The following is a 142,323-nucleotide window of genomic DNA, read 5'->3' as shown; positions in this document are numbered from 1 at the left end:
CCCAAATAATATGAATTTGCCCCAATTTCAATCGATTGTAGTATGTGTGAGTTCAAATTCAATCGATTGAAATGATAATTCAATCGATTGGAACGCGATGTATTACGTCAGTCTTACATCTTCTTATTCATCTATCTCATCTTTAAAATTCTATCTTCCTTTTTTAAGGTTTTATTTTGATTTAGATACTCTAATCTTATCTTTTCCTTAATATTAATATTATAAATTAGTGAATAATCCATCACCAATTATTCAATCCCACCATTAAAATCGTGTATCATTCTCTTTATAAAAAATTTCATTGTTTTTCTTTCGAACATCCATCCATCTACTGAATATCTAATTTTTTTTTATTTTTTATCCGTCTATTTAATATCCACTTTTTGTTCATCGTTAATTCACAATCACCCGTTGCAGCAATCAGCAAAAGTCCAATCAATTTTTTTCATTGTAGTGTTCAGAAAACAATCCATCGTTTTGATTACAAAATCGAGGTAAGTGATAGAATCTCTAATTTATAGTGAATAAGTTGCAGCTTACCATTTTTTTAACAAAAAAAATTTATAGTGAATAAGTTGCAGCTTACTATTTTTTTAACAAAAAAAAATTTACAAAAAAAATTATTCACTTACCATTTTTTTGTACTAATTTATAGTGAATAAATTGCAGCTTGAGAATCACGATATTCGCATTACTCTGAAATCGGATCAACCATAAGAAGGCACAAATTATAGCGTCGGCCGATGATTTTTGGAAATTGCACACTAACCATAAGATGTAAAGATTATAGTAGTAATCTAGATAAAACTTAATACTTTGGTTATTGTCAATTTATTTGTTATGTTTGGTGGATGTACTTCTTTAGTTATTTTTCAATGACTTCTTAAATAGATATTTATCGTTTTGTGGCTTCTACAATTTTTCTCTATTTCTATGCAATTTATAGATACTTTAGTTTAAAAAACTCATATTATTTTGATGTAGTAATGTTATTTTCGTTTATTATTTCAACAACAATTGCATACAAATATTATGTCTTGTGAATTATATTTTATATTATTTAATTAATTTATAAATAAAAAAATTCCATGTCTTTTTATTTGTTTGCATTCTATTTTGGATTTTTGCATCTTATAAAATTTGACCTCTCTATTTTAATTAATTTTATATATATTGCTAATAGATAAAAAAATCTTGATAAGAGTAACCATAAGAACAATCAATCATGATTATTATATATTGCATTTGGAAAGAGAGACTTTTTTAAAACAACATAACGAAAAATCAAGAAGCAATAAATTAGAATAGCAAACCAGAAATTCAAATTACATAAAGAACAGCTTCTTCTTCTTCCCTTCCCCCTTCTTTTTCTTCCCTTCCCCTTTCAGACGAACAGAGACACTCTTTCTCTTTTTTTTTTTCATTTTATAATTTTTTATTATGGGTAATTTGATCCAAAATTTTAACATCTAAGTAAAAAAGACAATTTCGTATACAAAAAAAAGATTAGAAACGAAAAAAATTTTAGCCTATACCTTAAGAACCAAAATCGTTCTTAACCCTTCATATTTCATAGGGACTTACTAAATACCTTTTAATTTTAATACTGTATGATATGAGATATAGAAATTCTTGGTTCGGCTAGAAAAACCAAGGTGAGACCACATAATGAAAAAATTCCGAGGGGAATGAAAAATTCATTACACATATTTTAATTGTAGAGAACATGTGGTAAATTGGATTTCCATTTTAGAGTTTCTTAGGTAACATAGAAAAATCAACCGTGCATATATTCACTTAGACTACAAACTATGCAATTACATCATTAGGGACAACTGGACAAGGAGCAATCAGATTTGAAAACAAACAAAGGTATGTGTCCTTGTATGTAACACCAAAAAATGTTAAACTATCAAAAAAGCCTAAGTGAGACTCCTAACTAGATTGGTATCTCAACATATAAGATATAAATTTTCTCCACTATTTAGTTGGCCATAAGAAGTGGAGGCAAATGAAAAACACTTGAAATGAAGAATGCAAAGAATCAGTATAAAATTCTGAGACAGCTTCCATCTTCAGAGATATGGTCTCTTGCATGCATAGAACTGTTGTTAAACCACTCTAGCCGCTACCAGCCCACAAGCCAGAGCTGCTCCAAACAAAGCATGTAACCTCACACAGAAGTACTTTGCCATGAAGACATTGCTTTTGTCCTGTAAGTAAATAACATAACCAAGGCTTAATACCAAACTCCAGGAATCATAAAAGGGTAACACAAAGTCTTGGACGTGCCTTATGATTTTCTTGCACAAATCTCACTACCAAGTTTCCAATTGGTAAGGTCAAGGCACAAAGGAACTAGAACCACCATAGTCATAGCAAGAGAGAAGACAAACAAATCATAAGCTCATAATGAGATGAGAAGATATCAGAAATTAAGTGTTTAGAGTTGCATACAATACTGGCTAGGGGAAGCGCCTTGCACAGACCGAAAGCAATCAAAAGAGCATAGAGTGCCATGACTACCACTTTCACTACCTCTGCGCCTCTTGCAGTGCCTAGTCTAACCTGAAAGAGACAATGGGAAATCAAAATTATCCTAATCCGAATCCTAACCAGCAACAATACCTAACAAAATAAATCAATAACCAGCAACAATGAATCAAATTAACAATGAATTAACAAGTCAGCAAGTCAGCAATAAAGTAAACAATATCAATGAATCAACGATTTAACCAAATCACATACCTGACTCGGTGGCTCGGGCTCCATATCTGACTTGAATCGGTGACTGATGGGTGCTGTGTTGTGGGTGGCGACTGGCGAGGGTTGTGGCTCTGTTACTGCTGGGTGCGAGGATGCGAGGTTCGGGCTCTGCTACTGCTGGGTGCGAGGAAGGAGGCTCGTGCTCTGCTATTGCTGGCGCTGGGTGCGAGCCTGCGAGGGACGAGGGTCGTGCGCTGTGTGCGAGCGTCGTTCAGGCTGTGGTGCGAGTGTCGTGCGCCACTGCAGAGAGGAGAGCGCGACGGTGAGAGGAGAGTGCGACGGTGAGAGGCTGAGACTGAGAGCTTTGGATTGGGGGTGGGAGGCGTGGGGTTAGGGCTCACTTCTGCTCAGTAATCGCGCTCAAGGGAATTGGGTTTGGCCGTTTGGGGGTGGGGTGGGGGTGGGGGTGGGGGGAGTGGGTTGGTTTTTAAGGGTTTTTTTACTAAACCGGTTCGGTTTGGTTCGGTTAAGATTTTCCTGTTCAGAACCGAAAATCGAACCGAACCGCAAAAAACTGCAAAACACATTTTTTCGGTTTTTTTGTTTTCGGTTTTTGATTTTTTCATATCGGTTGGTCGGTTTAGTTCGGTCCGGATCGATTTTGAACACCCCTAGTTTTTCTGATTCTGATTCTGAATGAGGAACGAAGGGGGGAAGGTTTTAGGGGAAGGGGGGTTGACGCGTTACGCGTTTGGTGTTGTTTTTAATCAGACCGGCGTCCTATTGTTGAACCGGTCAGAGAGCACAATCCGATCAAACCGGCCGGTTCAACAATTTTCAATGGTTTTCAATCTGACGATTTTAAATACTGAACCAGACCGTTTACATTGCCGGTTTGAGCGATTTTTTTACCCTTTTTCGCAAACCGATATTCAGTTGGCAATTATTTCATCTAAAGAGCATACGCACGACTATTGTAAGAATTATATATAATTTCATTAATATAGTGCAATAAAATAAATAAACACAACTATGGAACTGATTCATTCCGCAAAAATATTAAGTATATGGAGGTGGCTAATTATCACTATCTAACTCAGCCGTCGGTACTGAATATACGTCGCCATCATCTGAACCATTAGCTTCATCTTCAATAACATTGTTGTCAATGTCCTTTTGCCAAGGACATGTTGTCTTCTTATGTCCTTCCATTTGACAAACACTACAACGTTGCCGCTTCTTCCTAGATGGTTGTCCTGAGCATACACCAATTTGATGAGCATACGGATTGCTACTTTTAGCTACACCTGAATGAGGTTGATTAGTGCCTTCGTTTGCAGCCTTGTAAGATGAGTACAATCCCATAATTAGGTCACGTGTCTCTTCATATCTCCCTGGTACTTTAGCAGCAACAGCAGCCAATTTTTTAGAAAATTCTATCAAGGCACTTTGGCGACTAATAATAACAGCATCCCTCGTGAACCCACTTGGATCAATGAGTGCTGACTTAACCTTTTTTGTCCATCTATCCAATACCAATGACCGGGGAATCTCACAAATGTCTTTGTCAACTATAACTTTCACAATATGTTCGTAGGGAATTCCAAATGACTCCATTCTTAAACAGGTACACATGAAGATCATTTCTTCTTGACGAAAATCAACAGTCCACATAAAATCGGGCCTCCCATGCTTACACATAATGTACTTTATGCAATCATCGTTATTCTCTATGTTTAGCACCCGCATTGATCCAGCTCTAGAAAAAAATGGCCGAAAGAAACGAAATATCTCATGAGTGTATAACTCAGCAGCATATCTCTCTAGCAGCTCTATACAAGTCTGCATAACGGGCACCCCACGTGTAGATTCATAATCAGCATTAAATTCTTTAAAGCGCAAGTGTGCAACACACCTTTGAAAATGCTCTACGAAACTTGTCAAATCATGCCGCGACCCCACATACCTTGCAACAACTGAGTGTAAACCTTCACATCTTGAGGTAGTTCTAAAGCCAGCAAAGAATTTTCCTCTTATATATGCAGTAGCCCACATATGCTTCTCTTCGTACATGTTGATCACCCACGGCTTATCCTCAAGGCCAAATTCTTCAATAAGCTGAACCCACTTACGCTTAAACACGGAAATCTCGTAGTCTCCCAACATAATTTTTTGGAATATAGATGTAAACGATGGACTTCCAACATTGCTAGTTGCATTTCGAATAAGGTGCCAAGCGCATAATCTATGTCTGACTTCGGGAAATACAACTCTGACTGCATTCCTAATCGCCATGGCCCTATCAGTTATTATTGAGGTCGGGGTCTTGTCCTTCATTGCAAACATGAGCTGACGCAGGAGCCAAATATATGTATCAGTAGTTTCGTCCACAACTAACGCAGCAGCAAAAATAATTGTTTGGTTGTGGTGGTTAACCCCGCTGAATATGACTAATGGACAACTATACTTGTTCTTCTTGTACGTAGCATCAAAAGCAATAACATCCCCGAAGAGTCGGTAGTCTAGTTGGCTAATCCCATCAGACCAGAACAAGTTACGTAACAAACCTCTTGAATCATGACATGCCTTGAAATATAATTGTGGATCCTTCAACCGCATAGCCTCCAACTTCTTCAACACTCGTGCTGCATCACCAGGAATTTGACGCCTTTGCTGAGCAATCTCATTGTACATATCTCTGGGACCATAGCCAACAAATTCATACCCGCCTGCTTGACTAGCTAGAAGACCAAATATCTGTGAAGTGCTAATCCCTGACTTTAGCATGTTCATCATTTGCATAATATCTGCCTCTGATATTTTTCTGTGGGCAGGCAACATAGCACTGAATTGTGTATCCAATAGATCATTGTTGTGTTTGTCAGAGAAATAAAAGATATGCCACCTTCCAGTTTCTGGTACAAATTTAACATCCATTCGGGCTTCACATCCAGTTCTTGTTTCCAATCTAGGCTCCTTCTTCCTTTTTTTCCATCGTGTAATATTTCTCCATCCTGAATCCTTGCCTATGACATACAAACTTTTGTTTGTATATCTCGCCAGTACTATTCTTGAAGGTCTTGCTCTTCCTTGCACTAAAGCTCTTCGACTTTGAGTACTTCATATAAAAATCAAATGCAAGCTGCAAAGTAGAAAAGTGGTATTTGCCAATTTTCTCCGCAAAATTCTCACTAAATTTCAAAGTTGTAATGTCTTGCACGGAGTCAACCGCATAAGCGGCTTCAAGGATATCTTCTGACATATCAGATTCAGAAAAAAACGCTCCCTCAATAAATTCATCTCTGAAATCTTGTTCGAATTCATTCTGTTCATCCATCATATATTGGTCACTTACTAGCTCTTCTTGTTGGTTAAAGTCATTGTCCTCCTGGTATTGCTCATTCATCTCAGTGTCCGTAAATATACCTGACATCTTAAAATGTCCAATGAAAAAAAAAATCAGTACACTCCATCTTATAACATTACATAAAATAGATAGATTCGTATATTGCTAGCAGGGACGGATCCAGAGATTTTAATGTTGAGGTGCCAATTTTTATATAATTTTTTTTAAACTATAAAAATAATTAACATATAGTTATTGGAGTTAGTTTTTTAATAGATTTATTAAGATACATATAATTATAATTTTTTCCAATAATTTTATTTTTAATATGATAATTACATAAATAAAATATAACTTTAACAATTGTACATTACAAATTTATAAAATACCATATAATTTATAACGGGATTTGCTAAAAATGATCCCATATCTTATTAATTAAAATTCATTCTTTCAAAAGTTTTAAAAAAATTTGAAAATAAATTATAAATTATTAATTAATTGAAAGACACGGTACCATTGTAGAATACAAGATATACGATATCTTTATAAAATTTTTCTTTTACCAATGTGAATTTAGAAGAAGAATTAATATTTTTTACAAGAAAATAATATCTACAGTATATAATGTGATTACCAAAGCATAACTACTTAAGTTATTATTAATATAAAAATATGAATGTTAAATATATTAATATAAAAAACAAATGATTTTAAAAAAATAAATATAAAAATTATTATATAAAAACTAATTTAAAAGGTACAAAGACTTGAGGGTATGATATTAAATTAGTTAGGTAAAAATATTAATGAATTAACAATTAAGACATAAATCTATTACATAGTGAAAAATAATACATATAAAACTATTAAATTACCTAATATTTGTTTTTATTTTTTAAACACAAATCGTATATATAAGTATAATTTCTTAAAATTTTGGGGGGTCCAGGCCACTACTCGCCCCCTCTAGGTCCGTCCCTGATTGCTAGCTAATTAGTAATAAAAAATAATAACATCTATTTTCTTTTTAGTAATTCTCAATGTCTTGTCAGTTAATAAAAAATAAAAAAAAAACATTTTTTCATTACACAATCAATTTTACGAATAAAATATCGAAACGAATAATTGGAAAATTAGAGATTCTATCCACTTACCTCGATTTTGTAATCAAAACGATGGATTATTTTCTGAACAATGAAAAAAATTGATTGGACCTTTACTGATTGCTGCAACGGTGATTGTCAATTAACGATGAACAAAAAGTGGATATTAAATAGACGGATAAAAAATAAAAAAAATTAGATATTCAGTAGATGGATGGATGTTCGAAAGAAAAACAATGAAATTTTTTATAAAGAGAATGATACACGATTTTAATGGTGGGATTGAATAATTGGTGATGGATTATTCACCAATTTATAATATTAATATTAAGGAAAAGATAAGATTAGAGTATCTAAATCAAAATAAAACCTTAAAAAGGAAGATAGAATTTTAAAGATGAGATAGATGAATAAGAAGATAATTTTTAAAAACGAAAACAAGACTGACGTAATACATCGTGTTCCAATGGATTGAATTATCATTTCAATCGATTGAATTTGAACTCACACACACTACAATCGATTGAAATTGGCAAATTTATATTGTTTGGGTAAATTCAATCGATTGAGTCACAAAAGCAATCGATTGAATTTGGTGAGACTCAGGTTGTTTTGAAGCATTCAATCGATTGGAAATTCTAAACAATCGATTGAATTACAAAAATCCAATTTTTATGCATCGTTCAATCGATTAGATCGTATGACCAATCGATTGAGTTATGCGAAAACCATGCTTTTGGCAATTTTCAATCGATTGTTTAGTGGTAAACTGTAATCCAATCGATTGAGATATAATTCAATCGATTGATTCATTATTCCAATCGATTGGTTTTCGCAGAAAACACAATTTTATGATTCCTCGCGAACGACACGAATCAAATTTAATATTTTAATCGATTGTAATGGCCAAAAAATTGATTTTGTATTTGATTGTTAATGAACATGATAGATTTATGATAAATTAATTATTTATAAAATAAAAAATTATTTTTATAATTATATAAAATATATGGGTCAATTTATAATTAAAATTAGTTAAAGAACTATGTAGCAGTTGTTAAAAAATCTTAATAAACATGTTTTCTACTTGGACCACTAAATGGTTCAAAGGTTCTTGGACCACCGAATCCTGAGCCATATTACTATACTATTCTAAGTTTTTAACTAACTGCCTAACTAAAGCTAGGGAGTACTAAGAGAGTACTACTTTTAACTTTCTATTGAATAATTAAAGTAAGCTACAGCAAACAGGCCAGGAAATTTTGAACTTAGAGTGTTGGCTGCATAAACTGATTTCTACCTTGATAGTTTTGAACTGAGATTCATGCCTCATTCTCTTTTCGTCTCCATGGGTAGGGTTATCAAGGCCATCACCAGACCTTCCGACCCTGAACCAAAATTTTATTGACTTAACCAATCACATGAAAGACTGCAAATCAATAATGTTAAAAATGATATTTACCTCCTTAATGAAAGATTCTCCAGCATAACAAAGAAAGTCATGTAGTTCGCTTGAAGAGGAACAAAAATAAACACGCTTTTCTCATTATCATATACGAAATTCGTCCTTTTCAGTTCATCATATACTTCATAAACTCTGTCTATGGCCTTTCGACAAATTCCGATGGCCATCCTCATAGGACATTTCAAGTTTTCAACCTAGTAAGCCAACCATATAGTTATGATTTTAAGATGTTAACTAATAAGCATGAAAGCATGCATATAAAACAAAGAAATAAAATAAAGAAGGACAAGAATTACACTATAGTGATAGAAGAAACTGTCTTTTATGCATATTTTTTATAAATTAATTATTGTTAGATAAAAATTTATTTGTAATCGTCTTATATAAAGTTAATAATTTAAAATTATTAAATAATAATTTAATTAAATATATTAAATTATTTAATAATTTTTAACTATTAATTTAAAAACAAATTATTAAAACTAAATAAACACTTTTTACATCAGTAGTACATGGAGTACGTATTTTGCTCTTCTAACCAACTTATCCGATAAAATAGATACGCTATTTATTCTGAATATAATTCATATTACTCACATTTTTACTGACTTTAAGGTTGAAGTGCCTTTGCAGGTGTTTACCGCTGCCATCCTTAAAAAAAGTCGACGCATAATTCACTTGGTCTAAGGAGAGGCCAACTTAAACTTACAACTCAAGTAGCTATACCTTGAAATCAACTATCCGCCTGTCCACACAGGAACAATATTATGTATATATTTAACCTAAATCTATGGCTAAGCACAAATTGTGTATTTAATCTCTAAATAATTTTTTAATCTATATATATCAATCATCTTTTAAGTGTTTTTTCAATAAAAAAAGGATTACGAATCATTTCCATTGACACTAAATAAAAATTAATTCAACAAAGTTAAGAAAAAAAACTACTCTAATAAAGCATAATTCATGAGCAAAATAATAACAAATAATTAAAAAAAATTAATATTAAAAATTTATTTCTTTATAAAAAATTATCACTATGAAGTTTGTCATTTATTCGAGTAAACATAATCATTTTCTTATATAACTTTTACCAATAATTTGTAATTGGTTACTTTAATTTCTCACACAAAATTTTAAACTGTTCACTTACTAATTTTTATATGATATAAATTTGTATGTTTAAATCAAGGTAAAAACTATTTTTTTTTGTGCCATCAGAATTTTTATGCACATGTCTTAATTTTATTTTCTGGTTTCATATCTTCTTTAGTGATATAATTTTCACTATCTTTTTTCTCTTACGTTTTCTTTCTTTCCTCTAAAATAATAAAATATTAAGACGTAAAAATTTAGAATAGAAAAATGCCCATGCGATGCGCGAGTTATTCTACCAAATATATAATCTTTAACTGTATACATATTCGCAAAGACACAGAATTTTAGTATTCATATTATTTTAAAAACTAATAATTAAAAAATATAATTTTAATTTTCAATTTAACAAATTGTTTTTAAAAACCCCTATGTATACATATTCCTAAGTAATATTTTACTTTGTCAATTTTAAAAAATATAAGTTGTAACAACCAATTTATATTTAAACCAACCTAATTTTACAAAAAAAAAACAATGAATAATTTTTAAATCCAAATCAAATAAATTTATTTATAAAATCACGTAAGTAATATCTTTTTTATATATATAAAAATATTAGAATTAATGTAAAAAATATAAATATATTTTTGACTTCGTGTTTTATTAGTACTTTATATATATTTATTTAGTTAAAATCTATTATTTATATAAATTTTATATTAAGTATACAAAAGTAAATACCATTTAAAAAAAATATTGAATTTATTTATACTATAATATCATTCGTGAAATATTCAAAATTTTAAAAATTAGTTTTATAGTTAAATTCAAAATATATTAAATAAAAGACAAAAAATTAAATTTGATATGTTTCACTATTTATGTCATTACGTGAAACTCTTGTTGATTTTGACATATACATATAAAGTATAAAATTAGAACATAGCAATTTTTTATTAATACATGAACAATTTTTATAAATTATATTTGTAAATAAATAATGGATTGTAGTTTTATGTATATGAATATTTGATATTAGGTAATGACAATTTTAACTTTATTCTATTCTAAATATCAAAATAAAAAATCAAACAATAAGAAATGAGTGTGTGACATAAAAAAAATTATCATATGTATAACCATTTTAAATTCTTACTGCATTTTTTTCTGAGCATTAAATTAAAAGTAGTAAATTAAATAAGTTTAGAGATAAAGATACTGTATTGATTTCATTGGTTTCAAAAGAATTCTAAAAAATATCAGCACTATTTAGAGATAAAAATATTATATTAATCTCATGAAGAATGTCCATAAGGCTTCGTTTGGTTAATGTCTATGTCCATCAGAGACATGGACACGGTGGTACGTGTATACTGTTTGTTTGTTGAGATATAAAATTTTAAAAACACGATAACACACAAATGCACATAAAAGATATGTATTTAGTGTATCTCTTTCAAGTTGTGACATTAAGACACAATCCATGAGACACAGATTTTTCTAATTCTATCCCTAATTATTCTTTAAAATTCCAATCACTGTGCTTTATCTTTAATATTTGAATTGTTTTAGTTTAGAGATAAAATAGACTTTTGAATTAAATACATGTGTCTTGTGTATTATCACCAAATATGTTATAAAATTTGTGTATCTTTATATTCATGTATATTTGTGTCTTTGTGTCTATGTCTCTATTTTTTTGAGACAACAACCAAACACTGCCTAAGAAAACTTTTCTTGGCATTCTCAAGTACATATTCTACTTTTGAAGCAATTAAATTCATACTTGAACTAACTCTTTAAATTCTCCATAAACATAGTTTTTTAAAAAAAATTGTTACAAATTGATACATTTAGAAAAAATTGCATAAGAGTAATCACTATGGTTGAGAATGCAAATTTCTTTCTCCAAATTAAAAATATATTTAGACTCTCACTTTATTTTTCCTGTAGTTGGGAAAGTAAATTTCTTTTACCAAAAAAATCATAAGAATTAAAAATTTTGCTCTTTCGATTGTTTGTAACCTCTTATTCCATCGTGTTGATTATGAAGGCTGGACACTTTACGAGTAGCTAGACATGTAACGGTTACATGTTATATATTAATAGATAAATAGATTCTAACATGAATATTATGTTATATGTATGTGATTAATGATCTTGTGGTTTACAATATCATATGATAAAATTATATCTCAAAAAATCTTAGACTCTACCAATAGTTCTTCAATGTTTTCCTATATATACAGAAAAGAAAATGAATCCTTTCGATTATAAGATATGATATTTCATCGTACATTTTTTAAATAAAATTAAGAGAACACATATGATAGTAAATATTAGGATAAAGTATTAAATTGATCATTTATGTTTGAGCATAATTTTGTTTTTGCTCCTTAAGATTTAAAGTGTCTTAAATCCAAAAAAGTTTTAGTTCCACCATGAGGTCAAATTTAAATAATTAAAACAAGATCGATAATTTGAAGAACAAGTACAAGCTCCAAAGCACAAAACCAACTGTGGATACATCAATACGTTTGTTTATCATTATTCTTAGTTCTATAGGAAATATTTCATTTAAATTGGAAGAAAAATGATAAATGAATATATTGATGCATCGACGATTGATTTTGTGCTTCTAGAGCTTGTACTTGTTCTTCATATTATCGATCTTACTCTTATACTGCTATCATGTAGGACATTCCGTTAATTATTTAATTTTGACTTTACCGTGGGATTACATTGAAGCTAAATAAAACTTTTTTGAATTCAAATAGAACACTTTAAACCTTAAGGACTAAAATAAAATTATGCCTAAACGTAAGGAATCAATTTAGTAATTTACCCTAAATAGATTACATTACAACATCAATTAAAGAAGAGTGAAACATATTTTTGTTTTCGAAATTTGCTAAAAATTTTAATAATACCTCTAAATTTTCTTTTGTTTTAATTTTGTCCCACAACTAATTTTTTAAAAATTTTAAGACCAATTTAACAACAATTTTATAAAAACAACATTCAACACAAATAAGACCACGTCATTTAAGTCATATAGCTCTAGGTATACTTTACTCATTAAAAAAATTTAAGATTTATTACATATAAAAAGCTATTGTCTTCCTTACTTAGCTAGGAGACTCATAAAATTTTCTCTTCTTTTATGGCTTGCTAGTTTTATTAACCGCGACCATGCATACTCAAATTTATAAAACTCAAAGTATTTGACAAAATAAAATATATCTTTGTTAAAATATATAAAATAAAAGTTTCTATAGAAGTTTTCGTTGTTAGCATTTAAAATAAAATATATCTTTGTTAAAATATATAAAATAAAATATATATTTGTTAAAATATATCTAGTTTGCTACTTTTGTATTCTCAACAAATAATCTAAAAAATTCCAAGATATAAACAGCACACAAAAAACACCTAAAAAATTTTAATAATTACTCGGCCAAAAAGAGTATGAAGACTTGATCTAACTTGCTGTATTTAATTAAAGTAAACTACAGCTTGTAGCTAGAATTCAAAAAAGTCAGTGGAATATATATAATGTTTTAACAGAAGAACATTGAATTGGCAACATCTTGGTGAAGAAGGGGTAACTGAGGAACATGCACTGCACCAGAAATTGTAGTTCCACCATGACTAGAAGATGTCTCAGACAGTTCATCAAACTTGATAAATTGTGCCATTTGAGCAGCTGCTAAGTGAGCATAGCAAACTGGAGCAACTGCAATAATGCATTGTGTAAAGTCTATTAAATATTAAATAATCTCAACCATATAGCTATCTAAAATTTTCACCATGATCATGTATATGAATGTGACAATATACATAATTATTACATTTTATTGAGTTTATTAAATATCATATTAGCTACCATTTTCCTTTTTTGGGGGGTATTTATAGAATATAAGTTATACCTATTGATATGGCAGTTGTGCTCCTCTGGTATCTGTTGAAAGTTCAAAAAAAGAAAATGATCCATTATTATTCATACACAGAGAATTCTTATACATGTAAGCCAAGTTAATCATACTTAGTTACTTACACATAAGAAAGAGAATGCACTATTTCTTGCAAATCATCAGCAGAGAACCCAATTTCATCATGCAAAACTTGGTAATGAGTAGGTCGAGTTGTCCCCTATACAAATAAAAAAAATATACAGAAAATATGTAACAAGAACTGTGAAAGTAAAATTCTTGCAAGAAATACTTTTAACCAGCTTCACCAACTAATGAATAAGAGTTCTTGGGTAGGGAAGCTTTTGTGTAGTATATTTATTAATAGGATTTAAAAATTGAATTACATTGAATAAACTTAATTGAAAACGACAGTTAGCATTACTTAAATATTAATGTAGTATCATGCCATGGAAAATGGTTCAATAATAAAATAAATTAGAAGCCATTTGACAATAATACTTACAATCATGCCAGCATGAGAACACATGTAAAAGTCATTGTTCTTAGGATGACAGATTTGGCTGTCAATAACAGTTCCTGCACACAAAAAATAACAACTTATTATCAATTTTCATAAGTTATTTTGCATATTCTAGTGGACATGTGACTGACCTGGTGGAACATTATCTGGAGCATTGTCCTTAAAGAACTTAGTGTGATGGTTCTTCTGAGCAACAATAAAAGTGAACTTGGGAGACCATTTCTCATCAAGAAATTTGCATGCCTGAAGAGTGAAGACTTATTCAATTTCAATGGAATTCCATCTCGTTTTAAAAAAATGATATATGCACACTAAAAATCAACTACCACGATTTGTGTGATGATAACTGAAATCTAAAAAGGCGAATCCAAATTAATACCTCTATGATTGGAACTAACTCTTCATTCAAGACCTTGATGAACTGTGATTCACTCACTCCATCCCTAAATATAGCATTTGGAAATTATAAATTTAGACCTTGTTTCTATATAGTAAAAATGTTACATGCTGAATCAAGCATAGTCATTCTAAAATTTTGTAAATCATCATTAGGACTAATACATGAATCCTCAATTAACTAATCCAATACCTGAAAATTATGATTTGTTGAGGCTTCCTTTGATTTGAAGTTTCATAGAAGTCCATAATTAGCTCCCTGAAAAGAACACAATAATAACATACATGAATGAGGACTTCAAATCTCTTCAACTGCAAACTAATGCCATTATTATCTACACTCACCTGATGATACCTTCATCTTTGGTACCATCATTGGAAGGAACAGGCTTAAATAAAGACTGAATCATCTCAACTTTTGGTGACTGAGTGCGAACTGCGGCTCTATAGCAGGATATTGAAGGCCATTTCCTTGAACTCACAACCTGAAAATGCACATTTAAACATAGTGATTTTATTCTATCAATTAAGACTGAATGTGAATTTTTGTTGTGAAAATAATATCATACCGCGGCAATAGATGGTACATCCGATCGGCCTGGTGATCCATGAGATACATCCATACCAAGAATTAAGGTAGCTTCATTATGAAGTAAAGGTATAGAAGGAGCACACTCCATTGACAGGAAGGAATTCATTCCACCAAGCTGGCATCACACAACAGCAAAATGAAGAACAGGACATGACAACTATTTCGGTTACAACTTGAAAAAAGTGAATGTAGACTAATATACCTTTGCATTGATTTTCAGGAGAACATTAGTAATATACTGATCATTAATTTTTGTTGGTGCAATACACTGTGTTGCAACTCCTTCATCAGCAAGACTTCTCCTTTTCCAAGGTCCTACACAACATTTGCATTAATTGAGGAATTGTATAGTGAGTACCAACAAAACTAAAAGACTATATATATACACACACACAAATAAGACTTCTTGATCCTACCATAAATATCAGAATTCTTTCTCTCTGGAAGAATGCACAACAGAAGTTGAGGGGGGCCAGGCAACTTGGACTTTACAAGTTGATACATCCTCTCGACCCTAAGAGGTGCTGGATCGCGCCTTGAACGACCATCCTCTTCGAATACTTGATATGGAGGGTTTATGTACTACAAAAGAAACCAAAAGTGTCAAATGAATGATGTATCACAACATCAACAAACTAAATTAGCCATAAAACTCTTACAATCCCCTTCATTTCAGCACACTTCTTGATGGTATTACACAGAAAACGTGTGTCACAGCGAGCTGAGAAGTTTACAACGGCCCAGCGCTCAAGCCTCATAGGTTTAACTAGTTTCTGAAATATGGCATTCAATGTTAGATAAACAAGTCTAACTTTTTCAACAATAAGAATAGAAAATAACAAGATAAAACAATACAAAATAAACCTTATTGTTGAAATTCCAGCGCCCACCCCTTGGAATGAAGCTCTCCTCATTTCCTACTACAAGCTGCAAATACAAGAGACACATGAGAACACCTTCAGAGGCCTTAAAATGCAAATGTGAATAAAAAAATAAACAGATTTAAGAAGCTGAGGAGATGAAAACACATACTCTTGGGGGCTGCAGAATACGACCTTCAACCCGAGTAAAATCAGATTCAATGGTAATCCCAGAAGAGCGAAGCATAGGCTCATTACCATATCTGCTGTTTCTTAAAGACTGCCAGAAAGTTAACAATCATTTAAAACTATGCACATCAAATACTTTTGTGTTGAATTGAAATTATCAGAAAAGTTCATTACATACACCAGCCAAAGCTTCTTTCCTTTCATTGGGCTTTTGCCTTGACTTCTCAACTAACTGAGCCCTTTGCAAATTTGTCAATGCCTTGGTGTACCGCTGCAATGAGATTAAGGTGCATAGCTGCAATGCAAAACAAGAACATAAGATTAGTGCTTTCCCATGCAAAAATGCTTTTAAAATCTATGGACATTATGTTTTAAGGCACCTCCACTGGAAAATAAGTTGGGCGCTTTGGCTTCCCAACATTGATGCAGGGAAAATCAGCAGAATAGGGCAATTCAATCCCCTTATGGTGTTTATAGTAATTGTAAACTGTGATTTCAGTCATCCGTGGTTCGCCATTCGAGTCCTTCCCATCTTTCATTGAAAACCTGCAAAAAACCCAAGTTCTCCTCATTGGTATGGGAAACATTCTAATGCTATAAAAATTAAAAAGGCCATGCTTATTGCATTAAGATCAACCCAATTGACATGATGAACCTTTAAAAAGTTTGAACAAAAGTTAGCAATTCTATTATAACTATCCTAACTTCTTACCTCTCCAACAAACTATACAAAGAAAACAGATTTAGCAACCATATTGTTTAAACAACTTACTTCTGAGTCCTGCAAGGATTATCACTGAGTCCACTGATTTTGTACTCAATATTATTAGCCTTGATTCTGAGGTTTTTCAGCACTCTTTTTGCCTGAAGGTAAACAAAAACAAAGCATCACATTTCAATACACACAAACATCAGAACCTTGATATAGTTAAAATAAGATAGCAATATTACTACCTTGGTCCAATCAATAAGATTTGGATGCTTCACATTCTGATTCTCACAAAGGAAGTCCAGTACAGGGCCAGGCTTTACAACCATAGTAGTTGACACATCTTTAAAAGAAGATAAGAACAAATGGTGTCAGTTCAAAAACACAAGGAAAACAGAATTTTCCATGCATGTACATTTAGAATCTTACCAATATTCAGAGATAAACCTCCTTGAGTGGGACGGAAACTTGAATGGAAACCACGGCAGCCTTGAACACCACCTCCTAGGTCAGTATAATTCCTTGGATTGTCGTGGAAGAAGGATTGGCGGACAAGGAGACAGCCCCTATAAAGGAAAGAAAAAAAAAGTAAGGATCAGGATTTCATGGAAAGGAAAACAAGTTAACAAACAGGCTTTTGTGACATACTGCTTTGCTGCATGCTGCCTCAGTATGATGTCAAGGACCCTCAATGCTTCCTGGAAGTGCTCGGAATCTTGTCCACGCAAGGCATCTGCAATTGCTTGGATTGGGATTTTGGCTGCATAACTGATCACTGCCTTGATAGTTTTGGACTGAGATTGGCGCCTCATTCTCTTTTTCTCTCCATGAGAAGGGCTATCATGGCCATCACCATGCGTTCCAACCCTAAACCACAATATTATGCACTCAAAACCAATCACAACAAAGAATGCAAACCAATGAAATTAAGATGACATTTACCTCCTTGATGAAATATCCTCCAGCACAACAGTGAATTCCATCTTTTTCTCTTTAAGAGAACCAAGAGTAAACAAGCTTTTCTCCCCATCATATGCAAAATTCTTGTTTTTCAGTTCATCATATGTTTCATAAACTTTGTCTATGACCTTTCGGCCAATTCCCTTAGCTTCAACTGGATTGCCATCCTCATAGGACATAGCAACCTAGTAAGCCAACCATAGTCATGATTTTAACATGTTAATTAATAAACATGAAAGCATGCATATAAACTAAAGAAATGAAACAAGGAAGGAAAGGAATTACACTATAATGAAAGAAGAAACTGTCCTTTATGCCCACACCGACTCCAAAATGGTTACTTAGCAGCTGTATCTTCTGTCCCTTGGTCCCAACACCTCTTCTAACCATAGGCAAGAACTTTGACTGAGATTCTTCTTTCCCTGTCTTAGGTGCTTTTCCGGATTCTGCTTTCGTAGGAACAAAATTTGCAGGAATGATTGGTGGTGGAGGTGGCAGTGCTTCTGAAGAATCCATTGATTCTTAAGTTCTGCTCAAAACTATGATAAAAAATGTAAGCATACTTGGGAAGTGCAGCAGAACAAATAATAATAACAATAATGGCTAGTCAATATCATAAATGCTTAATCAGAAACACAAAAATATATGAACATAACCATTATTAGAACTATATAGAATTTTAAAGCATTTTTGACTAAGCTACCCATGTCAAACATCAGCATAACCATTATATACATGACTTGTTAACATACAACATAAAATATATTTGGTATTAAATTTTTATATTAAGTAAAAAAGCTAAATCATTTGAAAAGTAAAGGTATCCCTTAGAAAATTACTAAATAGCATATATACTTGAGTAAAAAATAAACTAGGTATGCATTGGAAAGTGACATCCCAATATTATAGCTTGTTGTTAGTGTTAAAGATTACTATATTTCCTAATATGGTATAAAACTACAGAAGCAAGCAAATTTTGAGTAGGTTGCATCTTCATCATTTGTAAAACAAACATTAAGGATTTAAAACATTTATAATGAAAATATTGCAGGATCTTTAACTAAATGTGGTAGACAAAAATAAAATAGATGTGCCAGAAAAACCTACATTGCCACATTGGCATAAAAAAAATTTTCTTCTTTCTTTGTTTTTTGGTAGAATGACATAACTTTGGTTGAATATTGAATAAGTTTAGTAATATTTAAAAAAATACAAGAGTCTATTTTCAACTTTTCATGATGTTCTTCAAAATAAGATTTAAAAAAAATATGTAATAAGTATTGATGCTTATGCTAATACACCAAAAACCTTCAACAGAAACCTAAATAAAAATAAAGTAAAATAAAATAAAACAACAACAGCATTTAAAAAGAAAAAAAAAAAGAAAAGCAACCAGTGGTGATATATTTTAATGAAAGAAACACATATTATGAAACAGAATAGTTACTATGGAAACAGAAACTCATAACTCATATCTATATATTATAAGAAGAAGGAAGTTAAAATTTTTTCAGTCAAGTTATCCAAGAAAGAAGAAAGGCTACAACTTTAGAGAAGTTCGCAGCTGGATTCACATTCACGGAACTAACAACAAATACTTTCAAGCAATGTGAAAGAACCTAAACCACATAACAAGGATTCAAGTTTCAAAGAAATAATAAAGAACTGAAACAAACACGCACAGGTTCTTCAAAGATTTGACGTTGAATATGGATCGATCGAGTTACCTGTGAAGAGTTTGAATATAGAGGAGTGTGGTTACAGCTTGCAGAAGAAGGCAAAGAAAAGAAAGAAAGAGTGTGTGAGAAAAGTGAGACGTAGAAGACGAAGCGTTACTTAAAAAGGTTATGAAATCAGAATACAAAGATGCATCACAGCTATTGTTACTAGCTCAGTATTTATATTAGTATAAAATTAATTAATTAATTTATTTATTTATTTATTTTAAAACTCATAGCTATTATTGCCTATTATTATTGTTGCCTTTCTGATTTCTGAACTTCCCATCTTATTTGGTTTTTTAGGATTTCAAGGGATTGGATTTAAATTAAATATTCAATTTTTTTTTTGGTGACTAATTAAATATTCAACTTGATTATGGGATTTGTTACCCTGAATATTTTTTAGCACAAAGATTGGGAAATAATAAAATTCAGTTAATATTTAATTAATTTAATTTTCGGATTTTAAATTTATAATTTTAGAAGTTTTAGATATGCTGATTTTTTTTCTAACAAAACAGTTTGATGAAAATTTGTCAGAGAAAAACATTCAGCGAAAAATTACATCATTAGATTTATTGGTCTTCAAAGACTTCTAAAACTAAACACATTTTATCCTTCATTAGTTTTTATCCAAAATTCTTCATAAATTTATTTTATACTTCTTATCTTATAAAATTTATAAATCTGTCACAAAATTCTTAAATGATATATATATATACCTTATTACTTAAAAAAAATTGACAATAATAATTTATTTTGCAAGATTTAAAAAATGTTCAAAATTTATGTACAACCAAACACAAAAATAATAAATTTGATTTTTTTTTTCTGAAAATGCTATTATTTAATATTTTGTCTGATCCGTTGGGGTTTCAGTTTTGGTGTGCCTGAAACCTGCGACTTTGTGAGTGGTTCTGAAGAACACTTTCTATGCCATGACCAATTAATTCGTGCCACGTGTAAAGCCCCTACACGACTCTCTCACCTTCTCGTTTTCCCCTACACAACTAAGAAGGATGTTTGCACTACTATTTTGATAAATTTAGAAAATAAAATCCATAAAATTCATCTATTTGATTATGATTTTGAATTTTTTGATTGCATTCATTTGATTTTATTTTTCGATCTAATTTAATTGTATTCAAATGATTGCTATTTATATTGAATCAATTTGTATTTAATCTTAGATTCAAACTATTATAGTTTGGATTATATTTATTTATTCGATTTTTAAAAAATAATTTCAAATTTTTTAAATTTATAATTTGAATAAAATAAAATTTAAAATTTTTTAAATTTAAAATTTAGATAAGATATAAATAATTTAATCTAAATTACAATAGTTTGAATAACATGGTTAAAGATTTGATGATTCCAGAACGTTTAGACTATTAAATGGTCTCATAACAAAACATATTTTTTAAATTCTTTTTAATAACGGTTAAATAGTTCTTTTCTAATTTTAATTACAAATTAATTCCATATATTTTATTTAATTATAAAAATTATTTTTTATTTTATAAATTATTATTTTATCATTCATCTATTATGTTTATTAACAATCAAAATAAAAAACAATAACGAATTAGATCTTCCATTAATCGTAATAAACTTTTTGGCAATTCCAATCGATTAAAAGTTTATATTTGATTCGTGACGTTCGTCCAGGACGGCTGTGAAATCGTATTTCTTTGAAAATCAATCGATTGGATTATCAAAACAATCAATTGAATTTCAGGTTTCTCATAACTCAATCGATTGGACTACAGTTTATCACAAAACAATCGATTGAAAATTGTAAGCCAGCATGGTTTTCGCAAAAATCAATCGATTAGTCGTATTACCCAATCGATTGAACGATGACTAAAATGTGGGTTTTTTAAAATTCAATCGATTCCTTATACTACTCATTCGATTGAATTCTTCCAAACAACCTGAGGTCTCACAATTCAATCGATTGGTTGTGTTACTCAATCGATTGAAGTCATCAAAACAATATGAATTTGCCCAATTCAATCGATTGGTTATGTTACCCAATCGATTGAAAGCTTCAAAGCAATATGAATTTGCCCAATTCAATCGATTGGTGGTTGTGTTATCGGATTGAAAGCTTTTACAATTTTTCTCTATTTCTATGCACTATAGAGATATTTTAGTTTAAAAAATTCATATTTTTATGATGAAGTAATGTGATTTTCATTTATTATTTCAACAACAATGCCATACAAATTTTATGTCTTGTGAATTATATTTTATTTTATATGATTAATTTATGTAAAAAAATTTCATATCTTTTTATTTGTTTGCATTCTATTTTGTTCTTTTCATTTGTTCAAGATTTGACTCCTCTATTGAATCTTGACTAGAAAAAAAAAATACCATGCAATATATATCAAAACATTTTAATAATTTGTTCATATATTGCTAAGACATATATGAAGTATATATATTACAAATTTTTAATCAATTCTTTCTAGATTAACAATGGAAGCCCCCTTTCCAATCCTCCGTTAGAGCGATAGGACTTTTAGACTTATCATCTTCAGATTTTACAGTTTTCTCAGGAGGCACACGATCTGTTATTTCCTCATTGTAAAACTCTAATAACGTTACTTTCATGTTGTGCGAGCCTCCAATATATCGAACATCTGTTTCACAGCTCTGGAGATGACACCAGCATCACTCGGCAATTCGCCATTCTGCATGATGAATAACACAGAAGGATAATTGGATTTCAATACAAAACATTTGAGCAGACATAAAAAGTAATTAAAATAGGAGAATATTGAATATCTCCTGCACGGCTGATATCCCCTACACCACCGGTATTTCCAATTGGGGAATTTCCAATTGGGGGTGTTTAATATGAATTTCTCAAAAAAGGAGGAACATTTCAAGCAACGAATTCCCGGTAAAAAATAAGAACATTCATTACCAACCAATACATGATTTCAAAAAAGGTAAGTCAAGAGACATTATAACTACCCAGGCATCGAGTCATAAGCCTGCACCACTCTCTTATGATACATAAAGAGATTGATACACGATTCTAATGGTGGGATTGAATAATTGGTGATAGATTTATTCACCACTTTATAATGTTAATATTAAAGAAAAGATAAGATTAGAGTATCTAAATAAAAATAAAATCTTAAAAATTGAAGATAGAATTTTAAAGTTAAGATAGATGAATAATAAGATAATAATTTATAAAAACGATAAGAAAATTGAAAATAGTGTAGTACACAATTCAATCGATTGGGTAACACCACCAATCCATTGAATTGGGCAAATCCATATTGCTTTGACGACTTCAATCGATTGGGTAGGATAAGAAATCGATTGAATTTTAAAAAACCAACATTTTTGCGAAAACCATGCTGCCTTGCAATTTTCAATTGATTGTTTTGTGATAACCGGTAGTCCAATCGATTGAGTTATGGAAAACCTGAAATTCAATCAATTGTTTTGATAATCCAATCGATTGATTTTTAAATAAACACGATTTCACAGTCTTGACGAACGTCACGGATCAAATATAAACTTTTAATCGATTAGAGTAGCCAAAAAATTTATTACGATCAATAGAAGATCTAATTTGTTATTGTTTTTTATTTTTATTGTTAATAAACATAATAGATGAATGATAAAATAATAATTTATAAAATAAAAAATAGTTTTTATAATTAAATAAAATATATGGGGTTAATTTGTAATTAAAATTAGAAAAGAACTATTTATTAGTTGTTAAAAAAACTTAAAAAACATGTGTTATGAGACCATTTAATGGTCCAAACGTTCTGGGACCACCGAATCCAATGCCGAATAACATGAATTAAAAAAAAAGTATTGCTACATATCTAAGTATTTTTTCATCCAAGTTTATCCAAGTAGATCTAATACTAACAAAAACCACTCTCATTAAAAGAGCGTCGTTACATGCGCTTTTTCTTACACGTATAGTCATCTTCTTCTTTCAAATTCAAGTATACCTCCTCCTCCTCCTCCTCCTTCGCACACGCAGATTTCTCCTCCTCATTTTCTTCTCCTCTTGTTATTGTCATCACCAACATCACAAATATTTTGTTAATGGATTATTTTTTCAATCGAATTGAATGGAATGCAATTGCTAAATTAAATTGAATTGAATGGACGTAGGTGTTCTTAATTGAATTGATAATCTCTAAATTGTAGATACTGGCGTTTTGAATTTGATTTTATATAATGGATCGTTCATTTAATATTATACAATTGTTTCACCATAATGATATATTCGGTTTATTATGCAGAAAATTATTTTGAATTTGATTTTATATAATGGATAATGTTCTATTCATTTAGTACTATACAATTGAGGAAGAGAAAGAGGAGAAGAAGGGAAGAAGAAGAACCTATGTGAATTTAGAAGAAGAAGAAGAAATATGAGGAGGAAGAGAAGGAGAAAGAAACGAAAAAGGAGAAGGAAAAGAGCGCGTGATTTGAAAAGTTGTTACAACACCTTGGATAGACTTAGATAAAAATTTTGTTTGAATGTAGAATTTTTATTCATTAAAAAAATAATTAATACAATACAAATCACAATCAAGTCGAATAAAATTTGATTAGATTGAAAAATTAAAATCAATCTGAAACAAATAGTAACAAATTATATCGATTTTGTTTTTTAAATTATTTCAAACATCTCTACATTCTAATCTTATTAATTTAAAGGAGATAAATATACACATAACTATAAACGAAATCTTATATACCCAAAAGTACAGTCATCATATATTTGTAATTTTATTTTTCAACTCATTTTGAATATGTATTTTTGTATTTAAACGTGTATTATCTACCGATGTCTAATTTAGTACTTGATTTTTTGTGTACACCTAAATTGTAACATTGTTGAACTTAAATATGGGTTGTTCATTGTTTTGATTCTTTTTTCATTGATTATTTTTTCAATCACACTACATTAAAATATGAGGTATCCAACTAACTGGTGTTCAACGAAACCATTCATCTTTGGTTCTTATAATCCAGCTTATTGAGAATGCAAAGAATAGTATTGGTTTTTTTGGACATTTTCATTCAAATACCTTGTTAGGACTTCACAATCTTGTTTGCTCTAGACCACTTTTTACTCTTAACAATTTCTTCTTGTCAAAGGGTACAGTTGTGCTCCTCAAATTCAGAATCGAGGTATGCTTTCTGCTGACACCATGGTTCTAAATCTTGGATATCATCATCTGCTTCATTTTCAATTTTATGAATAAACTTTGCAGGCAGTATCAAGGTTGTTAGATGAAAACATGTCAGCATCAGGTGCACCAGAAATGAATACAGCTGCCTCATCTAGCAAATCAGAATCAGGACTTTGGAAGCTCTCAAATTCAAAGCTGAAGTCAATGCTGAAATCCAGAATTCATTCTGAAAAGAAACGAGCTCACTGATTCCACAATCAGATTATAATTTTGCGGCGGGTGAAGTACTTGGACATTAATTCCGCCACGAACGAAGCGTCCATCAATGAACTTCTCAGTGCTACTTCTTAGCAACTCTTTCATCACATTAATCTCCTCATCTTTTTAATAATATTCTCTCCACTCTTACCAATAATCTCCACAAGAACAAATTCCGTTACTGAAGTGATGAAAGCGATGGGAGTCCCTCAAGATTATCAACCTTCCAACAATCTTGGATATGTGTTTGATGGCATTATGACAGTCTTGACACACACGCAAGTTTTTCATGACACGTATTGGTCTGTCAGCAGGTATGGTCAGAATTCCAAATGCTACAGCCAATTTCTCACTGTGATACTTGAGCATGTGCTCCTTTTCTTCCTCTTCCACATCATGCAGAACCAATTTGGTTGATGAAACATACCCATCAAGCTTCATTTTCTGATCTAACTCTTCTAAGAAAGCATATATTCTGTCTCTTTCTGGGTGGACGCGGTCCCCAACTGTGAATTTATGAATTTTGTTTTGTACCTCAACCCAACTATACCCAGGTACTTTCTGCACACAGGCGTCCCTCAATTTTGATCTCATCTTACCAACATCGACCCATCTGCCTGAAGTTGCATATAGATTTGAAAGAAGGACATACATTCCTGTGTTATGAGGCTCCATCTTGAAAACCATCTCAGCAGCCTTTTCAGCCAGCTCGGTATTGCCATGAATCCGGCTAGCACCTAGTAGAGTACCCCATGCTGCAGCACTTGGTTCGAAAGGCATGCTTCTCATTAAATTTTGTGCTTCTTCCAGGCGCCCAGCTCTACCAAGAAGATCAATCATGCAAGCATAATGTCTTGGATTTGGTGTTATACCGTAAACCTCATTCATTGAATAAAAATATTCAGTTCCCTTGTCAATCAAGCCAGTATGACTACAGGCAGACAGAACACCCACCTGAACAATGGTAAAAAGAAGAATATTGCAATATTTAATTACACGAGAAAAACCTATAAGCAAAGCAACTATTAACAAAGTTGTATCTATGGAAACATGGTAAATGCATGACTCCCTTTAGAGCAGGGATTACCTATATGAAAACTCATGAGATAAATAGGTGGTTAAATAAATAATAAGAGCGATATTATCCTACGCAAATGAATTTCTTAATATTTAATAACATATAAACAGGACTATCGATCTCTTATGTACAAAGGGTGAGGTAAAAACAAAAATTGAAAGTACCATGAAAAAAATGAAGTGCCGATGACAGTGGATCATGACAGCCATGGTAGTAGAAATTCATGATAAAATTTAAATGCATACCATTGTAATTTCATCTGGTTTAACACCTGCTTTGTTCATCGACTCGAATACTGATAAGGCCTGTTTGCCAAATCCATGCCTAGCATAACCAGCTAACATTGTGTTCCAAGAGACGATGTCTTTCTCTTCTATTGCTTCAAACATATCATAAGCTTCGTCTATGCTGCCACATTTAAAATACATTGCAAGAAGTGCATTCCCAACAAAACACCCCATCTCATATCCCGTCTTCACCGCTTGCCCATGAACTTGTTTCCCTAACTCCAAAGCTGCAATATCAGCACAAGAGCTCAAAGCACAACTAAAGGTACCCCTATTTAAACTTTCTCCATCTCGTTTCATCGCAACAAACATGTTCAAAGCCTCTTCATAATGACCAGTCTGAGCATAACCAGCAATTATAGCTGCCCAAGACACAGAATCACGCTGAGGCATCTTATCAAACAAGTTCCTAGCCTGGGTTATATCACCATTCTGACAATATCCAGTAATCATGGTATTCCATGAACTAATATTCCGACAAGGCATTGCCTCAAACAAGTCCCTTGCTATGTCCATTTCCTTGCTCTGCACATATCCAGCAACCATTGCATTGTATGAGACCTCATTTTTCAAAGGCATTTCATCAAAAATCCTTCTTGCTTCATCCAACATCCCATTCTGTATATATCCCGACACCATTGCTGTCCACGAGAACACATCCTGTACTGGACACTCATTGAACAATCTCCTGGCTTCCAGCATATCTCCATCCTGGGCATAACCGGTAATCATAGTATTCCACGAAATGTTATCCCTAACAGGCATCTGGTCAAAAAGCCGCCTAGCACCACCTAACATGTTCCTCTTCAAATACCCAGCCATCAAACAGTTCCAAGAAATCAAATCCCAGTTTGACTTGGACTCAAACAAGCGACAAGCCTCCTCGAATCTTCCGTTCTGAACATAAGCTGCGAGCAGCCCATTCCACGAGATGGAATTCTTTTCAGGCATGTTCTCAAACACCTCTCTTGCATCGTCTACATAGCCATTCTGGGCATACCCAGAGAGCATGGCATTCCAGGACACAACATCCTTTTGGGGCATTCGTTCAAACAGCTTGCGGGCATCACCGAGCCTCCGATTCCTGATGTATCCAGTAAGCATGACATTCCAGGAAAACAAATCCCTTTGGGGCATTTTGTCGAACAGGTTGGTTGCAAGGTGGAAGTGGCCGTTCCTGAGGTAGCCAGAGATCATGGTGTTGTAGGAGACGGAGGTTCGATGAGGCATCGAGTCGAATAAGCGGAGAGCTGAGTCGCATTCGCCATTGCGCATGTGAGTGGAGATGGCCTTGTTCCATTTCAAAATCTCTGCGTCTGTGGAAGGAGATTGTTGCTTCTTCTTCTTTCTCAAGCTGCAACTACCTAACTGTTTTCGAACAAAGTTCCCGCGCATTATATGATTAATAATAATTTTTATTGTGACGATTTAATTCAATACTATCATCACTGCTATTCAGACAGATAACATTACTATGAAATTGGTAAGTGATGAAGAAGAATGAAAGAATAAAATAGTTGGACAGTGATAACCAATCTACAAAATAAAATATAAACATTTTGCTGATGAGTAAAGCAAGATGGCCGGGGATAAATCTTTTTCTTTCAATTAATATTGATGCTGGTTACAAAACATTTATTCTTTTAAATAATTATTTGCTTAATATTTATATAAAAATTAGTTATTTTTATCTTTAAAGTAAGGTAAATGAGGAGTTTATATGCTGACATAATCACTAGAAATTTTTAAATGGGGTAAATACCCTTTTCGGCTCCTGAACATTTTAAAGTAGGACATATCGCATCTTTATCATCCAGAAATCTCTACCCGATCCTCAACCAACGACATAAGTGAACGAATCGACCCCTGTAACCGGTTGCTAACAGGTTACCTGGTTGACGTGTCAGGTGGATGCTGAGGTGTCAACTGAATGTGCCACGTGTAAGTAAAATATGTTGCAGGGACTCAAAACCCCCTCCCTGCAACTCAAACGGCGTCGTTGTGTTGGGTTAATATTCCCCCATTCTTAAATGATTGAAAAGGTTTAGGGTTTGCATCTTCTGGCTATCTGAGAGGACCTGCAACGGTGGGCATGGCAAGTGCAAATTCTGGTGCTTCATGGAGTCGCGAGAGAAGATGCGGTGGGAGTGACGAGAGTTGGGGCAGTGGAATGAGTGCCGATGGAAGCATTTTGGAAGGAGCGTCGAGAAGGATGAAGAAGAAATTTGTTTCTCCAGTGTGCAATTGCGGATCATACGCCATTTTGTTCGAATCTGGATCTTCAAAAAATCCTAGGAGGCTTTTCTTTGGTTGTTCCTATTTGAAGGTAAATTTTTTGGAAATCATTTTTGTTTGGGTTGCTGCGTTATTTTGGTAACTTGTTGGAGCTGAACAGTATGCATGTTTGATGTAGAACAACAGAGTACATTGCAAATACTTTGCCTGGCTAGATGAGTATGTTGCCTCTTTTTGTATTGATGAGGTGGTACAAGAGGCAGTATCAAACTCAACGAAAAAGATGGAAGAAAGAATTGCAGAGATAGAGAAGAAGATGGATGAGGTCAAAAGCGATGAGATTAACAGTGGTGCTCTTAGCAGATGGAAAGTGTTTGGGTTGATCTTGTTGGGCATTGTAATAGAAAAGGGATTTAGTATAGTAACAGCTGCATAATGTTAATATGCCTTTGACATTGTAAATTTAGTGTTTTGTAATGGATTCAATGTCTGGATGTAGTGAAAGAAAAGAATGTGAAATTGTAATGAATTTTGTTTCTAGATTAATAGAGTTTAATTAGTCAGTTATGAGTATTTTCTGCATTTCATGATTTGTGTGTAATTGATTGACAGAATCATGGTAAACCAAATTGAAACCATAGTAAAAATGCAACCTTTTCACAAGGGTAAAGCATTGTCATTTCACAAATCCAAGCCATGTGAGCAAAGTTTCCATCTTGGTAACACAGAAGGTACACCAGACAAAGTTTACAAAATAAAACTCACACACTATGTGAGTCCAAGTAGTTTTCCAAAAAAAACATGTCCTTAAACATATGCAGTTTTCAGAATTCTGGTTGCCAAAAAAACATAAACAGCAAGACAAACACTTAAGTCTTATAGTCTAAAATTCCTAGTTAACTAAGTCTGCTTAGGTGGCCTGAAATTTGGGGTTGGAATGAACTTCAATAAGTCTGAAGAGGTTCCTCCACTTGATGCAGCAACTGTTTTCTTGGTGATGGCCTCAAGATTTTCTGCTGCAGATGCTGGTTGGTGGCTTGTTTGTGGAGACAGAGGACCTGGTGGCCTAAAGGTCTTTAGCTTGGACCTAAGTCTAGCACTTGGTTGGGCTGGTGGTGCAGGACTGAGCTGGGATGGTGGTGCAGGAGTGGGCTGGGCTGTTGGTGCATGCCTTGTCTGGGCTGGTGGTGCAGGACTTGGCTGGGCTGGTGGTGCAGGCCTTGTCTGGGCTGGTTCACCTTGAGATTGCTATTCAACAACATCCAAAATAATCCAGTTAGTAAGAAAAAAAAAGAGTAAACAACTTAGACTGCATAGTATACTATAACATATACCACTGGAGGGGCAGATTGAGAAATTGGCATTTCCTCTTGTGGAGCATGTGGCCTCTTGGGCATCTTTTTCTTATGCTTCTTTAGCTTAGCCTATTCGAGGAGTACAACAATAATATGGCAAACCATTCAGCAACAAACATACACAAAACCAATGAAGCCAGTAAACCTAAAGAACAAAAAGCATAGCAAAGTAAATTTCAGATATCTAACCCTAATTTCCTGTAAAGTAGGGTTCGGCCTCTGATGCATGGGTTTGTTCTGAGATTGGCCAGAAGTACCACCCTGAACAATGAGTTAAGAGTTCAATTAACTTTGGTAGTATTCCATGGCTGCAGAAAGAAAACCATATTGTGGAAAAAATTATTCCATACCTTTTAGTTCTCCTCATTGTTGGTTGCCAGTTAGGATTTTTAGGTGCTCCCTTACATGTTTTGAAGTAGTGGCCAGCCTCTCCGCATTTGCTACAGGTAACCTGGAAGGTCCTTCTAACCTTGCTGCCATTAGTTGGAGCTGGAGGGGTAGCTGATTCCTTTCTCCTCTTAACTGGTCTACCAACAGGTCTCACTATTTTTGGTGGATCTGCCTTCAGTTGGTCAGTTGGTTCCCAAAACTCCTCACTGGGTACAGGGTTGATACAGATGTCATATGTCTTCCTTATTGCCTCCATAGTGAGAAATGGAGACACGAAGTCTTCAGCTGCTTTTACCCTCACTCTGGATATGGCTGCAACAGCATGAACACAAGGTACGCCTACATTACAGAATTTAGCAATTATAACATCTGTCATATCTCAACAACATTGCCAAAAAAAATTGAAACTGATTGACATGCTTTCACCTAACCTGTGAGCTGCCATAAGTTACATGTGCATGTTTGATTTTTCAGGTTAACCCCCAGCTTGTGTGTATTCCTGGATACCTCAAACACAACCCTGTCATTGTCACCACACTATTGAGCATTCCACTTGTGACTTTCTGGCTTAATCCATTTGTCCAATTTTATTTGTTGTACTGGAGCCAGCTTTCCTTTATATGCCCGTAGGATCCTCTTGTGTCTAGCCATTTTGTTCATAATATGAACCCGTAACTCCTCACACAGTTTCAGGATTGGTTTCTCCCTAGCCTCCACAATCACTGCATTCTAAGACTCACACATATTGTTTGTCACAGCAACGTTCTTAGGATAGTGACTGAAAAAAGCCCTACACCATACCTTAGGGTCAAACTTACTCATGTACTCCCAAGCTCCATTACTCACAGTTTTCAACCTATCCATAGCAGCCTTGAACTGAACTGGAGTTGTGCTCCTAGCTGCTTCCCAAACACAACCCTTAACATGTTTGTCCCTAAACCTCTTTTCACAGTTTTTCCACATATGCAGCACACAGTTCCTATGAAATGCATTTGGCATCACCTCTTGGACTGCCCAAACAAGACCTTGCAGTATATGATATCACACATTTAATCTAACAGAAAACTCAACAATACATGATGCTAGCTAGTAATTATGAAACTTACTTTCTGTTGATCAGACATCAAATGCCATCCAAAGAGCATGCTTGACCCGAAATCTTCCTGAAGGTAGGTCAGAAACCATTTCCAATTATCAGTGTTCTCAATCCTAGTTACACCAAATGCGATCACAAATACATGATTATTTGCATCCTGGGTCACTGCAGAAAGCAATTGGCCTCCATAGTAACCCTTCAGAAAACACCCATCCAAACCGATGAGAGGCCTGCACCCATTCTTGAAGCCTTTTTTACAAGCATCAAAACTGATATACAATCTTTGAAACAAGTTTGGCCCTTGTGGCTGGGGTAAGGTGTTCATATGTGCTGTGCTCCCGAGATTGCTTTTGTGTATCTCATTCAGATAGTCCCTAAGCTTCCCAAATTGAGCCCCTTCACTGTCCAACACAGTCTCCCTAGCTTGCTTTATTGCTCGTGTAATCATCTTCCGATTCAGTTGAACATTATAGTCTTCTTTCATATGCTGCATTGCCTCCCTAGGTGTCAACTTTGGTTGCGTTTTTAGTCTCAGCCCCAATTTCTCAGCCACCCATTTTTTATCAGCAAGGTTGCTGCCATAATCCCGGCCACATGTGTGCTCATTGTGGAATGTCTTGACCTCAAAAGACTTGGTAACCAAGTTCTTCGACATAAAAATCAGCCAAGGACAATCTTCCTCAGCACAGGCTGCTCTAACTCTCCCCAGCTCATTTTTTAGGTACATGCAATCCCTTCCATCTTGTACAAAGACATCCTTAAGTGCCCTTTTAAATTGCTCCATAGTTACAAATTGCATCCCTAGTCTAAACTGCACCTCTCTAAATGTTTTGCCCTCATTAAAATCTGGCCCAGAAGGGCCCCTCTCATCATCAGATGAAACTGGAGTCACAAAACCCTCAGACTCATATTCATAAACAATATCATCACCATCAAAGAATTCCTCACCAGCCTGACTTGAAACCCCCTTTTGTCCCACATTTCCCTCACTAGCTGGACCTTCCATATTACCCAGATCCGGCCCAACACAGCCTCTACTACCTGGGCCTTGGCCCAACCATGAATCTCCACTGCTAGGCCCACTTTCCCTTTCTGTATTCAGAACATGCTTCATCCTCCTCTTACCAGTATATCTCCTGGAGGCCCTTCTCTTTGCCGTGGTGTTAGGTGAGCAAGACTTTAAATTTTTTTTCTTTTTAGTTTGTACATCAACAGCCTCCTCAGAACTGTCAGTTTCATACCCAGGAGGAGGGGGCTTGTAAGCTTCATCTTCAGCACTCTCGTATGAATCGTAGGAGAAGGAAGAAGATTTTGAAGAATGTGTCACCGCCAAGACATCCTCATCTTCAGATACCCATTCCTCCTCCACAGGCTCATCATCAGTTACATCAGGGATATCCACTCCATGCTCAAAGTAAAGGTGGAACTCCTTCAGATTATGCCTCATAGTGAAGTCGCACATATTGTTGATCTCCTTATCACCATAGAGCACATGCAGACCATCCTCAAACTCAATAACAGTTGGGTCGTGCCAGTAGATTTGTTTGTATGTCAAGTACCCCAAACCCTTGAAAAGTTCCTCCAAATCCTTCTTGTTTACGAAATCAATATCCATTGGAGGAAACTTCTCTACCTTCCCATCTAAGTAATGTAGCTTACCATTAGCTCTAACAAGCTTTTCGCCATGGTTAAACACAGGGATCACAAACACATACATCTACAACATTTAAAAATAGTTTTACCGTAATGCACAATAATGCCACCAACATTATCATCACTATAACCACTACATACAAATTTCATTACCCGGATTACTCACTACATTTATCAACCACTAACATTATCAAACCCTAACTAAAAACAGTGTTTCTTCTTAACCACTTTATCCATTAATCATACTAATCATCTCGACGGTAAAGCTCCTCACATCACACCCCGCATAGACATGCATGGAAAACAACTACATTCTTAACTAATACAATGTGAAAAATGAAAATCTGAACTAACCTTTCACTGCCGTCTCACACAGTGAACGTCTATGCCCTGCACACGTTCGTCACAGATTCGATTATCCCACACTTCCGTTCTAGCGTCGTGCAAAGGTTCTGGAGGGAAACAATAGTGGAAGATGAAATGTTAGGACTTTTTAGTGAATGAATGAAAATAAGAGGGAGATTACAGTAAATGTACTTCGAAAGTGAGAGGGAATATTAACCCAACACAACGACGCCGTTTGAGTTGCAGGGAGGGGGTTTTGAGTCCCTGAAACAAATTTTACTTACACGTGGCACATTCAGTTGACACCTCAGCATCCACCTGACACGTCAACCAGGTAACCTGTTAGCAACCGGTCACAGGGGTCGATTCGTTCACTTATGTCGTTGGTTGAGGATCGGGTAGAGATTTCTGGATGATAAAGGTGCAATATGTCCCACTTTAAAATGTTCAAGGGGCGGAAAGGGTATTTACCCTTCTTTTAAATAATTATATGCTTAATATTTATATAAAAATTAGTTATTTTTATCTTTAAAGTAAGGTAAATGAGGAGCTTATATGCTGACATGATCACTAGAAATTTTTATATTTATATTTATAAATTATAAATTATTATTTGTTTAGATTGTTATTTTTAAATTTTAAATTATTTGTTTGGATTGTTATAGTTAGGTTGTTATTTTTTAAATTTTAACACTATTTTTAAATTTTTTTTTGTTTTTTAGCACTATTTTTTAAATTTTTGTTGATTTTTTTCAAAAATTGCAGCTACACACGTAAATTTAAATATATTTACGTTAATTTTGAATTTTAAAAATTGTTAATATTTATTTACTTTATTCGCAAATTTAATTCAAATTTAAATTAAAGACAATTAAATTTAAAAAATTTTTGTTATGAGTTAACTATAAAAGTATAAGTTATGAGATATGTATAGCACCACAATTTAAAGTATATCAAACTCTTTCTTTACATACATCCAAAATCTAAAATTTCTCTACTTATTCCAATGGCTGATATTCACAAAATCGCAGAAATCAATCCTACAATCGACAATTTGTGTGTACATACACGAGTGATATGGTTATGGACACTATCAAGTTACAAAAATTCTTCATTACCATACTCAATTGAGATGGTTTGTCTCGATGAAGACGTGAGTTTTCTACTAATATTTTTTATTTTATTTTAAATTTGTTTGTTTATCCCCATCTAATTGTTCTTTGATTTTTGTTTATCAATTCTAAGGAGAAAAAATACACGCCTCGGTTAAGAGAGGGCTCGTGTCTCAATTCGTGAATTTGTTGAAGAAAGAATATCTTACCAAATAAGATATTTTGGTGTTGGACTCAATGAGGATAACTTCGAGGCTACTATGTAGTTAATTTAAACGTATCGATGTGTACAGACTTCCAGAATTATCGTATCCCACAATATGGATTTAATTTTGTGAGTTTTGACACTTTCAATGTTCCTGGATACGAATTAAACCTACTTAGTTGGTAAGTTTATTGCTTTAGAAAAAGTAAAATTTATTTATAAATTTATTTATTTTATTGATAATTTCGGCTGTATTTTTTTATAACAAATTTATTGACAATAATTTTTTTATTTTAAATTATTTCAGATGTTGTTGGATATCTTGTTAGAATTATAAGTGAGAGGACTTGAAAAGGATGACAAATCTACTAAATACACTATTATTGAATTAGAGATTGATGATGGATAATCATATATTTATTTTTATAAAGTTAAAAATTTTGATATTTTCATCTTTTTAAATTGTTATTTTAACTTGTTTTATTATGAATATTTTTATTAATATTATTAATAGATAACAAATATTCAAAGGCAACGTTTCTGATAAAAAAAGCAACAATTTTTTATTAATAGTATTTAAATTTTTTGAAAAATGAGTTCGGATTGATTTTGAAAAAAAGTGTTTAAATCTTTTTTTTAAAATAATTTTAATAGAAAACATTCTTTTCGTATAGTTAGTTTTTTATGAGTTTAAAATAATTAATAAACTAATTATTAATTTTTTTATATTGTGTTTGACGTTTTAATTTTATTGTTAATTTTTAAATTTTAAAATATAAAATATATATAATTTGATATTATTTTATTGATAGTTACTTTTTTAGTTGTAATTATTTTTGTTTATTTTATTATAAAAAATATATTTAACATCAAATATTCTATTTGACATAGAAAAATAATGGAGTGTGCATTTTTTGGCAATTATGTACATAAATTAAATACTTTTTGAGATTCAACAATAAAGATGGAGCTGTTATCGTCTTATAATTTGTTAGAGTGAAGTTATATAACGGTAATATTTATCCATAATTATGTGAATTTTTATATGTGAGCTTTTATTCATTTTGTATTAAATTAAATTTTTTAGAATAAATTGTTTTACAGAATTTCATGTATGGCACAAAGATGTTCTTCAATCTTAAAGAAGCAAATATCATCCAATTTAAAAATAGGTGAGTATATATATATATATATATATATATATATATATTTTTAATTCTTTAGTTTAATATTATGTGTGTTATCTAGCGTAGTTTTTTTTTCTTTTTTTTTTTGCTTTATTTATCTAACTTTATAAGATTTGAAAAACTTAGGGATAATATGGCGCAATTCCAAATGAGGCTACATTCTTAAAAATTTATCAAGGCAAAATTATTAAGAAGTTAAAATAATTAGATATGGTAATTTTCTTTTCTATAAAAAAGTTGAGAAAAAAATTAATTTAAATTTGTTGTACATTGATTATTTTTGTTTATTCATCTTATTTATTTAGATATATCTTTTAGATTTAAAAACTCACCAAATTCAGAAAATTTAAATTATTAAGATTTTTTTTCAAAGTGCTATTTGTATTGTCTTGGCTACTTACAACAAATTTAAATTAATTTTTTTCTCAACTTTTTTATAGAAAAAAATATCATATCTAATTATTTTAACTGCTCAATGATTTTGTCTTGATAAATTTTTAAGAATGTGGCCTCATTTGGAATTGCGCCATATTATCCCTAGGTTCTTCAAATCTCACGAAGCTAGATAAATAAAGCAAAAAAAAAAAACTACGTTAGATAACACACATAATATTAAACTAAAGAATTAAAAAAATATATATACCCACCTATTTTTAAATTGGATGACATTTATTTCTTCAAGATTGAAGAACATCTTTGTGCCATACATGAAATTTTGTAAAATAATTTTTTCTGAAAAATTTAATTTAATACAAAATTAGTAAAAACTCACATATAAAAATTTACATAATTATGGATAAATATTACCATTATATAATTTTACTCTAACAAATTGTAAGACGATAACAGCTCCATCTTTATTATCGAATCCCAAAAAAGCATTTAATTTATGTGCATAATTGCCAAAAAATGCACACTGTATTATTTTTTTATGTTAAATAGAATGTTTGATGTTAAATATATTTTTTATAATAAAATAAACAAAAATAATTACAACTAAAAAATAACTATCGATAAAATAATATCAAATTATATATATTTTATGTTTTAAAATTTAAAAATTAACAATAAAATTAAAACGTCAAACACAATTTAAAAAAATTAATAATTAGTTTGTTAATTATTTTAAACTCATAAAAACCTAACTATACGGAAAGAATGCTTTCTATTAAAATTATTTTTAAAAAAAGATTTAAACACTTTTTTTCAAAATCAATCCGAACTCATTTTTCAAAAAATTTAAATACTATTAATAAAAAAATGTTACTTTTTTTTTATCAAAAACGTTGCCTTTGAATAAAAACGTTTGTTACCTATTAATAATATTAATAAAAATATTCATAATAAAATAAGTTAAAATGACAATTTAAAAAGATGAGAATATCAAAATTTTTAGATTTATAAAAATAAATATATGGTTATCCATCATCAATCTCTAATTCAATAATAGTGTACTTGATAGATTTGTCATTTTTTTAAGTCCTCTCACTTTCAATTCCAGCAAGATATCCAACAACATCTGAAATGATTTAAAATAAAAAAAAAATTGTTGTCAATAAGTTTGTTATAAAAAAAATACAGCCAAAATTATCAATAAAATAAATAAATTTATAAATAAAATTTACTTTTTCTAAAACAATAAACTTACCGACTACTTAGTTGTAATCGTATTCAGGAACATTGAAAGTGTCAAAACTCACAATTAAATCCATATTGTGGGATACGACGATTTTGGAAGTCTGTACACATCAATACGTTAGTTTAAATTAACCACATATTCATGATGTGTAGTCTTGAAGTTACTCTCATCGAGTTCAACACCAAAATATCTTATTTGGTAAGATATTCATTCCTTTAGCAAATTCACGAATTGAGACACGAACTCTCTCTTAACCGAGGCGTGTAGATGGGGATAAACAAACAAATTTAAAATAAAATAAAAAAAATATTAGTTTTCTTTATCGAGCCAAACCATCTCAATTGAGTATGGTAATGAAGAATTTTCGTAACTTGGTAGTGTCCATAACCATATCACTCGTATACTTACACACAAATTATCGATTGTAGGATTGATTTCTGCGATTTTGTGAATATCAGCCATTGAAATAAGTAGAGAAATTTTAGATTTTGAATGTATGTAAAGAAAGAGTTTGATGTACTTTAAATTGTGGTGCTATACATAACTTATACTTTTATAGTTGACTCATAGCTAAAATTTTTTAAATTTAATTGACTTTAATTTAAATTTAAATTAAATTTACAGATAAAGTAAATAAATATATTAACAATTTTTAAAATTCTAAATTAACGTAAATATATTTAAATTTACGTATGTAGCTACAATTTTTGAAAAAAATCTAAAAAATTTAAAAAATAATGCTAAAAAAATCAACAATTTTTTAAAAAATAGTGCTAAAATTTTAAAAATAACAACTTAAATAAAATAATTTAAAATTTAAAAATAATAATTTAAATAAAATAATTTAAAATTTAAAAAATAACAACCTAACTATAACAACCCAAACAAATAATTTAAAATTTAAAAATAACAACCTAAGCAAATAATAATTTATAATTTATAAATATAAATATAAAAATTTTTAGTGATGATACCTAAGCAAATGAACTCCCAAACTCCCCATTTTTAATTACTTTAAAAATTCCATCTATTTTGATCTACAAAAAATGGTGGATACTCTAAATTTACAGTTCTGGTTGGAAAGAAACGCCTCCATCAATTATTATACTTAAGTGCTAAGCATGTGCAATGGAGCAACTTCAACATTGTACTCTACAAGTGCCAAAATCAGCACCCTTCTCTCCAAACACCCAAAGTATTCAGCGGGAAAGAGAATGCAAGAAACCATATCCAATAATCAAAAGCACATGAATGTGCATCAACAGAGAAAAGGAAGGAAATACTGGTAACTGAAACACATTTACATGGTCACTAATATGTAATAACAGTTCAGCAGCAAACAAATTTCACTTGTTGCTATGCCTTCCTTTCCTTTCTTTTCCTTTCAAGTTACACTTAGAGCTGGCAACTATCATAGTTATTCTATGGACATCAAAACTTAAAAACTGATTGATTACAACATTTTCCCAAAGAATTTTGTACAAAACAAATGGTACAACCTGGCAATGATTGCACAAGAGAATAGAGTCAGTGAGGAATCAAGCAGAAAACAAAGGAAAGGAGCAAGAGTAGTCCAGTGACAGTGTACGTTAGACGATGATCTTCAACCATTCAGTTTCTTTGATTCCAAATGGCAAAATACTCTACAACTTGCCCTCAATTTTTTACCAGCAAAGTTAAACATTCAGTTAGCTGTATAATGTTCTACTATCATGCAGGGCCTTCGGCAGCTCTGGATGACTGACCACCTGTTCTTACCACTTGAGAACCAGTAATAGGCTTTTGCAATGGCTTCAAAGCAGCCATAATTTCGGTAAACGTGGGTCTCAACTTTGGATCTCTGTAATACAAAATGCAGCATATCTGGTCATGCATAACATAAGTAAATGAAATGTACTATCACAGACATATATACGTGTATTTATACCCTTTAAACGATCAAATTCACAGTTATGCATCTATCTGTACGTAAAGATTTGAATCATAAATCCCCAACACTATTTCTCAGACGTCAGACTATGGCACAGTAACATTCTATCTGGTTCAATGAAAACAACAATAACATATCCTGGTCACTAGTGAGAATGGAGGGTCAAAATTATTGAAATGTTACACTCACGTCTGCCAGCATTGCCTGATGATATCTGCAACTGCAGGGTCCACATCATCTGGAATGTCAAGACGCCGATGTTGGAAACCAACAGCACCAACAACTTGCATTGGATTCATTCCTTCCCATGGTTGCTGCAGTGTAGAGAGCTCCCACAATATGACCCCAAAGCTATACACATCACACCTAGAAAATGCATCACAACATGTAATCATTATAAAAGCAATGATGATTTAAATTGCAAAGCCAATGAGAGGATAGATCTGAGATAAGGGAGCCAGTTCATGACGCTAACAGAAATCATCAAAGTAAACAGGCTTCACTATTTCTTTCAGTTGATAAAAGAAGGAACTTTGCGAGAGAGAAAGGGAATTACAACAATGTTTCGCCGAAAAGAAATAAGTAAACAAAGTGAGCCTGAAGAGAAGCTGTCAGATACCATATTCTAATTCCTTAAACACATTCTTCAATTTATAGTCCAGAACCCTCCATATAGCATCCCTAGTTATCTCTACACAATTCTGTAACCAAGCAGGCATGGAGAATAATAATAATAATAATACTCAACAAAGTATGAAATATATCCATTAAATTGTCTATTTATATTCAACATATGCTAATGTAAACAACATAAAACATATCATAGCAACAGCCTAAAATGTATTGGCAAGCACAAGGATTAATCTTCAAGTAAATAAAGAGAGAAAGGAACTGTATTTAGTTTTAATAACACCTTCCTCTCCCTTAGTCAAATTAACAAATACCAAGAATAATAAAGCTTACTTTTCATTGGAAAGCTCATTTCTTAAGACTTCTGGAGCCATCCACTCAGCCTGAAGCATATAATACATAATGAAGTAACCAGCATACCCAATAGCAGTCTTGAAGTTTCTTTTCATCAATGCAGACAATACAATGATAATGCAAGAAAATGAAGGCCTTAATAAGGAGCTCCAAGAAAACAGTACCTAAAGGCAACAGGCAGAAGTTCCAAAAATGGGAAGAAAACCCCCGGTCTTTTGAAAATACTGTTTAATACTTTTAATTGTTAAAAGCTATAGCAAGTGTCTGGATTAGCCAATGTTTATATTATAGTATGAAGGAACTAATCAATAAAAAAAGGGGGAATATGATAGCTGTTGGACGCAGAAAATAAAAATTATGATTGTGCTTACTGTTCCTGCAGTTGATCTGGAAGAAAGGAATGTACTATGCTTCATTCGTGATAAGCCAAAATCACAAACCTATTCAAAAAACAGAAATTATGATATACCACATCAAAAAATAGCATTCAGCATGCTTTAACATTAGCACAAGATTTGATTGCCACCTTTACAACCCAGTTTTTGTCTACAAGAAGATTAGGGGACTTCAAATCACGATGCACTATTACTGGAGAGCAGCTGTGCAAATAGTTCATTCCACGAGCCTAAATAGTCAGAAGAGACATATATATCAAGTGAGATTCAGTTGTCACTGTATTAATAATTTGCTATGACTATGGATTTTACTTAAAAAATAAAAAATTTCCCTACAGCATCTAAGGCCATCCTCAACCGCCTTCGCTCATCTAGTTGATTGTTAGGTCGGTGAATTAACCTATACAAACTCCCTCTGCAAAAGACAATCTACATCTCATTATTTGGGAAAGAAAAGGGAAAAGACGTCAACCATTCAATCAGCCTGCATAGGGTTGGATTAGGCTAACAATAAATTTAGCCCAACCTTAATATTATATCTAGAAAGCATTTTTATAGATAATATTATATTTAGAAAGCATTTTTATAGATGTAGCATTAGTCTTCTCATAGAGTAGTGGTAGAGAATATTGACATCCAAAATGTTGGAAATCTACAATCTTGGGTCCAGCTCAGAAAATAAAGAAAAGTTACCTAGGAAGAAATTCAGTAACAATAGAAAGATTTGGAGGCCGAGTTACAGCTCCCATGAAGAGAACAACATTTGGATGCCTTAGTCTCTTCATTATTTGGACCTATTGCAATTTACATTATAAATCAAATAAGAACATCAATCATCCTCCCACAGAAAGAAGTATTCAAAATTCAAAAGGGAACCATGCATGTATGTAAAATAGTATTTGTATACTAAAATCAACTACTATATATTTGTGTACAAATACATACTAGATGTATATGGTCGGAATATATATTTATATACATATTAGATGTATATTAAAATCAATGGTAAAAATACACTATTGGAATATATATTGTATACATGCTAGGTATATTTTGTAGACATAACTTATATCTGACTGATATTGATGTATATCTACTATAGTTGAAAATTAATGAGTATTTACAAAGTCGAAATATATATTTGTATATAAATACATTAAAAATCGTAGTTCACTTTGACGGGCAAATAGTATTTTTAATGCAGAAATATTTTTGGTAATTTAGTAAATAAATACTAATAATTTTTTTATATAAAAAAAAGAAGGCACAGGCAATAATTAGGAACACGTAATCTGTTCCAGTCCAGGAGCTTTTGATTGATTTCCCTATATATATTCCGACTTGTAAGAACCAATGCTAAAAAATGTTTGCAGAAGTAAAACAAAAGTACTTCTAAAAGTATTTTGAATTAGTGAATCTTGATATAAAAAAAAATTAGATAATTAATCAAGTAGTTTCTAGACATGATAAAACATGTAATTCAGCTGGTCAAAGTAGTTAAGCCTGTTAATTTTAATAACTTTCCAACTTCAATTTACCACAGAAGATAACAGAAGAAGTTTCATCAGATAAACATGATAATTGAATGAGATGATGTTGGAGAGTTCTCAAAGTTTTTATATAGTGCTTTAGTTTGACAAAAGGCCCATCAATAATAGTGAATGATACAAATATGTGGTAGAAGAATTTCGGATAGCAACCTAATGTTACTGTTGGTGGACTCAGACTTGAGAACAATTATACATCTCTAGATAATCAACTGGGAGTACAAATGAGTAGAAGTTGTCAAATAAACAGTGGGAAGTAGAGTAGCCTATACCTCACTTTTGAACTCTTCAAGTAATTCACCAGAGATAGCTTGATCTAGAAACCTCTTTACAGCAACTTCCTACAGATGAAAAGAGCAGAAACATGTTTGTATATAACTAAATATGCATAAGAAGGTCTATAATTTACAAGACAATAGGAAAACATTCACAAGATCACAGATAACAAAGAATGGGAGAAGCCAATTCAGGTAAAAGCCTAGAAGTAAAGTTGGCATTTTAAACAGACGATTACTTTGAACAGAAAGAAAAATGAATCGAAAACACTTTCAATTAATAAATTAGGTTTTTAATTTTTTTCCCTTGGACTTACAAAGCAATAGATGTAAAAAAGATGGAACACATAAGAAAGGTGAAAAATGATATAATTGAATAGGTTCATGAATATAAAGAGAGAGAGAGAGGAGACGAAGGGGGAGACTCACAGTTCCATGCCAATCACCGTGGTACACTTCCCCATATGATCCTGCCACAAAAAATATGGCACACAGTCGCAATCAAGTCTTTCAATGTAATACAAGATAAATGAAAGTGCTTGTAAGTGTATGCATAAAAGCAGCATGCAAAACAATGTGGAGAGCAATAAACAGTTAATACCAAGCCCAATACGCTCGCCCATCATGATTTCCTCCCATGGAATGTCATACTCAGCAACATCATCTAGGGCAGAATCCGATTTTGCACTATCACTTCTTGCTGATCTATCAGATATTCTCTCGCCCTCTGAGTTTGCTCCTAAAGCAACATGCTCTCCGTCACTATTACCCCTCAGATCATGACCAGAAGCCTCTGCATCTGCATCACTTCGACTACTCTGCTCATACTGTTTACTGACAGCGGCAGTGGTTGCTACTACAGCTGCAGCAGTAGCAGTGGCAGCTGCTGCTACTGGAATCTCAAGATTTGAATCAGTGCTTGACTTCGCCACAGCAACTACCATAGAAGATGCAACAACAGCAGCGGCGGCGGCAGCAGCCGCAGCAACTGGGACATTTTTCCCATATTTTACCTGAGTTGCTTCTGCCTGAGACGATATTTGCTGTCCAGTAGCCTCCCTTGTATCAAGAGGTAAGTTGACTCCCAAACCCTCTAAAGGCTTAGAATGGTCCAGCTGACTGCGAGGACTTGCTTTGGCATGTACTCTCTGAAGGGGCAAAGGAGGTAAAAACTGAGCAAGACCTTGATTATCACTAACCTTAGTATCTTGCTGTATACGTCCCTGTTTTGATTCACCTTTTTCATCAACTGGAAAATTTGCCTCAGATGGGGAACCTAGCTGCTCCTGATAAACTTCAGTAAATAGGTTTGGAGGAGCAACAACGCCACTTTCAAGTAAAACATCATGAAGCTTTTGAGCTAATTTAGGGTTCTCCTTTGCAGCGTCAATCATATATTGGGAGACATCTTTAACTTTCATTCCATGCACGGCAGGGGAACTGATCCCTTCAGTCCAAGAAGGAGATCTTCCATGCATATATGGATAATTAAGTCTGCTAGGAGATTCTCTCACTATGACCTTTTCCACATTACTAGCACCTTTGAATTTATCTATGGCATTCTTTACTTCTTCCCTGCCTGTAGTGGGACTGATTACATCAGATTCTTTCCCTGCATGGACAGAATGTTTTGATCTGTTTCCTTTATCTTGTGTCCCAAAGTCTAGAGTTCCATCAAATGAACTTCCAACCCCACTGCCAAATGATGCCATATGAGAGGAGTCAAGGTCTCTTGATGAAGGAGTAGCTACAAAAGAAGATTCATCATAGTCAATGTGTGATCCAGCTGCATCAGAAGGAATAAGTGTTCCTGGATCAGCCATCAGATCAACAATGTACTCCCTGAAATTCATATCAAACGCAACTTATAGATACATAATAACAAGGCTTTGCATCTCCCACTTTAGAAAATTACAACAACAAAAATAGAGAACTTTAAGCTACAGACAAATATAAGTGAGTAATTGAAAAAGTTAATCGAATGACACATAACGGAAGGCAAAAAAGATCAGCACATGGACTAATGACAAAATACATCTTCTATGGTATAGAACATTATACGATGGATGAAGCACTGAACATAAACTCTCATCAAACTATTGATGACGACGTAACAAGTAAAGCAATGCATGCGAGCATTAAGTTTTTTTAGTCTCCAAGACCATGAAGAGAACCACATACAAACAAAACAATTCAGCTTCCTTGTATTGCCAGAATACACATCTGATAGTTACCTCCCGTCATCAATCTTGACAAAGTTCATAGCCACATCGTCGGAACCTGTATATTGTAGTCCTTTCACCAGCTGACATGGGATGCCCACACTATCAGCTAAAACCTACACACAATATAGAGGAAACATTTTTATTAAAAATGATGATGGAATCTCATTACACATTGTGATGATGACTAATTCTGTTAATGTGATCTAAGAATTTCGTATTGGCACAAATCTCACTTATTGTAGTACCAAGCCTTATGTCAATGACGGATGGGATTATTCTTATTTGAAATGCAAATCAGTTAAGAAAATGTTGGGGCAAGTACCTTAAACAACAAGGCACGATGCCTAGCCAATCCTATGGTCAGCGAGCCCAGTGGTAACACCATACTACCAAGGGTTGCTTTTAAACTGTAACTGAGACTCCTCCAGGCTCTTGCCATGCTTTCAGGATCTTCAACTGGTCCACCCATGTAGTCAGCCACTAAGATAGCAAGCTTATGCACCAAATTACTATCTACAACTACCTCAAAATCTTTTCTTGCCTTAGCTGCCAGCTCTTGGGCCTCCTGCTCGAGTTTCAACAAACTGGAATCTGCAGCCCTATTGACCAAGATTGCTTCCCAAGTGACAGAATCTGAAGTTGATGTTCCTTGCAGATCCAAAAGGCATGGCATTCTTGCAGAGTTAGACTCAGTCACAGTCCCATACAGATCATAGAAACCATCCGAGATCTTGTCATCAAAACCAAGAGCATTGTAATTCTGTGAAGCACATAAATCTACGATATGAGATAAGTTAGAAAGGAGTTAATGTAGGACAAATTAGAGATAAAATCATGATGTGTCTATCCTAGTAAACATTGCTAAGCAGGTGTCCTCAAAGCCTACCCATTTTAAGATTATATTATCCTTTTCTTTCTTTGATCCGAGATTAACAGAGATTGGACATTCATACATCAATCATCTAGGGAGGCCGGCACCGGTTACTTAAAAGGTTTCTTAAAGGACAGGTTATCTAACAGCACCACTCAACGATCAGAATGTCTATTAATTATAACAATGCCAAAATCCTAGCAACAAGAGATCCTCTATCTTTCTCTTGATAAATTTCCTTCTGCTATACACACACACACTCTCTCTCAAACAGAAATCGAATCTTCAGATTATGTAAATGAAGTACCATCCCTGCATGAGAATCGAGATATCTTCAAAAAAATAATGTTCATCCAAATTCTTTTGTTCTTGTCCATAATTGAAACAGCAAGAATGAAAACTGAACCTAAAGTGAACGGAGTTAAAAGTGGATAGAGACGATTACCCAGTACCGATATGAAACGACTTGTGCCGGCGTGTTATGAGGATCACAGGATCCCAAACTAATCTGCTTAACAGCTTCAATCTGAACAGCCTCAGGATCCTCCTTTGCACTAAGCTCTAAAGCAAGTTGTATCTGATATTCTTCTTCTTCGTCGTCGTCGTCCACTTCAGGTTCCCTAAAAGTGCTAGACGGCGCCGAATCCAAACCGGCACCGGCAAGTGAATCAGAAGGCTCCATCTCCGTCGCCGTCGCCGTCGCCGTCGCCGTCGCCGTCGCCGGAGTCGGAATCGGAGTCTGCCTATTGGATACAGAATGCAACCAATTTGAAATCTTCTTATTGGACCTTGATGAAGCAGGAGCTTGGTCCTCTTGTGATTGGTTAGTAGTAGGCATGATATGAAGCTTCTTGAGAATGTTCTTCATATCTCGTTGAATTGAGAGAAGGCTAAAGAAGCGGAAACATGTCCCTTGTCGGAGGGCGCAAGCATGAATCTCTCACGGTTATGGAGAAAGGAAAGAGTGGAAGCAGAAGACCATCAAGATAGAAAGAGAAAGAGAAAGAGAAAGAGAGAGAGAAGGTAGGAGCAAGTGGGAGGAGAGGGTAGGGGCCACAAGGCATGACACACTACCACTGTTGTGTTGAGAGAGAGAGAGAGAGAGTTTGGAGGAGGAAGGAGAAGTTTGAAAGGGAAAAGGAAAAGGCGAAGGAAAAAGAGTGTCATCAGAACCAGTCAAGTGCGCAGAAATGGTATAAAAAAATTAACAACTTGCAATAACATACAAAATTCATTCTTTGTCTACTATATTATCATCTAACCGTTTTGTAAGAGGGATCGCTCCAATAAAAATATCTAAAACGTCTTTTTTTTATATTTTTTAATAATTATAATTTAACACATATAATCGATTAAATTATATTATTTTGATAAAATTAGACCAAATAAATTAATTTGACCGAAAAATAGTAAATCAAATTTTGAATCGATCTAAATTAATGTTATTTTTTATAAAAAAATAATTACAATACTCCTATTATAAAAAATGAATAAAATACTCTTATTATATATATTAATTTTGAGAATTTTAAATTTTAGTTTTTTTCTTCTTTGTCATCATAGAATTAGAATTTAGAGTTTTCAAAATTAATATATATATATATATATAATAAGAATATTTTAGTCATATTTTATAATACAAATATTGTAGTCATTTTTTATAAAAAATATTAATTTATACTGGTTTAAAATTTAATTTATTAATTTTTTAGCTAAACTGATTTGTCCAGTCTAATTTTAATAAAAATAACATAGTTTAATTGATTATATGCGTTAAATTTTAATTTTTATAAAATATCTTTAAAAAAAAAGACATTTTTAACATTTTTATCAAAGTGCCTCCCTTTGTAAGATTACATTTGTTTACGAAAATAAAACACTAAAATAAAGATATAGAAATACAAAATTATATTAGACAGAAAGGATATAAATAGAAATAATATATTAAGAGGCTCAAAATAGTATATTTTATATTTATCATAATAAAAATAATATAAAAATATTTAAAAAAATGTAATTTTTTTATTAATTTTATTAATTTTTTAAAATTATAACTTTTATTATTATATTTTCGTTTGAAATTTTTTAATAAAAAAATAAAAATAAATTTTTATAATTTATTTTCAGTATCTTATTTTATCCTATTTTCATAACAAAGGCAATCTAAATTTTCAATTTTCACGTTGAACAATTATGTTAATTAGATCTTTATTATTTTATAAAAATATTTTATTATATTGTTATAAATAAATTTAATTATTTATTTTTATATGTGTGGTTATTTCTGTATGTCTAATGACTTGTTATTAAGTTAGAAAAAATATATGAACTGATATGTAAAATATATAAACAAATATATAGTAATTATTTGTTACATGATTATTTTTAATATTTTAATATAATAATTATCTTCTTTACATATAGTCATATATCGTAATTGGAATTTTGATTTCTTTTAGAATTTTATTATAATTTTATACTTTACGTGTTAAATTTATTCTATTGAATTTTAGATTAAAAAACTTTTTTATTATTATATAAAATATCTTTGTGTGAATAAAAAGTAATGATTAGAAATTATAAATGTTTTTTAATATTTAAATATATAATTTTTGAAAATATCAAAAATAAAAAATTCAAATTTTTTGTATAAAAAGTAAAAAATAATGATTTTCAATTATTTTTTAAATAGAAATTCTTGTTTATACTAAAGAAAATTCCTGATTTAAGACAATTAAATAATACAAAATAACAAAAATAAATAAATAATTATAATTAAATATAAAATTAGTATTTTATACTTCTTGAAAAATGATAGAATCTTTTCTTAAAAAACATGTTTACTTTGAGTATGCTCCTTTTCCCCTTTCAAGTAATCAAATTAACATTATTTGTGTCCATTGCCATCTTCCAACTACACGACAATTTTCCTTTTATAATCCCAAGTGCCCAACCCATCTCTCCCTCTTTCTATTCACTATTCAATTCATAATCACACAAATTTTCATAATAATATTGGAGCATATACTCCAATAGTTTCTCAAAAAATTTTGCATTCCACGTTTTCGTCTCTAAAAAAATATTATTCCATTAAAGCTTTTAACTTTAAAAAAATATATATATAGGTCTTTATATTAGTCATGCTTGTTATTTTTATTTAGATAAATAAGATAAATAGATCCTAAAAAATATAACGAAAAAATTTATATTTTTTAGAGACCCAATTAAGTATATATGTTTAGCAGAGATAAAATATATTTTTTATTCTCCATATTTGTGATTTTTTTTTTAATATTGTTAATATTTTGTTGCATTTAATTTTATCGCTAACATTTTTTTATTTGTATCAAAATTACTCCCACACGTTAACTCCGTATAAAACGTTAAAGATAAAATTAAAATTTTTTAAGGATAATTTTGACACAAATAAAAAATGTTAAAAACAAAATTGAATGAATGAAAATATTGTGGAACAAAATTAAATAAAATTAAATATTAAAAATATTTTTAAAAAATATTAAACGTTAAAGATAGAAAAGATATTTACCTCTTTAGTATTTAATAATTTTCTCGATTACGTATTATTAGGGTTTGGCTAAATATTGCCTCAGTTCCTAAAGACATTCTTTAAAAAAAGTAAAAGAAAAAAAGTTTTGAATATATAAAAAAATTAATTTTTATACACGGTTAGTATAAAAAAATTTACATAGATAATCAATTATATATTATCATATTAGTAAAATTAATTAAATTTATAAATATAATTAAATAATTGTATAAAATTTTTTATATGTATGAAATTTAAACACATAAAAAAATTTAAAATTAATATATTAAGTATTTTAATTAAAAAATCAAAATTTTAATTAGTATTTTCAGAATAATTATTAATAAGATCAGTAATTATTTCATCTTTAAAGAATATATATATATATATATATATATAAAATGAGAAAGTTTACAAAATCAATTAGGATATCAATCAATTCTGCCAATTATAATATGGGTCACAATAAAAAGATTTAATAATACAAAAAAACATCTCATAAAATAAAAAAATATCTCATAATATTATCCAAATGACTAAACCAAATCCTAATTTAATTTTTTACTATTACTCGCTATAAAAAGGGAAAAAAATAGCTGTACACCCCACCTTCTCTCCCACTCTCATATTGTTCATGTTGTTGTCTTCCTCTCCCGCTCCACTCACGCCGATCCTACAAACGGTGTTGACCCCATTGCGTCTTTCGCCATAAGTGTTGTCTCCGTGAGTCCCGTCCACACTAAGTCGTTGATGTAAGTATTTTTTCGCGCCGCCATTCTCCTTGCAGACATGCATCATCATCACTACTACACGCAACGCCGTGTGCGGTGTCTTTTGTGGCGTGGTCGGATCGTCTAAAATTTTTTTTGTCATTGATTATAACTTGCAAATGAATTTTCTGAGAGAATAAACGTAGGATGTTTCTTTTGTTAAAATTCGAATATTTTTTTTATTAAACTCACTGTGAGATGTTTCTTTCTATTTAATTTGAGATGTTTTTTTTATTACACTAAGAAGGTTTCTTTTGAAAATTTTAAAATATTTTTGAAAGAGAAAATTAGTGTACTAAAATTACATATTAAAAAAATTGTTTAATGAGCTTTTAAATTAATAATTATATTACTAAATATTTGTCCTGGATTTAATTTTTGTATATTAATAGTATAATATGTAATTGTGCATTGTCATCTTATGAAAAATAATTAATTTCTAAATAAAATATCTAATTTTTAAATGTTAAACTTTAAAATTTATTTGTTTTTATATTTTTGACAGATATTTTATTATTATTTTTTATATTATTAATACATAAACAATTTTAATTCTCTTTTTATTTATTTTATTCGTTAAGAATCAATTAGAATATCAACAAATTTTGTCAATTACAACGTAGGGCACAATAAAAAGATCCAATAACACAAAAAAAAAATCTAAGAAACAAAAAAACATCTCATAACATTACCAAATGACCTAACCAATCCTAATTTGATTTCTTACGAGTATTCACTAAAACGAAAAAAATAATTACATACCTCACCTTTCCTCCCACTCTCTCGTTGTTCATGTTGCCGTCTTCTTCTCTCGCTCCACTCGCGCTGACCCCACAAACAGTGTCGACCTCGTCACGTCTTCCACTGCAAGTGTTGTCTGCGACGCTGGTGCCAGCTCAAATGAATCCTCTTCATCGCGACGCGCGCTCTCATGCAATGTTTTCTACCGCGCGATTGGATTCTCTACGTTGAGTTTCGTCCGCAAGTCTCGTCCACCCTAAGTCGTCGATGTAGGTGTTTTTTCGCGTCGCCATTTTCCTCGCATACATGCATTATTACCGCTATACACAGCGCTGTGTGCGGCGTCTTTTGTGACGCGATTGGACCCTGTAAAAAACCTTTTACCATCGATTGCAAATGGATATCTTGAGAAGGTAAATGTAGGATGTTTCTTTTGTTAAAATTCAAATATTTTTTTAATCAAATTCTCGGTGAGATATTTCTTTCTATATAATTTGAGATTTTTTTTATTACACTAAAAATGTTTCATTTATAAAATTTAAAATATTTTTGAAAGAGAAAATTAGTGTACTAAAATTACATATTAAAAAAACAGTTTAACGAGCTTTTAAATTAATCATTATATTACTAAATATTTGTCTTGGATTTAGTTTTTATATATTAATAATATAAAAAAAATTATACATAGGTAATTGTGCGTTGTCATCTTATAAAAAATAATTAACTTCTAAATGAAATATCTAATTTTTAAATGTTAAACTTTGAAACTTAGTTGTTTTTATATTTTTGACAGATATTTTATTATTATTTCTTATATTATCAATACATAAAAAAAAATTATTCTCTTTTTATTTATTTTATTCGTTAAAAGTAGTCCTTGTCATCCTACATATCTTTCTCTTTTATCTCAGGAAGCAGTGCAAAAGCAACAAGGGCAACAAATGATGATCTAAATAATTGCATACACAACAATATGGTGGAGATTTGATTAGACATATAATACTTGTGCCCCTCGTCTATTCATCTATTGATTTTTTTTATGAGTAGTGCTAGGGAGCCAATGGACTAAATATACAATGTGTATAATGGACTAAATCTTTGATCCATCTTGACCTTTCGGATCCAGAATACTAATACCATATCTGAAACCACTCATCCCAAAAACGTAACCTGACAGAACAATGTAACACTAATGGTCATATCTCTAATACTTCCTAAACCTCCATTGTACACATTGTACGCTTAGACTATTGGCTCCCTAGACTTTCTCTTTTTTTATTACACTTTATCATTAAGCTTAAAATCTAAGGATGACAATACCACCTAAATTCGCAGATATTCACTCTGTCCTTATCTATTCGGAGCAAGTAATTATCCACCTTACACCGGAACAAATTTTTAACGAAATAAATTCTTGGGAGGGACAGGATCGGATTTAGGTAATACATGTCCCTACCCGTCCGCTATATATATAATATATATAATTTTAATATATAATATGTATAATATATGTAAAATAATTAGTAAATGATTAATAATATTGTATTATATTTAAATTTTTACTTTAATTTATATTATATATGTGATGATAGTTATATAAATTTTGAAATTTAATTTTATTTATTGAATTTTAATCATTATAGGGACGGGTTAGGATTCAACGTTTTATTACCCGTAGATAAAAACGGGATGAATTCTATATAAATTGTTGCAGGACAAAACAGGATCGAATAGAGCAAAAACCCACCTTTAGCCGTCCCATTACCACTCCTATTAAAATCCGAATTCACTTCAACATTTTAATTATTATCGTATTTAAATCGTGACTAAAATTAATAAAAGGGATTGGAAACTTTGATGTTGAGAAGGATCCGGAAGATTACAATTACAACCTTGTTGATCCGCCAGAGAGGAATACGGTTGGTGTTCCCAAGGGGGGATGGGCGGCGGTTCGGTTGACGGTGGACAATCCATGAATGCGGTTTCAACGAGGGTAAAAATTAGTGCAGTTAACTTCACGTAAAATTAATAATTAAAAATTTTTAGATGATAATTTGATTAAATATATCAAACTATTTAATAATTTTTAACTATTAACTTCATATAAAATTATGAAGTTAACTGCATCTAAATTTCTACCTTTAATGAGTTTGAATATTATTTTTGATTTGCTTGTGAAAAATAGAATTGGATTTACAAGATTTATATATTTTGGTACTTCTTGAAAATAGGGATAAAAAATACTATTTAATTATTAAATTATTTATTATGTTTGATTAAATTACGTAATATATATCTTAATTTTAGTTATTATTTTCATTTGAATAACTAATTGTATAATGTTATATCACAAAAAATAACTAATTTTTAAACTACTACTTAAAAAGTTTTTAATATTTGTATAAATTTATTTACATTGTGAGTGTAATAAAACTAAATTTTTATAAAAGTATTTATTTAAAATTAAATGTTTCAATAGAATGAAATTTATAAAGAATAAAAATGTAAAATAGAAAATTTATGCATATAAAATAAAAAAGAATGAATTATAAATATTTTATGATAAAAACTCACATATAATTATTTTTATATAAAATTATTTATTAAGTATAGTTAAATAATTTGATATATTTAATTAAATTATTATCTAACAATATGTGAGTTTCTCCCATATTTTACAAATGTTTTTTTTTTTATTATTTTGTAGTTGTCTCGTATAGACATTAGACATATAGTTATCATTCCAAATTTCCAATTATTTATTTATTTATTTATTATATAGCATTATGTTTTGAAAAAGGGGAGATTGAGAGAAAACTTCTGTTAATCAAGATGCATGTCTTCTGGTGTCTCTCTAAACTTCTATTTAAATGCAATATGAAAGCAATTATACATTAATAATTAATTAATACTTATAAAAACTAACAACATTTACATTAATATGGATATCCGCTGTATCTTTTATTCACAACAACATGGACTATTCTTTTTTTTTTTCTGTTTTCCTTCATAATTTTGGAACTCTAAATAATTTTCAACCTGTTGCTGGTATGATCTACCTAAACATCAATACCAGCTTCATATGTGATGCAAAGTACATACACAAACCTTTCCTTCATCTTGAAGCATGAAGAGAAAGGCATAAACATGGATTTCTTTCTATATTTACATATACAATGATATAATGAACACTAAAATATATACATATTTATACATAGGATAAAGTATATTTTCTTTTCCTGAAATTTGTCAAAATTTTAAAAAATATCCATAAACTTTATTTTATTTTAATTTTGTCCTTAAATTTTTTTGATTTATATCAAATATATCCCTGACAACTAAATTTTCAAAAAATTTAGGACCAATCCAGCAATTAAATTTTGTTCTTATAAAATTGTTACTAAATTCATTATATTTTTTTTGGAAAATTAGTCATCAAGTATACATTTGATGCAAATTGAAAATTTTTGAGACAAAATTAAAATGAAATAAAATTTAAGAATATTTTTAAAACTTTTAACAAACTTCAAAGACAGAAAATATATTTTACCTTTATACATATTATAGACAACTTTGTAGCACAAGTGTTCCAGAGGTGGTGCCTCTAATGTTGTTGCATGATGAAGTTGCAGGTTTGTTGTTGTAAGTTAGGTTTATATCATGCAATTTGATCCCTTGACATGGATTACTTGCACTGCAATCAAATGTTACTGCCTCTGATGTTGCTGAACTTCCATGTATGTTCTTGTAAGTAACTTCACTAATTTCAATTCCTGAACTCTGTTAAATAACATAAAAGGAAATCACTTTAATTACATCATATAAAATTTCATAGAACATTTGTTTTATATATAAAACCAATTCATCAATTTTTTATATTTTTTTATTACCTGGCCAGGACAACCTTGGTTGTTGGGGCAGTAATTTTGATCAATGATGATGGGATTCTGAACGTTGAACATTGTAATGTCTTGGAACAGAATGTTCCTAACAAAGCCCTTGCTTGCTCTGGCCCATGACTTTATCCTCATTCCATTGTGAGATCCATAAAAAATGGCATTTCTTAAACTCACATTTGCAACTCCTTCTTCCTCCATTTCTTTAGCTAAACTTCCAATGCTGTCCCAACATTCAAATGATTTATTATGTGTTTCGACTTTGCATAAAATTGATTCTGGTTAGAAGTGAATTAATGTTAACGTAATTTATGTTTGACATCTTTATATCAAAATAAATAGTAATAAAGTAAATATTGTTTAAATTATATGGTTCAAAATCACTTTTAAGTGAAAATTTATTAAAAAAACATGAATTTAAATAATTATTTTATATTATTTGATGCTGTCTTTGAAGGATTATGAATGTAAAATTAAACTGTAAACTCATCACAAAAGCTTCGTACACGAATAGTTTGTGAATACCCAATTTATTTATCCATTAGTTTATTAGATTTGTTAGACATATAACTGATTAGGTTGTCTTTTTCTACCAACTTAAGCAATCAATGATTTCAAAATATGGTATCAGTCTAAAAAATCTAAAGTCTAATCCTTTGTAAACTCCAAAAAAAAAAAAGAATAAGACAAATAAAAAAAAGGCATATACAAAAAATTAAGCAAACAAAAAAACACTTATTTAAAGAAAAATATTAGAGATATAACTATTTATATTATCTTATTTTATTAGCTTAAACTTTTGAAAAGAATAATTTTACTATAAGATTTTAATTTATCTTTTTTATTTCATTTTATATTGATATTAGAACATACATAAACATAGAACATATTTTTCAAATCTTGTACTCTTAAGCCATACCTAGCTATTAAATTTATGATATTTTAAAAGATCATGAATCAACTTGTTAGATTTCACTTTTAGAGAATAAAAATTTATTTAACACAAAATTGATAGAAACCATTTTAAAATGTTTACTCATATTATATATGTAATTTAGAAAAACATGCATACATATTTATTTGTAGATCACATTTAATTATTGCACTAAAAACATTCATAATTATTTATTTTATATGTATTGTATAGAGTTTCGGATTTAAAATTCAGATTGAAAAACTAACCTTATGCCATGGCCAGGTCCACATTTGATTTGGTCCATGAAGAGATTGAAAGTGGCATCACCAATGGAAATGCAATCATCTCCAGTTTGAATGGTAGTGCCAGTAATATTAACCCATTTTGAGTGTTCAACATGAATGCCATCAGTGTTAGGACTCTGATCTGGTGCAATAATTCTCACATTTTTTACAGTGACATTGTTGCATGTGTTTATCACAATATGACTTAATTGGCTGTTGATTGATGTTATCCCACTAATCACCAGGTTATTCACCCAGTTGAATGTCATTGACTGCAATTAATTAATCATAATGTTGCATCAATAATATGGCTGCATGCATTTGGTTATGAAGACATGATATTAAAAACAAAGCACACAAAATAGAGACATAAAAATTAGTATTTTTAATTATGTTTGACGATAAATTAAGATAAAAAAATAAATTATGAAAATTTAATTTATTTTAATTTTTTTTATACAAAAAATTTAAAAAATATATACAATGATAAAAATTCTAATTATAAAAAATAAGTTGTGTTTTTGTGTTTCTCTTATTAGAAAAAAGATAAAATATACTAATTTAGTGTATTCATATCTCATCTGTCAAATATAATTTTATATTTTTATATCTCTATTTAAGTGTCTCAGTGTCTCGTATCTACAAACAAACACAGCCTATATACAGTGCTCAATTTGTATATCTTTTTATTTTTGGATACTAATTAAGAAACTTGGGGGAGGGGGAATGGATAATACAATCATGAAAAATTATCGAAGTTAGAAGAGTTTAGAAAATACAAAATTGCTCATAATTAATAAAAAATGAAGCATGAAAAAATTAATGATTGTTTTTCCCTTTTTATTTTTCATCCCAAAATGAAAAAAAAAATGAACCAAATGCACTCTAATATCACATAAGATTTCCAACAAACAATTATTTCATAACATATATAAAATTAATTTATAATATCGTTATTATGATACATAATTGACACACGTCATAAAGACTTTATTTAATCGTATATAAAAAAATAAGAGTTAATATTTAAAATCGTCCTAAAATATACATCGATCTCCATATGAGTTCTCAAAAGATAAAGTTAATCAAAATCGTCATCGAAAGATGACGAACATGATCACATTAGTCCTTTCGTCATCTCGTCCGCTGAGTTGGCTAACGGTGGATGACATGTTCCGTTAACGTGGTCATGTCCGTCATCTTTCGGGGACGATTTTGATTAACTTTATCTTTCGAGTACTCATATGGAGATCGAAATATTTTCAGGGACGATTTTGACTATTAACTTAAAAACATAAATAACATACCCTTGCTCCAACAGGACAATTCTTTCCAGATCTCCTACAATCCCAGAAAGCAGAGCCTTGAGCATCCAAATTCCCACCAATAACAATGAGATTATCAACATGGTTGAACAAAATCCAAAACCCTCCTGAATTTGCAAGCTCATTGTAATCATAAGGTGCCACAAGAGTTCCATTGATTATAAATGTGACCTTATTATTCTTACATGGACCCCGGAAATTGGTGTATTTGAGTAAGTACCTTCCTTTTGGGACATAAATAGTGGCTGGCCTTATGCTTGTGCATGCTGAATTCCATGCCATTTTGAATTGTTCAGTTGAATCTGTTTTCCCATCTGGTTTTGCACCAAATTTAATCACATTAATAATATTATTGTTTCCATATCCATATGGTGGAGCTGCTGCACCATGTGTAGTAGTAGTGCCAAGCAATAATAATGTCATCATAATAATAATAACAAAAAATGTGTATCCAATAACACTAGCCATTGTGTATAGAAAGTGGGAATTAAAAAAAATGTTTTTAAGGTATAATTGGTGTTTGGGCTTATAATTTTTTAGAGGAAAACCTTAGAAGGGCACATGTATATATACATACATATTAATTTAGGGTTTAATTTGCATTCATATAATGCTAAGTCAAAAGGTGAAATTTGAATGCTTTAATTTCACACATGTAATTGCTTTGATAAGTAGAATTAATATTATGGGTATAAATCATTTTCTTGAAATAACGATGGTGGAAGATGAACATACAAGTGACGGCTAAAGTATTTGTTTATTTTATTTATTTAAAATATTTAATTTTGATGCACAGTCTAAAATAATTTTACACGTACATTCAATTATATAAAGTCATCTAAAAAAATAGATGTAATTGCATGTGTAAAACGTTTTGTATTATCAGCACATCAAAATTAAACTCTTATTTAAAAGGCGTTGTTTGATTTTATAAAACTTCAAAAGTTCAAAACTATTGCCTCTATTTTATCTTGCATTACATGAGAGATTTTCATAGTTCTATATATATGTTAAATTAATCCTTCTAAAACATTTTTCAAAACAATTTATCAATAAGAAATTAAGAATCGCTAGCTGAAGTCACTAGGAATGGTTCAAGTTCATATAACCAAAAAAGAAAAAGAAAAAAAAAGATTATTATTGTGTGCTTATAATCTACAATTCTACATTAACTAAATTTATAAGTGATTAGTTTAGTGTTTGCTTCCATATAATGTGATTTATCTGCTCATTGCATATAGAAAACTTGGGATCCGAAGTCAAAAGATGAAATGTATTTGCATGCTTTAATTTCACACATCTAATTGCTTTGATAAGTAGAATTATGGATAATCAATCTACTTTCTTAAAACGGTAGAAGATGAACATACACGTGACGGCCCATATGTCTTAATTTATTTATTGAGGGTTTAATTTTATATATGAACTTAATATAATAATTTTCAGTTGATAATGCATTTTAAAGTTATTATTTACGAGGCAAAATGTTTTAAAAATCTTTGTTAATCCCTTAAAATGCTCTAAGGTAGCGTTTGTTTTGAGGTACTGAGACAGAGACTGAGAGACTGAGACTCAGTATTGTGTTTGTTAGTTCAGAGACTGGTACTAAAATTTCTGTCCCTGTCTCTAAAATTTCAGTATTTCAGTACCTCCAAAAAGTAGGGATACAGGGGACTGAAATTTTTAGAGATGGAGACTGAAACTTTAATAACATTTTATACCTAAAATACTTTCATTTCAATTAATTAATTCCAATTTTATCCTTTGTGCAAATTAAATTAGAGTTTCATTCTTGTTTCAATTCCTGTCTCCCATTTTACACCAAACAGAATACTGAAATTTATTTCAATCCCTGTCTCTTAGTCTCTGTCTCTCAGTCTCCATCTTTTCGTCTCTGTCTCTCCACCAAACGCTACCTAAGTGTCCTTTTTACCGTTTCTCTAAAATTATGGTGTTTTCGTTAAATTATTTTAAGACTATATATATTGGAAATTTCTTTGATGAAAAAGAAAATTGAATGATAGTGAAGATTTTCAATAAATTTATAGAGGACGTAAATTTTGTTTTTCAGAGGCCGTTTTGTTGACATTAATTTTTTTTAGATTAAAATAGTAGTTTACTCAAGAATTTTCCAAAAAGATATAGTAAGTCTTAAGTCTTTGGTTGTCTTCTTTCTTTTCCTTATGAAGAGTTGAAGTTGCTTAATATCTTATCAATGAATAATTCAATGGGTAATCTTTATTCAGCTCTAAATCAATGTAAGGATAAAAACGTTCCTAAAATATTACTTTATTTCAACTGAAACTAGATGTTACGCTAAATGTACAATGACAATGCAATTACTCCAATAGTAATATAGTATTATTATGATTACATTATTTAGTGCAATTAAAGAAATATATTTTAGGTATGAATGGAGAGTTGACTACACAAGATTGTGCTGCAGTTTTTATTAGGTAATACTCTATAGACTTATTATTGTAGATCATAGTTTTGAGAGTGATTTTCTAATTATAACTACATGATAAGTGCGGAAATCGCGGGAGGAAAATTAGTCAGAAAATTCCCTGTCTTAGCTCCAAAGCATGATCATTACATGCTTAATTGTTCTGCGTATGTGTGTTATGTAGCAAAGATAGGTTATGACTTTAGATTAAGGATATCTTAATTAAGATTGAATATTAAGGACATAAATATTTAGAAAAATAGTGGAGATTTAGTGTCAACTAATGCAAAATTGCAAGATTTACATATTTAGAAAAATGTATAAATATTAAGTACATAAAGTTTATACAACTGAACTCTGAACTTGAAAGCAATATCTTTCATAGGAATACATCTTTTGTATTCGTACTTGATGGGGGTGTTGAAAGGAAAGCCTTGAATTGCCAAGAAACTTAATTGCAATAATCGTAGGATACAAAAGCAGCCAATCCTTAAACCAACTACATTTAACTTTCTTGCTACAATCACAGCACAAGTGAAGTGCAAATTTGCAATAAATGACTACTTTAGATTCAATAGCTAAGCTTCAATCTGTGAATTATCCTTCAACTCAACTTGTCTATGGTGTTTCTGAGTCCTAGTCATGAGGTGAATGTACCTCAATCTCATACCCATTAATGGATGCTTCCTAATCAAGACATCCTTTCTATAGGCTTCCCTAAGCACAACTGTCTGAGTCCTAATCTTATTGGAAATGTAAAATATGCCAGGGTGATGAACCAAAGCCTTCTTAAATCTTGAGTCCAACCCCAAACACTCTCCATACAAAGCAAGTTCCCTCGCTCTGTCTTCTTTGACACTAGAAGACAGAGCAACTCATGCAAAATTGACACTATCCACTTCTCTGCCAGGTCACTATTTAGATCAAGATGAAATGCATCTTCGTATGGGGAAATATAAGGTAATTTTTGCCAATTCTCAACCCAAGTCTTCACTCTCTTTTCAAGATCAAAACCTTTTGGAAAAAATCACGGGAAATGAAATATCATGTCTTCTTTTGTCTCCACAATAGTCCAAGCTCATTGCCCTCTTCTCCAAGTCAGAGACAGAGAGCTCTTTTCTCCAAAAAACAAGCTCTAAGGCAAGCATTTCTTTTCCGGATAATGGATTTTCGATGCTACAAACATCAAAATAATCAGGGTAATCAGCCAAAAGAGTCTTCACATAATCATGAGGAAGACCCAGATCCCATTTTAGCTTCTCAATTACATAAAGTGGCAATTTTCCCATACCAGCAAGCATCAGAAGCCTTGCAATCCTATGAACAATGTCTACACGGTTAATGGGACAATTGTGGATATCCATTTCTTCTTTGTGTAGGCATAAATCATGAGGTGTGAGCTTAACATGTGGAGGGAAGCCACAATCTGGTTGGAATTGCACGAAAATACAATGATACTTGTTTATAATTTGGTGGTTGTCATGGAAAGGTTTGAGGGATTCTTTCAACAGAGAAGCATTGTATATATAAGGAGAAGGATTTGGAAGTAGATGAAACAATTTCATTCTTGAAGGAAACGACCTGTTTAAAATCTCTCTTTAAGGATTGCATTATCAAGAGATGAGTCCCGAACCCACTTGACCTTTGCATTCACAAAAGTCCTAACCAGGGTCCAATTCTTCAATAGACTTCAAAACTTACACAGCTAAACTTAAAAACTTTAACACAATATAATGTTGACCAAAGGACAAAAAGTCCAGCACAAACTTTTGTGCCATTCCACTATGTTCTATTTTAATAGAATGCTATAGCATTGTCTAATCCACTGGAATAAGGCTTAATTGTTTTTGTCAACTGTGTTCAATTAAACCCTAATCTACTCAATGTAAATATAACCTACAGAAGAATTCTCAAATTATAGGAAAATTGCAACAGGTGAAGGGAGTGGACCAGGTGAAGCCGTAAGGGTCATATGTGTAGTTGAAACATTTGAATCTAGGAGGGATTCTATTACAAGTAGGTTACACAATAAAACATTTAGTATCACAGTTAGCAACATCACAACATCACCTTTCCAATGCAGCAAACAGAGACGAGATATTCTCCGTATTCTGTTCACCAAAAGTACACAATGCAATAATTCCAAAGTACAGATTTCACATAGAATGCTTCCAATTATGGACTGCATTAGGCAATATCCCTGGCACAACGGCATAGGACAGCAATTGCAGTGTGAACTGAAATCACATGAACTGCCAAAATGTAACTCAAGGCCAAAGTCAATTAGTCACTTATATTTTACAAATTCGAAGTTCACACATCACAGCAAATGCAAACATTCCATATTTCTATTTTTCTAAGCTTCCTCAACAACCAAACATTGATCACCAAGCAAGAATGAAAAGTTCAAAACTAGAAAAGAGGAGATCGGTGAAGAGATCTGACGCGGCGAGAGAGAGTACAGAGGAAGCGACCGAGACGGGATGAGCAGAGAGCACAACAGCGGCGGAGAGAGGCGCATAATACCGAAGGGGAGCAGATCGGCGATGAGGTCACAGGTTGCAGCCTCGCTGGAGAGACATCACATAGCTACAGCGACGGTGGAGAGAGAAGACATAGCAGCAGATTAGGGATTTGGAGGACTGGATATATTGAAAAGAGAAGAAATAATTATTTATACTAACATGAAATTTCTGAAATCTAGCTTCTATTTCGGGGACTTCCTTCCTTTCAGAATTTGACTTGACCCGCCTCCATCACTCGTCCGCCAGCTCCGTTCCCCGGTTTCAATTTCTTTCCAAACCAAATGCACTCCCACAACACTCTTCTTCGCTCACTATCTCTCTTACTTTCCACACTCAAACAAAAACCCATTCCTACATTCTCATTCTCCCTTCTTCATCACCACCACCGGTTCTCTTCTTCCTGGCTCTCTCTTCGCGGAAACCCCCTCATTAAATGGCCAACCCTACCACTCCCTCAACCCCCTCCCAATCCCAAACCCCAATCCTCCGAACCCCAACCCCAATCGAATTTCTCGCCGCGTGATTTCTCCGCAATTGCTGATATATTCGCCGACACTTCAGTCTCTCCCGGCTCGCTTCTCCATGCAGAATTGGACTGTTCCGGGATTCAACCAGCTTCAGAGCTACTGCTCGCCGTGTTTGACCGTTTCGGTTCTTCGCCCAAGCTGCTTCACTCGTTGTTCCTGTGGGCCGAGAAGCAACCCGGGTTCAGACCTAATTCGAAGCTGTTAGACGCTGTGGTCAAAGCTCTCGCGAAGTCCAGGGAGTTTGACTCCGCTTGGACGCTGATTCTTCATCACATCGATGATGGAAACGACGAGGGAGAAGCTTTGGTTTCCGTTGCTACCTTCGCTATCATGATTCGACGCTACGCACGTGCAGGTTAAAAAACAAACCGAATATTTTCAGTTTTATGTTTTCATAAGTTTCAATCTGAGTCTATGAAAGAATGAGATAATGATGTTGATAGTTCGCGACTGAGAATTTTAACTCTTAGGAAAGTATAGAAAATGGTTTAATTTTAACCTAACAGAATGAAAACTTTCAGGTATGGTGCAACCTGCAATTCGTACATTTGAGTTTGCAAGAAAACACACTTCAATTATAGATTCTGAGTCGGAATTGAGTTTATTTGAGATATTGTTGGATTCACTTTGCAAAGAAGGGTCTGTTAGGGCAGCTTACGAGTATTTATGTTTAAGAAAGAAGATAAACGAGGGTTGGGTTCCTTCCATTCGGGCTTATAACATAGTGTTAAATGGATGGTTTCGGTCAAGGAAACTCAAACACGCTGAGAGACTTTGGGAGGAGATGAAGAAGGAGAATGTAAGACCAACTGTTGTGACATATGGTACCCTTATCGAAGGGTATTGTCGGATGCGTCGAATTGAAAGAGCGCTGGAGATGGTTGATGACATGATCAAAGAAGGAATTGCACCAAATGCAATAGTGTATAATCCGATAATTGATGCATTAGGAGAAGCTGGGAGATTTAAAGAGGCCTTGGGGATGATGGAACGATTTCATGTTTTAGAAATTGGCCCTACCGAATCGACATATAATTCTCTGGTGAAGGGGTTTTGTAAGGCAGGAGACCTTGTAGGTGCTAGTAAGATTCTTAAAATGATATTAAGTAGGGGTTTCCTTCCAAGCTCCACCACCTATAACTACTTCTTTAGATACTTCTCAAGATGCGGGAAGATTGAGGAAGGGATGAACTTGTATACCAAGATCATTCAATCCGGTTATACGCCTGATCGGCTAACATACCATCTTTTGGTGAAGATGTTATGTGAAGAGGAAAGGTTAGACTTGGCAGTTCAAGTTAGTAAGGAAATGAGACATAAAGGATTGGACATGGACTTGGCTACAAGTACCATGTTAGTTCATTTGCTATGCAAAATGCATAAGTTGGAAGAGGCTTTTGCTGAATTCGAGGACATGATGCGAAGGGGTATAGTTCCTCAGTACCTTACTTTTCAGAGACTGAATGCGGAGTTAAAGAAACGGGGTATGACTGAAGTGGCACAAAAGCTTTGCAATTTGATGTCTTCCATTCCCCATTCTACCAATTTGCCAAATACTTACAGTAAAGACAACGATGATGCGCATGCAAGAAGGAATTCTATAATTCAGAAGGCCCAAGCATTTTCTGATATGTTGAAAAATTGTAACGACCCTCGAGAACTCCAAAAGTATAAATGTTCATCTGAAAATGATGTCTCAAGTGCGAACCATTTGATAGAGGATATTGAGAGAAAGATAGGTGCCAAACGAACATCTTCTGTTATCTGACCTCGTCGTCAACCGGGAGCAAAACCAACTGACTGTGCGAATGAGAATCAGTTCGCATCTGAAGCATCTGAGCACAGAACCACAGTACATAATGAGAGACATTTCCAGAACAAAAAAGCAAAATATCTGCTCTGCATTAGTCAGCAGTAAGTGGTTAAGCAAACTGATTCAGAAATGTCTATATAATTAGGATTTGGATATTCTAATGTGACTTTGTCATCTTTGTATTTCTACCTTTCATTTGATTGCTCTAGAAAAATGAAATTAAAATGAGAAACAATCAATGGTGAAGATATTTGTCTTGTTCATTTTTAAAATGAGAGGACCCAAATTCATATAATTATGTGTAAATCCTTGGTGTTCTGATGCAGAGTGCACGGCTGCAGAATATATGGAGCAAGTGAATTGTAGGAATATCAATAAGGAAGAACAAAATGGTGATGAAAACTAGCCCCAAAGAGGATAATGTCTTCAATGATTTTGTTCTGAATGGTGGGAATGTTCTTAGGCAGGGTGCTTCGATGAAGAAAGTTGGAACATTTTGTCAATATTTTTACAACAGCTAAAGAAAGAATAGATAAAAGTACATATGAATTTTCATTCGATGGATAGATATACACTAATTTTTTAATGAGTCATTTGTACACACAGGGAGAGTTGACTACACAAGATTGTGCACTGCGTATTGCATTTTTTATTAGGTAATAGCCTATAGACTTATTATTGTAGATCATAGTTTTAAGAGTGATTTTCTAATGATAAGTACATGATAAGTACAGAAATTGCGGGAGGAAAATTAGTGAGAAAATTCCCCATGTCTTGGCTCCAAAGCATGATCATTACATGCTTAATTGTTCTGCGTAGACCATAAAATTCGAATGTTTGCGGTAGATGTGTGTTATGTAGCAAAGATAGATTATGACTTTAGACTAAGGATATCTTAATTAAGATTGAATTTGGGATGCATTCGTTTAATTACTTCAAAAATACTTTTATAATGACACTTTTTAAGAGAAAATTGAACTTATCAATGTTGGATTGCTTCAAGCAGTTTGTGTTGTGCCTTTTTTGCTGCCCTTAATCTTAAACAAATATCTATTTTTAAAATTCAAGTTGGTCAGATATTTAGTATTAATTATTTTCTTTTCACTAATAACTCTATTACATAAAGAGTAAAGAATATATATTATTACTGATAGCTTTCCTCTTTCTTAGATTAAAATATGGTTGATTTAAGCCAAACTTCAGAAATCAGAACCACATATCAGTCTCAAATAGTCATCAATTTCCACCCGCTACTTTTTGGTCAAATGAGATTTGAATCTAGAGCCTCACCACTATTCTTAACAATGGATTTTAAACTTTTCATTGGAACTTTTGAATTTTTCACCATTTTAATAGAATTTGTTGATGATTAACTGAACAAAATTCATGAACTCCACTCTAGGGAATCTATATACATCTCAATACTTGTAGCACTGTGCATCTTTACCTATCCTTTCAAAGGAAATATGTTTATGCTTTTAATGTGAATCTAAGTCAGCAAATGTATAAATAAATGAACATGCAGAGAATCAATCTGCTTCAAGGGCCTCAATTTCATATCTAACTTCTTCTAGATGTTCATTTATGGCTGTTACAGCATCTTGGACACCTTTAATAGCTTCCTTAAGAGCATTATCATACTCAGCATCCGCCTCGGCCTCCTCAGTTCCAGAAGCTTCAGTAATCTCCTGGACATGAACACACTCGTGTTCTCTAGGTTTCGTATATTTGCAATTCTCGTGGCTAACCAGTCGTTCAGAAGGGCGCCCAGCTTTTTTTAACACTTGAATGGTAGCTGTCTTTAAAAGTAAAGAACTTGTCAGCAAAGACCATAAGATTGAGCTGTTAACTGTCGTTTATATTTTAGTTGCAAGAAACAGGAAAGGGATTTGATAAAGAATAAGAAAACACTGAATGCAATTTATGGCACATGGAAATATGGAATCTAATCAATTCATCATGATACATGATCTTTTAGAAAATCTTCAAGGACAGACAACCTCATGCAAAACTGAACAAAAAAGGGGGAGCATCATCGAAAGATAGGACAAATTACATCACAGTCTTTCTCTATTCACTTAATCCCTCTATTTTTTAAGTTGACACAACTCTCCTCATTTAACATATTTTTCAAAAAACCTAATTTAACCTTCTATCACTTTTCTCCATCCTTCATCTCATCCACATGACACATCTCTCATGTAAGACAAACAACACTATATACCCCATTTGTGTTTCCCAAAAGCCAGATCCAAACCCTAAACCCTAAACCATATATCCAAGACTTTCAGCTCAACTAGTGTAAACCAGAACTTTTTCTTTCATAAAATTGGAGCCAATGAAACTTGCCATGATCAGACTCAAGATAAAAGCAACATCTATAATATAAAGGGAAACCATATTGCAAAGGAAGATAAGAGAACAAAAAAGACCACTTTTCACCAGTCATCCTCAACCCCGGCCTTGCCCAAACACCCAATTGCGCAAGGCCATCATTGACCATGGCCTCTGCCCTTCTAACCCCGCTTAGCTGCTATACAAACCACCGTGACCCACCACTGCTTCTGCACAGAAGATCAAATTTAGCAGAGGAGCAGGGCACACAAACCCTGCCAGAGGAGGCACATTGCTTTGCATCATAGAAGATTGCAAGCTTCACACTTCACAGTGCTCCTAGTTGTCAGTTCTTCTCTCTAGATAACTCTGCATGGAACTTCCATTTTATTCGAGACTTAAATGATAGAGGTGATGAATTACGACCAATGATCCAAAAACTAGGATTTGGACTCTTGACCCCTTTTTGGTGTTTTATCTTGTAAATCTTATATTCAATTCTTGACATGTTCTCCTAATCTAGAGAGATTTTCCGTGGATAAACTTATTTGGAAATCTAAAGCTCCTCCTAAGGTTTAGGCTTTTATTTGGAGTGTAGTTCTAAATCGGTTTAACACTAATGATGCGATACAAAAGAGCAGGCCACTCAGTGCTCTGTTGCCTATCATCATCATTTGCAGAATTGTGTGGGTTGGGTATTAAATCAAGGGCTCATCAATTTTGTCACTGCCCTACAACAAGATCGCTGTGGGGTAGGCTTTCTGGTATCTTCCAACAAACTTGCATCACTTTCTTCTCACTAAGTTCAGAGGATATGCCTCACGTAAAACAATAGAGGTTCTATGGCAGTCCGAAATTTTTTGGCAGTGCTCCGGACTAGTGGTGTATGTGTATATGATCGGAAAAGAATTCCAAGATTTTTAGAGGTCCCTTTTCAACTATTGGTTTCATTTGAAATAGGATTATTCTTTTGACCTCCCTTTATTGCCTAGCACATAATCTGTTTAATGGGGTTTCTTTAGCAAACATTCAAAGGGCATGTGTTGTTATGTAGCTAAGCTTTTACGCCTTAATAACTATACCTTTTGTATCTATGCAAGGATGGCTTATCCTATCTTTTGTATATTCTCTTCGAATTTAGTGGAACTTCCTTTTTTTATCAAACAATAAATAAATAAATTTCCCATGTTAATAATCAAAAGAAGTAAAACCATAAAGGTAAGTTGCACACTTCAATAGAAACTGACATTTTTTGTTTTAGCCAAAGACACATACCAGGTGCAGTTTTTGCTTTTCCTGATCTTGAACTGCTCTAAGAATTTGTGCAAGATCTAATCTCTGGTAGTCAGGGCTCTGGAATAATGACTCCATCTCAAGGACCTATGCTAAAGCAGAAAATAAAAAAGCTAAGGAAATGCAGTAAAATAAAAAAAAGGAGGTGAAAAGAAAATTGATAAGATTGGGATCACATGCATCTAACTTTTTTTGAGCAATCATTGAACTCTATTGTGATTTCACTGCAAAGCTTCTGGTAAGCCAATTCCCCTCCTGAAGCCATGTAATCAGAAAACCCCCTGTCAAGTTAAACATTTCATTAAGTATAAAATGCCAACAGTATTTGAAAATTCAAAAAATGCTAAAACCTCCAATAATATTCTCTCAATTTCTAAATAAGGGAAATATTGCATGCTTTCATGTTTACGAAATTTAAAATGATATTTGCATTTTCATTTAGTACTATCTTTATTATGTATTATGAGTTATGTTTCAGGAGTTGTTTTACACAAAATGATTGGCTAGATGAATGAAATTATGACAACAACCTTCAAAGGAATCTTGCCAAATTTGCTGAGGAACTAAGTCACTGCAAACACTATCAGCTCCACTATTCAGGCAATTAACATCAAGACAAGGATTCTATCTCTCAGTTATGGGTTCTCATTTCTCAAAGTACTCTAGTGAGAGCTTGATTGGCAATTCAATGAATAACTAACCAAAATGAGTATTGATGAAGGACAGACGATTAACAAGATGAAATGAGACTACAAAGATTGATCACAATTCACAAATGAAAGGCAGAGCAGGAAATTCATGTTATCAGCTAATTGGCAAATGTGATTACTTGATTATCAGTCAATAGCAAACTGGTTACTGAATTGAAGCATGGATCAGCCATCAGCTGTCGATTGAAATTTGAAAGCACAGTTTGGATTAAGATAATAGTCAGCCAAAAAAAAAAGTTTCAACAGATGGCTACACTGACTTAGGATCCTAATTAGAAACACGGGGCAAATCAGCCAAGGGAAAATAGAAAAATATCACAAATACTGTTCATTTTCAACCCCAAAACAACCTCAACAAGTTGCCACCAATCAATGCTCACGTCCAAAGCTTTCCGATACTCGGCATCTTAGCTGGCAACAACTTAAGTTTGGTTGAGCATTTTATTCGATTTAAGCCAAGTGTTCTACATGTTTTGTGTTAAGCAGAATTTGCCGAATGCTATCTTTCTTAGAATGAGACTTACTCAGCTATTAAGCACTCAACTAATCTTCCCCACAACTTAGGGTTTATGCCCCTTTCCGTGGATTGCTCGACCCTAAACTCAGCTCAGAAACATTCAAATCATCGTAGATTCAGAATCAAGGAAACGCACAGTAAATCGATACAATCCCAAATTAACTAAATAACATCAACGAAATTTGTGAGAATTTGATGGAGCGAGAGAATAGACTGAGGTTTTAACCTTTTGAGTTTGGAATATGCTTCGGCTCTGCGTTGCTGAATTCCGAGAAAGCCGCGAAGCAAAAGAAGAATTTTGGTTGAATTGGATGCGTTTTGTTCAGCAGCATCCATGGTATCGTTTATCGAAACCTTCTTTCCAAAATCAAAATCTTCTTCCATCGCTCTTGTTTCGCTGAGATTCTCTTCTCTTCGCTCAACTCCTTTCGCTCTCCCTACTTTTTTTTTTTGGTCGTCTTCTGTGTTTATTTTCAAGGGGTCATTTTGTATGTTACATTTGCAGTGGTATCAACCCTAATCAAAGGAAGTACTAATAATTCTTCGAGTGTAAACTCACTTCTCCACTTAAGAAAATATCAGAAATTTAAATTTTATTTTATGGATGATATTTATCAACAACAAATTCTTAAATAGAGTTTAGATTTATAATAAATTGGTTCTTGTTCTATTAAATTAAAAATGATAAGAATTATAAATTTAACATGTGAGCATCGTTTAAGTTTTTTCATGTAAGGAGTACATACTTCTTCAACTTGCTATGCTAAGATTTTTTCCAAAACAGAATTCTTGTGCTATCTAGGTCAATGTTTGATTTTGTCAATTCTTTTCTTTAATCATTTCTTTATTCCCTTCTTTATTCCTTTCCTTTAATTCGCCATGAGAGTTCTTTCATGGAATTGTCGTGGTTTGAGAAAACCTCTGACAGTTCATAATCTTAAAGGGATGTATCAATCCCACTCCCTCGACATCTTGTCATTTTACGGATTTGAGGATTGTTGGTCTGACGGGTACATCTAGTGGATTGGCTTTAGCATGGAAAGAGGGCACAACCGTTGAGATTCTTGCTAAAAAAGAGTTTTTCATAGCTTGGATGGGATTCGTTCTACCTAATATACAGAACTTTCCTCTTTTGTACAAGGTTTCTTTGGAAAAGTTTTTATTTTTTTTTCTAAACAAGAGAGCTCAACACAACACAGTGGAACAACAAGCAACCAAACTACAACCATGGTCATAAAGGAAAATAAAATAAAACAAGAAAGCATAATCTCCCTCGTGTCATCTCCGACATAGCTATCAACAACAAAAGGGATCCGAACTACTCCACTCTCTATAACTAATCAAGGATCTCTGGAACACCTCTTCTGGACCACCTTCTATGTTATTAAAAATCCGCATGTTCCTCTCTAGCCAGACATTCCAAGTAACCGCACAGAAGCATATCAACCACTTATGTCGCTCCTTCTTTCTGTTAGCAACGCCTGTCCAACTCAAAAAATGTTCTTTTATTGAGCTCGGGATAGACCACGATCTTCCGAAATCAGAGAGCCATTGACACCACACCTGCCAAGTAAACTCACAACCCAAGAACAAGTGGTGAATATGTTCCACATATCTTTTACATAATACACAAGAGTTGTCTCCATGATTAATAATCCCAAGTCTAACTAGTCTTTCTTTAGTATTTACTCTTCTTATTAAAGCAAACCAATTAAATAGCTCCACTCTTGGTGGAACCAAGCCTTTCCATATGGTTCTGGTGAAACTGTAACTGGTGATATCCTCTGGGAGAGTATCTGACTGCACCACCTGCACAAAAAAGTTAGTTGAAAAAATTCCTTCCTTGTCAAACTTCCAGGCAATTCTGTCATGCTTATCACATGCTAGTTTTACCGGCCTTAAAGACTCATGCAAAAGGTTTACTAATTCCAACTCCCATTGAAGTAAATTTCACCTCCACTGGAAGTTTCAAATCCACCCTATCCCATCCCAAAAGCCACAATCCTCTATGATAGATCCTTTCTGGTTTGAAACAGAGAAAAGTCTCGGAAATCTCATCTTTAGCGGACCACCTTGTAGCCAGACATCTTTCCAGAATCGAGTCCTTCTTCCATCACCCACCTCCATAGACAACACAGCAATCATCTTATCTCTCACATTGCCATCTTTGAGCTGCAGCTGACATATATCCCTCCATGGTCCCCCTCTAGTTGGTAGTGGCTGAGCTGACAACATCATATTGGGATCCAAGTCATAGCAAGAGCAGACAACCTTCTTCCATAAAAGACACTCCTCCTTTGAAAAGCGCCACCTCCACTTGAATAGAAGTGCAGTGTTTCTAATCATTGCATCACCTATCCCCAAGCCACCCTCCTTTTTAGGGGCTTGAACTACTTCCCACTTAACTAGAGCTATACCATTCCTATCTTCCTCCTTGCTCCATAGGAATCTTCTCTGTAACGATATCAACTTTTCTGCCACAGCCCTCGGCATCTTGTACAGGCTTAGGTAGTACACTGGCAGGCTATTCAATACAGACTTAATAAGGACTAACTTACCCGCTTTATTTAGCACCTTAGCCTTCCACAAACTGAGCTTTTCCTCAACCTTACCAATTATCGGTTTCCATGTCTTGACCAATATTGGGTTTGCTCCTAGAGGAATGCCAAGATATCTGACTGGAAGGTTTGCCTTTTTACATCCTAATAGATTGCACATGTTGTCTGTCCAAAGCTGTTCACAATTGATTGGGATTAGACTTGATTTATCGAAGTTAATCGTTAACCCCGACATTATCTCAAAACACCTTAGCAATCTGGCATAGTTCCTGATGGTCTCCTCCTCCGGTGGACAGAATAATATAGTGTCGTCTGCAAATTGGAGATGTGATAACTCTATATTTTCCTTACCAACCAGTAACGGTGAGATTCGTCGGTTCCTAACTGCCTCTCCTATCATCTTTGAAAAAGTTATAATTATGGGTAATTTTAATGATATAGTGAGCCTTGATGAGAAGGAAGGAGAGGGGTTAAAATCAGTTTCATCTATTTCTGAATTTATGAATTTTATTGATGGTGGTGGACTAAAGGACTTGGGTATGATTGGGAGAAGGTTCACCTGGACTAATAGGTGACAAGGGCAGGACCAAATTAGGGAGCGGCTTGACCGTGCACTTGCAAACGGTGAGTGGATGGATTATTTTCTATCAACCTCGCTGTCTCGACTCGCTGAAAATGGTTCAGATCATGCACCTATCCTCCTTGATACAAATCCGATCATAAAAAAATCTAATCGGAGGTTTAAGTTTCAGGAGAGATGGTGTGGTTTAAAAGAAATTCGGATAATTATCACTGAAGCTTGGAAGGAATGGGTGGATGGCTCAACAATGTTTGTTTTGGCTAAAAAATTGAAGCATTGTAGGCACCGTATTATTCAATGGCAGCAGCAGTACAAATCTAATTCGAAGAAGGGTATTGGTGAACTCACATCTTAGCTTGAAATTCTCAGAGAGGAGGGTATTACAGGGGGGAGAACAGATTGAAGCCTTGGAAAATAAACTTGAGGATGCTTACTTTATGGAGGAAAGCTATTAGATGGAGAAATCTCGTGTAAAGTGGCTAAAAGAAGGGGACAAAAATACAAGTTTCTTTCACCAATCATTCCAATCCAGAATCTGGAGAAATAAAATTTAGAAACTGGAAAAGAATGATGGTACATATGCTACCACCTGTGAGAAAATCGCACAAGTAGCTGAAACATACTTCAATGATATCTTCACAAAGATTAACCAAGCTAATCCGACACATGCATTCGAAGATTTTGAAACCAAAGTTTCAGCAACCACAAACAGAAAATTAATTAGACTGGTCAATTTTGATGAGGTAAAACGTGCGGTCTTTAGTGTTCACCCCCAGAGCCCCCCTGGTGATGATGGATTTACGGCTAAATTCTTTCAATTCTACTGGAGTTTAGTAGGGGAGGATGTTTTTAAGGCTGTCCGTAGTTTCTTTGTCAATGGTAAACTACTAAGGAGCTTTAACCATGCACAAATCTGTCTCATTCCTAAGATTTCTTATGCAAATGATATGACACAGGTTAGACCCATCAGCCTTTCCTTAGTTGTGTATAAAATTATTTCTAAAGTACTAGTTCATTGGCTATAGAAATTTATGACTTCATTGATCAGCCCTAATCAAAGTGCCTTCATTAAGGTAGATTGATTTAAGACAATGTCCTAGTCGTTCATGAATGTATGCACTATTTAAAGACAAAGAAGAGGGGCCTATTGAGTGAAATGGCTGTTAAATTGGATATGAGCAAAGCCTATAATCGTGTTGAGTGGCATTTTCTTTGGTTCATTTTGGAGAAGTTGGGATTTGAATCTAGGTAGATTGGTTGGATATAGAAGGTGGTGACTATAGTTTCTTACTCTATTGTTGTTGAAGGTCAACCTTTTGTTTTTTTTAAACCAAATAGAGGTATCCGTCAAGGAGACCCTCTATCTCCATACCTTTTTCTTTTCTGTGCAGAAGGATTGTCCTTTTTGCTAAACAAGACAAAGCCAAACGGTCTCATTGAAGGTATTCAGATCAACCGAAGATGTCCTACTGTTAATAATTTATTGTTTGCGGATGACTCAATCCTTTTTTGCAAAGCGTCAGAAAACAGTTGTGAAAATATTCTCAATCTTCTTTATTTATACAAGGGGTTCAGTGGCCAAAAAGTTAATTTGCATAAATCAGCTATATTCTTTAGTAATAATACTACTCCCGCTACTCGATTACTACTGGCTCAAAAATTAAAAATTGATATTGGTGCACAGGATAAATATTTGGGTCTTCCATCTACAATCCAAAAATAAAAAAAGGCCACCTTCAGAGAAGGGAACGGATCCTCTCCAGTGGAGGAAAAAATTGACACTGTCCCAGTGGAAGATCCCAACCTTTAATAAAATCAACGGTCCTAGTTATAACTATAATTATAATTTTATTTTATTTTTTTAGTACTCTCCCGTTCCAGCTTCTTTTATTTTTATTATCTTCCCGCGCTTCTTTTCACCATCTTCTCTGAAAAATTAAACTTTTGAACTTCTATTATATTCTTCTTTTCAAGTAGTTTATTTTTAATAATATCTTGTGATGCTAATAGAAGGCCATTACAGACTCATTTTGAGGATAACCATTCTTCTCCTTTAACATTGAGGTTTTGTGCTTTTATTCTTATTCTCATTTTCTTTTATCTAATTCTCTTACTCAAGTCTTCTTTTCCAATCATGTGATAATACGTTTAGTTTGACATTAATTTTTTTTCAAGCTATAAATTTTCTGATTGAAAATTAACAAATTGTGCTATATGAGTACTTTTGTTTTTTAATGTTCATGTTCTTGTAATTGAATCTTTAAATTAGTTTTTCTGTTAACAATTAAAAAAACGTACTTTTTAAATATTTTTTCTTTTCATTCTTGTTTTTATTTTAGGATGTGCAACGATTCTTAAATGCCCAAAATATGGATGTAGAATTTGATTGGCTACCTAAATTGGGCAAAACTTTTAACACTGTCGAAGAGGCATGGCAATTTTGGATTGATTATGGTGGGAGGATGGGATTTGGTGTCCGCAAGCAATATTCTAACAAAAATGCAGATGAAAAAATTCTAAGTCTTAGATTCGTCTGTGCCAAAGAAGGTGTTCGTAAATCAGACAAAAGAGATTCTTTGACAGTCATTCTTAGACTTGAAACAAGGACTAATTGTGGTGTAAAATTAGGAATCAGGTATATTAAAGGCATTGAAAAATATGAGATTCATGATTTTTTCAGTGAGCATAATCATCCTTTGCATCTTCCACATACAACTCACATGTTAGCATGTCAACGGAAAATATCTCAGGTTCAAGCTCAAGAAATTGAAATGGCAGATGACTCAGGAATCACACAACGGGCTTCACTTGAATTGATGAGTAGACAAGTTGGTGGAAGAGAAAATATTGGTTATACACGTTTAGACCAAAAAAATTATCTTCGTACCAAAAGAATGAAAAGCATGGCATACGGGGAGGCAGGCAGCTTGTTAGCATATTTTCAACAAGAATCTCTAGAAAATCCATCATTCAGTCATGCTATTCAATTAGATTTAGAAGAACAAATAACGAATATTTTTTGGGCTGATGCAAAATGGTCATGGATTATGAATATTTTGGTGATGTGGTTACTCTTGACACTACATATAGTACTAATAATGCTTGTAGGCCTTTGGCTGTATTTGCAGGATTTAATCACTTTAGAGGGGTAGTGATATTTGGAGCTGCACTTCTTTATGACGAGAGTTCAGATTCATTTGAATGGCTGTTTAGAGAGTTTTTGAAGACACACAAAAACAAGAAGCCTCGAACTATTTTCACAAATCAAGCTGCTGCAATGGCTAATGGTTTGGCTAAGGTAATGCCTGAAACATATCATGCTTTATGTTCTTGGCATTTGATGCAAAATGGCATAAAACATCTTGGTAATTTGATGAAGAATGGTTCTTATTTTCTGCGAGACTTTAAAGCATGTATGTATGAATATGTAGATGAAACTAATTTCAAAGAAGCATGGGATAAATTATTAGATGACTATGATCTTAAGGAAAATAAGTGGTTGATGAACTTGTATAAATTAAAGGAGAAGTGGGCAAGATGCTATATGAACAATGCATTTACTATTGGCATGCGGAGTACACAGCTTAGTGAAAGTTTGAATGCAGATCTCAAAAATTGTATGAAACCAAACCTAAACATCATTCAATTTTTCAATCACTTTGAAAGAGTTGTCAATGATAAGAGATACAATGAGCTACAAGGAGAATTTCAATCCAGACAGAAGTTACCCAGGTTGAAGATGGTAAGTTCACCACTATTGCAACAAGTTTCTGAAGTATATACCTTGCCATTGTTTGATCTTTTTCAAGAGGAGTATGACAAATATTCTGCAGCTTGCATAAGAGAAGTAAATGATAGAGGTTTTGTTTATGAATATGTGGTTGCATTGTGCAATGAGAATAAAGAGTTTAAAGTAACATTTGATCCTTTCTTGAGCTCAATTTCATGTAATTGTAGAAAGTTTGAGACTTTTGGCATTTTGTGTTGTCATGCAATCAAAGTTTTAGATGTTAAAGATATTAAATTACTGCCTGACCAGTATATTTTGAAGAGGTGGACAAGAGGAGCAATGAGGGGATTAGTAAAAGATATGCATGGAAGAATAGTTGAAGAAGATACTTGTCTTACTAGCACACAATGGTTTAAGCAAACCTGTCCTAAGTTAGTAAGAACAGTCACACAAGCCTCTGATTGTAAAGAAGCACGTGTCTTTGTGGAAAAAGCTGTGGAGGAGTTAAGTAAAAAGGTTGATGATATCTGCAAACTAAATTTGGGATTAGAAATCAACGATACTGATTCTTCCCTCCCAATTCAATGTACAAACCTTCAACCCTTAGAAGTCAGAGGTTTGAAAAGAAGAAATGGCGTGAGAAATTTTAGAAGGCGTCCAAAAAGTTGGATTGAAAAACAACCCAAAAATAAGAAGAGTCAAATTAGCAACACTTCACAACAACAAAAACAAGACAAGGTAGAATTATAAATTACGTAGTAAAATAGAGTAGGTGATATGAGTACAATGTTGAGTACTTTAAATTTCTATGTTTTTTTATAAATTGTTTTCTTTATCATGTTATACAGGTCATTAAGCATAATGGTTCAATATCTCAATTAGATGAGCATGGTTTTAATAGGCTATTAATGGTAAATTTTCTTAATTATTTGTAAAATGATATTTATATATTGTTTAACATGATAATTTTTTTTATTGGTGTTTAACATTACTATGATTATCTATAACTAATAGGAACCGTTGGATGTATTTCTTCCACCAAATACATTTGTGAACCATCAAGAAAGTTTATAAAATTTAAGGTAATTTTTAGTTATAAAATATCTCAATAAATAATTACTTAGATTATTGTAAACAAATTAGCATAGTAATACTTTATTTACTTATTTCACTTAATAACGATTTTATATTATTTTTTTTGTAGAATCTTGGATGCATACTAACAGAGCTTTTTGATGCCAAATATGCCAAATATGCTTGGATTACTATTGATTTTGGAAGATATTTGACTGAATTATTGAAATAGAGTTGTAATAGATCTCACAAAAACAGAATAGTGTAAAAGAGAAGAAGAACCTATCATTTATAATTTGTTTTTTGGGATATATTTCTTAACATTTCATATTGTAATTTTACTATTTTGATTGATTTGCCTGATTGGATTTTCGCTAATTCATTTGTTCTGGCAATAATCTACAAAATTGACAATTATATGCAGAATTTGAAAATTACAGAACTCAGATCCTGTCATACCAATTAAAAGCAGTGGATATTTTGCATAACAAAATAATATAATCAAAATTCAATCATCACCACTAAATATGATTAAGGTCTAAATAATGAAAACAGGGTACTACTTGAATGGCCAACATTACAGATAAGTAAAGTTCTCAAATTTTTTATAATTAAATTCTTAAATCATAAGATGATTGTAAGAATAATAAAATTATTTATCTTCTACAAAACTTACAACACATGTCATTCAGAACTTCATTGCTCTTTTTTACTAACTTACAACACATATCATTTAGAACTTCACTGCTCTCCTTTATTTATTTTAAAGTGACACCAAATGCCTAATTCAAAAAACAGAATATTAAAAATAATTTTGTTTGGAAAAAGAAGACAACATTTTTAGAAGCAAACACAAATAAGAAAAAAAATCAAACGAATTGAGTAAAATTGTGTAGAATAGCAAACACAAACTATTGCAATTCAAAGAAAAAGAAAAATAATTTTTTTTATTTTGTCACCCACATCGGTAATAAGACTATTTATATCTCAAATGACCAACCATATAAATTCAAACCAATTATTATCAATAAAAATTATTAATTTAGGAATTTAGTGATTGACAAAGAGAAAGAAGAACGTGAAAATGTATTCAAATCTTAAATTGTACTCGCAAAACTGTTGAAGCAGGAAAAAAGATGACGAATGAAGGTTCTCCTTCTTGTTGTGTTACTGCTGGGGAAGAGAATAGAACGAGTGGACTGTGAAAGTGAAGATAAGAAGAAGAGTTTATAAAATTTCAGAAGAGAGAGCTTTTTCTTGGTGCTATTACTGCGAGAAAAGAATAGACTCGTGAAAAGTGAAATTGAAGAGAAGAAGGGTTTGCAAAATTTGGGAAAGTAATAGTCATAATTATAGTTATAATTAGGACCGTTGATTTTATTAAAGGTTGGGATCTTCCACTGGACAGTGTCAATTTTTTTCTCCACTGGAGAGGATCCGTTCCCTTCAGAGAAATCAAGGACAAGGTGAGGAAGCGAGTTCAAGGGTGGAAAAGAAAACTTCTCTCCTCTGCAGGCAGGCATGTTCTAATCAAAGCTATTAGGGAGGCTATCCCAATTTATTCATTATCATATTTCCATCTTTCTGACACTTTAATTAGGGAGATTCACAACATACTCTCCTAGTTTTGGTGGGGTAAAAAAGGTACAGAGCGAAAAATGGCATGGGTTAGTTGGGATTCTATGACAAGACCGAAATTGAAAGGTGGACTAGGTTTTAAGGACCTAGGGGCTCAAAATTTAGCGCTATTAGCAAAATAATGTTGGAAAGTCTCAGCCACAATCACTCCTATTTAGACTCCTCAAAGGTAAATATTTTCGATACAGTTCTATAATGAATGCAGAGATCGGAACAGTACCTTCGTGGGAGTGGCATAGCATATTGGATGGGCATAAAGTTGTTGAAAAGGGGCTGGTTTGGCGAGTTGGTGATGGATCCAGTATCCGAATCTTCAGTGATCCTTAGCTTGCTCCTCCACATCCTTATGTTGTTTCTTCATCTGAAACTTCTAATCTACAAAATCAATCACTATTGATCCAGTATTTTTTCTGAGGACACTAGTTAGCGTGTGCTAGCAACAACAATTGGGAGTGGAGAAGATAAAATTTATTGGAACCTTAATAAAAGTGATTTGTATGAAGTGAGTACTGGGTACCGTGTGGCTTATGGGTTCTCGCATCCTCCCATTGAATTTTGCCCAGAGATTATGAGACAACGAAATTTGTGGCTAGAATTGCGGAAGCTGAAAATCTCAGGGAAGATTAAGATTTTTCTTTGGAGGGGCTTCCATGAAAAGCTTTCAGTGCTGCAAAAGCTTCATCATCGCATCCCATCGATTCAACCTATCTGCAGAAAATGCCTATAATTTTCAGAAACAATCAATCATTGCATGATGAGTTTGGAAAACTCCAAATTAATATTTGTGATGACTTAACATTATTAAAATTAATTAATTGCAAAAATTATTAATCTAATTTTTTCATTCAACATATATTGATTAAATGATTTTGCTGCAGGTTTATTGGGCCGAAAATTATATAACATGTTGCAAGCCCAATGGAATAATGTTATCTCAGCTTTGTTGAATATTTCCCACACTATGAGGCTGAATTATTTATCTGGGCCAGCTTTACTTATTATTGATATAAGCCCAAAGTTGTTTTATGCATGCTCCAAATCTTATCAGGAAAGCAAATGCTTTTAGTTGGGCCAAAATAAAGTTTATTGGTACCAAGCCCAATGTTGTTAAATGCTTCCATGCTTTGTCCGAATCCATGAGGCATATGAAATGCCTAATTACTTCCAACGGATTCCATTGCTTGCTAAGAATGGATTTCAAATTTAATATGCTAGCTTTGGAACTATGAGAGAGAAATTGACTTTGATTTGATGGGAATCATTATGATTAATGTTGCACGCCACCCAGGGAAGTAAAGCAAGCTATCTTCATTTAATTTTGTTTTTGAATTGCTTTTCTTCACTTTCTCTGTTCTCTCTCATCTCTTTCTTCTTCTCTCTTCGGTTAATACACAGGAAACAATGGCCTCCATGGAAGCTAATGTAAGCTACCGAAAGGAAGGAAGGACAAGCTACAAGTCCATCTCAATGATGGCAAGAAAACAAAAAGTATGTAGTGGCTGAGATAATCACCAAATATGGTTAGATTTGGTGAGTTAATCTCGGATCCTCCATACCCAAAAAGAAAGAAGAAGATTCGGCCAGCAGAAGGATCTTGGAGGCGTGACTTGTCTTCGTTCTGATCAACCACCACAGGGAGTAGCTATAGTGGCGAAGTGATGGTTGAAAGCAGAAGTTGAAGCAGATGAAGTCATCATCATCATGAAGCATCAAGGGCCAGAAATCCATCTTGGAGAGGAAGCCAAGGATGGAGCGCTCGGATTGATGAAGAGTGGTGACCAAGGAAGGACTAGAGGTATTTGCATGTTGGTTTTTGCATGAGTTACCTCTTCTCTCTGTATGGGCCAACCGGTTTTTGTTGAAGGGAAGAAACTGAGCTCGGGTTTGGGTCTCAACTATGAAGGCGTCACTTCTCTATAAAAGAGGTGAACAGTCATGGTTTGATTCAAGGAGTAAGATTTGAGAGTGCAAAGCACAGAGTTCTCAGAGCTTCCTAAGCTAGTAGTTCTCTTCTCCTTCAATGTTTTCTGTTTAGTATTTTTCTGTTTAATTTTGTCATGTCTTGAGTCTCATGGAAAAAGGCAAACAGTGAGGTTTGTAAGAAAAAGCCATAGAGCGGAAAAAGGCAGAGAGTGCAAAATTAAAAGAAAAAGCCATAGATGTCTTAGAGTTCCTTTGTACATCTGTGTTGTGTTTCATGATTCTGTGGGAATCCCCTTGTAAGTTGTTAGCACTTTACAAGTTGTTCTGGATGTTATAGTGAAATTTCATTGTTTGATGGATTGTTGTGATGCTTGCAGCTGAACAGGAAATCTGGGCAAACTGGGTTTGTAAGAAAAAGCCATAGAGCGGAAAAAGGCAGAGAGTGCAAAATTAAAAGAAAAAGCCATAGATGTCTTAGAGTTCCTTTGTACATCTGTGTTGTGTTTCATGATTCTGTGGGAATCCCCTTGTAAGTTGGGTTAGCACTTTACAAGTTGTAATCTGGATGATTATAGTGAAATTCCATCATTGTTGTGATGGAGACTGGATGTAGGCTGCACTGCACTTAATGTCTCATGTCCAAGTGACGTGACGAGACAAAATGAAAATGTCTCGTGACTAGGGACGAGATAAAACAGAAAAGTCTCATCTAAAGTCCAGCAAGAGTCAGCAAGCAAAAAGGCTAAGATTCAACCCCCCCTTCTCTTAGCCACTGAAACCATCAATTGGTATCAGAGCTTGGTCTCAAAGAGATCAAGCTTTGCAGCTTGGAGTAAAGATCCTAATGGCGGAAAGCAGTGGCACAAATGTGGTGTCTTATAATCTGACAGAAGGACAATCAAGCAACAGACCTCCTCTTTTCAATAAAAATTATACCTATTGGAAGGAAAGGATGAAGATATTTGTACAAGCTGTAGATTACAGACTTTGGAAGATCATCTTGGAGGTCCTAAATTTCCACTACCACAAATGCTCAAGGAGTAACCTCCTTAAGCCGGAAGCAAGCTGGACCGAGGAAGATAGGAAGAAGGTGGAGTTAAATGCCAAGGCAACCAATCTGCTCAATTGTGCTATCAGCTTTGAGGAGTACCGACGAGTATCACGATGCACAACGGCAAAGGAAATCTGGGACAAGTTGCAAATCACTCATGAAGGAACTCCATTGTAAAAAGACTCGGACAGACATGTTAAACAGGGAATATGAAATGTTTACAATGAAGGAAGGAGAGTCCATCGATGAACTGTTCGAACGGTTCAATGCCATCACTATTGGCTTAGATGCTCTTGGAATCACATTCAGAATCTGTGCTAGTGAGAAGAGTGTTGAGGTGTCTCACAAAAGAGTGGGAAACAAAAGCCCTAATTATTTCTGATAGTAGCAACTTAGATTCCATGACACTTGATGATTTGAGAGGAAACTTACTTGCTTTTGAAAACTCCTATTTGAAAAAAGATTCAAAAAAGAAAGGAATTGCATTTTCTTCTGTGACTAACCCTCTGGATGATGAATCCAGTGATAACTCTTCTGAAAATGAGTTTGTGTTGTTTGCAAAAAAATTCAGGAAAATGGCAAAGCTCAAAGGCAAAGGCGGCAGCTCCAGGAGGACGAAGAAAGATCTTAGCAAAGTAACCTGTTTCAACTGCAAGGAATTAGGGCACTTCAAATCTGACTGTCCCAAATTGAAGAAGGAAGAAAAGCCAAGAAAAGGAAAGAAGAAAGGACTAATGGCTTCATGGGAAGAGTTGGAAAATGACTCAGATGATGATGATGAGAAATCAGAAACCAAGTCCCAACAGTGCCTTATGGCAGATCATGTAGATCAGGTAGTCTTTCATAACCCTAACACTGAAGATCTTCATCTTATGATAGACCACCTTTCTGAAAAAATAAGATGCTTTCTGTTGGAAAATCAAGAACTTGAACAACAAGTCACCATTCTTCAAGCTGAAAACAGTTTTCTAAAAGAAAAAGTAAGAGAGGCCGAAACTGTTTGTGATCTCGTTGAAGAGAATAAGCAGTTAAGAGCCCAAATTAAAAGTTGTGAAAGTGATCATTCAGTTCTTGCATATGTGAATTGTTTTAAGCAAAATGAAGAGTTACTTAAAGAGGTTAACAGACTTAAAGAAGACTTAGCCAAGTTCACCCAAAGTTCTGAAAATTTAAATCAAATCTTGGCTAGTCAGAAACCTCTTTATGATAAAGCTGGTTTGGGTTTTTATAAATCTGAAAAATCACATTTTGAAAACATTGCTTCATCTTCAAATGATGCAAAGTATCAAGACCCAACTTGTTTTAACAAAACAGCAACTCCAAGATTTTGTAGACTATGCAATCGAAATGGACACTTTCCCATTCAATGTTTCTTTGGTGAAAGAATGATTGGTGACAAGGTTTATAAAGTTGTTTTTGATTACAATGGCTTAGGACATAGAAGATGGTTTAACGTTAAAGGATCCAAAAAGATTTGGATACCTAAGGGTTCTTAAGCATTGTTTTGCAGGTGTGCCTAGCATCCAAAAGAAAAGAGAACACATGGTACATGGATAGCGGATGCTCTAGGCATATGACCGGAAAGACAGCCTTCTTCATAAAGCTTGATGAATATGATGGAGGATTTGTCACATTCGGTGATGATGCTAAAGGAAAAATAGTTGCTGTTGGGAAAGTGGGTAAAAATCTCTCATCTTGTATAAATGATGTCCTTCTTGTACATGGATTAAAACATAACTTGCTTAGTGTTAGTCAATTGTGTGATTTGGGTTTTGAAGTTATTTTCAAGAAATTTGTTTGCTTAGTGGTTTGTGAGAAAACTGGGGATGTTCTTTTTGAAGCTAAAAGATGTAATAATGTGTATGGATTAACTCTTGAGGATTTAAAGGAACAAAATGTAACATGCTTTACCTCTCTTGAATCTGAAAAATGGCTTTGGCATAGAAAGTTGGGTCATGCTAGCATGTACCAAATTTCTAAGCTAGTTAAAAAGAATTTGGTTAGAGGAATTCCAAACATCAAGTTTGATAAGGATCTTACTTGTGATGCTTGCCAATTGGGCAAACAAGTAAAATCCTCTTTTAAATCAAAAGATGGAATATCAACCAAAAGGCCATTGGAAATGTTACATATTGATCTTTTTGGTCCTACTAGAACTCAAAGTTTAGGAGGTAAACACTATGGTCTTGTGGTGGTTGATGATTACTCTAGATTTGGTTGGGTACTCTTCCTTGCTCATAAGAATGATGCATTTTATGCCTTCTCCACCCTTTGTAAGAAAATTCAAAATGAAAAGGATTTGAAAATTGCCCATTTGAGAAGTGATCACGGAAGAGAATTTGAAAATCAAGATTTTGAAAAATTCTGTGATGACTTAGGGATTTCTCATAATTTTTCATGCCCTAGAACCCCCCAACAAAATGGGGTGGTTGAAAGAAGGAATCGAAGCCTTCAAGAAATGACTAGGGCCATGCTATGTGATAATGAAATTCCCAAATTTTTATGGGCTGAAGCTGTGAATACAGCATGTTATATTTTGAATAGAACAATCATTAGAAAAGGATTAAAGAAAACTCCTTATGAGCTATGGAAAGGAACCCCTCCAAATCTTAAGTATTTTCATGTTTTTGGATGTAAATGCTTTGTACTTAACAATAAAGAAAACCTTGGAAAATTTGATCCAAAATCATATGAAGGAATGTTTGTTGGATATTCCACCACAAGCAAGGCTTATAGAGTTTATCTCAAAGAGCATAGGACCATAGAGGAATCCATACACGTTACCTTCTGTGATTCTAACTTAATTCCCAGTATTGTAAAGGAAAATGATTCAGATTGTGAAGAGGAAGGAACAAGTAGAGGAAATTCCAAAACTATGGAAAATGAAGAATCTGTCAGCCCTGTTTTATCTCGTCAGATTGAAGGAGAAACTTCCATTTTGTCTCCTGAGCAGACACGAGAAACTGGAACAGTGAGACCATCAGAAGTACATCAAAGTTCAACACCTGTCCGAAAGCCCAGAGAATGGAAGTCCATGAGGGGCTATCCTCATGATTTCATCATTGGTGATCCCTCTCAAGGTGTAACCACAAGATCCTCCACCAAAAGGCAAACCGAATCTAGCAACTTTGCTCTCTTGTCACAATTGGAGCCCAACAATGTCAAACAAGCTCTTGAAGATCCATCATGGGTCAAGGCCATGCAAGAGGAGCTTGCTCAATTTGACAAGAATAAGGTTTGGAATTTAGTACCTCATCCGGATGGTAAGAAGGTAACGGGTACTAAGTGGGTTTTCAAAAATAAACTTGGGGAAGATGGACAAGTTGTTCGTAACAAGGCTAGATTAGTGGCCCAAGGTTACGATCAAGAAGAGGGAATAGATTTTGATGAGTCTTTTGCTCCGGTAGCTAGAATGGAAGCAATTAGGTTGCTTCTTGCCTATGCTGCCCATAAAGGTTTTAAAATGTTTCAAATGGATGTTAAATGTGCTTTCCTTAATGGCTTTATTGATAGAGAAGTGTATGTGGCTCAACCCCCGGTTTTGAACATAAAGATTTTCCTAATCATGTTTTTAAACTTTCAAAGGCTCTTTATGGCCTTAGACAAGCTCCTAGAGCTTGGTATGAAAGGCTTAGTGCCTTCTTATTAGAAAATCATTTTCAAAGGGGAACCACCGACACTACTTTGTTCATTAAAGTTTCTAATGACGACATTCTTCTTGTTCAAGTTTATGTGGATGATATTGTGTTTGGATCAGCCAATGAGACCTTGTGTGAAGAGTTTGGAAAACTCATGACTAGTGAGTTTGAAATGAGTTTAATGGGAGAGCTAACCTTCTTTCTTGGCCTCCAAATTAAACAAACTCCTAGTGGTACATTTATTCACCAAGGCAAGTATGCAAAAGAATTAATAAAGAAATTTGGTTTAGAAAATTCCAAACCAATGGGAACACCAATGCATCCTAACACTAAACTTGATAAAGATGATGATGGCCTAGATGTGGATGAGACACGGTATAGAGGAATGATCGGTTCACTAATGTATCTTACATCCTCTAGACCGGATATTGTTCAAAGTGTGGGTGTATGTTCAAGATTTCAATCTCACCCAAAAGAATCCCACTTAACGGCTGTTAAACGTATCATTAGATACATTAAGGGAACATGTGATTATGGTTTATGGTATCCAAAATCTGATGATTTTTGTGCAGTAGGGTTTTGTGATGCAGATTATGCGGGAGATCGAGTGGATAGAAGGAGTACTTCGGGCATGTGTTGCTTCCTTGGAAGCTCACTCAACATGTGGTCAAGTAAGAAACAAGCCACAGTGGCTCTATCCACGGCTGAAGCTGAATATATATCCGCATCTGCTTGTTGTTCTCAATTAATTTGGTTAAAAACTCAATTGGAAGATTACAAATTAAAGATCAATAGCATACCCTTATTTTGTGATAACATGAGTGCAATAAATATTTCAAAAAATCCTGTTTTGCACTCAAGAACAAAGCACATTGAAATTAAATATCATTTCATTAGAGAACATGTGCAAAAGGGAACTATTGATATTCAATTTGTAAAATCTGAAGACCAAATTGCTGATATTTTTACAAAACCCTTATGTGAAGACAGATTCTGCACCTTAAGAAACAGTTTGGGAATGATAGAATTAAGTTCTGTTAAAAATTTGTGAATTTTTTTATTCTGTTTGGTTTTGGCTCGCAGGAAAACAGGAGACAAATTTCAGGATGTGTTGAATGGGCCATGATTCAGGGGGAGGCTGCGCAGACTTTAATGGGCCCACATAATCAAGTTTGACCCCTCATTGAATTTTTAATGACTCCTCACTTTATGATGATCAAATCTTTTGGGTGTCATTTCAAATCTCATTGGAAGTAGTTAATGTCAAATCAAATCTTTCTCTCTCCAACTAATCCCTTGATTCAAGGAATCTTCTTTTCAAACTCTTGGGAAACCACCTTGGGTATTAACCGCACATAATGATCATTAACCACTCCCATCATGTCTCTCCAATCAACATTTAATGCACCCTTAACCTCCCTCCACTTCTCACCTTCGGCCAACCCTTCTTCTTCCACCACCATTGTCTCTCTCCATAATGAAAAAGAAAACCGCTTCAAGAAAAAGTGGAAGAATCAATCTCTCTCAAAAACCGTTCACTCCACAAACACACACTCATATTCACATTCACTCTACATCCTCTTCCTCTCCCTCTCAATCGGCCAAACCAACATCCACCATGAGAAAGAAGATTGCTCACAAGAGTTCTGGCCGTGGCAAAAATAAGGAGCCCAGTGTTGATAAAGAGTCGTCTCAGACATCACCCGTTCCATCTCCACCACCGCGATCACCCAAAAGGGCTACACCAACACCATCAAGAAAAAGCTCTCAGAAGCCCAAAGGTTTCGTGTTGCATGAAACCAGGGAACCAGCGAATCTTGAGTCACTGGAATTCAAAAATAGGTTTCACAAGCCTCATTCTCATTTTGATCCATCCAGATTCCTGACATGTGCATTTTATGAATTCCATCAAGAAATTCTGGAAAAGAGGCATATCTGTCTTTCCTACCTGGTGAACCTTGATTATCTGTCAACAAAAGGAATTATCTTGCAACCTCTGTTCGATAACCTCAAGTGGACACCTCTGTTGCACATTCACAAGATGGTATACCCAAAACTGGTTCGGCAATTTTATGCGAACCTCAGAATGATTGATGGTGCTCTCCATTCTTATGTGAAACGTGTGCACATGGTTCTGAACTCAGAAACCCTGGGTGCAGCCCTCGGGTACACAGACGAGGGACCCAAAGCATACATGAATGACAAATGGGATGATCATGTTGGGATCAGTTACAAACAGGTTCTCAGCCATATTTGTGCAAACATGTCTGGATTAGATGGCACGGTCCCTACTCATAAAGCTCTTGGACCAACAAATTCATTGCTGCATCGCATCATTACCCACATTTTAACTCCGCAGAGTGGTTCTCACAATAGGGTAACTGTATCTGATTCTTTAATCATTTTTGCCCTTGTTACTTCTACTCCTATTTCATTCGCTTATCTTATGATCAGACATATGTGGGACTGTGTAAGAAGTACCAAAAAGGCAAATTTGCCTTATGGAATGTTTCTCACGTGTGTTTTTGAGTACTATAAGGTAGATTTAACAAATGAATCTGTGGAAAACAAAACTTCCATGATCAAGGGTGGTGGTGCGGTAAAAGGGACAAAGAGCAAGAAACCGATGCCTATGGACAGTGATCTAGAAAGCCAGTTTAAATCTTCTAAGGCAACTGAGTCATCAAGGGAAATCCTCACCGAATTCTCTAACATGTCCACTCTCATGATTCAATTCCATAAAGCTGCTCGAAAGCTAGCCTATGAAAATGAACGTGCCTGGGGCAGATGCAAAGAGCGAGTGGGTATGATGCTGGAAAATCTGGAAAAGGATTTGGGTGCTGGCAGTGAAGAAGATGCTGCAGATTCTGATTACAATCTGTCTGATGATTAGTATTTATTTTATCTTACTTGATATTGGCTTAAGTAGGCTCAATCCTTTTTTTGTTTTTTTTTGTATGAGCGTAACTTCAAACTCCCTGCTCTGTGATACTGTCAAACACTCATGTTATTTTGCTGTCTTATTATGTTTATACTGTGGTATCCTTCATATTTTGTGCAGGTATTCCCCCTATGATGACAAAAGGGGGAGGAAAATAAGTTTCCAAAATTGAAAATGGAAACAAAGAAAAACAAGGGAAAAGAAGAATAGGAACAGAGATGAAATAGGAACAGAGATGAAATTTTCAAATTGATCTCTCTTGTTCAAAAGATGCATATTTGGCTTATCATGTTTTGATTTGGCATCTGGTTTACTGAATTTGGCTTATCATGTTTTGATTTGGCATCTGGTTTATAGTTATGCTTTATTTTTATGCCTGGCTGTTGATTAATTATTGATAGCCTTATTGTCTTGAAAAGGTATTTTTGGCAGTTTCTTTAAATTGTATAAAGCATCAAAAAAAAAAAAAACTGCCTTATTTTGCTTTACAAATATGTTCCTTATGTTATGTCACTCTGATATGTTGAACAGGAAATATTTTTTGGTTTGTAATTAGTTTGAGCAGAAAATCAATTATGATAACAAATAAGTTTTTGATTATCACTAAACTCTGCTCATAAATCAAGCATTCAACATTCTCAAATAAATATGTTGAATAACATTGTTATTTTGAAGCTTGATTAAATTGTTACAGGTTTATGCTTCCCTTGGTAAAAGTGGCACATATTAAGGGGGAGCCATGTAACATTTCAAAAGGGAAGAAATTCAATCCTCAAAGGGAGTACCTGTACTCTAATCTTTAATTTCTTTCCATTTCAATTTTAATAATGTTTGTCATCAAGGGGGAGATTGATGAGTTTGGAAAACTCCAAATTAATATTTGTGATGACTTAACATTATTAAAATTAATTAATTGCAAAAATTATTAATCTAATTTTTTCATTCAACATATATTGATTAAATGATTTTGCTGCAGGTTTATTGGGCCGAAAATTATATAACATGTTGCAAGCCCAATGGAATAATGTTATCTCAGCTTTGTTGAATATTTCCCACACTATGAGGCTGAATTATTTATCTGGGCCAGCTTTACTTATTATTGATATAAGCCCAAAGTTGTTTTATGCATGCTCCAAATCTTATCAGGAAAGCAAATGCTTTTAGTTGGGCCAAAATAAAGTTTATTGGTACCAAGCCCAATGTTGTTAAATGCTTCCATGCTTTGTCCGAATCCATGAGGCATATGAAATGCCTAATTACTTCCAACGGATTCCATTGCTTGCTAAGAATGGATTTCAAATTTAATATGCTAGCTTTGGAACTATGAGAGAGAAATTGACTTTGATTTGATGGGAATCATTATGATTAATGTTGCACGCCACCCAGGGAAGTAAAAGCAAGCTATCTTCATTTAATTTGTTTTTGAATTGCTTTTCTTCACTTTCTCTGTTCTCTCTCATCTCTTTCTTCTTCTCTCTTCGGTTAATACACAGGAAACAATGGCCTCCATGGAAGCTAATGTAAGCTACCGAAAGGAAGGAAGGACAAGCTACAAGTCCATCTCAATGATGGCAAGAAAACAAAAAGTATGTAGTGGCTGAGATAATCACCAAATATGGTTAGATTTGGTGAGTTAATCTCGGATCCTCCATACCCAAAAAGAAAGAAGAAGATTCGGCCAGCAGAAGGATCTTGGAGGCGTGACTTGTCTTCGTTTCTGATCAACCACCACAGGGAGTAGCTATAGTGGCGAAGTGATGGTTGAAAGCAGAAGTTGAAGCAGATGAAGTCATCATCATCATGAAGCATCAAGGGCCAGAAATCCATCTTGGAGAGGAAGCCAAGGATGGAGCGCTCGGATTGATGAAGAGTGGTGACCAAGGAAGGACTAGAGGTATTTGCATGTTGGTTTTTGCATGAGTTACCTCTTCTCTCTGTATGGGCCAACCGGTTTTTGTTGAAGGGAAGAAACTGAGCTCGGGTTTGGGTCTCAACTATGAAGGCGTCACTTCTCTATAAAAGAGGTGAACAGTCATGGTTTGATTCAAGGAGTAAGATTTGAGAGTGCAAAGCACAGAGTTCTCAGAGCTTCCTAAGCTAGTAGTTCTCTTCTCCTTCAATGTTTTCTGTTTAGTATTTTTCTGTTTAATTTTGTCATGTCTTGAGTCTCATGGAAAAAGGCAAACAGTGAGGTTTGTAAGAAAAAGCCATAGAGCGGAAAAAGGCAGAGAGTGCAAAATTAAAAGAAAAAGCCATAGATGTCTTAGAGTTCCTTTGTACATCTGTGTTGTGTTTCATGATTCTGTGGGAATCCCCTTGTAAGTTGGGTTAGCACTTTACAAGTTGTAATCTGGATGATTATAGTGAAATTCCATCATTGTTGTGATGGAGACTGGATGTAGGCTGCACTGCACTTAGCAGCTGAACCAGGATATATCTGGGCGTTATCTTCTCTCTCTCTCTCCTACCTCAATTCTGTTTTTATTGTTCAAGATGCAACATCAGAAATGTCTCATGCCAAGTGACGAGACAAAATGAAAATGTCTCGTGACTAGGGACGAGATAAAACAGAAAAGTCTCATCTAAAGTCCAGCAAGAGTCAGCAAGCAAAAAGGGGCTAAGATTCAACCCCCCCTTCTCTTAGCCACTGAAACCATCATTGCATATTTCGTTGTGTAAAATCAAAGAAAATTTGGTAAAAAAATGGGCTTACAAGCTATTAGAAGGAGCACTGAAGACTCTAATTTCTATATTAAGTGAAACTTGCATTGAGACTGGGAGCCTTGCGTACCCAACCCAATAGCTCGTCATAGAGAATGATGATGGTGATTTTGAATGGGTCCTTATGGAAGGCTAAGAATAGGTTCATCTTTGATAATGTATCAACTAGTGTGGAAGAGATAATGACGTGGCTTTAAAGCTGTAGAAAGAATTTCAACAAATTTTTACTTTCTAATCGATGAGCACTTTATTTTTTATCTCTCTTATTAGATTATTATATGATGTTACCTCTATAGTAGAGTATTGGGAGTTTCCAATTTCTTTTATTTGTCCCATATATAAACACCTATATATTTCTTTTATTTTATGAATAGAATTATCTAACTTTAAAAAAAAATAATATACTAAAGAGTCAATAACATTTAATTTTAATATATAAATAAAATTAATTTACTAACAATCACTAATATAAATTTTTTTTTATTATGGAGCTTTAAATAATAATTAATATATAAAATTTGAAATTTATTTATAAAAAGAAAATAAAAAAATAAGTGTAATAAAAAGATTTTAGTTATATTTTTTTAACATAAAAAATGAGTTAACAAATAATTTATATCACCTATTATATTAATTATTTGTGTTAAATTTAATTATAAGATAATATTAAATTTATTTAAATTTTTTTAAAATAAAAATAAAATATTTAAAACATTAAAAATCAAACTAAAATTTTTTGATCCAAACATTGGACGTTAGAATAAAACGTTATCCAAACATTAAAGATATGGTCTTCATGTGTACTTCTGTGTTGCCATATTCATGGAAAATTTGTGTTTCAATCAGCAAACTATAAACGTGTATCTCCTGCCCATATCTCCTATGACCTAGACATTAACCAAACAATCAAACATTACTCTTATTTTTAGGATTTTTTATTTACTAATTTAAATTGTCATACATAATTTTACTTTTTTAAATATTTAATTATATTTTCGTTAGTAAAAAAAAAAAACAAAAATTATAATATTTACGTTGATACTAATAATGAAAATAATACTGAATCTTTTTTGAATAAATAAATATATATTTTTTTAGGTGAACTAAATATTTTATTTTAGTTAAATAAAAAAAAGCCTATTTTCAGCGGACTTGAAACAAAAAATATAGCCAAAAAAATATTTGAGGAAATAATATATTGTCAAAAGACTTAATCGTAGTAAGAACTAATATGAAAGTTAAAAGTTAAAACACAGTGAAAACTCTTATGGTGGTTATGTTGAATATTAAATGTAAACAAGTCTTGTTCAAACTATAATAAACCTCTCGTGTGATTTTCTTATTCTTTAAATTCTGTGATTTTTATATTGTTTTAGATTTTTCTATATATCTTTAACTATATTTTATATTGAGTTTTTTATATATCTAAATTAACCTTATTATTTGAATAGTTGAGTTTTCTTAGAAAATGTGATAGATGACTATTATCTTATTTTTGTTTATATTATTTGACCATTAAGTTGCAATTTTTTCTGGATATTTAATTTACCATATGGATATGATGATGACCTCGTGTTCATTATTTGACTTTCCTCTTATGCATTAAGTTTCATTTAACTTAATTAATTCATGACTTATCAACCATCTAATCTAATAATAACTGCCGTACTTTCATATACTAGTAACATTGAAAAATACATGACTTTTTTTTTATTAATTACAAATTAAAGTCCAACCAAGTAAAATTTTTTCGTCCATCACATATGGATAAACTTCTTTAATTGAAAAAAAAATGGAATGTTTAATTTTTCTTCCTCCAAATATACAATAATTTTTCACTCTCAGTCTGCACAAAGAATTATTCATGGCTTAATTTCATGAATAAATATAATGAATAAATGAAAATAATTAAATTAAATGAAATTACTAACAACACGTGGAGGCTTCATACATTTTTATTATAACATGTATTATGTCACAAATTAATTGTGTAATACAGATTTTATAATGGGAAGAACAAAAAAACTTGTATATGTATGTCTTAGTTTAGTAAAATAATATTTAATAGTCCATTCGTTTTAGTGCATGTACAATGATTTATATGCTTTCGTAAGTGGAATCATTTACATATTCCCGTAATTCTTTATGACTAAATTTCCACCAAATTAAAATAAAATAAAAAATAAATAATTTTCTTTTCTAAATCAATGATCCAGTCAAATTCAGGCACCCCAAGAATTTGAATAATAAAACCTCCCGGCAGACCTTCTAGAACATCAAAAGGAAGATTCAATAATAATCTATTTATTGAAAGTTTAATAATGCTCTTTCCATTCTCTATCATCCTCTCCACGGAGAATTTTTCCATTTCATTTAAAATAATTATTAAAAATTTAATTTTGATTCCACAATTCACTCAATTTTTTTATGATAATTCATGATTATGTGTTACATTTTTTTATTTTTAATATTGGATTAACAATGGTATTTTTTTTAAATTGTAATCTATCGTAGTATTTTTTAAAATGTGGGATGATTTAATATATGGAGTATAAATCGGACCGTACGATTTTTAAAAAATACAGAAATCGACTATCCAATTTGTGTACTCCAAACCTTTAAAATTTTTTAAACATAAATCGAAGAGTTCTCCAATAGTTTTAAAAAACACTAAAAATTACTACGTTAAGATATAACACTTATTCTATTTTCATATCCAAATTTTTTAGTCTATGTGTTATTATGATAATTTAATTTCTTTTTATAAAATTTTAAAATATTTGAGTTGCATTATTTTTTAAAAAGAAAATACTTGTAATATTAACTATATTAACTGAAGTTTGTCCTTTTTAAGCTTAATTTTCGTATTCGTTTAGTTTTCTATTGTTATGAATTAAAAAATGTTTTTTTTCCTGTTTAAAAACCATCATTATCATAAATAAAATAAAAAATATCATTTAAAATAAAAATAATTATTTAATTATTATTAATTTTATAACTTTTATTATATATAAGTCTCACTTTTTATTTAACAGTGATTAGATTATTTTCTCATTTTATTAATTTCCGTACTTTAGAACCGTGATAATTCAAACAAATTAAATTTATTAACTAAAAGAATTATAAAATCCTCCAATCATGTCATAATATGATAAGCAGTTTTCTAGACGTGACAAGAAAGAAAAAAAAATCCAAATAAATACAATAAAGTTGTTAGTTAAATATTACTAAAGAACTGTTCACCTAAATTTTTTTCCAAAAATTCAAGAGGCAGCAGATTTTAATAATTTTGACTATTATGTAGTTAATAAAAATATTAAATTATTTTAATAAATATAAATGTAGATATAAATTATATATTTTGTGTGTTTAAATTTATGTATATATGAACAAAAATTGTTGTTATTAAATATTGATTTAAAATAATAACATTTATTGATTAAGAAGTATTGCTAATTTCCTGGATTAGAATAATAAATTAATAATAAAATCTAAAGCCACCACATTTTATTTTAATTAAGTTGTGCTTCTGGACAACACATGCTGTCGCCACCCATTACGACTTGTTCTTCAATTTCTTGCAATTTCCGTCGTAGACTAACTCCTAACCTCTCTCTACAATGCCTTTGACTTTCTGCAATTTTTCACCTCTCTCTCATCAACACGCTTCTTCCATTCCCATTCTTTCTTATACACCAAAACAATACGATCCTCATTTTTTTGTACATTATTATTTCATAACAAACCACCATCCATTTCCTCTGTCACTTGAAGCCTTAATCCATTGCTATCAGCAACTACAGCTCTAAACTTAGAAAGTTGGTTAATTAGTTAGTTAGTTTGTTAAGAATTCTGACACATGATTATTCTCTGAATAATATTTTTGTTATTATTAATTTATTACAATGGGTTCTAGGCCACTGTTGTTACCATCTCCAAGAACTCCAAATAGTATTCAAGAGCTTCCAACCATTCCAGTTTTCTCTGAACAACAAAAGTCAAAGTCAACTTCCTCTGAACAAGCAAGCAATGCTGTTATAAACAAAAGCAACTCATCGTCGATCCGCTCCGGCAGCTCCGGAAGGAGCGGCGGCGGTGGCTCCGTCAAGGAAGTGAGCTTCAGCAATTCTTCATCGAAGCCGGTTCGATACGGCTCGTCAAAACGCGGCGGTGGTGGCGAGTCGGAAGGATTCAGCATGTCGCAGAAAGAATTGAGAGACGAAGATGCAAGAATTGTTTACATAAACAACCCGGAGAAGACGAACGAGACTCTTCAGTTCGCAGGGAATTCAATCCGAACCGCGAAATATTCAGTCCTCACATTCATCCCTAGAAACCTCTTCGAACAGTTTCACAGAGTTGCGTATATTTATTTTCTCATAATCGCCATTCTCAATCAGCTTCCTCAGCTTGCAGTCTTCGGTAGAGGTGTTTCGATTCTCCCTCTGGCTTTTGTCCTGCTCGTTACCGCCGTCAAAGACGCCTTCGAGGATTGGCGGCGCCACCGCTCCGATAAAGTCGAGAACAACCGGCTAGCGTCGGTTTTGATTAACGGAAGCTTCGTGGAGAAGCCATGGAAGGACATAACCGTCGGTGAAATCGTTAAGATCGCCGCCAACGAAACGATCCCCTGCGATATTGTCCTTCTCTCCACCGCCGATCCTACCGGAGTTGCATATGTTCAGACTATAAATCTTGACGGAGAGTCAAATCTGAAAACTCGCTACGCCAAGCAAGAGACTCAATCGAAACAGAGGTTCGATTTCGGTGGAATAATCAAGTGCGAGAAACCGAATCGGAACATTTATGGATTCCAAGCTAACATGGAAGTTGATGGAAAGAAACTGTCTCTTGCATCATCGAACATTGTGCTTAGAGGATGCGAGCTTAAGAACACAAGCTGGGCTTTGGGAGTTGCTGTTTACTGTGGCAGTGAGACTAAAGCTATGCTCAACAGCTCCGGTGCGCCGTCGAAGAGAAGCCGGCTCGAGACTCGAATGAATTCGGAGATCATCATGCTCTCTTGCTTCCTTGTTGCTTTGTGTACGGTCACGTCCGTTTGTGCTGCGGTTTGGTTGAAGCGCCACAAAGACGAGCTTGATTTGATGCCGTATTACCGAAAGCTGAGCTTCTCCAGTGGGAAACCGAAGAAGTATAAGTATTATGGTTGGTTTTGGGAGATAATTTTCACATTCCTCATGTCAGTTATAGTTTTCCAGGTTATGATTCCAATTTCGTTGTACATTTCGATGGAGCTTGTTCGTGTTGGCCAGGCCTATTTCATGATCAGAGATGATAGAATGTATGATAGGGCTACCAAGTCAAGGTTTCAGTGTAGGGCTTTGAATATCAATGAAGATTTGGGGCAGATTAAGTATGTCTTTTCGGATAAAACTGGTACTCTTACTGAGAACAAGATGGAATTCCAGTGCGCCAGCATCTGGGGGGTTGATTACAGTTCGACGAAATCTGGCCTCGAGATTCAACCTGGTGAATACTTCACGCAAGGTGAAATTTTATATTTCTAACATGTATTTTATACTGGTTACTGTTTTGGTGAATAACATGTTTTAATTGATGTAACTATATTTTGCTAGCAGTAGATGGAAAGGTGTTGAGGCCAAAGATGAATGTGAAAGTAAATCCAGAGCTTTTGGCATTATCAAGAAGTGGAATTGAGCATAAGGAGGGAAAACGGATCTATGATTTCTTTCTAGCACTGGCAAGCTGCAATACCATTGTTCCTATTATTGTTGATACCCCTGATCATGATGTCAAGCTGATAGATTACCAAGGGGAATCACCAGATGAACAAGCATTGGCATACGCAGCCGCCGCCTATGGTTTTATGCTTATAGAACGAACCTCGGGCCATATAGTCATTGATATTCAAGGAGAAAGACACAGGTTAGTTAGTTAGTTAAATAACTTCGTTTTGTTTTGTTGATGATCATGATAGCATTGTCATTTTCCTCTTCTTTGCCTAACTTGCGGAGCAAGTAAGATTTAAAGTATCTTTTTGTGTTGGTAAGCACATTTGTTATTCTCTCCTCAAATTAACTTTTTCTCATTGTTAGAAGTTAGTTACCACTAACATCTTGTAACTGATTCAGATAGGAAACTGATCAAAACTGATTAGAAGTTAGTGAATCACTTGTTACTTCCAATGCAAGTAACTTACTTCTAGCAAAATACTTAACTTCTGTTATGGAATCGCAGGTTCAGTGTCTTGGGTATGCATGAATTCGACAGCGATCGGAAGAGGATGTCAGTTATATTGGGCAGCCCTGACAATTCAGCGAAAATTTTCGTGAAAGGAGCGGATACATCTATGCTAAATGTGATAGATAAATCATCTAACATGGACATTATAAGAGCAACTGAAGCTCATCTTCACTCTTATTCCTCAATGGGTTTAAGAACCCTTGTGATTGGAATGAGGGATTTAAATGCTTCAGAGTTTGAGCAATGGCACACTGCCTTTGAGGCAGCGAGCACCTCTTTGTTCGGCAGGGCCGCCATGCTTCGCAAGGTTGCTGTCAATGTAGAGAGAAACCTCTGCATCTTAGGCGCATCGGCTATCGAAGACAAGCTTCAGCAGGGTGTGCCGGAATCCATTGAGTCTCTAAGGACAGCTGGAATAAAAGTATGGGTGCTAACCGGAGACAAACAAGAAACTGCTATATCAATTGGATACTCATCAAAGCTTCTAACAAACAGAATGACTCAAATCATAATCAATAGCAAAAATAGAGAGTCGTGTAGAAAGAGTTTGCAAGATGCCATTGTTTCAAACAAGATTGAAGGAGGTTTTGATGCAATGACAAGTCAGATAGCATTGATCATTGATGGTACTAGCCTTGTATATGTTCTTGATAGTGAACTAGAGGAGCAGGTTAGTTCTGTTAATCAAATCTTTTGGATTCTGTTTGCTGAAATGAATTTTTTTTCCCTTCCTTTTTTTGTAGCTAATTTTGGATTGTTCTGTTGATTCAGTTATTTAAACTTGCAAGTAGATGTTCTGTTGTTCTCTGTTGTCGAGTGGCGCCGCTGCAAAAGGCCGGCATAGTTGCCCTTGTTAAGAAGAGGACAGCCGAAATGACGCTTGCCATTGGAGACGGTATGACTTCTTCTCATGAATTTTTTCATCTTGACATGATCCAATAACAAAAAGAATGAAAAAAAAAAGAAGAAAAAAGAAGGCACTTAGGTTGTTTTTGCAATGTAATAAACTTCATTATGAATGCGTCACAGGTGCTAATGATGTCTCCATGATTCAAATGGCTGATGTTGGAGTTGGCATCAGCGGACAAGAGGGCCGGCAAGCCGTAATGGCGTCCGATTTCGCCATGGGCCAGTTTAGGTTTATAGTTCCTCTCTTGTTGATTCATGGACACTGGAATTACCAGCGGCTTGGCTACATGATACTCTACAACTTTTATAGAAATGCTGTCCTTGTTCTTGTCCTATTTTGGTAAGTTATAATCCAACATACAAATCTATATTTTAACATCTTAATAGAACTTCGACCAGGTCCGATTTAATTAGTCGAATTTCTAATAATAAATAATAAATGCATCAATTCGTTATAGATGTATTCCTCTAAAATTTGATATGTTTGTGTTATGCTTTCAAATTCTAGGTATGTGCTCTACACTGCCTTCACTTTAACAACTGCCATAAATGAATGGAGCACCACGTTATATTCAATAATATACAGCTCATTGCCAACAATCATAGTTGGTATTCTTGACAAGGATCTTGGAAAAAGGACTCTCCTCAAGTATCCTCAGCTCTATGGGGCTGGGCAGAGAGACGAGGCATACAACAAGAAGCTATTTATTTTGACAATGCTCGACACTTTATGGCAAAGCATGGTAATCTTTTGGGCACCCCTCTTTGCATATTGGAGCACTGATGTTGATGTTGGAAGCATTGGGGATCTCTGGACACTAGCTGTGGTTATTTTGGTAAATTTACACTTGGCCATGGATGTCTTCAGGTGGAATTGGTTGACTCATTTTTCCATATGGGGGTCAATTGTTGCCACTTTCATTAGTGTTATGGTCATTGATGCTATACCCACGTTTCCTGGCTACTGGTATGTATTCTCTTTCTCCCATTCTTTTGCTTTCTACCTTTAGTTTGCTATAAATATGGTAAAAATTCAGGTGTAGTCGACTTCATGTGAAACTGATAACTGAGAGTCATCAGATGATTCAATTGATTTAACTAAATTTTCATTTAACGATTTTTAACTATCAACTTCAAAGTCAACTGTACCTAAATTTTCACCTATAAATATGGCAAAAATTCAGATACAGTCAATTTCACGTGAAGATAATTAAAAATCCTTAAATGAATGTTAAGTTAACTTATACATTCACTTATACTTCTTTCCTAATTAATTAGAAGATACTTAATTCATACACTAAATATCTAGTTTAAAATGAGAGAATGTTAAGTTAACTTAGGGTACGCACTTTAATATAAATATTCTTATAATTTATAATTATTCAAGCAGTATGTTTTTTTATTAGAGTGAGCTATATTCTTAATTGAATAGGGTGTCTTGAAAATGTTAGACATTTAACAAATATATTACTCATTGAAACTTAGAATTTGTTCAACTTTATTATATTATAACTAATGCTATACATTCGAATCTTTTTATAAATTAAGTCTAACAAAATTAATAATAAAATTTAGAATAATATTAATTATAACTGATTTTTGTTATTTAGACTAATTTAGTTAAACTTGATTAATAAAAAAATTTGGATATATAGCATTATTTTTATAATTATATTTATAAAATGCTAATTATAAAGTTTTAAAATATATATTCAACACAAAATATTGAATACAATAATATAATAATTAAATATTAATACAATATTTTGATAAAAATCTTTATAATACATCACAAGTTCAAATCATATAATAAATCAATCATATAATTATTATATAACTATCAAATTAAATGGTCTATATTACACCTTCAAATTTGATCTTTTTTCAAAATTACGTTAACTCAGAATATTTATGTGTCCACCTACCCTTTATAACAAATAACAAGTATGTCTGTCGTGTTACATTTACATTGCTTCTTAACAGAAACAGTTGAACTGAACACTAACCTTTATATGCATCAACCTACAACTTTGGCAGGGACTTCTTTAATGTTGCAAGCACAGGATTGTTCTGGTTATTGTTGCTTGGAATCATCATAACAGCATTGCTTCCTCGTTTCCTTGTAAAATTCATTTGTCAATATTACTTTCCCAGTGACATTCAGATTTCAAAAGAAGCTGAGAAGATTAATGGGAATCAAATTCAAAGAGAAAATTTTGAAAGAGGACAAATAGAAATGCTTCCTATCTCAGATGTCCCACCAAGATGATGAGAAGTCATCTTTTGTACAATTTTCCATTTATTTTTGTAAATCTTGCATATTCTTTAGGCTACCTCAGGTTATTTAATTTGTTGGTTCATAGATTTCATCCATTACTATCCGAAGGATAGAGTTTTGTTATCTCTTCATAGGGTTGTACCGTGTTGATATTGAAATGTACCATAATTGAGTATAGGGAGAAAGTTTTTTATTTTTTAATAAAAGATAAATTTGTTATTTTTGCAAAAGAGTAAAATTTTTAATATTTTTGTTCCTAATAGTATTAAGATAGTTCGCATGCCATTCTGAATTGTTAAATTAGTTCCATATAATTGGTATAAGTAATTTTGTAAATTTTAAACAATAAATTAGTAAAATATGATCTTTAAAGGTTAAATTTAATAAATATTACACACTCTTATATCAATAATAAATTATTTTAAAATTAAAATAATATTATATAATAAAAAATATTAATTAAAATATAAAAATATAAAATTTTATTATAAAATATTATTTTAGTTACATGACATGACTTTGGAGTTTGGATAGATATGATCATAAGCAAGATTGTAAACTTCCTAACAAATAAGAACCATGAATTACAATTTATACAAAGTTACAAATAAGGAAAAAATAAGAATAATAAATAATATGAATAATGGAGTTAAAAGAATTAAAATTAAAATTATAAATTAGATATTAATTAATTATTTTTAATTTTAAATTTTAAAATTTTAAAAATAATAATTAAAATTTTATCCCGGTATTGCTGCACTTTTTCCTGTCCATTTCGATGCCGTCCAATCTTTTGCTGACACCACCCAATTTTCTGTTGAGAGTAAATTCTTTAGGTGAAGAAAAAATTGGATAATGTTAATTTTTTATTTTTTATTATTTTTTTTATATTTAATTTTAATTTTATTTATAAAATTAATAATAAAATATCACTTTATTTTTTTTAAGTGTTAAGAAAATTGGACATAGATCCATTTTTTCTCTCGCCGACACATCTCGTCGTCCTGCTAATTTATAACATTGTAAACTCGTGAAATAACAAATATTATTCAGTCCAAGTGTGTTTAATTATTTATTATTATATTAATAAAAATATTATTTTGTATAAAATTATTGAAAAAACTAAATACAATTGAATCACTATATATAAAATAAGTTTCATTAAGTAAATGTAAAAAAATTAACAAATATATATATTAAAATCAGTTAATAATATAAAATATATATTAAAATATAAAAATATAAATTAAAAATAAATTAAATAATTCATATATTTATACATAAATTAATAAATATATACATGATAGTCAATTTTAATAACTAATTTGACATGCTTTTCTCATCCTGTCCGAAAAAACTAAACCCTAAACCCTTATTCTATTTTACTATTAATCCGAATCCCAATTCCTAAAAGGATAGTCTTCGGCAGTCAAATTAGTAAAAAGAAAAACGCTTGTGCGTGAGTGAAACGGAAGTGGTAAATCCTTCGTTTGTGGAACTTAACTACTTTTCGAAGAAACTGGTAATGATTTAAAATAAAACACGGAAGGAGCGATAATTAGTGATTTTAATGTTGATTTGGTGAAATTCGCTGTGGGGGCGAATATCCTTGGACTCAAGGAGGAAGATTCTTCTGTTAAGGAGCATCTTCCTCTTCTTTATTCCATTCCCTTTTTTGTTTTCTTTCATCAACATTCATAAAGTTTTCCTTTTTATTCACTGAATTCAACCAACTACTTCTCCATATCTCCCTCTATACAGGTTCTCCCTCTTTCTCTCTCTCAGCACACACTTAAGTTTCGTATTGATTCATTCAATTCTATTATAGATGCTCCTAAATTGTTGTTATTATGCTTTTGCTATTCTATTGTATGTTTATATGAATTTGTTAACAACCATGTAAGCATGTTATTATTAGGAATTGGGTTTCCACTTTGTATTATTAGTTTAACTAAACATTCATTATTAGTTGACAATGCCAATTGCTGTTGGACCAAGCATAGGAGATAACATATATGAAACGGTTGAGTTTAAGCAGTGAGATAACATATATTCTTAGTTTAACTAAACATTCATTCTTAGTTGAATTGAATGAATATGATGTTGAAATAGAAACATTTGATGACTATCTTAAATATATGGTTGTAAGATTGCTAGAAGATGAAGTTTATATTGAATGAATGGGAACCGGGAACTAGATCCTCTAAATTTATTTTTTTCACTTGACAATGTTAATTGTGATCTCTTACTACCTTATGTGGGACTCAAACAAGACATGCAAGATAAGAATTAGATGGCGAGAGATTACACTTGACTTATTCAAGTCAAAAAATAAATTGAGTGAATCCTTTCCTTGATAATAAACACACTGGACTATGAGAGTGGATTTTCTTCTGCGCAACCCCCTTCCCTGTGTGCATTTACCAATTGGCTGTCCAAATTCCACGTGTTTACGTTCTTGTTCTGTGCATATTATGGCTTCACATGTAGCAGTGATCCATGCTACATGTCTACTATTTGATTTGTTTTGGTTGTCTTACTTCGGACAAACTGAAAAAGGGATGACATGGAAATGTCTATGTTAAAGACAATCTTAAAAATGGATTATAGGATATCCAAAAAATAAGTTATGACATATTTTTAACTTCGAAGTCAAGCTTGATTCTAGCATGGCAAATCATTTGATGTATATATCATCTAGTACCCATCGATTTTAGATAGGTTTGTTCATACTATTTGGTAGGGCCAATGAAATGGAAATTTAGTACATATAGTAGGTCGCTTGAGTTAATTTATATCTTTGGTATTAAACACTTCATTTGCATTCTGGATTTTATAAATCAACACTAATATTATAAATTTATAATTTTAATACAGGGGAATTGGCTAGCACTCGGAACTTTCCATCCAAACTGGTGCCAGCAAATTGCTGGCACTCAAGTTGATCTGCATTTCTTGTGACAAAAAGCACATGAGTCCTAACAGTATACTAAAACGCAGTAAAGCCCTTGAGGGTGTCCATGGGGTCCATGTTGAACCTCATTCACCATTTGGTTTGACAGAGGATAATCAAAACGGGGACTCACATGCATCAACATGTGGATCTTCAACTACTGAAACAAATCAGCTGCTGTTAATGCAGTAAGTGAATGCATCTCTCTCTCAGAAATGCCTTACAATTTCGTCTTGATTGTAAAACTTACTACTTACACGTTTTCCAGACGGTTATGGCAACAAAGACCGGCATGCTTGAGACCCATCCATTGTTGTAATCCTAGTCATGGTATTATTGAGAGATTTTCTTTCCCTTTGATGTTACCCTATAGATTTCCTGTGAATAGTCCAATTTCATCTTCTTAAGGACCAACTTTACTAGAACCTTAAATTATTATGTGGAGATTCCTAAATGATTTTTTCTCCAAATATGCATACTAAACAAGACTCCATTTGGTTTAAAGTGTGGTCAATCCAATGTTTGGCACGTATCTCTTGCTGAAATTTAACTTTTTCATTTAAAGACCAAGTTGAGTGATAAGATTGAACTCTTGATCACTTGGCTATAGCGGCTCAGTATGAAGTAAAAGGACCACATAATTTACACATTACTTTATCCCTTTTCCAGGGGATATGCATCTTGCGGAAAGAGTTGCTAATGTGCTTACCTCAGTTCCTTTTGTTGCTCTTGGAATGCAAGCTCCCAGGTAACTTATTACTCTAGTCTCTGTACATTTCTAAGTTCTTTTGGCTAGAAAACCTTCTTTTCTTTCTTGTCTTGTGAATAATTTTGTAATGTAGGAAGAATCTTAGTTGTAAATTGTATGCCAATTCATTAATTGGAGTTGGAGTTGCCTCAAGCATGTACCACTCTTCAAAAGGGAAGTGGAGGAAATTTTTGAGATGGGTTGACTACACAATGATAGCCACAGCAACCGTTGTAAGTAATGTGTTCATATGTACATTATTTACGGTTACTTAGTATCTTGTTCTGGGTTGACTTGGATGCATTTATCAATAATGTATTCACTGTGTTTATGCAAGTGACACAATCTATATATGTTCTCCATGTATTTTCAATTTTTCATTTTTTCTTTGTTGCCTGATGTGATATTGCTTTTGTTCTTCTTTGAGTCAATCACTTCTGAGATCAACTTTTAATGCAAACTTTAAATTGTTCTACAGTGTCTGTCGAGGGCCCTTACAAATGAGAACCCGAAGTTACTAATGGCTGCTTCTGCAGTGTTTCTTCCAGTTCAACCAATGTTGGTTTCAGTTATTCACACTGGGATGATGGAGGTAACCTGTTTGTAACAACTTTGTTTTGATTCCTTAGTTTTCATTTCTATAACAGATAATTTTGTTGTACCAGAAAATCATGCAGAAAGTTGATAACTAAGTTGGTAACTAACATAAACTTGAATTTTTTTATTGATGGATTTATATGCCATAATTAAATTGAACAATGAACATAACCTAAATTGATTTTCGAAATCTCAGCATCATATTGTATTTTGGAATTGTATTTTGTTTATAAGGTGATCCTTATCCTTTTTAATGCTATAATTGTTGTCGTATTAGATGATAAGGCTTTCAAAATAACCATTTTAGTTGTTTTAAAAGTAAGCTAAATTTTATATTTAAGCATGTCTTCGTGACGGGAAAAACAAAATATTGATTCAGGTAGCATTTGCAAGAAGGGCACTGAAAGATCCAGATTTGAGAATGGCTCATACAGTGCATAAGATGTCGTCATTGGTGGGTGGAATGCTCTTCGTAGCTGACGATTTATTTCCTAAAACTCCATACATTCATGCTGCATGGCATCTCGCAGCCGCAGTTGGGGTTGGTACCTGCAACAAGCTCCTTGAGTAGGTGTTTCTCCACTCTATTTGAAAGCTGCAAAAATCCTGCAGATTTAGAATAGTATCACCAAAATTTGCCGATTCTACATTGTCATAAGACTATATCCTTTAGTGGATAATTAGGATTATGTTGTGCAGTAGTTGAACCAAAATTAGATTCCTCTAATTCTTTTACCTTCTCCAATTTTAGTACGCTCTTTAGTTTAATTCATTGGAGAGAGGGATTTATGCCGCCATAAACTGGCCGTAAATAACTAAATATAGTTGTTAGATTCAACGGACATGAAGCTGTAAAACATTATTGATTCTTAGTTTCTATTTGAACTATATTATTGGGATAAATAAATAAATATGCATTGCAATTATTGTGTTTTTGCTTAGCAGAATTATCTCACATCTCATGCTAGCTGAACTTCTTTTCAAGCATTTTATATTTAAGGCTTCAATTCAATTTCCATGTTGTTTTGTTAACCCTTAAAATAAGGATAAAATAGTATTTTGGTCCTAATATTTAAATCAAGTCTTAATTTGGTACTTAACGTTTTAAACGTCCTATTTCAATCTTTAAACATTTAAAATTTCCTATTTCAGTCTCAGTTTCAAACATGTTCAATGTTTCCCCACAATTAAATTTCACACGCACAATTAACATGTTAAAGAACTAATAATGTTTGACTTCGGTACTTAAATAAAATCGATCCACCAACGATCACTAACTTAAATGTTTTTCTTTTGATTTTGGAGCGTTGATAATTGATCGATAGAATTTGAAATTTCTTTTATACAAGGAGATCGACAAGAAGTGTTACTAAGATAGTTTTGGTTATGTTTTTCTAACACTGAAAGAAGATATGACTTAACAATAAGGATTAAGTACGATTTTGGTTCTAATGTAGAGGCCGAAAATTTATTTTGTCCCTAGCCTTTTTTCGCTACAAAATGGTCTCGAAGGTTTCATTTTGTCTTAAAATTGTCATTTTTACCGAATTTTTTTATTTTTATTACCAAATAACTCCTAACTAAAAAAAATATAAAATAAAATAAAAAGGAAAAAAAAAGAAAGAAAGGGAACGACGAGAGGGAGAAAGAGAGGGGGGAGAAAGAGATGGGGGGAGGGGAGGGAAGAAGGGGGAAGGGAAGGTAGCGCCGCCACGCCGTCGCCTGTGATGGAAAGAACGGAAGGCGAAATCGCCACACACACGGATGAAGAGGGGGGAGACAGAGAGCAAGGGAGAAGAAAGAGATCGGAAGGGGAAATAGAGAGCGAGAAGAGAAAGGAAGAAGAGAGAGATCCGAAGGGAGAGGGAGACCGCGTTCAGCGCCGCCGCCGCCACTCACGCGCCGCTCGCCGTTTCTGCTCCTCCTCCTCACCCGGTCATCGATGCTCCTCACCATTTCTGCTTTTGCTTCTGCTTTTGTTTCTGTTTTTGTTTTTGGTTTTGGTTTTGCTTTTGTTTGCTCTGATTTCATTATCCATTGTTGTTGTTAGTGTTATTCTTCTAGTTGTTGTTGTTTCTTTTGCATTCTGTTTCTGCCTGCTTCTGTTTCTACATTTGCTTGTGTCTTTGCGCCTCTGCGTTTGGTTGATTTTGGGGCAGAAGGGGGAAGGGTATTTTTGTCCGAAAGACGATTTTAAAATAAATTGAAACCTTTAGGATTATTTTGTAGCGAAAAAATAGCTGGGGACAAAATAAATTTTTAACCTCTACAGACTAAAATCGTACTTAACCCTAACAATGACATTAATATCCACATTAGTCATTCTGTTAATTATTCATTTCATATTGAATCCATTTTAAACTTTTAAGGACAGAAATAATATTTGAAATGTTGAGAACTAAAATAATATTTTATTCGTTGAAATAAAAATAACTCTATATAGTTAAAATATTTGACATTTAGCATCACATATGAAATGCTATATGGTTTTGTTAAATAAAATAATCTAATCAGGCTATTTAAAATCTAACAAGTTTTATGCAACTCAACTATTTTTTATACCTTACTTTTTTTTGTTTCTAATTATGGAAGGAAATAGGATAGTGGATTATAAAACTTATTTCTCCATACAAATGATTGTATCATTTCACTCTGTTTCCTTCAATTCATCCTGGTTCTCTTTCATTTCATTCCACTACTACCGATCCAAACATAGCTTATATGCATGTCCAAAATAAAAACAAAAACAACAATTAGATAACACAATCTACTAAAGGTAAATTAATTACATTTTCTTATAGAAAGGAAAAGTCTCAACGCCCAAAGGAGGTGGAGCAAAGTAGGTAAACTAATTACATAAACTGGCATCACCACCAGCACAATTGAGTACCAATGTAAAGGAATAATACATGTGAGATACAGGTATGAAATTAACAAAAGGACCTGAATAGAAGGGTAAACAAAATACCCTGAAATTTTTGTTAGATGTAAACAGAAAAATCTGTTGCTCCAGACTTAACACAGATCATTCTCTCCAGCTAATGTACATGGCCAGGGTTCAGTCAATGTTCTGGAGTAGAATCCTGCACCTAAAACAATTTTGTCCTCAATTCTCAATCAGCATCATGTACAAAAAGCAAGGATGTGACTCCCTTGATCCAATCCCCATAGATATATAATTCAGATCTATGGCCTTGAGCAAAATCGTGTAAACCTCCGAAAATTGGGGTTATGCCCTCTCATCAGAAGGGAAAAAAATTTAAAAAGCATTGAACTAACAAAAAACTAGTAGGCAGTTAGCAAGTGGCGAGGCATGCTCACAAACCATATGCAGTAAAGTTTTGTCAAATACTGAGGGGACTACTTTGCTGAACTTCTTGAATCATTGGTTCTGTTTAAGCGGCACATACAATCCGGGCATGGAAAGCTATATATTGATTCATTTGGTTTTTTCAGCTCAATTCCTTTTTCATCACTGTGTGACCTCATGCTCAGCAGTTCTTCTTTCAGAGTTTTCCATCTGTGAAAGTAATCAAATCAATGGAGGTCAGATACTTTCAACTAATATAATAAAATAAAGAGATGCACATTTTGAGCTTCTTATACGTGGCCCATAATACACACATCTCTTGCTTTCTGTAGTTGTCGCGTATAGTTGTCAAAACTATCTGTTGACGTAGTATTTTTGATAAAATAATAGCCCAGGTAAACAACTAGGAACATCTTTGTATACTCAAACAGTCAAACAGATTATTATTGGTTATTCGAACAACAACATCCTCCTTGTTAAAAATGAGCTTGTTAAGAAACCCACTCCCTTTTGTACTACTAGTAATTAAACTTCAAATATTCCCCCTTCAGAATATATCTTATCTTTAAAAGATGACTCAATTTTCAAAATAAAATTGGACAGGAAGAAAGATATACTGAAGTAACAATTACCCAATACTGGGACCATCGAATAGTAATGCTAATTTCCGCTTATCAGGCTTAATTGTCTTAGCGTGTCCTCCATATAAGTATCTTCTGTGGCCAAAAAGAAAATGGGGGAAGTTGCCACCCTGTGTTGTCACGAACACCTCACTATGAAGACAAACGGTATAGTCTATGGCAGCCATCCTGGAAGAGTAATTCTAGAAGAAGTAACTCAAGTCAAAATCACAGGTGGCACTTAATCAAAGTTTATGAGTAGGGTTGTGGCAAGCGAATTCATACCTTGAATGGAGCTAGTTCCTCTTTAGATGCCAAGGTCTCCTTTGTATGCAAATTAGGAAACATTTCTAATAATGGGACCATTGTTTTCTTTGCATTATGTATTTTTCCAGAAGCCAAATAGATAGATGTGTTCTTTGCAAAACCCATTCCTCTCAACATGAGGCCAACCTAACAACATGCAAGAAGGCATTGACCATATCTTAAGCAAATGAAATGAGAGAAATTTTATCATTCTTGTTGAATAATAACACTAACAAGATGAAAGTGACCAAGCAAAGAGCAAATTACAGGAAACTTTTGGATATCCTAGCAAGAGTAAAAACTACAATAAATGTATTCCCTAAAATCTTGGTCCTCCTCCTACACTAAGATAACTGGACATTTAGGGAAATAATACCTCTAATGGAGTGAGGGGACACTTCCCGTTGATCCTGATTACCCCAGGGCGTATAACTCGCCCAGGTCTTGTGAATTTTCCTCTCCAACCTCTTTCCCGTGCTGCAATCATTTCTTCTTTCTCATGTTCTCCGCCATCAAAAGTACAACAAGAGAAGGCAACCATATCCTGCACATTGGAAAGCAATACACAACAGCTGCTTCAAAGATTACTCTGTAGTGTAACATTCATACTTCAAGGCAATTTTTATATCTGACTAAAGCCAACCTCTTCAAAACGCAGATGTACAGACACATACTTTCCGCCATTTATTGCACTATGTTTCCTCATTCTTGCAACCAAAGATTCACCCAAGGTCAATATAGGACTTGCGAATCGTAAAGCCTCATAATTTGCTAAGCATCTAAGACGCTGCACAGCTGGAGGAGCGTCAAAAGACAATCTATTTGCAAAAGGAGAAATCCTTATAACCCTGCATGATTTAATCAATAAAATCTGTAAAACAAGACAAAACATATACTTGTTTTCCTCTTGTGAAACTATAAATATGAAATGATATAACCAAGCATCATAGCATTAAGGTCAATATGCATTAAAAAAAAAAAAATCTAAATTGCAGAGCAAGGAATAGGATATTTAAAAATGCCCAGCGTACAAGCTCTTGTATTATGCAATGCAGGGTCCTAGAAAGGGCCAAACCCAAAGAAAGTAATGTAGGCAGCCTAACTTGACACAAGCATATGAAAGTATATTAACTGACTAATAAACAGAAACAAATCCATAGAGACAGATCACCTAATGATTTTATCATCTTTTACAATATAGTTGTTACCTGTAAAATTTTTCCATGCTCTTGAAGCAAATTTATTGCTCCAAGAATAAACATAACTACTCATTCTTAATTTTTGTATAATTTTTTTTTATGAGAGGGGGCCAAACGGCCCAGGAAAAAACAAAAATTACACCGAGACCCTAGGAAACTCTAGTCCTATTCTATCTGCATTCAAATGGGGGGGCAAGAAAGACAAGGGCTTCATCAAAGCATTTTAATTGATATTATATTTACAAATTGAAATGAGCAGTTGTGGATTCTCTTGGAGAATGCACTAATGTGCTCGAGGAGCATACAATAATATTCCATTGTCACCTCAACCTTCTTTCAAGTGGATTTGTTGGTATAAAATCTTGTCTAGTGTATCGACTCAATCAACACAACATTCACTCAGTTAGGCTCTTGTATATATTAGGGTGATTTGATTAGACTTGGGAGTTATTTGATTTGGCAGCAGTGTTCTTATTTTCTTTCCTGTCTTCTAGTTGATATAGGTTGTCTCTGATTTCTAGTTCTAGTTGCTTTTAGACTATTGTTGTTCTGTGATTTCAGTTGGGTTTTGGTTTGTGTCCCTCACCTCTTTGGGAATTTTGTGAGTGGTGTACTATCGGAAAAAAAACACATTCCCACTCTTGCAACACTGAACTCATTGTTAGTTTTTCTTCACCATCCTACATTTGACCTCATGCAACATCATTGATTTTATATTAAAGTTTTCTGAGTTGGCATGCATTAAATACTTTGATATGTTTAGCTCTTAGGAGACAAATGGCAATAAGCGTTAGATCCATCAAATGAATATCATATACTCACTTCTCTTCAAGTAACTTTGGTAGGACCACATCTTTGTAATATGCAATAGATGACCATGCCTTGATCCTAAAATTGTAAACATTTGCCATGTCGTCGCCAAATCTTTCCATTAGATACTCAGGAACATCTTCAACCACCCATACATCATTTTTCAAGGTGTTGATAAAATAGTCCTGATCAAAAATGTCCTTGAACTTGCTGGAAATTTGAAACAACATGAAAAAACTTAGTCTAACTAAAATGAAATACATTGATCAACAATGGGAAAACCTACCAAGTAACTCACAAGTCATTAAAACTGTAACATTGATAAGAAGCAAAGCAGTTAATCCTGGAAAATGGCACTGAACAGAAACTACAAAAAGAACATCGTAGTATAATTGATTATGAAGCAGCCCTTACATGGAAGATAAGGGATAATACTCCGAACTAATACCATAATGGGAAAATGAACATTTATCGAACCAGCATACGAAAACCAGGGAAGTAAGCATGACCAAAGACAACAAGGATAACTTGCCAAAACCTACTAGCAAGTAGAAATAACAATACCTAATCTAAACGATAAAGCTTGGTTCTATTGCTGTTTTTTATTTACAATCTTTTAGTTTCTTAGGCACTCTACTACAAAAGAGAGATTTTATTAGATAAGCCAATTTGAAATTCTAAAAGCCTTTATTCGGACTGCTTAATATAATTGAAAAGTAGTCACTTCTTGCAGCTTCGATGGCTGATACAGTTCATTCTAGTCTCTCCTCCATGCATGTCATGTAGATCAGATTCTGAAGCTGTGACTCATCAATCCACTTCCCAGCAGATTCTGCAATTCCTTTGGAAAAAATTTTTGGTATTTTGGTCCGTGTTGGGTTTGCTTTAGTCTGTTGATCAGTTTCTGCACATATATACAAAAGGCGGCTTTTGTTTCCAAAATAAATGCCCACGTCAAGGGTGATTCCTTACCTCTAATTTCTGTTGCCCAATAATTTCCAAATTTCATTTCTGGGTAACTCCTGGTGTTGAGGGCATAGCCTATTTAAGAGAGAGGGCATTTTGGACTGGAAAAGGACAAACATATTTATCTTCCCCAACATTGATTAGTAACTCCTAATTAGTTTAATATTGATTTGGATTTACTTTTAGGATATTTGGTTAGAAACAAATCTTTTGAGATAAATGTTACGAAGTCATAAATTACAAATGGTAATAAACTTGCAAATTGTCTGTAACAGTATATGACTATATTCACTGAAACCATCCTATATCTCTAGCCTTCATAAGCACATATCAGCCATATACAATAACATATGTATCCCCTAACCACAAAGACACCACTAAAATGTAGGAACTATAATTATTGTAGTAGTCAAGACAGTAGAATTTTCTAGTTATGAAAAGCTAGAATTAAAAAAATGAGAAAACTAACCTAGGATCTTTCCATATGCTATGATAACGAAAATTGGGGATCAATAAAGTGGCATTCAGATAGCCAGCCACGGCAACCGCATTGCATATCTATATAACACAAGATTCATTAAATAAATAAGTCAAGAGCAGTGCTAAATTCAACACAGAACAAACAAAAAGAATGAATGTGCAGAAAACTTAACTGATGTCCTTTGTTGATTTAAGCCTCCATTAGCCTCTACGTATATGTATCCATTAGACTCGGGAAGGGCTATTAAAAAAATGTAACAAAAAATTATATAAATATTGAATAAAATGATAATGCCATAAGCAACAAAACTGGAGAATTGACACTTCATATTATACTTCTGAATATTCTTTCCTTTCTTTGGGTTCCATTTATAGTAAAGGAAATTTATTGAAGAGAAAGAGAAGAGTACATCAGTGAGGACAAGGTATCCTCGTAAAGAAAACATGTTGTTACGAGAATGAACAAAGTAACAAGGCATGCCAATCTCTATGGGCATATCTATGAAAGTACCTTGTGAAGATCTCTTTATGCATGGTTTCCACTCACCACCTTCATACGGGATTTTCCATATTGTTGATATCTGAAAGGAAGTTATTTGTGTTTTCTCACTAAAGTAGCAAACTTAACAGGGAAAAAAATGACAAAGAAAGTAAAATATTAAGCAGACAGTGACATACTATGAATGACTCGGAAATAACCCACAAAGAAGCTGGGAAAAATGGAAAAAAGCTATATAAGCCCATAGTTTTGGCTGAATTAGTGCAGAACAAACATAGATTTTCCCTAGACAAAATACCTTCAATAATATTTATTATCAAGCCTCAAAAGAATCCCAAACCAATGATATTATGCGTTGCATTCTTACCTGCTAACTAGGGAGGGTCTCTTGTACCTCTCTCATTTTACATACCTCTTTTCTTCATCTCAAAAGTTTTTTCTTTTTTATCAAAATAAGAAAAATACTAAATTTATGATAGCAACAAGAATAACAATAATGGCATCAATGGTAATGCACAAGAGCACATTTTCTACAAACAGCTAAGCAGAAGAACAAAGTCATGTTCTCGCATTATCAATTGTTGCAATCAAGGTCGCAACAAGATGGCGATACTATTATTAAGTACTGCAACCACGTCTGCATTATACTGTTCTTAAGAGAAGAACCTACCAGAGGAATTATAGGGGATGAGGAGTCTTCATGTTGGTATTATTGGAATAAGTTTTAATTCCAATACTTGAAATATTTGTTATGATATTAGTCCAATAGGCCCAATTAGTGGTTAAACTCAGTTGCAACTTGCAAGGGAGCAAAGCATCAAAGGAAAGTGTGAAACGTGAATTGTCATATCAATTTCCTTGTTTGGAATATTAATCACCTATCTCCCTTCTTGCTATTGATTCCAATGTGTCTATTCATTACAGATGTGAATTGAGGGGGGTCAATGATTCAGTAGGGTGTTTTTGTATACTTGTAGTTATCTTTGAATGCAATTTTGATACATTTTCAGTTCATCATTCTCAATGTTAGACCAATACATTTTGTATTTCCTACTTGAGAGTAGCATCTGTTACAACAATCCTTTACAGTTTACAATACTTCGTGAATACTACTCGTTTTGCTGTCATCAGAATTCTAGCCACTCGATTCAGCAGGTTAGTCTAAGTACTAAAACAAAATCTACTACAATCTTTAAAATGCTGCCCTCCCATTAGCAATTTATCAAAACCAATAGAAAAACCAAAGCCCAACAAAGAAACTCACAAAAGGTGAAATCCATATCTCACTATCAAATACAAAACCATGTGCAAAACAAAACGTTAAAGCCATATCTAAATTCTAGACACAAGAAAAAAGTCACCTACTCAATATTATCATCACGCATTACCCAGTTCTTCATCTTGAAATAACTTTCCAAGACTTGAGGTCCAAATCAAAAGATTTTCCAAATTCAACGTTCATCATAAAATGAAAATAAAAACCTTAATCACCCACACCATGACACCAAACGGCCTAACATGATGCATGCATCATTGGCCGAATCACGCGCGCCAGACAAAATAAATTTTCTGCGAAATAGACAAGAAGAAAAAAGAATGCGCGACAAGAAAAAACGGAAGCAAAATCTAGAAAAGATGAACACGAACCGCATCAGTAGAAGAATCATCATTTTCAATATCAGGCCGGAGCTTGGCATAAAGCTCCGGACTACGGTAGACGGAGCCAGGGGCGGAGCGGTGGCTGATTATCGGAACAATGTCGAAGGCGACGGTTCCCATGTAGAGGAGCATGCAAGAAATGTAGACGAGAGGAGCGAAGAGGAAAATGCCCTGGCGGCGGAGCAGGATCGATAGGAACAGCCACAGGAGCCGCTGCCCTGTCGTGAATCGGCTCACCTTGGAGCGGACGTGGCGGTAGTGTCGCGGCGACCGCGGAGACCGCACCGGCGACCGCATTGGAGACGGCGACCGCATTGGTGTCGGCGGTGGCGACGGCGGCGTGGACAGGCCACCGGTAAGTAGCCGGGAGAGTTTATTCATTTTGATTATATCAATTTGTGTTTGCGTCACATCATTTAATTTCGTTATGCGTTCCCGCCAATGCTCCCTCCTTTTTTTTTTTCTTTCTTTCTTTTTTTTTTTTGTTTTTTTCTCTGTTTAACTGTATGAGAAGTTTGGAAGGAAAATGCAGAGGGTGAGCGGCACCCAAAGCAACGAAGAATTGAATTGAAATGAAATTGAAGGCACGTGATGTTGGGGGAAAAGACACAGAAACTGAGAAAGCGAAAGGGAGCAGGCACGTGCTTTGCTATGTTATGAAATGATTGAGATTTGAGATTGACTAGATGAAGATGAAGATGGGATAGTTTCTTATGTGATTTATAATATTGGAAACATTTCAAGTGCACCAGGGAGCATCGGTGCACCAATTATTTTAACCGTTGATTTTAATTAATATATATTATATATATTTTTTATAATTCAAATCAACGGTTAAAATAACTGGTGCACCGGTACTCCCGGTGCACTTGAAATGCTTCCTATAATATTTAGTTATTTAATAAACATACTTTTTGATACACATTGGCCAACGTAATATTTAATTTTTGATCTCTAAATTTGTAGGCAAATTTTAATTTAATTTTTAAAATTTTAATTATTTTTATTTAGTCTCTAAATTTTATAAACATAATTTATATTAGTCTTTAAAATAATTTTTAATGTATAAATATTAATAAAATATTATTATATATAGATAGTTAGATATCATATTAGTTCTATAAAATGATATCATTTTAATTTTAATATTTAATTAATCTAAAAATAATATTATAAGTAGTATTATTAAAATTTTATCTAACAAAATAAGTGATAAAACACAATTTTGCATTATATTATAAATTTAAGCGTGACTATTTATATTAGTATTTTTTTTTACTGAAAATTATTTCAAAAATTAATGTAAAAATATTTATAAATTTTGAGATTAAATAAAAATAATTAAAATTTTATGAACTAAATTGAGATTCGTTTACAAATTCAAAATTAAATTAAGTATTAACGCTATATTGACCACTTGTGTTTATGTGATCCTATTTATGTAAATGAGGAGTTATTATAAAATTATAGCGGACCATTTAAAAAATTCAAATCAGATTTGGATGTTAAAAATTTGAAAATCAGACTTATATGTCATTTATTAAAATAAAAAAATCTAAAGATCGAATTTATGCTTGTGTGTTTTTTTCTAAATAAAAAATTAGAAGATTAAATATGTGTTATAAATTTTTTATTATTTAAAATTATAAATTTAAGAGTCATATTTATATATTCATAAAATCTTATCGTGAAATATAACTCTCAACTTTCTTATTTTCATATATATATAAAAAAATCAACCTACCCATAAGTCCATAACATTCGACAACACATTATGTTTGTCCTAGTATCTTAGCGGGTACTATTTGTTCATTAAACTCAATGTTATTGGTTATTTTTAATATAACATAATAAACAAAAAATTATAGTTTAGTGAGTAAGAAATCTATAAAAATTAATTTTAAAGGACTTCTATAATAATAATTATTATAAAAGTTATATGAAAAAAAAATAAAAAAACTAAAATTAAAATTACATTATTCCAATTATGTTTAAATATAGAAGATGTAAATGATGATGTTAAAATATATATATATATATATATATATATATATATATATATATATATATATATATATATATATATATATATATATATATATATATATATATATATTATGTAACTTCTCGTAAAAGATTACATGCAAAAAGGCAAAATGATAGCCTAGTGAATGAAACCTTGATGTATCAAGTTTACATGATTTTTAAATTTTTCCAAATGCCAATATTGGGCTCCATCATTTTTTGCATAAGATACACTTGAATGCTTTTCTCCTTCTCCTGTAAGAATATGGAAAAGGACAAAAACGGGGAAAAAACTTAAATTGGAGATAAATAAATAAATCAGTTTTGTTATTAGAAAAATAATTTTTTAATTACTAATTAGTCAACAAAATATTAGGGGTGGCAAACGGCCTAACTCCATCGGGTCGATCCGCGTAACCCGCCAAAAAAGGTGGGTTGCACTGAAAAATTGGGACCACCAAATAGCAGAAGTCTGCCTAACTCACACCGCTTAAACCGCGGGCTTTGGTGGGGCAGGGCGGGCTTCTCCGTCGGGCTTAGTTTTTTTTAGTGAGGGGGTATTTTTTGTAATTTTTTTACCAAAACCTAACTTCCCCCAACCTAACTTACAAGAGTATGAAGATAAAAATTGAGTGTTTTAGATTATGTTTATGTTACTTTGAAGACAATATTTATAATTATGTTTGGATTATGTTTATTTTGCTTTGGAGAGAATATTTATACTTATGTTTTGGATAAAAACTTGGTTTATAATTATATTTATTAGATATTTTATAATTACAAAAATTTTAATATTTGTGAATATAAAAAATATAACTTTTATGCTTTTAGACATTATAAATTTATTAATATGGTTGTGAAATTATATATATTATTTACTAGTTAATAGTAAAAAAAAAAAAGAGTTTTGGCGGATTTAGCGACAACCTGCAGTTAAAAAGAATGGGGTGGGATTTTAGGATCGCCTCACTAGGCGAGGCGGGGCGGGACTTTCCCGCTTGCCACCCCTACAAAATATAATATGTGAAAGGTTAAAAGAGGATAGTTTCTTTTTAAAAAAAAAACAAATAACTATTAATTGATTATTGATTGAAGAAAATTAATTCTCAATCTTTCCTAAATAATTTGTCATAGATTAACCTACTATATACCTAAAGGAAAATAGAAGAGAAATATCTATTATTATGTATAATCTATAAAAAATATATATATACTCAGTAATGTCTAAAATTTAACACATGACTTGTTAGTTTGATCATATAAGATAATAAGATATTTACCATCTAATTAACTAACGTCATATTTGCTATTATTACACACATTTAATTAATAAAAATTATCATCCAAATACAATTTAGAAAATGCTCCCTTCACTCTTCGTTTAGAAATTGTTTACTCTATATGCCCTATTTTACTTTTGTGTAGAAGTATGATTTGCAATTAAAAATTATCCTGCGAATTGATAAGACTATGTTTGGTTTGTATTTTTATTTTTTATTTTTTTTTACTTTTATTTTTTTTTAAATATTGTAAAAAGAAAAAAAGCAGAAGGTGAAAATAAAAAATAAAATTTTATTATTTTTACTGTTTATTTTATAAAATCTAAAAAACAAAAAATAATAAAAATAAAAGCAAAAAATAAAAAACGCAAATCAAACGGACCTAATAATTTAACAATGCTTAGAAAAATGCTAATGCTATCAATCTGGTGCTTTAATTTCGTAAGCAATATGCATTTAAATAGATCCTTTTTATTTGTTTTTTTTTTCATGGGGATTTAGTTATTGAAATTAAAAATAAGTAAAGGTGGTTTAGGCTTACCATTAAAGTAGTAATCATTGGAACTACCTCCATAAGATCCTGTAAGTACTCTTCTTCCTGTTTTGATGTTGTAATTAGTTCCGTAACTTGATAAAGAATCCGTTCAACCTGCTAAATTCACAATAAGTCAATAATTCTATGATTAATCCTTCTATGTAACAAAATTTTATTATCATATTATTATTATTTATGCACTCATGTACTATATATAATGGCAAGTAATGAAAATGTTTTAGTGCACAAATTTTTGCTCCTAAATAACTTTCGTTATATATGTTTGTAAAAGAAATATATTTTAAAAATTTTTAGATTTGAGCTAAAAAAACTCTTAATTATAGTTTTAAATGTACATTTATTATTATTATTATTATTATTATATACTAAAAAAAGAAGAATTGAACCTGAGCTTGGAATTTCATGATCAATGGTTCAAGGTGGTCCATTACGTCAATGGCAGTGTTCAAGACTTCAGAGACAGACACAGTGTCAACCTGTAAAGAATATGTAAGTAAAAAAGTATTGGGAGTCCACATTTTTTAATTAATAAATCAACGAACAATTGAATATTTAAAGAAAATTCAAAATTAAAAATAATAAATTCATCCAAAATTCAAATATAAAAATTTAAAAGTGGAAAAAAATAAAATTATTTATGATTTATAATTTAAGGTGGTGGGATGAAAATTGAAATAGCCAAAAGTGACTAGCCATGGTGACCGGAATAATAACTACTAGTGAGTGATAAAATTATAGCGTTGGAAAAAAATTAAAAGAGTAATTTTTAAAATATTATTTTTATTTTTGTTTGTTTTGTTTTGTTTTATTGAGTCTTTTTGTCTAATCCAATTATTATTGGTTAAAAATATTAGTTGCAATATTGGTTTCTTAGTTATTCAATATAATTAAATAAAAAAAGATATACTATATATATAATTATTTAGACATTTACAAGTTTTATTATACATTTCGATCTTAAAGGATGCTCAATTTCATCTTGCTAAAGTCTGGTTGTAAATTTATTATGAACTTATACAATTTTTTGTTTTGCCGATTTATATGTCAAAAGTCTAAAACACGTATTACAATAATAAGTGTAAAAAATTCAACACACATTATGCAAAAACAGAATAAAATGAGCGCAAACTTATTTTAGCAAGTTATCGAACTGAGCTTAAACAATCCATATTTTTATATTAATATATATTAAAATTTATTTTTTAAATTAGTAATTATATATTTATATATAAATATAAATATTATTTAATTTAATTTTAATAAATATCTTATATTATCATAATATTCTATACCATCTAATTTAGTAGATTTTTTTTGAGTAAAATCCCAACTCGTTCTCTAACTATTTCGCTAACTCTTTTTTTAATCTTTCATCGATTGAAAAATGATATTACGATTCCTAACCATTAATTTCATCAGATATTCTATCCTTTTGTTAATATTTTCATCCAAAGCTAATGAATTTTGTTTATGTGTCACATTAACTGATGACGTATCAAGAAACCATTTTAAGGAACAAAACGTCTCATGTCGCTGTAGTAAAATAAGATAATTAAACTCTTGAAAAAAAATCAAGAGACATTTAAACTCCTAACTAATTTAAATATAGACACATAAATCATAATAAATTATAAAATAGTACAAGTACCCCTAAATATTGTATCTGCTATTGTAATGGTTGTTAACCTTAATTGGTAGTAGCCTTAGTTTCTTACTTCTTCTTATTATGTTGTAGAGATTTTATTTGATGACATGTTCAAGAAAGTGTTAGTCTCGAATAGTGATACTTTCACCATTTTGATTGATGGACAATGCAAATATAAAAAATTGATTTAGCATGAAAGAATTTTTAGGTAATGATCAATCAAGGTATTAGATTGGATTTGATTATGTACAATGCGCTAATCAATGACTTTTATAAGATCTACGATTTGAAAAAAGTTAAAAAATTTGTGAATAAGATAAGTAAATGAGGTTTAAAATCTGACAAGATTATGTTCACAACACTAATAGATGGATATTGTAAAGATGGGGACATGAGTATTATATTGAAGATCAAGAAAAGAATGATCGAAAGGGATTGAAATTGATGAGGTAGTTTTTACTAAGCTCGTATCAAAACCTTGCAGAGAAAAAAAAATAAAGAAGGAAGAGCAAGAAATTGAGGCTAACCAAAGCCACCAATCAATGTAGCAAATACAATGACTTATTAAACTTTAGGACTACTTGTCCTACTTTATAGTTCACTATGGGTTTATGTATCAAGGTTTAAACTAAATAGGAGTTTAAGTATCTCTTAAATTTTTTTCAAGGGTTTAATTATCCTATTTTACTGTAGTGTATTGCTGATACGACAGGAGACGTGTTGTCCCTTGAAATGATTTCTTGACATGTCATTTTTAGGAGTCACAATATCATTTTCCAATCAATGTGGAGCAGAATAGGAGTTAGCAAATATTTCCCGACTCAACCCAGTCGGGGTAAGGTTGTCAACCCGATCTGTAGCGGGTAGGATAAGGTGCGAGTAGAGTTCTTATGCAAATCGGGTAGGATGCATATTGAGTCTCAACCCAGACATATCCAACCTCTCTCTAAATACAAAAGATCCTTAGACATTAAAAAAAAATATTAATTGATAATTTAATACATTTTTATTTATATAAAAATCAGTTATATTTTAAATTAAATTATCATCAAATTATATAGAGGATATACCAATTTTGGTCCTCAAAGAATTTCGGACTAGACATATTAGTCCCTGACTAAAATTAATTACTCGATTGGTCCCTAACAGTTAACTCCGTCAAACACTTGGGTCCTTTGCTCCGTCAACTTTAATGGAGGACAAAATGATCCCAGACAACTCTAACAGAGGATGAAATGGCCCCTGGCAACTCTAACAAAGGACAAAATGATTTATGGCCCCTTCTGTTCGGAAACGACACCGTTCTCCCCCAATTTCTATCATATCTCGTATAACCTTAACATTCATACTCTCCTTCTTCACCGTCACATTCTTCTTCTCCATCTTCTCCTTCCTCCTCTTCAACTCCAAAATCAAGCAATGGTGTAACTGTCGCGCGTGTCACACCTACCTCAACATGTCATGGACCACACACTTTTCAAATATCTGTGACTAGTATACCCACCTCCTCCCCACTTCGCCCACCAAAAACATACACATCCACATCCTCGATAATAGCATCACTTCCAACCCCGTCCACCACATCCTCAAGATCAAGTTCTACAACTATCATAAGGGCACGCCTTTTTCCATTATCTGCCAAGTAATATAGATTGTTGGACATTAGGACATCACGAGAAGATTTTTCTTCGACATCATATGTAAATTTTCATTTATAATGGACCCAAGTACTTCATTCCTTCTCTCCCCGGGTCCAAGTTGGTAGACAGTTTCAACCTTGCATCCAAGCTATTAGTATAGCAAGCAATGTCACCATCACCGCTCATATGAAAACTGAAGCGATTACTGAACATTTTTACTGAAGAAGAAGATGAAGGAAGCGATCGGAGTGGTGGACAATGTGGCCATGAAAATAATAGGGCAGAGGAGCAAGGAGATAGCGACGACAATGATGAGTTTTAACAAATCGGACTTGCTGTCTAGATTCATGGGATCCATCGAAGACGATAAGTACTTGAGAGATATAGTCATTAGTTTCCTGAGTATGAATTAGTTGAAAACAACTTGAGAATTTTTCTTCTTGTGCACATTGAAGTTGCAGAGTGTGCACATGTAGCTTGAAGTTGCAACGTTGGACTGTTAGGGTTATGCGAGATATGATAGAAATTGAGAGAAAACAGTGTTGTTTCTGCACAGAGGTTGCTAGGGACCATTTTGTCCTCTATTAGAGTTGTCAAGGACTATTTTGTCCTCCGTTAGAGTTGATGGAGTAAAGAACATAAGTGACTAACAGAATTAATTATTAGGGACTAATCAAATAATTAATTTTAGTAAAAAACTAAAATATCTAGTCCAAAATTTTTTGAAGACTAAAATAAATATATATTTTATAAAATAATATTATATCTTTTTTATAATATGCAGATAAAATCGAATATCCTAAAATTAAAAATGGTTAAAATTAGAATTAGAATATTCTCAACCGACAAATATTAGAGTAGAATAACCTTACCTTTAGTCCTTAACCACTCCATTGTGACCCCTATATTTACTAGCATCCTTGGTCTCATTTAACTTCAGGAATAATTTACAGATTTATCTTCTTCCTCCGAAAGCGACCAAAATAACCTCCAAAAATTCATGAAAACCCACTTTTGTGTACAAATCACCATGGGTTTCACGATGCTCCTCTCACATCCATGAAAGAAAAATACACATCACCTCTTCTCTCCTTTCGCTCACGTGAGTTTCTCTTTTGACTCCTTGAAATTTCACTTCAAGAATAAAGGATCTTGTAGTTGAACTAGCTAAATATTATTACAATTTCTTTGTAGGAATTCTTGCAAGTTTAAGGTACTTTGATCAAGCTCCAAGCCATTGGTACTGAAGGTAGGGGTTGACTGGAAGTTCATTGCATCATTTGTGTTCAAAGCTCTAATTAGGGTTCTATTTGGGATTTTATCTAATTTTGTGGTTGCATGTTGAAATTGATGTTGCATGCGTTAGTGTGTATGTGATTGTAGTTGTATTTGTGAGTCATTGATGGCATTGGAGCTTGCTTAGTTGTAATTGCATGTTTGAACACCAGCATCCCGCATTAACACATCAGTGGCTGACTCCATGGCTTGAACATGTGACCTTCAGGGAGACAACTTAACCGTTGCTCTAAGGCTTCTCTTCGAAACCTGACCAAGTAAATAGTCACAAAATAGGTCATGGCTAATTGACCTAAACATTGTCCTAACCTAAGAGGGGAACTTAAACCCAAAATACAAGTTACTATGTCATGAAATTCTAATTAGGTCCAGTTTGGCTAAACAGCTTAATTAAGCTCTTTTTGAAAAAATAGCTTAAGTAATAAATGGCTATATTAAAAGTAGCTTATAAATAAGTTATTTTGTATTTGGGTTTTTAGTTCTAAAAGTGCTTATTTTATAGAAATGTGATAAAAAGTAATAGTATTATGAGAGAAGTCATTTTTTTAACTTCTCTATAAACTCCTAAATATCTTCTTAGAAAGTTGTAATTTGGTTTTGAAAATTGCATCAAATATTAATACCATTACTTTTCATAAGTTAAAAGCTTGAAAAAATTACTTTTAAAGCTTTCCAAACGGGCTCTTAATCAGGTTTAGAACCTTGAACTAAGTAAATATCTCCTAACACACTAATGATATCACAATGGTCTATATGGACCATAAAAGGGGCCAAAGTGGTCCATTAGTCAAGACACATTAAAACACATCCGAAACACTTGAAACTTAGAGCAATAAGGGCCTAGAAACCATATGATGGCAGAATTACCTTTTTACCCCTATGATGGAAAATAGATTAAAAAGTGAAGGATAAAAAGGGGATAATCCTTAGTCCCCTGTTCAATCCTAACAAGGTTTGGCATAACTATTAGTCTACTACCCTCTAAAAATGGGGTCCATTAAGGTCTCCAAAAGTATCAAAAGGTTATGACAGAAGATTTATGAAAATATGCTTTTGAATATTCTGAGTTTATGACTTAATTTCTAATGAGTGTTAGAGCCAAAAATCATGATGATGCCACTGAAGGTTCTAAGATGTGAAAATTAAAAGATGAATGATTAAGGGAACTTTGGTTTATGCTTAACTGTGCTGATTGGTGGCCAGTCATATTATAAGGTCGGGCTGGTGAAATGATTAGCACTAATGAGGACTGTGGCATTGACCTGCTCATAGTGGGGACAAAAGTTTCCACCTCGCTCACACTTGGCTATCATGGTGGCTTTTGGCAATAAACAAAAATGAGCTCATGACTTAAATGACAAGGAATACACCATCTGTTTGCATTCCTTGTGTGATAATTTACTTAAAATGTGATTGGGAACGTGTATGTGCTTGTTTGATGAATGGTTGTTAAGGCCACAATAATGTAAAGTGTTTTCTTAAAATACATCTGTTTCAGTCAATCCCTTGGTAATATACAAAATCTAGTTTAATTAGATTATTAATGGTAAAAAGCGCCTTGAATGAATCTTTGGAAGCAAATGGAGATGGTAATGATGACATGATATAATCATAGCACCACTTATTACTCCTATAGAGATTTTATATTAGATTCTTACCCTGTGGTTGTTTTTCATGTTATTCTTAGATGGGCTCGATGATCACAATCACTGAGTTTCCCGATGGCATGTGGCACTACGATCCTGTATCCGGATCTTTCATGATGGGTCCTTTTGTAACCCATTCTTATTTCTTTAATCATCCATTTGCCATACCTCTTATGAGCCCCCTGTTCAATCCATTGAACCCTTTTGGTGATGGCATCGGATTCCCAGTGCCGATAGTAGTTCCGATGGGACCGCCTCCTCCTGGGTTTGGACCACAGCCCCCTCCTGGATTTGGAGGTCCTGCCCCTGAAGTTGGGCAGCAGCCACCTGCTTCTGTGCCTGAGCAGCCTCCACCTGTTGATGATGACCAAATTGCGCCCCACGATGGGCATATCTCTAGTCCGGAGAGTGGTTTATCTAATATTACTGGTTCAAGTGCTGATGACTATGGGCAGGTCCCCAGTCCACCTCACTAAAGACTGGTTGATGCAAACTTTTTGGTTACTGATGCAGGATAGGATAGTGGCGCTGTTTTCCCTCTGCCTTCACTTTCTATGGGCTTAGGTCTTATCTTTTGAATAGCCCATTTTGGAGGGAATAGGACGTTATTCTACTTCATATAGCCGAAGTCCGAAGTCCTGCATAGCGTCTGCTGCTGCGTTGGTCGGACGGCGTAATCTAAATTCTAACTGATATTTTGGGTAATTGTACATATAATGCTATACTAATGAATTTGTGGTACTCTATATAGCTATGGTGTGTATGCTTCCTTATAATGGCGCTGAGACAACATTGTGATTTGTAGTGCAGATGATGTTGTTGAAACTTATATGACATCTCAGTTATATTATGGTATAGGTGTGGCATGTCTAATTGTCTTGTATGATGCTTATGATACTACTTGGTAATGATGTTTTTATGTTAATCTTGTATAGGAGGTTCTTTACTTTGGAATAAAATGCTTATATCCAAACAAACAAACAAACATGTTTTCTTTTATTTTTGCTGTCGTTCAACTTCTATACTACTCAATTAAAGAGGTATTTCCTCTAAAATCTTAACCAAACAAGCCCAATTTTCATTAAAGGTTTTACAATCTTTTTTTGTAGGTAGGACTGACTATTCTAAATTAGAAATACTAAAATATAAAAGTATTGGGCAAGCAAAATACTTTATGAACACTAAAAATTAATTGCGAAATTAAGTGTTTCACTATAAAAATAATCAATGTGTTATTTCATAGCAAAATAATCAAATTTGTTTGTAACAAGATAATCAAGATTTTTTTAATAAAGAAAAAGGATCTTCTAAAACGAAGAGAATTAAAGTGTTAATAATCTAATAGTAATTAGACTTTTATTTTTTTATTTTATATATTTTTTTTCAATTTAAAGGATTTTGATCCGTTATTGAGGTGACAACTCTTTTGAATATTGTCTTTTGAGGGGGGTCTTGCATCCCCTTCGGATTCGGGTATTGCTTGTTCCTAACTTTCCTTTTATTACGAGCTTGTTAAAATAATAAATAAATAACGAGTCAAAAAGGTATGTACCTTAAGATAGTTAGACAAAGGCAATGTATTGGATAGTGCTACCAACTTCCTCTCCAATCTCTCAACTGATTCTTGATTTCTTCTCTCCAATTTTGCCCATTCATTAAGAAAGGGAAGTTGCGGAATCACTATTTGATAAAGCTTGATCAAGTGTTTGACATTTTGTAATTCAGTTTTCTTTTGTATTATCGCCTTTCTTATTCGGAGAGTTCGAAGCCATACAGAAAAGAGTTGCATCTGAAATTCATAGGAAAACGACTAAGAAGCATCACTTGTTTGATAGGATTATTGAAGCAAAACTATGAAGCAAATCTCATCTAATAAATATCGAATATCGATTATGCTACTTGTACACTAAAATCAGCTACCAGTATAAAATATATGTTTGGAATATAAATAGACGTTAAAAATAAATTAAACTATACATATATTTATACACAAATACATTAATAGTAGATTTTAAATTTTAATAATTAATTTTAGTGTACAAATACTATTTTTGAATAAATACATAGAAGTTGATATCTGTTACGGTGGGTAACCGGAGATGAATTGAGCGGATGGCGTTGACGGGCCCAAATGCGTGAGGAAGGAAGTTTTCGTCTGAGTATGCAGCTCGGGGGACTTCGTCCGACTTGTGTTCGCAAGTGAATGGGGGGTGGTACCTGCAAAGACACTCCGATGCCTCAGTTAGCAAGGGTGTGAGCAGGTCTAGAGAGTATTGGGCTTAGAGATACCTGAGGAGCGTCAGTGTACTTATAGTGGTGAGCCAATAACCACCGTTGGAGTAGTGCCGTATCTTTAGGATGATAACCGTCCCCTTATCTTAGGGAGGTTAAGATATGGCTTTGTGAAGCGGTTAGAGAGATTTCAGGGGCGGTTACTCATTTAAATGAGTGCTTATCTGCCAGCTAATCTCATGTCCGACTTCTTTAGAGCAGGTCGTGTTGAACACCGACTTCTTATGTGAAGGTCGGCACTTAGTTAGGCTTAATCTATTGGATTAGGCCTTTTAGTTGGACCTGGGCCCAAATCATTGGGCCAGGGTATGAACAGTGCCCCTACTTGAGCCCAAGATCTTTTTTAAGGCTTGGGTTCAAGTATTTAACTCGGGTTCGTAGCCGACTTTCACGGGTTTTGAAACCGACGTGATTTTCGCGACCTTTTGTTTCTGACAGTTACGTCAATTCAAGCGTCGTGTCCGTTGGGGAAGCTTTTAGGGATTGAGGGCTTTGGTAACGGTGCAATCTTATTAATGACTACTTCATTTTTACCATTATGCCCCTTAGTATGCTTATAAATATTTTCCCTCTCTTTCCTTCTTCCGTTTCTGCAATCTTTCAAACTTCTTTTCTCCTTGTTCGTGCTGTATTCTTGTGCTTGAAGATTTCTGCTTTTCCCAACCTTCATTTCTCGGATAAAGGTTAGTGTTATGTCATGCCTTATGTTTGCATGTTTTTGGTTTTTGTGGATAGGTTGGTCTGTAGATTTCGGTTTCGCATCCTTCCCCTTTAGGGACGTGTTTTTTGATTTTCTTTTTTCTTTTTCTTTTTGTAGGTTTTTTGTACCTTTCATTATATAAAGAAAAATGGCCTCTGTAGATGTTCTTTCTCAGTGGGTTGATGACACTGTCCTTGGGGAGGAACCCTTGGTCGATGCTGAGTTTATCACTCATCTTCGTACTCATCACCGGCTTTGTACTTCGGAGGAGGACGAGCCAAAATATGAGTTGATAGTCCCGGGTCTGGAAGACCGGGTTTGTTTTGGGAGGGCCGATGAGGCAGCCCCTCATTTTTTCTTCATGTATGAATGTATGATCACCCGCTTGGGTGTTTTTCTTCCTTTTTCGGATTTTGAAATATCTGTCTTGCACCATTGTCGAGTTGCACCTACCCAACTTCACCCTAATTCTTGGGGTTTTCTAAAAATCTATCAATTTGTTAGCCACGCCTTGGACTTTCCGACCTCATTGAGGATTTTCTTTTATCTCTTTCATATGACTAAGCCCTTTAGTGGGCTGAATAACGAACAGCAATGGGTGTCTTTCCGAGCCATACAAGGTCGGAGGATTTTCACCCTTTTTGACGAATCCTTTCATGATTTCAAAAATTATTTCTTCAAAGTGCAAGCTATAGAGGGTCACCATCCCCTTTTTCCTAAATGAGCATTCCTCCCCTCGCTTTTCCCTTTATTGGTTGGCGGCCTCCCCTTGTGAGAAGTATGGTCTAGATGACCTTGACGAGGTGGAGGCGGCTATTGTGGGGTTTTTCCGAGAAGCGTGGGGGAGGGCCCCGTATTTAGATACGAGGAAATTTCTCCAGGGGACGCCGACTTTTATTCGGTCACAACTAGGTAGTGCATCCCTTATTTCCGACTTGTTTCTGCCGGTTTGAGTTTTACCGACTTGTAACTTTTGGTAGTTGTTTCTTTTGTAGATATGGCAAAGAAGAATGCTCAGGAATCTTACCAAAGAGTCCAGGAAGCTAAGGCAAAGTCCCGGGCCAGGTCTGGGGGTGCCAGGGCGATCGCCTCTCCTCCTCCTCCTCCTCCTCCTCCTAAGAACGTGGGCACTCCCTCTCGGCCTATTATAATTTCTTCTTCAACTTTGACTCGGCCACTTCCTTCTGCCCAACTCCTTTCCGAGCCAGAAAAGAAGAAGCGCAAGACTTCAGAGTCTGGCTCTTCTTTTGATGGTGGGGTAAAGGCGGATGCTCATGCATTCGTCCGAAAGAACATCTATCCTTATATAAGTATGGATGATGTTTCTGTTCGGAACCACCTCACCACCATGGCCGAGGAGAGTTTTAGGGCAGCAGGTGTTTGTGGCAAATTTTTGGACCTTTTTGAGAAGACTCCCCTCAGCTCTTTGGGGGCAACCTCGAAGGTTGAGGAACTGGAGGGGAGGCTTCTTGCTTTCCAAGACCAAGAGAGGGAGCTAAAAGAGGAGGTGGCTAAGTTGAGGGAGGAGAGGGATAGCCTCCGGGAGAAGGAGAGTAAGCTGCGGGCCCAATGTACTATGGAGGCAAACTTGAGGGAGACAGCACAGGATAGTTACCAAAGTTTATTTCAGGATCTTGTAGCTGTGAGGAGGGATTTGCTGAATTCTCGGAATGCGTACGCCGAGTTGGAGGACTCTATTGCGGATGGTGCCGAGGAGTCTTGGAGAATTTTCCTGGAGCAAGTCAGAGTTATCGCTCCCGACTTGGACCTTTCTCCTTTACATCCTGATAAAGTCGTCATTGATGGTGCTATCGTGGATCCTCCTGCCCCCGAGGTTGTTTCCGAGTCAGATTTGAAGACTCGGGGGCAGAGGATTATTGAGTCTCCTCCTCGTTCCAAAGATGCTCCGAGTTCTTCAGTTGTTCCTCCGACTTCCTCTTCAGCTTCTCTTCCTGGTCCTGGTGGCGCTCCTCCCGGCTCTGTTGGTGGTGATCCGTCTACTCCTCTGCAGAAATAACTTATATATATATTTTTTTTATGGCTATATGGGGGCTCGGCCTGTGAGTCCCCCCTTTTTTAAACTCATTTGCATGTTGTTTGGTGACGCTTGAACAATTTCTTTTGGCCTTTTAAGGCCGTTAACAAAATACTTTGGCAAGTGTCCTTTTTGAATAAGGGCTTTAGATTAACAAAATACCCTTTTTTGGATAAGGGTTTTAAGTTACCTTGTGCGTGTATGCTTTCTGAATTTCCCTTTAGCTTTTTCTTGAAAACCTTTCTTTTTGGCTTGTTTGTTTTTCGTTTTAAGGATTTTCGGGACATCCTTTAAAACTTCTTCCTAGGTTTTCCTATCTCTTTCTGTTATCCCTTATACTCAACTTTGTTTTAGCGAGTTCTTATGACTTAGGTTATTTTTGCGATGCGTTTTTCTTCTACTCGGTATTATACCCCGATTTATGAATCGAAGTGTTTCCGAGTTTTGGTACTCGGGATCTCGTTTCGACTTATGAGTCGGATTGGTTCCGAGTTTTTACGATCGACTCATATAACCTCTTTACACCGACTTGTACCTCGTCGTTTTATCCTGACGACCATCTAGGTCGGTTCATGGGATTTTTACGTTTTGTCGAGCTTAAGTCGGCGCGTTTCGTAGAAAGACTTAGAAAAATAAAGAAGGATATTATAAGAGATATTATGAATGAAAAAGAACTTTATTGATTGGGGAGGTACCTTCTTTTGCTACTAAGGGTCTTGATAGCCTAGTTTTCCCTTAGTCTCTACTATGATGCCTCGTTAAAAACCCTTCTCCAGAAAAAACCCTTTTTTGGGAAAAAATCATGAAGTTGGGAAAAGAGTACATCAGGGAGTAGAGTTCGCTTTTAACTGTAGTACCTTTTCATATTACAAGCATGCCACGACCTTGGTAGCTCAATGCCGCTCAGGTCGGTTACTTTATAATAACATTTTCCTAAGACTTCATTGACTTTGTATGGTCCCTTCCAATTTGCGGCGAGCTTTCCTTCTCCCGATTTGTTGACTCCAATGTCGTTTCTGATTAAGACCAAATCATCTGGAGCAAATGTTCTTCGAATGACTTTTTTGTTGTACCTTGTAGTCATCCTTTGCTTCAACGCTGCTTCTCTTATCTGGCCACCTTCTCGGACTTCGGGGAGCAAGTCGAGCTCTTCTTTATGTCCCTGTATATTTCCGACCTCGTCGTGGAGAATTACCCTTGGGCTTTGCTCATTGATTTCTATTGGAATCATGGCTTCTACACCGTAGGCTAGTCGGAAAGGTGTTTCTCCCGTGGCGGATTGGGGTGTTGTCCTGTAGGCCCATAGCACTTGAGGGAGCTCTTCCGCCCAAGCTCCTTTTGCTTCTTGCAATCTCTTCTTTAGCCCCGCCAGTATGACTTTGTTAGCTGCCTCGGCTTGCCCATTAGCTTGTGGGTGTTCTACCGAAGTAAACTGATGCTTGATTTTCATACTGGCCACTAAGCTTCTGAAGGTAGCATCGGTGAATTGGGTTCCATTATCCGTAGTGATGGAATAAGGTATCCCATATCTTGTGATGATATTTTTGTAGAGAAACCTGCGACTTCTCTGAGCGGTGATGGTGGCTAATGGTTCTGCTTCTATCCACTTTGTGAAGTAATCTATTCCCACGATCAAGTATTTGACTTGTCCTGGCGCTTGGGGAAAAGGACCTAATAAGTCCATTCCCCATTTTGCAAAAGGCCATGGAGAAGTGATACTGATGAGCTCTTCTGGTTGAGCCACGTGAAAATTTGCATGCATCTGACACGGTTGACATTTTTTCACAAATTCTGTGGCATCTTTCTGCAAGGTCGGCCAATAGAATCTAGCTTGGATTATTTTCCTGGCTAGTGACCTTGCTCCGAGATGATTTTCGCAGATCCCGCTATGTACTTCCTCCAACACCTCGGTGGTTCTTGAGGTCGGTACGCATTTTAACAATGGTGTCGATATCCCTCTTCGGTAAAGGACATTTCTTACCAAAGTGTAATGCTGTGCTTCCCTTCGGATTCTTTTGGCTTCCTTTTCCTCCTTAGGGAGGATGTCGAATTTCAAGTATTCGACTAAGGGATTCATCCATCCAAGGTTTAAACCGACTACCTCAAGCACTTCTTGCTTATCTTCTGTTTTTGCTACCGAGGGTTCTTGGAGGGTTTCTTGAATCAGGCTTCTATTGTTTCCTCCTGGTTTGGTACTTGCTAATTTAGATAGGGCATCCGCTCTGCTGTTCAGATCCCGAGTTATGTGTTTGACCTCGGTTTCTGCAAAGCGTCCAAGATGCTCCAAGGTTTTTTCCAAGTACCTCTTCATATTAGGATCCTTTGCCTGATATTCTCCACTTATTTGGGAGGTCACCACCTGTGAGTCGCTGTATATCATCACTTTTGTAGCACCGACTTCTTCTGCTAACTTTAGCCCAGCAATCAAGGCTTCATATTCTGCCTGATTATTTGAGGCTGGGAATTCAAATTTTAGAGAAACCTCAATCTGGGTTCCTCTTTCATCTACCAATATTATGCCTGCGCCGCTTCCCGTTTTGTTGGAGGATCCGTCTACATAGAGTTCCCATGTAGTCGGCTTTTCCTCTTGGTCCCCTGCGTATTCTGCTACGAAGTCGGCGAGACATTGAGCTTTAATTGCTGTCCGAGTTTCGTATTTTTGATCGAATTCGGAGAGCTCTATTGCCCATTGAACCATTCTCCCTGCAACATCCGTCTTTTGGAGGATTTGCTTCATGGGTTGGTTTGTGCGAACTCTTATTGTATGAGCCTGAAAGTAAGGTCGTAGCCTTCGTGAGGCTATCACTAAGGAGTAGGCAAACTTTTCAAGTTTGTGGTACCTTAGTTCATGGCCTTGTAGTACCTTACTGACGAAATAGACCGGGTGCTGTCCGACCTCGTCTTCTTTTATCAGGGCTGACGAGACAGCCCTATTTGCTACGGATAAGTACAAAACGAGGTCTTTCCCTGGTACTGGTCGGGTTAAGATAGGAGGTTGGCTTAGAAACTTTTTGAACTCTTGGAACGCCTCCTCGCATTCCGGAGTCCATTCGAATTGGCATCCCTTTCTTAATAAGGAGAATATTGGAAGGGATTTTAGTGCCGATCCTGCTAAGAATTTGGAGAGGGCCGCAAGTCGGCCGTTGAGCTGTTGGACTTCTCTCAAACAGGTCGGGCTTTTCATTTCTAGGATGGCTCTATATTTGTCGGGATTGGCCTCAATCCCTCTTTGTGTTAGCATAAATCCTAGAAATTTTCCTGCCTCCACCGCGAAGGCGCATTTTGCCGGATTTAGTCTCATCCCATGCAGCCTTATGGTGTCAAAGACTTGTGAGAGGTCGGATAAGAGGTTGACCTCTTTCTTGGTTTTTACTAGCATGTCGTCGACGTATACCTCCATCAAGGTTCCCATGTGGGAAGAAAACACTTTATTCATCAACCTTTGATATGTGGCTCCTGCATTCTTTAATCCGAATGGCATGACCACGTAGCAATAGTTGGCTCGGGGTGTGATGAATGACGTTTTCTCCTGGTCGGGCTCATACATCGGAATTTGATTGTATCCCGAGTAGGCGTCCATAAATGATAAGTATTGGTACCCCGAGCTAGAGTCCACTAGGGTATCAATACTTGGTAGGGGATAAGGGTCCTTAGGACATGCCTTATTTAGGTCGGTGTAGTCGACGCACATTCTCCATTTACCATTCTGTTTTTTGACTAGCACTACATTGGCTAGCCATGTTGGGTACTTGACCTCTCTAATAAAGCCGGCTTCCAGGAGAGCCTGTACTTGCTCTTCTACTATTAGGGCTCGTTCCGGGCCGAGCTTGCGTCTTCTTTGTTGTACAGGTCGGGATCCTGGATAAACCGAGAGCTTGTGGGACATGAGCTCGGGGTCAATCCCAGGCATGTCGGAGGCCTTCCAGGCGAAGAGATCGGAATTATCTCTTAGGAGCTTAGTCAACCCTTGTTTTAGAGTTTCCCCTAGGTTGGCTCCTATATGAGTGTTTTTCCCTTCTTCTTCACCAACCTGTATCTCCTCGGTTTTTCCTCCCGGTTGTGGTCGCAGCTCTTCTTTGGCCTTTGCACCGCCGAGTTCTATTGTGTTAACTTCTCTGCCCTTTCCTCTTAGGTTTAGGCTTTCATTGTAACACTTTCTTGCTAGCTTTTGATCTCCCCTTACCGTTGCTATTCCCGCTGAGGTCGGAAATTTCATGCAGAGGTGAGGGGTAGATACCACTGCTCCGAGTCGATTGAGGGTGGCTCTGCCGATTAGAGCATTATAAGCTGAGCCCACATCGATGACTATGAAGTCTATACTCAGAGTCTTTGATTTTTCCCCTTTTCCAAAAGTGGTGTGGAGGGGCAAAAATCCCAGTGGTTTTATTGGCGTGTCCCCTAATCCATACAGGGTGTCGGGGTAAGCCCTTAGTTCTTTCTCATCTAACCCTAGCTTGTCGAAAGCAGGTTTGAAGAGAATGTCTGCCGAGCTTCCTTGGTCTACTAGGGTTCTATGGAGATGGGCATTTGCTAAGATCATAGTTATTACCACCGGATCATCGTGTCCAGGGATTATTCCTTGCCCATCTTCTTTTGTGAACGAAATGGTAGGAAGGTCGGGTGACTCTTCCCCGACCTGGTAGACTCTTTTGAGGTGTCTTTTGCGAGAGGATTTGGTGAGTCCCCCTCCCGCAAATCCTCCTGAGATCATATGGATATGCCTCTCTGGGGTCTGCGGTGGTGGGTCTCTTCTGTCCATATCGTCTCGCTTTCTCTTTCCGTGACCGTCCGACCTTTCTATGAGATATCTATCAAGCCGACCTTCTATAGCCAGCTTTTCTATCACATTCTTAAGGTCGTAACAGTCGTTAGTGGAGTGACCATATATTTTATGGTACTCGCAGTAGTCGCTGCGGCTTCCCCCTTTTTTGTTTTTAATGGGTCTAGGGGGTGGCTGTCTTTCAGTGTTGCAAATCTCTCTGTATACATCCACTATGGAAACCTTCAGTGGGGTATAAGAGTGATATTTCTTTGGCCTTTCGAGACCGAGCTCTTCTCTTTTCTTGGTCTCCCTTTCCCTTTCTTTGTTGAGGGAGGGAGTCCCGGTCGTCCGCTCAGGTCTCTTAACTTGGCGTTTTCTTCCATGTTGATGTACTTTTCAGCTCTCTCTTGTACATCACTTAGAGAAACGGGGTGCCTTTTGGATATGGACTGTGAGAAGGGACCTTCTCTGAGCCCATTGACTAGCCCCATTATGACTGCCTCTGTGGGCAGGTCTTGGATCTCCAAACATGCTTTGTTGAATCTTTCCATATAGGCTCGCAGGGATTCTCCGACCTCTTGTTTTACTCCCAAGAGACTCGGTGCATGTTTCACCTTGTCTTTCTGAATTGAGAACCTCATTAAAAACTTCCTTGAGAGGTCTTCAAAGCTAGTGATCGATCGTGGGGGAAGGCTGTCGAACCACTTCATTGCTGCTTTCGATAAAGTGGTCGGGAAAGCTTTGCATCGTGTGGCGTCGGAAGCATCAGCTAGGTACATCCGACTTTTGAAGTTGCTTAGGTGGTGCTTTGGATCCGTGGTTCCATCGTAGAGGTCCATATCAGGGCTTTTGAAGTTTCTCGGAACTTTTGCCCTCATTATGTCCTCGCTGAAAGGATCTTCTTCACCTAAGAGTGACTCTTCTTGGTCGTCGCGGGAGTTATGATTCTTGAGGGAGGATTCCAGCTTTGAGAGTTTCCTTTCTAACTCTTTTCGCCGTTCCATTTCCTCTTTTAGGTACTTTTCTGTTTCCTTTTGTTTCTCCCGCTCTTGTTCTAACTGCTCCAGGCGGCTGTGGACTAACCCCATTAGTTCAGTTATGTGGGATGGTCCGCCCTTTTCCGATTCTCGCTCATCTGAGGGGTTTGCCTTTGGGTTTTTTACCCCGGAAGTGCCCTCTCTCGGCTGATCGTTAACCTCTTGATGGAGGGTTAAGTCCGCATTATTATTACCTGCGTCCAGATTCTCTTCTTCGGAATCTGTTTCCGCATGGACTTCTTCGTGGGATCTATCCGCCATCAATGGGTGATCTCTCGGGTCCCCGGCAACGGCGCCAATGTTACGGTGGGTAACCGGAGATGAATTGAGCGGATGGCGTTGACTGGCCCAAATGCGTGAGGAAGGAAGTTTTCGTCTGAGTATGCAGCTCGGGGGACTTCGTCCGACTTGTGTTCGCAAGTGAATGGGGTGGTACCTGCAAAGACACTCCGATGCCTCAGTTAGCAAGGGTGTGAGCAGGTCTAGAGAGTATTGGGCTTAGAGATACCTGAGGAGCGTCAGTGTACTTATAGTGGTGAGCCAATAACCACCGTTGGAGTAGTGCCGTATCTTTAGGATGATAACCGTCCCCTTATCTTAGGGAGGTTAAGATATGGCTTTGTGAAGCGGTTAGAGAGATTTCAGGGGCGGTTACTCATTTAAATGAGTGCTTATCTGCCAGCTAATCTCATGTCCGACTTCTTTAGAGCAGGTCGTGTTGAACACCGACTTCTTATGTGAAGGTCGGCGCTTAGTTAGGCTTAATCTATTGGATTAGGCCTTTTAGTTGGACTTGGGCCCAAATCATTGGGCCAGGGTATGAACAGTGCCCCTACTTGAGCCCAAGATCTTTTTTAAGGCTTGGGTTCAAGTATTTAACTCGGGTTCGTAGCCGACTTTCACGGGTTTTGAAACCGACGTGATTTTCGCGACCTTTTGTTTCTGACAGTTACGTCAATTCAAGCGTCGTGTCCGTTGGGGAAGCTTTTAGGGATTGAGGGCTTTGGTAACGGTGCAATCTCATTAATGACTGCTTCGTTTTTACCATTATGCCCCTTAGTATGCTTATAAATATTTTTCCTCTCTTTCCTTCTTCCGTTTCTGCAATCTTTCAAACTTCTTTTCTCCTTGTTCGTGTTGTATTCTTGTGCTTGAAGATTTCTGCTTTTCCCAACCTTCATTTCTCGGATAAAGGTTAGTGTTATGTCATGCCTTATGTTTGCATGTTTTTGGTTTTTGTGAATAGGTTGGTCTGTAGATTTCGGTTTCGCATCCTTCCCCTTTAGGAAAGTCAGCATTTTTAATGGAAAAAGAAAATAGAAAGTTGACTAATATTGGTTTAAATGTAATATACAGATGTAAGGAAAAAATATTGATTATTGAATAGTTTGTTATATTTAGTAATAGAAATGACAATAGATTTTCAGATCAAAGTACACAATCATTCACTATAATATCTAGTTAGTTATTTTTGAAAAATGCAGTAAATTTGTAAATTTCTTTTTTTTTTCTTACAAAAAAAAATATAGTAGAATTAGTAAAATATGAATTATTCATATAGAATAGTATTTGGAGGAGAAGATAAACTGTGAATATGAAACTCTAAATTTAAATGAGATATGCACAAAATAAAACAAAGTCTAAACACTAAACTATAAGCTCATATGCATAATTATTATTTTTTTTATCAAACATAGGTAGATTCGAACCTGACTATGCCATTTGAGATATAACTCATTACCATATACATAATTACTATTCACTATCACTATAATACTATTCACTATCAAAATAATTTTACAATAATGATAAAAAATTATTAACATTAACTAATTAAAAGTTGATATATTTTTTCTAATTTTTTAAAAGGTTAATTAATGTGTCAATATTGGTGATTTAGAAGTTAGAACAAACCTCGGCTACAGTTTTGATACGAGCCATGGCAAATTGAGCTCTAGCATTGATAAACCGCCACTGTAGAAGCCTGTTATGCAAAATTTTAAACCTATGGTATCCTTCTTCTTCAATTGGCGAAGATTTTCTTTGCTTCAAATAATTCAACACCTTGCTGGTCACGCTTCGCCTGCCGCCGCCGCCATTGGCTTTTGCCGGCGACTCAGACACCTTTGCGATAAATTGGGATCCAAGAGCTGACCTTCCCGGTGACATCGCCCACGCAGAAGGCACCTTCTTCATCATGCCTGGTGACGTGGCACCCGAGCTACTTTGCGCTGTTCTTGACGATCTTGACGATGTTGACTTTGAACGGTTATTGCCGCTGATGAATCTTTCGCTACTCGAGCTGAACGACGACCTCCGTGAAGATCTGTCGTTGGCCGTTATGGCTATGGCTGGCGCGCTTCCACTTCTGCTCCGGACAAGCTGCGGTGCCGCCATAACTTGGCTACGGTGAGAAGGAAGAGTGCCACGTACGTCACGGAAAGTGTTATCCATTGAAGAGATATATACTACGTATTTCGCGCGGTTTACCGTTATAACTTATAACGGTCATATATATATATATATATATATATATAGTAAGGCTGCAAGTGAGTCAAGTTAGTTCACGAGCCAGCTCAACCTCGATTTTTTAATAGCTGGATAAGCTGATCGAGTTGATGAGCTGAGTTTGAGCTTGAGTTTGTATATATTAATATTTTTTATTGTTTAAAATTTTATAGTCATTTTTATATATAATTTTGATGTAGGATATAAATAAAAAATTTATAATTGACAGATAGATAATATATTAAATTTATTTTTTAAATATTTTTTAATATATATAAGTTATAATTTATTGATATAGAATTATAGATTATGTTCTTATTATTTGAGTCAGCTCGTGAACTAGAGCCAACTCGTAAGTTTTCGTTGCATCAAACTTGAGCTTACGAAATAGGTTCAATTGTTAATGAGTCGAGTCGTGAGCCAAGTTTAATTTTCGTGAGTCGAGCTTGAGTTTGATCTAACTTGACTCAACTCGACTCACTTCCAGCCCTAATATATAATTCCTATTTAAATTAATTAAAATGCTAAAAATATCTTTTAACAAAAAATCTTATGTTAAAAATGTATTTTATTTGTTTAATTATATTTTTTTTAAATAATATTTTTTAATATATCAAAATTAAATTCTACTTATAATTTATTATTCAATAATAAAAAACAAACATCTTTATACAATGACAATTATAAAATTTTTATACTAATATATATATTGATGAGCGAGAGACTTTCACTTTTGATGTTGGAAGCACGTTGATGAGGAAACAAGAAAGTCGGGTACATGCACTGCACACGTTTGCCCATATAAAAATGAAACAAAATTAAGGGTTGTTGGCGTAAATTATAATTCTTGATGTATTAATTAAACGATAAGTTATTATTGGGTATTTATAATAAAGTTATTTTAGTATATGTGATTGTTCATATCCTGGCCCAATAATAAAGGCCCAGGTCCAAATGAAAGGCCTAGTCCAGAGGATTGAGCCTCGCTGAGCACCGACCTTTGTACTAAGAAGTCGGTCTTGACTACGATTTGCTCTAAAGAAGTCGGGACGGAGAATAGTTGGCAGATTAACATCAATCCAAATGAGTAACTGCCCCTAAAATCTCTCTAACCACTTCCGGGAGCCATATCTTAACCTCCCTAAGATAAAGGGACGGTTATCACCCTAAAAGGGTGGCACTATTGCAGCGGTGGTTATAGGCTCACCACTATAAATACACTGACACTCTTCAGGTATCTCTAAGCCCAATACATTATAAACCTGCTCACACCCTTGCTAACTTAGGCATCGGAGTGTCTTTGCAGGTACCACCCCCCATTCACTCACATACACAAGTCGGAAGGAGGTTCCAGCGTGCAAACCTGCTCGGAGGCTACCATCCGTAGACGATTGGGCCGGCCAAATACAGTCCAGTCCATTAATCTCCGGTTACCCACCGTAATATTGGCGCCGTTGCCGGGGACCCGAGAGATCAGCCACCGATGGCGGAAAGATCCCACGAAGAAGGTCATGTGGAGACAGATTCTGAGCAAGAGAATCTGGACACAGGCAATAACGATGCGGACTTCACCCTCCACCAGGAAATTGATAATCAACACAGGGAAGGTACCTCCGGAGTAAAAAAACCCGAAGGTAAACTCCTCAAAAGGGCGCGAATCAGAAAAAGAGGGACCATCCCATGTAACTGAACTCATGGGATTAGTCCACAGTCGCCTGGAACAGTTAGAACAAGAACGGGAGCGACAAAAGGAAACCGAAAAGAGCCTAAAAGAGGAGATGGAACGACGAAAAGAGTTAGAAAGAAAACTCTTAAAGTTAGAATCCTCCCTCAAAGGTCGCAACTCCCGTGACGAAAAGGAAGAGCCGCCCTTAGGTGGGGAGGATCCTTTCAGCGAAGCCATAATGAGGGCAAAAGTTCCGAGGAACTTCAAAAGCCCTGATATGGACCTCTATGACGGAACCACGGATCCAAAGCATCACCTGAGCAACTTCAAAAGTCGGATGTACCTAGCTGATGCTTCCGACGCTACGCGATGCAAAGCCTTCCCGACCACTCTATCGAAAGCAGCGATGAAGTGGTTCGATAGCCTCCCCCCGAGGTCGGTTACCAGCTTTGAAGACCTCTCAATGAAGTTTTTGATGAGGTTCTCTATCCAGAAAGACAAAGTGAAACATGCACCGAGCCTCCTGGGAATAAAACAGGAGGTCGGAGAATCTTTACGAGCCTATATGGAAAGGTTCAACAAAGCATGTTTGGAGATTCAAGACCTGCCCACCGTGGCAGTAATAATGGGGTTAGTCAATGGGCTTAGAGAAGGTCCCTTCTCGCAGTCCATATCCAAAAGACACCCCATCTCCTTAAGTGATGTGCAGGAAAGAGCTGAAAAGTACATCAACATAGAGGAAAATGCTAAGCTGAGAGACCTAAGTTGGCGACCTGGGCACCCTCCCTCAATAAAAGAGAGGGAGAGGGAGACCAAGAAGAAGGAAGAACTCGGTCTCGACAGACCAAGGAAGTACCACTCTTATACTCCTCTAAAAGTTTCAATAGTGGATGTGTACAGAGAAATTTGCAACACTGAAAGGCTGTCACCCCCAGGACCCATCAAAAATAAAAAGGGGGGAAGCCGCAGCGACTACTGTGAGTACCATAAAATATATGGTCACTCCACGAACGATTGTTACGACCTTAAAAATGTGATAGAAAAGTTGGCTAGAGAAGGTCGGCTTGACAGATATCTCATAGAAAGGTCGGACAGTCATGGGAAGAGGAAGCGAGATGATATCGACAGAAGAGACCCACCACCGTCGACTCCTGAGAGACATATCCATATGATCTCAGGGGGGTTCGCGGGAGGGGGACTCACAAAATCCTCTCGCAAAAGGCACCTCAAGAGAGTCTATCAGGTCGGAGGAGAGTCATCCGATCTCCCCACCATCTCATTCACTAAAGAAGATGGGCAATGAATAACCCCTGAACATGATGATCCAGTAGTAATAACTATGATCCTAGCCAATGCCCATCTCCACAGAACCCTAGTAGACCAAGGAAGCTCAGCGGACATCCTTTTTAAGCCCGCTTTTGACAAGCTAGGGTTGGATGAGAAAGAATTAAGAGCCTACCCCGACACCCTATACGGATTAGGGGACACGCCAATAAAACTACTGGAATTTTTGCCCCTCCACACCACTTTTGGAAAAGAGAAAAAATCAAAGACTCTGAGTATAGACTTCATAGTCATTGATGTCGGGTCAGCATATAATGCTTTAATCGGCAGAGCTACCCTTAATCGACTCGGAGCAGTGGTATCCACTCCCCACCTCTACATGAAATTCCCGACCTCAGCGGAAATAGTAACGGTAAGGGGAGACCAAAAATTGGCGAGGAAATGCTACAATGAAAGCCTAAATCTGAGAGGAAAGGACAGAGAAGTTCACACAATAGAGCTCGGTGGTGCAAGGGCCAGAGAAGAGCTGCGACCACAACCGGGAGGAAAAACCGAGGAGATATAGGTCGGCAAAGAGGAAGGAAAAAATACTCACATAGGAGCCAACCTAGGGGAGACCCTAAAACAAGAATTGACTAAGCTCCTAAGAGATAACTCCGACCTCTTCGCCTGGAAGGCCTCTGACATGTCTGGGATAGACCCCGAGCTCATGTCCCACAAGCTCTCGGTTTATCCGGGATCCCGACCTGTACAACAAAGAAGACGCAAGCTCGGCCCAGAACGAGCCCTAATAGTAGAAGAACAAGTGCAGGCGCTCCTGGAAGCTGGCTTCATCAGAGAAGTCAAGTACCCAACATGGCTAGCCAATGTAGTGCTAGTCAAAAAACAGAATGGCAAATGGAGAATGTGTGTCGACTATACCGACTTAAATAAGGCATGTCCCAAGGACCCTTATCCACTGCCAAGTATTGACACCCTAGTGGACTCCAGCTCGTGGTATCAATACTTATCATTTATGGACGCCTACTCGGG

The 142,323-nt window shown here is 34.1% G+C and overlaps 15 protein-coding genes across 21 annotated transcripts; 5 read left to right on the top strand and 10 right to left on the bottom strand.

Moving 5' to 3' along the window:
* Positions 1–3,783: 3,783 nt before the first annotated feature.
* LOC130957784 (protein FAR1-RELATED SEQUENCE 5-like) lies at positions 3,784–5,643 on the bottom strand. The gene has a single exon (XM_057884628.1). It carries the CDS (start codon positions 5,641–5,643, stop codon positions 3,784–3,786), a length of 1,860 nt encoding a protein of 619 aa, XP_057740611.1.
* A 31-nt stretch (positions 5,644–5,674) lies between these two features.
* LOC130957783 (uncharacterized) lies at positions 5,675–8,790 on the bottom strand. Its single transcript, XM_057884627.1, has 3 exons — positions 8,621–8,790; positions 8,459–8,546; positions 5,675–6,139 (listed from the first exon to the last, which is right to left on the bottom strand). The coding sequence occupies exons 1-3, from the start codon at positions 8,788–8,790 to the stop codon at positions 5,675–5,677; spliced, it is 723 nt and encodes a 240-aa protein (XP_057740610.1).
* A 4,491-nt stretch (positions 8,791–13,281) lies between these two features.
* LOC130957782 (protein argonaute 4A-like) lies at positions 13,282–18,398 on the bottom strand. Its single transcript, XM_057884625.1, has 22 exons — positions 18,168–18,398; positions 17,865–18,067; positions 17,571–17,789; positions 17,352–17,488; positions 17,168–17,265; positions 16,986–17,077; positions 16,594–16,759; positions 16,392–16,508; positions 16,197–16,304; positions 16,029–16,091; positions 15,824–15,937; positions 15,581–15,746; positions 15,367–15,479; positions 15,142–15,279; positions 14,918–15,057; positions 14,766–14,831; positions 14,556–14,619; positions 14,308–14,419; positions 14,159–14,232; positions 13,779–13,873; positions 13,651–13,682; positions 13,282–13,457 (listed from the first exon to the last, which is right to left on the bottom strand). Exons 1-22 carry the CDS (start codon positions 18,396–18,398, stop codon positions 13,282–13,284), a joined length of 2,724 nt encoding a protein of 907 aa, XP_057740608.1.
* Positions 18,399–24,526: 6,128 nt separating this feature from the next.
* On the bottom strand, positions 24,527–27,850 carry LOC130956469 (pentatricopeptide repeat-containing protein At4g02750). The gene is made up of 2 exons (XM_057883515.1): positions 26,377–27,850; positions 24,527–26,007 (listed from the first exon to the last, which is right to left on the bottom strand). Exons 1-2 carry the CDS (start codon positions 27,811–27,813, stop codon positions 25,201–25,203), a joined length of 2,244 nt encoding a protein of 747 aa, XP_057739498.1. The 5' UTR covers positions 27,814–27,850; the 3' UTR covers positions 24,527–25,200.
* Positions 27,851–38,684: 10,834 nt separating this feature from the next.
* LOC130955169 (probable serine/threonine-protein kinase SIS8) lies at positions 38,685–47,018 on the bottom strand. Of its 6 annotated transcripts, none has more exons than XM_057881978.1 (13): positions 46,308–47,016; positions 45,314–45,751; positions 45,001–45,104; positions 43,368–44,608; positions 43,196–43,236; positions 42,764–42,832; positions 41,638–41,738; positions 41,281–41,359; positions 41,076–41,174; positions 40,921–40,989; positions 40,529–40,713; positions 39,755–39,931; positions 38,685–39,475 (listed from the first exon to the last, which is right to left on the bottom strand). In XM_057881978.1, the coding sequence occupies exons 1-13, from the start codon at positions 46,728–46,730 to the stop codon at positions 39,346–39,348; spliced, it is 3,156 nt and encodes a 1,051-aa protein (XP_057737961.1). In that variant the 5' UTR covers positions 46,731–47,016; the 3' UTR covers positions 38,685–39,345. The 6 variants fall into 6 exon arrangements, 3 of the variants coding, with proteins under 3 accessions (XP_057737961.1, XP_057737964.1, XP_057737962.1); XM_057881981.1 differs by having other exon boundaries at positions 45,314–45,768; positions 46,308–46,417; XM_057881979.1 differs by having other exon boundaries at positions 38,686–39,475; positions 40,529–40,578; positions 46,308–47,015.
* Positions 47,019–54,481: 7,463 nt separating this feature from the next.
* On the bottom strand, positions 54,482–57,809 carry LOC130957781 (polygalacturonase-like). The gene is made up of 4 exons (XM_057884624.1): positions 57,324–57,809; positions 55,999–56,288; positions 54,811–55,039; positions 54,482–54,700 (listed from the first exon to the last, which is right to left on the bottom strand). The coding sequence occupies exons 1-4, from the start codon at positions 57,807–57,809 to the stop codon at positions 54,482–54,484; spliced, it is 1,224 nt and encodes a 407-aa protein (XP_057740607.1).
* Positions 57,810–60,365: 2,556 nt separating this feature from the next.
* LOC130957780 (protein WHAT'S THIS FACTOR 9, mitochondrial-like) lies at positions 60,366–61,151 on the bottom strand. Its single transcript, XM_057884623.1, has 2 exons — positions 60,802–61,151; positions 60,366–60,645 (listed from the first exon to the last, which is right to left on the bottom strand). The coding sequence occupies exons 1-2, from the start codon at positions 61,149–61,151 to the stop codon at positions 60,366–60,368; spliced, it is 630 nt and encodes a 209-aa protein (XP_057740606.1).
* Positions 61,152–62,593: 1,442 nt separating this feature from the next.
* LOC130954503 (pentatricopeptide repeat-containing protein At5g11310, mitochondrial-like) lies at positions 62,594–65,504 on the top strand. 2 transcript variants are annotated; one of them, XR_009076325.1, is made up of 3 exons: positions 62,594–63,194; positions 63,361–64,753; positions 64,979–65,504. XR_009076325.1 is itself a non-coding variant. In XM_057881250.1 (2 exons), exons 1-2 carry the CDS (start codon positions 62,594–62,596, stop codon positions 64,605–64,607), a joined length of 1,848 nt encoding a protein of 615 aa, XP_057737233.1. In that variant the 3' UTR covers positions 64,608–64,959. The 2 variants fall into 2 exon arrangements, 1 of the variants encoding a protein (XP_057737233.1); XM_057881250.1 differs by lacking the exon at positions 64,979–65,504 and having other exon boundaries at positions 63,361–64,959.
* A 453-nt stretch (positions 65,505–65,957) lies between these two features.
* LOC130954342 (uncharacterized) lies at positions 65,958–70,036 on the bottom strand. The gene is made up of 4 exons (XM_057881082.1): positions 69,733–70,036; positions 68,467–68,560; positions 68,262–68,366; positions 65,958–66,451 (listed from the first exon to the last, which is right to left on the bottom strand). Exons 1-4 carry the CDS (start codon positions 69,888–69,890, stop codon positions 66,182–66,184), a joined length of 627 nt encoding a protein of 208 aa, XP_057737065.1. The 5' UTR covers positions 69,891–70,036; the 3' UTR covers positions 65,958–66,181.
* Positions 70,037–75,678: 5,642 nt separating this feature from the next.
* LOC130957778 (protein FAR1-RELATED SEQUENCE 5-like) lies at positions 75,679–77,680 on the top strand. Its single transcript, XM_057884622.1, has 3 exons — positions 75,679–77,112; positions 77,223–77,285; positions 77,579–77,680. The coding sequence occupies exons 1-3, from the start codon at positions 75,679–75,681 to the stop codon at positions 77,678–77,680; spliced, it is 1,599 nt and encodes a 532-aa protein (XP_057740605.1).
* A 17,338-nt stretch (positions 77,681–95,018) lies between these two features.
* Positions 95,019–101,005, top strand: LOC130954789 (phospholipid-transporting ATPase 1-like). The gene is made up of 7 exons (XM_057881554.1): positions 95,019–96,868; positions 96,961–97,267; positions 97,580–98,255; positions 98,357–98,480; positions 98,615–98,834; positions 99,003–99,461; positions 100,532–101,005. Exons 1-7 carry the CDS (start codon positions 95,266–95,268, stop codon positions 100,761–100,763), a joined length of 3,621 nt encoding a protein of 1,206 aa, XP_057737537.1. The 5' UTR covers positions 95,019–95,265; the 3' UTR covers positions 100,764–101,005.
* A 1,296-nt stretch (positions 101,006–102,301) lies between these two features.
* Positions 102,302–105,996, top strand: LOC130958064 (uncharacterized). Its single transcript, XM_057884954.1, has 7 exons — positions 102,302–102,533; positions 103,650–103,913; positions 103,994–104,055; positions 104,395–104,473; positions 104,568–104,706; positions 104,952–105,065; positions 105,450–105,996. The coding sequence occupies exons 2-7, from the start codon at positions 103,744–103,746 to the stop codon at positions 105,639–105,641; spliced, it is 756 nt and encodes a 251-aa protein (XP_057740937.1). The 5' UTR covers positions 102,302–102,533; positions 103,650–103,743; the 3' UTR covers positions 105,642–105,996.
* Positions 105,997–108,047: 2,051 nt separating this feature from the next.
* Positions 108,048–115,300, bottom strand: LOC130957777 (protein ESMERALDA 1-like). The gene is made up of 10 exons (XM_057884621.1): positions 114,908–115,300; positions 113,273–113,342; positions 112,935–113,002; positions 112,751–112,839; positions 111,328–111,525; positions 109,950–110,154; positions 109,683–109,850; positions 109,286–109,453; positions 109,013–109,203; positions 108,048–108,590 (listed from the first exon to the last, which is right to left on the bottom strand). Exons 1-10 carry the CDS (start codon positions 115,298–115,300, stop codon positions 108,431–108,433), a joined length of 1,710 nt encoding a protein of 569 aa, XP_057740604.1. The 3' UTR covers positions 108,048–108,430.
* A 1,745-nt stretch (positions 115,301–117,045) lies between these two features.
* LOC130956198 (QWRF motif-containing protein 7-like) lies at positions 117,046–138,272 on the bottom strand. Its single transcript, XM_057883244.1, has 5 exons — positions 137,748–138,272; positions 126,560–126,796; positions 119,167–119,256; positions 118,766–118,873; positions 117,046–117,199 (listed from the first exon to the last, which is right to left on the bottom strand). The coding sequence occupies exons 1-5, from the start codon at positions 138,228–138,230 to the stop codon at positions 117,113–117,115; spliced, it is 1,005 nt and encodes a 334-aa protein (XP_057739227.1). The 5' UTR covers positions 138,231–138,272; the 3' UTR covers positions 117,046–117,112.
* Positions 123,020–125,942, top strand: LOC130956199 (uncharacterized). Its single transcript, XM_057883245.1, has 3 exons — positions 123,020–123,167; positions 123,260–123,314; positions 125,049–125,942. Exon 3 carries the CDS (start codon positions 125,049–125,051, stop codon positions 125,481–125,483), a length of 435 nt encoding a protein of 144 aa, XP_057739228.1. The 5' UTR covers positions 123,020–123,167; positions 123,260–123,314; the 3' UTR covers positions 125,484–125,942.
* Positions 138,273–142,323: the final 4,051 nt, after the last annotated feature.

This window comes from Arachis stenosperma, chromosome 10 (assembly GCF_014773155.1).
Source record: "Arachis stenosperma cultivar V10309 chromosome 10, arast.V10309.gnm1.PFL2, whole genome shotgun sequence".
In the NCBI taxonomy this organism is placed as follows: domain Eukaryota; kingdom Viridiplantae; phylum Streptophyta; class Magnoliopsida; order Fabales; family Fabaceae; genus Arachis; species Arachis stenosperma.
The sequence above is the reverse complement of the archived record's forward strand: the minus strand, read 5'-3'. Positions and strand labels throughout refer to the sequence as shown.

Excerpts from the sequence above, each read along its gene's own strand:
- LOC130957778 (XM_057884622.1), top strand. The coding sequence starts at position 75,679 with ATGGTCATGGATTATGAATATTTTGGTGATGTGGTTACTCTTGACACT. Across the intron at positions 77,113-77,222 it reads AACAACAAAAACAAGACAAG|GTCATTAAGCATAATGGTTC; the intron begins GTAGAATTATAA and ends CATGTTATACAG. Across the intron at positions 77,286-77,578 it reads GTTTTAATAGGCTATTAATG|AATCTTGGATGCATACTAAC; the intron begins GTAAATTTTCTT and ends TTTTTTTTGTAG.
- LOC130957777 (XM_057884621.1), bottom strand. The coding sequence starts at position 115,300 with ATGAATAAACTCTCCCGGCTACTTACCGGTGGCCTGTCCACGCCGCCG. Across the intron at positions 109,204-109,285 it reads AGGAACTAGCTCCATTCAAG|AATTACTCTTCCAGGATGGC; the intron begins GTATGAATTCGC and ends TACTTCTTCTAG. Across the intron at positions 108,591-109,012 it reads TTCGATGGTCCCAGTATTGG|ATGGAAAACTCTGAAAGAAG; the intron begins GTAATTGTTACT and ends TTACTTTCACAG.
- LOC130954789 (XM_057881554.1), top strand. The coding sequence starts at position 95,266 with ATGGGTTCTAGGCCACTGTTGTTACCATCTCCAAGAACTCCAAATAGT. Across the intron at positions 98,256-98,356 it reads ATAGTGAACTAGAGGAGCAG|TTATTTAAACTTGCAAGTAG; the intron begins GTTAGTTCTGTT and ends CTGTTGATTCAG. Across the intron at positions 98,835-99,002 it reads CTTGTTCTTGTCCTATTTTG|GTATGTGCTCTACACTGCCT; the intron begins GTAAGTTATAAT and ends TTCAAATTCTAG.
- LOC130954342 (XM_057881082.1), bottom strand. The coding sequence starts at position 69,890 with ATGGAAGAAGATTTTGATTTTGGAAAGAAGGTTTCGATAAACGATACC. Across the intron at positions 68,561-69,732 it reads GCATATTCCAAACTCAAAAG|GGGGTTTTCTGATTACATGG; the intron begins GTTAAAACCTCA and ends TTAACTTGACAG. Across the intron at positions 66,452-68,261 it reads AAAAGCAAAAACTGCACCTG|ACAGCTACCATTCAAGTGTT; the intron begins GTATGTGTCTTT and ends TTACTTTTAAAG.
- LOC130957780 (XM_057884623.1), bottom strand. The coding sequence starts at position 61,151 with ATGGATATCCACAATTGTCCCATTAACCGTGTAGACATTGTTCATAGG. Across the intron at positions 60,646-60,801 it reads CCCGTGATTTTTTCCAAAAG|TGTCAAAGAAGACAGAGCGA; the intron begins GTTTTGATCTTG and ends TCTGTCTTCTAG.
- LOC130957783 (XM_057884627.1), bottom strand. The coding sequence starts at position 8,790 with ATGGCCATCGGAATTTGTCGAAAGGCCATAGACAGAGTTTATGAAGTA. Across the intron at positions 8,547-8,620 it reads GAGAATCTTTCATTAAGGAG|GGTCGGAAGGTCTGGTGATG; the intron begins GTAAATATCATT and ends ATTTTGGTTCAG. Across the intron at positions 6,140-8,458 it reads CTCAGTTCAAAACTATCAAG|ATGTCAGGTATATTTACGGA; the intron begins GTAGAAATCAGT and ends GGACATTTTAAG.
- LOC130957784 (XM_057884628.1), bottom strand. The coding sequence starts at position 5,643 with ATGGATGTTAAATTTGTACCAGAAACTGGAAGGTGGCATATCTTTTAT.
- LOC130957782 (XM_057884625.1), bottom strand. The coding sequence starts at position 18,398 with ATGGATTCTTCAGAAGCACTGCCACCTCCACCACCAATCATTCCTGCA. Across the intron at positions 14,420-14,555 it reads AGTTAGTTCCAATCATAGAG|GCATGCAAATTTCTTGATGA; the intron begins GTATTAATTTGG and ends TTCACTCTTCAG. Across the intron at positions 13,874-14,158 it reads GTTCTCATGCTGGCATGATT|GGGACAACTCGACCTACTCA; the intron begins GTAAGTATTATT and ends TTATTTGTATAG.
- LOC130956198 (XM_057883244.1), bottom strand. The coding sequence starts at position 138,230 with ATGGCGGCACCGCAGCTTGTCCGGAGCAGAAGTGGAAGCGCGCCAGCC. Across the intron at positions 126,797-137,747 it reads GTATCAAAACTGTAGCCGAG|ATGCAACTCTTTTCTGTATG; the intron begins GTTTGTTCTAAC and ends TATGAATTTCAG. Across the intron at positions 117,200-118,765 it reads CAATGATTACTACTTTAATG|GAGAAGGAGAAAAGCATTCA; the intron begins GTAAGCCTAAAC and ends ATATTCTTACAG.
- LOC130954503 (XM_057881250.1), top strand. The coding sequence starts at position 62,594 with ATGCACTCCCACAACACTCTTCTTCGCTCACTATCTCTCTTACTTTCC. Across the intron at positions 63,195-63,360 it reads TCGACGCTACGCACGTGCAG|GTATGGTGCAACCTGCAATT; the intron begins GTTAAAAAACAA and ends GAAAACTTTCAG.
- LOC130956469 (XM_057883515.1), bottom strand. The coding sequence starts at position 27,813 with ATGCGCGGGAACTTTGTTCGAAAACAGTTAGGTAGTTGCAGCTTGAGA. Across the intron at positions 26,008-26,376 it reads AACCAGATGAAATTACAATG|GTGGGTGTTCTGTCTGCCTG; the intron begins GTATGCATTTAA and ends ACCATTGTTCAG.
- LOC130956199 (XM_057883245.1), top strand. The coding sequence starts at position 125,049 with ATGGGCTCGATGATCACAATCACTGAGTTTCCCGATGGCATGTGGCAC.
- LOC130955169 (XM_057881978.1), bottom strand. The coding sequence starts at position 46,730 with ATGAAGAACATTCTCAAGAAGCTTCATATCATGCCTACTACTAACCAA. Across the intron at positions 42,833-43,195 it reads ACGGTGATTGGCATGGAACT|GAAGTTGCTGTAAAGAGGTT; the intron begins GTGAGTCTCCCC and ends TTTCATCTGTAG. Across the intron at positions 40,714-40,920 it reads CCAGATCAACTGCAGGAACA|GTACTGTTTTCTTGGAGCTC; the intron begins GTAAGCACAATC and ends TGTTGCCTTTAG.
- LOC130957781 (XM_057884624.1), bottom strand. The coding sequence starts at position 57,809 with ATGGCTAGTGTTATTGGATACACATTTTTTGTTATTATTATTATGATG. Across the intron at positions 56,289-57,323 it reads ATTGTCCTGTTGGAGCAAGG|TCAATGACATTCAACTGGGT; the intron begins GTATGTTATTTA and ends AATTAATTGCAG. Across the intron at positions 55,040-55,998 it reads GGACCTGGCCATGGCATAAG|CATTGGAAGTTTAGCTAAAG; the intron begins GTTAGTTTTTCA and ends ATGTTGGGACAG.
- LOC130958064 (XM_057884954.1), top strand. The coding sequence starts at position 103,744 with ATGAGTCCTAACAGTATACTAAAACGCAGTAAAGCCCTTGAGGGTGTC. Across the intron at positions 103,914-103,993 it reads AATCAGCTGCTGTTAATGCA|ACGGTTATGGCAACAAAGAC; the intron begins GTAAGTGAATGC and ends CACGTTTTCCAG. Across the intron at positions 104,474-104,567 it reads CTTGGAATGCAAGCTCCCAG|GAAGAATCTTAGTTGTAAAT; the intron begins GTAACTTATTAC and ends TTTGTAATGTAG.